A 118,573-nucleotide genomic window follows, 5' to 3' on the forward strand; every position below is an offset into this window, starting at 1 on the left:
TTCTAACGAGAATCTAGAAATCAGTGTCCATCCCCAAGCTGTATTACGTGGACTGGTTCAGATCTCTCTCTCCAGTTGGTTTGCAATCCGTTTTCAAGCTTTTTCCTTCCTTGAGAAAAGTCTTCTCACATTCACCTATGTCTTGAGTCACCCTGGAATTAAGCTGCCTCTACACTAGCTGTTTCCTGTCTGGAAGATTCTACCGCAAGTATCTGCATGGCTAGCTCCCTCACCTCCTTCATCCTTCCAGTCTTCACTCAGACATTACCTACTTGACAAGGCGCCGCTGAAATCTGCTCCCTCTGCCACCCCCTGGCATTCCCGATCTCCCACACCTCGCTCTGTACTTTTCTGTAACTCTTACCAACTTCTCTGTCTTTGCTTCTCCTGCAGTTTGAGTAGGAGATGCCCAGTTATATCACATAACTAATGTAGTGACTGCATCTCAGTATCACTACAGTGGATGCTCCACAAGAGCAGGGACTTCTGTCTGGTCACTGATATCCCAAGTGCTCAAAGATGGAACACAAAAGGCAATTCAATAAAAGAGTGTGTGCCAGTGAGAAGCAAAGCCTAGCTCAGATCCCACCCTGTCACTCGCTAGCCAGCCGTGTGCTTCAGGCAGTTTGCTTCCCTCTCTGCTCCGTTTCTCAAACTGTGAGACTGGAGACCAAGTACTCACCCTGCTAGGTTATGCCTGGAAAGTGCCTAGCAGCGTGCTTGCTTAGTTCAGAGATGGGCCAGCCCTCTGACATAATTACTGCCTGTCTCAAACTCTTCACCTCCAGTCTGTTCTACATACTCTTCACTCAGGGGCATCACTAAGGCCATTGACGCAGGCCTGTGATGAGGGCAAGGGGCCAAGGAAAAAAACCAAAGATTTCAGGGTTCCCTTTTTCCTGCACCAGCTTAGCTGACCTGAGGGCAGCTAGCCTTGGGCTCCCCAACCCCCACGCCCCAGTTATAAGGCAGAAGAGGATCTAGAACAAATCTTCTGGCCCTGTGAGAAATCTGAGCCCTCTCTGACCTACTAGACCATACTGGATGCCCTCCGACCACCAGGGATTGTAAGCCCACAACCAGGAAGGGACTCTGAGCTTACCAGGACCTCACAGATGTGCGGAGAGGATTGAGGTACCACATGCAAGGAAACACCTCCTACTGCCTGGCACCTGTGGGATGAAAAGAGGATGATGCTAGGAGGTGGGCTCCTCAGTCAGGGGTTAGGGTCACAGGCTCTGGAGTTCATGTTCAGCCTGAGTTCATGTTCTGTGTCCACCACTCCACAGGTGTGGCTTCTTTGGTTTCCGGAGGTCGCCAAGCTTTAGTGTGCTTAGCTGTAAAATGAGGAAATGAACAGTCCTCACCTCACTGAATTACTGTGGGGATGAAGTGAGACATGCTTATGAAGTGCCTTAGCATGCTGCCAGACACTCACCTTTAGTAATGATCATTAATTCACTTCCAAAGACCTTTGACACCAGGTAAGTTCTATGGGACCACCTTGCCAGCAGTGGCTTTGGCCAGTAGGAACCATATAAACCATGGCTGTGAGGTAGGAAGAGGTGAAACATAACCATGCCTTCAGGACTGTTCAACTCAAGCAGACAGAGAAGGGACAGCTTTCTCTAAAATCTGAAATCCTAATCCTCTCTAACAGCCTGCCAAACAAAACTCATCCTGCAAATTATACTCTTCAACTGGTGGCCAGGACTTAATGGTGTATATATGTGATGTGTGTGTACATGATGAATCAAGAAACACAATTTTTCACATCCTTATTCCTTCAACAGATGTTTACTGGACACCCACTCTGTGCAGCACCTTCTGCTAAGTGTCCCTGCAATGTGACACAGGCTCTGTTCTCAAGGAGCTCACAGGTCATGGAGGAGATGGGCACACAAGCAATCCCAACAGGTTTGGCACAGGTTTTCACCAGGAACAACGCAAGCTCAGAAGAAGGGTAATTATTCTGGAAGGGGAGTACTCAAAAGAAAGAACTTTTCACCCTATTTTTTTGAGAGATTCCACCCAGCATTAGGGAACCCATTGAGGAAGGCCAGGGACCTAGTTTTATCACTGTATTAATCATATCTTTTATTTTCTGTAGTCTGATTCTTGGACATCTGGGGACTTGCTACCCCTAAAGGGGCTGCCCCTCTCAAGGTTAGCCAGTTTCGAAAGACGGTAAACAAGCTGCCAGAAAACGTGCCTTTCAAAAGGAAGCAAACCATTCTGGAGCCATTCCCCCAACCACCTCTTTTATGAGGCTCTACCTGCTCTAATCATCCCTGGGCCTGGTACTGGACAAACAGGGACAGCCTCTCTGCCCCTGAGCCCACTGAAATTACTCAAACTGTGCAATCCTAAACCTGCTTACCCTGCCTCGCCTATTCCTTCCCATGGGAACCACAGTAAAGACTCTGGTACAGTTTCCCCTCACCCCTGGTGCTTTCCTTAGTGGCGCCCGTGGCGTGGCATGCCACTGCCTTTGCATCTATAAGTGTAACAGATTATCTTCTCAACAGCAGCTGTCTCCTGATCCATTGGCCTTATCATACCTAAATAATAAAATCTATACTAAAACAATAACCAGAAATTCTTTTCCCTGAATCCTACAGAAGAGTGGCAGAATGAGACGAACAATTACCTGACAACTGGTTCTCTTTTTGCTCTAAAGCACTGATCAGTAAGTTCTTAGAAGACAGGGACTATATTTTAAACAACTTTGTCCCCTCTCTACAGCACTAGGAGTAATGGCCCAATAAATGTCCTCAGAGAACTCACAGTTCAGGGCAGAGACAGACATATAAACCAGCAATGACAATTTACTCTGTAAGTGCTCTCTAATGGAGTCATGCACAAACCAGAGTGGGACAGAAGAAGAAATAACATCTGAATTTGGTTGGGAAGTTCAGTAATTTTTCATAGAGCCTTTGAGTTGGGACTGAGCAGATGAACAGAACTTCGCCAGGCAGCCAAAATTATCATAGTATCGCAGCGGGGAGAGGCGTAGGTCGAAAGCATTCTAAACGCGTACATGGTGAAAGAGGAGGAGCAAGGCACGTTCTGGTAACTTCTCACCAAACTCAGGAGACGACTATTACCTCTCTCGGAGATGGAGGATGAAAGTGTCCCTGCTTTTTCTCACAACGCAAAAATCTAGCCCCAGTGGCTTTGGGGCTAGAGATTTGTCAAATGACTATTTAGACCTTAAAAAGAATTTAACAACTGTGTTCAATATTAGTAGCTACTTATTAATACTCAGTTCAATTAAAAACCTGTTTTATTTTTAATAATAAATGCTCATTACTAAATGTTATACAAAATTTTTAAACATTAGCTACTAAATGCATAGCTAATCAAATGGCTGGTCGAATCTCTAGATCCTCTCCCTTAGACTGAATCCCTTCTTCTTGAGTCATTTAAGAATCTTCAAAAAGTTTATCCTCCAGCAGTCCATGGTCGAGTGTGCCACACTATCTCCCTCTCCTAAAGGCACTCCACGTAAAGGTTGGGATGGATGCCACATGTTTTACTTTTTACCAGATGGCTAGGGCACCTGTGCAGTATGAATTTGAATTGGGTCTTTACATCCTATACATAGTCACATATACATGATTTCAAGCAAGCAGCCAGGCAGTGGGTAAGAAAAGCCAAGTCAGCATAAAGGCAAAGGCTCTCTATTATAATCTTCTGTGGAAACCCAAATCCTGAGATTAGGATAACAGCTGCTCAAGAAGTAGAAGGGATGGGGGTGCTGGAGAATCTGAGAGGTTGGGAAAGAACTGGAGCCTCTCCAGGAGAGGCACTGGAGTCCTGCTCCCCAGGGCTGAGGGGTGACATGGTACATGGAATTGGACCTCTGACACCCAGCTGCCAGGCCCCACCCAAGATTCCAGGGACATGAGGGAACAAACGAGCTATCAGACTTCATGGGACCAGGACTGGGAAGTAGCTCTTTCAGAAGTAATCTGATGTCTGGAAGGGGCTTCCTGGAGTCTTGATGCCACACGAGATCTGGATACTTTTGCATAATCTCAGGAGTTTGGGGGAATCTACCAGCAAGGCAGATGGTGGGGGGGATCTTGATAACAGAACTAAATTAAGGGATAACAAAGACATGCAATATTTCCTGCATATGTTAATCTATGGACTGGAAAATCCCACCCACTCTACATTTTCCTCTTGATTCCACAGGACAGTCAAGCCAGAAGGCTCTGCAGCAGCAGGCTGACAAGCATCCACTCATCCAGGAAAAAGACTATTTAGGGGGCCCCTGGGTGGCTCAGTGGTTAAGCGGTTGCCTTCGGTTTGCATCATGATCCCAAGGTCCTGAGATCGAGCACTGCTTCAGGCTCCCTCCTTGGTGGGAAGCCTGCTTTCCGTTTCCTACCTCCCCTGCTTCTGTTCCTGTTCTCACTGTGTCTCTCTGCCAATTAAATAAATAAAATCTTTTTTAAAAAAGAGAATATTTAGATGCTTATTTTGTGGGTCCACTAGCAGATAGTGCAGAGATAAAAGGCCTTCTTCCTTTCCCTTTATATTTCTAATAGGAAATGAGGAGACAAAGTATAGATAGCAAGAGCAGTTTCTGTATTGCAGCTGGGGAAGAGACAGGAAGAAGATAGAATCCACAGCTCAGGGAGTGAGTCAGGAAGGAAGCATCCAAAATGTCAGTGGAGGGGTGTCTGGGTGGTTCAGTCCATTAAGCGTCTGCCTTGGGCTCAGGTCATGATCTCAGGATCCTGTGATCAGCCCTAGGAGCCCTATGTTAGGCTCCTTGCTCAGCGGCGCGTCTGTTTTTCCCTCTCTGTCCCCTCCCAACTTGTACACACACACTCTCTCTCAAATAAATAAAAAAAAAACTTTTAAAAAATTGTCAGTAGGGAGCTGACTGACCCAGCGTTAGTGCTTTCAGCACATAAGAGGTCTAGCTGAACTCTCACTGGACTTGTGATAGGCGGCACAAAATCAGTATCCTGTGGATACACAGGACCCAAAGCTCTTTTAATAGGATGTGCTTTTTTTTTTTTTTTTTAAGATTTTATTTATTTATTTGACAGAGAGAGAGATCACAAGCAGGCAGAGAGGCAGGCAGAGAGAGAGAGGGAAGCAGGCTCCTCGCGGAGCAGAGAGCCTGGGATGTGCTTTCTATAGAAAGACTCTGAGTCTTCGGGGGAACAGCTGCACCAGGTAGTAGGAGCTAAGAGTAGTAGGTCTGTCACATAGCCCCAAATGGATCCAAACTGTGGCTCTCCTTGGTCCCATCTCTATACAACCACAACCGTTGGTTGTATTCGGGCAGCCTGGTGAAACAGGTGAACGGGTTCCCTTCGCAGGGGAGAACATTACAGAATTCCACCTCCAGGAGACTTGGACTTCCGAATCCTTCTAGGTCACTGGACCTCACTTCAAATTCACCTGGTACAGGGGCCCCTGGGTGACTCAGTTAGGCATCTGACTCTTGGTTTTGGCTCAGGTCATAATCTCAGGGTTATGAGATCAAGCCCCTCCCCACCCCATGCCAAGTTAGACTCTGCACTCTGCGAGAAGCCTGCTTGAGGATTCTTCCCCTCGGCCCCTCCTCCCACTCACACATGCTCTCTCTCTCAAATCAATCCATCTTTAAAAAAAAAAAACAAAAACCTAGAATGAAGAGCAGAAGACAAACTCTAGTTGCTATTCTTTCAGAATTCTAAGCCCAGAGTATGTCTGCCAGACATTAGTTATTTAGAGAACTATCCCGGCATAAAAGAGGTCTCACCCCTTGACCCTATTCCCAACTTACCATCACATTCCAGCAGAAACTGAAAAGCTGAATGAGGGAAACCCTATTCCTGCTCTGGTTTGTAGAATCTCTCCCTCTTCATCTTGTCCCTTCTGCCCATGTAGAGAGGTTTAGAAGTGAGAAAAGAAGAAACTCCTGAAAGAAAAAAAAAAAAATCCTATCACTTTCCTCAAAAAGATTTTAAGAGAAAGAGATCTGGAACCTGTGACCCACATTTAAGATCCATATGATCTAAGTTATCTATGTGGAACCTTTAGAAAAGGGTTCTACCTACGGTTTCCCTTTGTACTTCTTCCCTTCATGACAGTTGTCTGAGCATACGGTCAACCCCTCGTGCTACTGACACGCCAGCTTCGAGCCCCGTGACTCTATGCCAGTAATTTCAGAGAGGAATCTGGAGCTACTTTCAATATCAACATTTGCCTTCTTCAAGAAGGTCCCCTGCTGTCTACAAACTGGACAGGAAACTCTTTTTCTTGGAAGGGAAAGAATGGTCCGTGACTTGTCTCATTGCTGGAAAGAGTTTCAAGGGCTAGCATATTCCAGAGACTTACAGGACTTTAATTCTAATATCCCCTCATTCCAGAAAGTGTTTCTCAATCTTTGTTCCACTGAGTAATAGTTTTTCCAAAATGTTTAGTGAATAAAATAGTCTAAGGTCAAATTATTTTGAAAAAATGTGTATAGGGGCGCCTGGGTGGCTCAGTGGGTTAAGCCTCCGCCTTTGCCTCAGCTCATGATCTCAGGGTCCTGGGATCGAGCCCCACATCGGGCTCTGCTGTCAGGGAGCCTGCTTCCCCCTCTCTCTCTACCTGCCACTCTGCCTACTTGTGATCTCTCTCTCTGTCAAATAAATAAAATCTTTTAAAAAAATTTTTTAAAAATATGTCTATTTTGAAATTCTCTCCCCCTAGGGGATTTATGTTCATTAGTATATTCAGGTGCTGAGAAATCATAAAGTAAAGAAATCTATTCACCGGGCTTTTTCAAATATATATGACTCCATAAACCCCCTTTTCACTTAAGACCCATTAACACCTACCACTTCCTTAGGAAAGACTATCCTTGGCAACATAGGAGCATCTGGTTTCCTGATTGTTAAAATGAAGATCAATCAGTAACTCTAACCTCTTTTAAGGAAATAATCCAAGATTTTTTTTTAAAAGCTCTCTATAAGAGAAGTTAATTACAATGTTGTTTATAACAGCAAAAACCTGGAAACAACTAAAATATCTTAAAAAAGTATCAAGAAAATATGTAATGGTGCAACCCTGTCAGAATATCATGTAACCACTAACAATATTATGAAGAATTCTTAAAAGCCTATGAAACTCATTAAACTATACATTAAGGAGTTCCTGGGTGGCTCAGTCATTAAGCAGCTGACTTCGGCTCAGGTCCTGGCGTCAAGCCCCGTGCAGGGCTCCCAGGAGTCTGCTTCTCCCTCTCCCTCTGCCTGCTGCTCCCCCTACTGTTCTATCAAATAAATAAATAAAATCTTTTTTAAAAGTACATTAAATATATACAATTTTTAATGTATCAATTATACCTCAAAGCCATTTAAAAAACCCTATGAAAATATAAAGTATCAGGTGAAACTGTATGTACAACATGTTTTCAGCTACATACAAAATATACATAGAAAAAATATATGATTTAAATGTCTTCTGGTTCTGGTAATATTGTGCACTACAGTTCCTGAAACCCTTCTCCTATATATCTAAAAACACTTGACATAATATTTTTAAGACACCATTTTTAGGTGGCTTGATGACCTGAAAGCAAGCAAGAAAAGGCCAATTAAATCAGGGAGTTGGTCAAAGTAGGGGGAGAGTGAGCTCTTAAGAGGCTGAAAACCTTGGAATAGTCTAGAATGAGTTCTCAGCAGGGAAGGCATTGACCCCCAGGGGGCAATTATGACATAAGTGGGGACATTTCTGGCTATCACAGTTAGAGGCACAGTTGGTATTTGCTAGGTGAGGGGTCAAGCATACTAGACATCCTGAAAAGTACAGGGCGGTTCCTCACAACAAACAAATGAGTCTCTGGCCATTGATACAGGTGAAACATGGGCTTGTAATCATTTAAGCCTAGATCCTAACCCTGTTTCACACGATTTTAATACATACAGAACTTTTCAGGAATTCAACCACTATGTAAATCAAGGAAAAACTAAATCTTTTATTTGGAAATTTGTCAAGAATTGGTTATTTTGAAGATGGGATTGGGAGGGAAGACAAACCATAAGTGACTCTTAATCTCACAAAACAAACTGAGGGTTGCTGGGGGGAGGGGGGTGGGGAGAAGGGGGGTGGGGTTATGGACATTGGGGAGGGTATATGCTTTGGTGAGTGCTGTGAAGTGTGTAAACCTGGCGATTCACAGACCTGTACCCCTGGGGATAAAAATATATGTTTATAAAAAATAAAAAATTAGGGGCGCCTGGGTGGCTCAGTGGATTAAGCCGCTGCCTTCGGCTCAGGTCATGATCTCAGGGTCCTGGGATCGAGCCCCGCATCGGGCTCTTTGCTCAGCGGGAGCCTGCTTCTCTCTCTCTCTCTCTGCCTGACTCTCCGCCTACTTGTGATCTCTCTCTCTGTCAAATAAATAAATAAATAAAATCTTTAAAAAAATAAAATAAAATAAAATAAAATTAAAAATTAAAAATTAAAAAAAAAAACAAAAAACAATTGGTTATTTTGGAAAATGACATTGCCAGTGGCATCGCCAGCATGGTATTCAAGTCACAACTGCAACATACAAGGATCAGTTGGTGTCCCCAGAATTTACAAATTTGGTGAATCTATATCCCGGGTTGAGCACCTGATTACTTTGTGGTCTTCTAGTATGGCGGGATTTGAGCATTTATATATTAAATACTTAAAATTTTACTACAAACTAGTTTTCTATTATTTCTCTATATCACATTTATGGTATTATATATGGATTTTGGTTGAAATGGTGTGGAATCACACACAGTGTCTACAAATTTCACTCCAGTGATATAAAGGAGACATTACCAACTATTTGTTATGTGGGCATTCAGTCTGATGGGATTGAAAATCACTGTAGTATATAACCCCTACAACTTGCCTTTCTCATTTAACATTAAGACAGAAATTTTTAAGCGTGTAGCTTAGATATATCATAGTTTATGTAAATATTTACTAGGAGTTTCTAATTCTGTGATGTTAGATACAATGTAATAACATCTGCCTACACACATCTTTGCACACATTACAAACATTTCTCAGGAACAGATACTAAGAAGTGAAACTACTAAATCGAGAGGTACCTTTTAACTTTTAAAAGGTACTGCCAAATTTCCTTCTAAAAATTCATACCACTACACTCTCACTAGTTTTATATCAAATAACCTTTCCCCCACATGTGTTCCTTCTCAACACTTAAGTTTTTCAATCTTTTCAATATTTGTAAATCTTTGTAGATAAAGTTCTCATGCTATGTTGCATTTTCCTAACACTAATCAAGTTGAATAAACATCTTTTCAAATGTTTCTGAGCCACTCTATTGCCTCAGTTAATTGGGAATTTACATCTTTTGTCCATTTTTTCTTTTTGATTGACTTGTCATCAAAAAGTTCTGAGTGCAGGGGTGCCTGGGTGGCTCAGTGGGTTAAAGCCTCTGCCTTCGGCTCAGGTCATGATCCCAGGGTCCTGGGATCGAGCCTCGCATCGGGCTCTCTGCTCAGCAGCGAGCCTGCTTCCTCCTCTCTCTCTGCCTGCCTCTCTGCCTACTTGTGATCTCTGTCTGTTAAATAAATAAATAACTAAAATCTTAAAAAAAAAAATATTCTGAGTGCAGAGTCTGACTTGTTGTGGGGTGGGGGGGCTTGATCTCATAACTCTGAGATCATGACCTGAGCCGAAACCAAGAGTCAAATGCTTAACTGAGCCACCCAGGGGCCCTCGTACCAGGTGGATTTGAAGTGAGGTCCATTTCTTCATATATTCTGACTATAAATTATTTGTTTAACACACATGTTGGAGATTAACTTTCTCCTATTCTATTTCCTAGCTTTTAATTTTGGTCATATGGAAATCCCAAATTTTGATATCATCAATCTTATCACTGCTTTCCTCTATTGTTTCATTGTTTTTTATCTTTTTTTTAAAAAAGATTTTATTTATTTATATGAAAGAGAGATCACAAGTAGGCAGAGAGGCAGGCGGGGAAGGGGGAAGAAGGCTCCCTGCTGAGCAGAGAGCCTGATGTGGGGCTCGATCCCAGGACACTGAGACCATGACCTGAGCCGAAGGCAGAGACTTAACCCACTGAGCCACCCAGGTGGTCCCATTGTTTTTGATCTTAAAGAAGGTTTTTCCTGGGACACCTGGGTGGCCCAGTGGGTCAAGCAGCTGCCTTCGGCTCAGGTCATGATCCCAGCGTCCTGGGATCGAGTCCCACATCGGGCTCCTTGCTCGTCAGGGAGCCTGCTTCTCCCTCTGCCTGCCATTCTGTCTGCCTGTGCTCGCTCTCTCTCTCTCTGATAAATAAATAAAATCTTTTAAAAAAAATAAAAAGAAGGTTTTTCCTACATCCAGATATCATTTTCAATGGCCACATAATATTGCACTATATGGATGTACCATGATTTATGAAATTCTCACTATTGGAAATTTAGGTTATTCCATCCTTTCACTAATATAAATAATGCTGTGTTCAACTTGATATTTCTAACATATGTTAGGGCCTGGCAAACAGCATAATAAATGTTTCTTGAGTGGGGTAGAGGAGAAAGGCAGGAAGATTTTTCCACCTTCACATATGTTAAAAAATGCAGCCCAATGTCAACCAAATTATCAGGGAATTAGCTCTAATTCTACTTCTCCTCTAGCCCATCTAATCAAGGGCTGACCCAGCTTCTGAAGTCTAGGCACGGAAGTACAGCTTTATCCTTCCCCTAAGACTGCCCTCCCTCAGGGTGCCACGCTACTTCACACATGCCTTTAATCACATACCTGAGTCCACCTTCTTATCCTGACTTCAGTTTTGGAGTGCCACTTTGCTTGGTGAGTCTTCAATGGTTATTTCCTAAAAGATTGTAGATGGGGCTCAGAAGATGAAGGAGCGGGAAGAGAAGGCTCATACCCAGCAGGCTGCGCTGCCATAAATCTGCTAGACCCAGCTCTAGTTCCAACAGGTGAAATTCCGTATGCCGGAGGCGGGGCTTCATTTGCCGCGGGTGGGTTTTCATTTCCGGCCAATGAAGCTTCATTTCCAGCTGGTAGGGATCCGTATCCTGCAGGGGATGTTCCGAATACTCCTGGTAGGGGCCTGTATCCTGCAGGTGAGGGCCCGTATCCTGCTTGTGGGGGTCCGTATCCCACCTGTGGAGTTCCATACACCGCTGGTGAGGGTCCGTATCCCGCCTGTGCGGCTGTGTATCCCGCCTGCGGGGACCCGTATCCCGCCGGTCCGTATCCTGCCTGCGGGGGTCCATAGACAACAAATGGGTAGGCTGAGAAGGAAAAAAAAAAAAAATCAGTTACCCATTTTTTAGAGTGGACAAGGAGTAGGTAAGAAGGAAGAAGAAGCGAACTGACACAGGAAAAGAATTCGGGCAGAATAATGCTAAAGCCAGATCCTTCAGCCACCACTGGATGAAGGTCACTGGATGAAGGCTTTATCATTTCCTGTTTTGGAGGGGTTCAAGTTAACATGAAAATAAGGTTACAGTTATAGCTCTACATTACTTATAGTTGTGCTCAAAGATTATTTTATTTAATAAATTTTGAGTATGAAGAAAGCAATACATGCTGAATGAGGGGTATGTATTTAGAAAATAAAAGATGAATTTTATTTTTTTAAAAGATTTTATTTATTTGGCAGAGAGAGACACAGTGAGAGAGAGAGGAGTGGCAGGGGGAGTGGCAGAGGGAGGAGCAGGCAGGGCTCAATCCCAGGACCCTGGGAGCATGACCTGAGCTAATGGCAGAGGCTTAGCAACTGAGCCACCCACGCACCCTGAAAAGATGAACTTCAAAAATCGTCTATAATCCACTCTCAAAGACAAAAATTTAATATTCTGGTGTATTTCTTTGTAGAATCTGTTAATATTTTTATACACTCACAATCATAACACCCATACATTTTTTTATCTGGCTCTTTTTACTTGACATTATAAAAATTTTCTTTACATTATTAGCATATTTCATACATTAAAAGCTAGACAACATTTTATCACATGGATAGGTGCTACTTAATTTCCCTGCTGCAGGAGAGCATGTTGTTTCCAACTTTCTTTTTTTTTTTTTTAGATTTTATTTATTTATTTATTTGAGAGAGAGAAAGAGAAAGCATAGGAGCAGGGAAGGGGAGAGGGAGGAAGTCTTAAGCAGACTTCACACTGAACACAGACCAGATCCAAGGACCCTGAGATCATCACCTAAGCCAAAACCAAGAGTCTAACAATTAACTGCACCACCCAGATACACCATTTTCAATTTTCTAACTCATATTGCAATAAACCTGGACTTTATTTATTTTCTTGGCTACATTTCCAAAGTGGTTTAACTGAGTCAATGAGTGGACAGTTGTCAAGTTACTTCGCTGTAATCCACATTTATGTTTGAGATAACTAGAAAAAACTTTAAAAGAATGGTCTTAAAGGTTCTTTAAAAACGAAAGGAGGGGCGCCTGGGTGGCTCAGTGGGTTAAGCCGCTGCCTTCGGCTCAGGTCATGATCTCAGGGTCCTGGGATCGAGTCCCACATCGGGCTCTCTGCTCAGCAGGGAGCCTGCTTCCTCCTCTCTCTCTGCCTGCCTCTCTGCCTACTTGTGATCTCTGTCCATCAAATAAATAAATATAATCTTAAAAAAAAAAAACGAAAGGAATATGTGGAGGAAGTCAAGAAAATGATGTATGCATCAAATACAAATACCAGCAGAAGTGGAAAACTTCACAAGAAGCCAAAAAGAAATTCTGAAGCTGAACAGTACAGCAACTGAAATGAAAAAATCACTAGAGGGATTCAAATTCAGATTGGAGTAGGCAGAAGAATAAATCCATTAACTTGAAGATAAAACGAGGGAAACAATAGAGGTTGAGGAATAGGAAACACACACACACACACACACACACACACACAACCAAACACTGAAGAAGAGTGAACAGGGCTTGAGAGTAACAGAGCTTGAGGGACCTGTGGAACACCATCAAGCAGACCAGAAGAAGTCCCAGGAGGAGGAGAAAAAGGGACAGAGCAAATATTTGAACAAATAGTGACTGTAAATTTCTCAAATTTGATGAAAACATGAACATAAACATCCAGAAGCTCAACAAACTTCAAGTAAGATGAACTTAAAGAAACAAACACTGAGATACATTCTAATGAAACTTTCAAAAGACAGAGACAAAGGGAGAGTCTTGAAAGCAGCGAGAGAGAAGCATACAAGGGATCCTCAGCAGATTTCCCATCAGAAACTTTAGAGGCCAGAGATAAACTGTCAAACGAGAATCCTCTATTTGGCAAAACTCCTTCAAGAGTGAGAGAGAAATGAAGATGTTCCCAGATACACAAAAGCTGAAGGAGTTCATTCTTACTGGGTAAGAAGTGCTTAAGGTAGTTCTGCAAGGTGAAGTGAAAGGACACCAGACAATAACTTAAAGCCAACTTTATAGGGATAAAGACCTCACTAAAGCTGAATCACTGGGCAATTACAAAAGCTAATATTTTATAATAACAGCTTGTAATTCCATTTTTTGTTTTCTACATAATTTAAGAGACTAATGCGTTTATTTATTTGTTTTAAAGATTTTATTTGTTTATTAAGAAGAGAAAGAGCATGAAAGTGGAGGAAGGAGCAAAGGGGGAGGGACAAGGAGAGGGAAAGAATCTCAAGAAGAGTCACAGGCTGAGTGCAGAGCCTGACACAGGGCTCGATCTCATGACCCGGAGATCACAGTCTGAGCTGAAACCAAGAGTCAGAGGCTTAACTGACTAAGCTACCCAGGCACCTCTCAGAGATTAATGCATTTAAAAGAATTATTAGATTATATTTTTAGCCACACAACTATAAAGATGTAATTTTGTGACATCAGTTGTACACAAAACTAAAATCTGTAGACATGTATGTCATGTTCCAAGGAGATCCCAAGAAAGGACTACCTTTTGGGGCCTGTTGATGGCCTGTTAGGAGACCCTTTGTGGCCCACCTGCAGGCTGTGGACCACATTTGAGAATCACTGTGGACAGGCACAACTGTTAAAGGCCACAGGGCATGAAGCTGGAGTCCTCAGTGAGGTTGAAGGGCCCAGCACAAGCATGGTGGCTCTACTTAGGTGAGATGAGAAGAGGTGGGGAAGGGCACCTTTTTTGACTCAGGCTATAAGCAGGAAGTGACAGTTCCTGTTAGCAGGAGTCGTCCATGTCTACTCCATATGTGTACATTACAGTAAAAAGTAAGCCTCAAACTGAAGCCCAGTCATTGCTGACCTGCTACGGGGCTTCAGTCTAGAAACAAAGTCATGGACTCCATTTCCAATTCTCTAAACTTCTCCTTTTTCTCCTATAGCAGAGTTGCAGGCAAACTAGCAATGAATGGATCTTAGAGCCCTTGGCATATTTTTCCACCACCCAAGGAGAACTTCCCTGCCACTCCTTACCTGGACAAGGCATCTGTTGGGAGCACATGCCCCCCTGCCCAGTAACTACGTACAGTCCTGGAGAGCTGAACCAGTAGTTTAGACTTCCAAGTGGAACTCCCCTGGCAGCTGAGAAGACAAGTTTGGCAAAATAGGGACTTTTTAATTCTTTTAAGCAGCTATCAACCAAATAATTAATAAATTATCAACCATCATCTCACATATATGTCCAAAAATGCTCCCAGGATACCAGATAAAAAATATATACCTCCCTTGTCCTGAACTGCATGTTTCGTGAGGGCAGAGATTGTGTCTTATTTGCCTGTGCTTATCCAGGGCCTAGCACAGCACTTATCATAAAAAATATTCAGAATCCAAGTGAGGATTCCATCTAGTTGGCAAGACACAACCATGGAAGCCAATGTAATGGCAACGTGATACAGAAGAAAGAAAGTGCTTCTTGATTATCTTCCTCTTATAAGGACTCTCTTATAAGGATCCTTGTGATGGCATTTGAGGCCCACCTGGATAAGCAAGAGTAATCTCCTCATCTCAAGATCCTTAAATTAATTACATCTGCAGGGATTTTTTTTTTTTTTTTTCCAAACAAGGCAACATCCACGGATTCTGAGGGTTAGGACATGGATATATCTTTGGGAGCCATTATCGGCCTACTGCTCTATTTCTGGCCTATGGCATGTGACCAGAAGTAAGGTACACCGCTTCCAGAGCTTCCCTGGTGCAAGCTTCCCAGGTGAGATATTTACTCTCTTTCCCTCCCTGCCAGCTATCCAGAGGGGCTGTGGAAGCCATGTGTTAAAGATGGCAAAGACCCTAGTACTCTGGGCCCCTACATGGCTATGTGGTTCAGAGCCCCATATTATCCTTGCTGATTGTCCTTTACATAAGCAGTAATATTTACTGCCTTAAGCTACGGATAATTTGGGATTTTTCTGTTTCAAGAGATAGCATTATCTTAACTAATTCATTATAAATCTGAAGTTGTCCTCTTTACCCCTACTATCCTCCTTGTCAATATCCTATTAATATCCTTCCCAGAAGTGATTACTTTATTAACTTATATGTTTGCTCATTTATTCTTTTTTCAAAAGATTTTATTTATTTATTTGACAGATATAGATATATATATATAGAGAGAGAGAGAGAGAGAGAGAAAGAGAGAGCGAGCGCACACAAGTAGGCAGAGTGGCAGGCAGAGGTCGGGGGAGAAACAGGCTACCCGCCGGGCAAGGAGCCCAATGCGGGGCTCCATCCCAGGACCCGAGGATCATGACCTGAGGTAGATGCTTCACCGACTGAGCCACCACAGCACCCCTGTTTGCTTATTTCTTGTATGACTCTCACTAGACTAAGTTTAACAAAGTTAGGGGCTATGTTCGCCTTGTTTACTCTTGTGTTCTTAATCATCTCATATAGAGTTTGGCAAACAACAGGTACTCAACACGTATTTGGTAAAAACAAGAATCAAAGAGCCCCAACAAGTCAGCTCTGTAGAGGGGAAGAGACTTCTGCAAAGGGTCAAAGAATCAGATCATGAAGCATGATGGGTAGTTAATTCGAAAGACCTGAAAGAAGCCCATCTCACAATCTTACGTTCTTACTGGGGGAGCAGGGGTAGGCTCCCACACCTAAGCCATGATATAATCAGACCCAGAAAACAATGGGCCAAGCTCACATATGTTGCCTAAACTCTTCCCAAGTAGCTGTATAACTGCTGAGACTCCGTAGCTTTGCAGGCCAAGAAGCAGATCTTTTTTTTTTTTTTTTTAAGATTTTTATTTATTTATTTGACAGAGAAAGACACAGCGATAGAGGGAACACAAGCAGAGGGAGTGGGAGAAAGGCAGGTTCCCCTCGGGAGTCCGATGTGGGGCTCGAACCCAGGACCCAGGATCCAGGATCATGACCTGAGCCAAAAGCAGATGGTCAACCAACTGAGCCACCCAGGCGCCCCCAAGAAGCAGATCTTAATGAGAGCACAGAGAGGATCCCCTAAAGTTGCCTGATCCTTGGTCCATAATCTTAAAAATAAGCCCCCTCAGTACTGTGAGGCCAAAAATAAGAAGGAACTCAAGAACCAATATGCAGTTATTCTGAGTTCTGCAGACACTGGTAAAAAAGAGGAGCCGGACTTCCAAGTGGCCCCCGACTCTGGATTCCACAGGCTGTGCTCTGTCTGCCAGGACACCTTGTTACCCAGTGTCAGGCTTCCAGATGCTGTCTGCCCTTTGGACGATGAAGAGCTATTGGTTGGGTACAGCGTGTGAGCTCCTTGGCCTTTGTATTTTTGCACTGTATCTTAAAGGTAACAGTAAAACAATTTCTTACTCCTCAATTTCTTATATATGGCTTTTCTGCCACCTGTCTTCTTTAGCATTTCTCTCTAACTAAGAGCACCAACAAACTCAAATTTCCACATGCAATGCACATCCTTCAGTCTTCATTTTATCAAACATCTCTGTAGCAGCTGACAAATGATCACTCCGTAACGCCTGAAACTGTCCTTCCTTGACCTCTAGGACAATAAACTCAATTCTCCTCCTACCTCAGTCAGCCCCTTTGCATTCTTCATTAAGGTCATCCCTCCCTCCATCCCTGAGCTGTTGAGGACTCTTGGAATACCATTCGTAAGTCACTGAAGGATCCTATCACTCACATGGCTCCAGAGATGACCTGCGTGCTGAGGATTTCTAAACCAGTCTCTAGAAGATACAGTTCATCTTTGAAGCTCTGAGCTGCAAATCCACTGACCACTAGCATTCCAATGTGCCTCACATTTAATAAGATGGAGGAATGAAGAATATAGGATAAAAAAAATAAAACATTACTTGTATCGTATTCCTGCCATTTAAAATGCATGATGTGCATCTAAGCATGAGGAAACAGACAAACCCAAATTAAGGGACATTCTACAAAACAATAAGCCTGTATTCTCTTTAAAATGTCAACATCAAGAAAGGCTGAGTCCAGATTAAAGGAGACCAAAGATACAGGACAACTAAATTCAATGTGTAATCTGGGATTAGATCCTGACTCGGGGGGGGGGGGGGGGGGGGGGGGATGTGCTATTAGAATTAAGAACAAAACAGTAATGGGTTAAACATTTGAATTTGAATATAAACCAAATATTAACAGCATTGTTTCCATGTTACATTTCCTGAATTTGAAAAGCAGACTGAGGGTAGATAAGAGAATACCCTTGCTCCTAGGAGATTTATATCCAAATACTTAGGGATGAAGGAAATGATCTTTGTGACTTATTCCCAAATACTTAAGTAGAAACAAAGCAAAAAAAGAACAAGATAAAGCAAAGGTGAGAAAATGTTAATAATGGGTGAATCTAGATGAATGGTCCATGAGAGTTTGTTGCAATATTTTTAAAAAATATTTTATTTATTTATTTGACAGAGAGAGAGAGAGAGAGACAGATCACAAATAGGCAGAGAGGCAGGCAGAGAGAGAGGGGGAAGCAGGCTCCCTGCCAGTCAGAGAGCCCAACAGAGGCTTAACCCACTGAGCCACTGAGGCAGCCCTTGTTGCAATATTCTTGCAACTTTTCCATAAATAAGATTATTTTTCTTTAAAAAGTTCAGAAAAATAGCAAGAAGAGGTTTAGGGTTTAGATTCTAGCTCCATTGCTCTCTATCTGTACAGTCTTGAGACAATGTATAACCATCACTGGCTCAGTTTCTCCTGTTATCAACTGGGATAATGACTATAGCTACATCATAAGTTTTTGTGAGGGTTACAAATACTGACACATGTAGGGGCACCTGGGTGGCTCAGTGGGTTAAGCCTCTGCCTTCGGCTCAGGTCATGATCCCAGGATCTTGGGATTGAGCCCTGCATTGGGCTCTCTGCTCAGCAGGAAGCCTGCTTCCTCCTCTCTCTCTGCCTGCCTCTCTGCCTACTTGTGATCTCTGTCAAATAAATAAATAAAACCTTTTTAAAAAATTTAAAGAACAAAAACAAAAAAAAACAAATACTGACACATGTAAAGGGTCTGGAACAATGCCCACTATATGGTAAGTGTTCAGTAAATGTTAGTATATCTAAAATTGAACTCCAACATAGACTGTCTCCTACATTCTTCACTATGGTTTATAGTATCATAATCCAATCAGTCTTCTGAGCTAGAACGTTCATTCCATTCTTCTGTGTCCCCAGCATTTTGTCCATGCCTCTGTTACAGCATATTTGCATATGTCCATCTCAACTAGATGGTGTTCATCTCAACGAGATTGGAGTTGGAGGTAGAGGCAACAGAGAAAGAGAAAGAACATTCCAAATAGAGCAAATTTCAGGGCACCTAGTGGGCTCAGTCAGAAGAGCAGGTGACTCTTGATCTTGGGGTCATGAGTTCAAGCCCCATATTGGGTATAGAGTTTACTTAGATAGATAGATAAGTAAATAAAATTACCAGAAAGAACAAATAACATGAAGGCGCAGAGATGAGAGAACAGGCACACAGAAGTCCAATTAGATTGGAGTACAAACGGTGAGAGAGGAGGGGTATGAAATGAGGCTAGGTTAAATAAAAATATATCATTAAGGGATTTATTTATTTATTTTTTTTGTAGGCTCTGCACCCAACATGGGACTTGAACTCACAACCCCTGAGCCAGCCAGGTACCCCGTAAAAGGATTATTTGTATTCACAGTCCAAAAAGAGTTATCTGGTACATACTTTAGATCAGTGCTGCGGCACTTGACAATACCTCTTCCCTCTTCTCATGAGAATGGGAACTACAGCTAAGAGAAGCAAAGGCAAAGCCAGAGAGGAGAAAAGACAGAAAGGCACGACAAAGGAAAAAGAACTCGCACATCTGGGGCTTCCAGAGCTGAAAATGAGACGACTTAATGATAGGAGACCAGCATTTTTTTTTATATACATTTTTTTTAAAGATTTTATTTATTTATTTGAGAGAGAGACAGTGAGAGAGAACATGAGCGAGGAGAAGGTCAGAGAGAGAAGCAGACTCCCCGTGGAGCTGGGAGCCCGATGCGGGACTCGATCCCAAGACTCCGGGATCATGACCTGAGCCGAAGGCAGTCGTCCAACCAACCCAGGCGTCCCAGGAGACCAGCATTTAAATGGACGAGATTATCAGGTAAAATTAGTCATTCAGGTGTCTGAGTACAAGCTCCTGGTAGACTGCAAACTCCTTTAAGACAAGGAGGGACTGACTAATCTTGCTCCCAGCCTGTGGTGTAGTGTGTGTCCCATGGTAGGGAGGCTCAGGAAATGCCTGCGGAATACACGTGCAGCTACGAACTGCTTGACTTCGGAGGCCAAAGTCTTGACCGGGTGGGTAACAGTCCTACTTCACCTCCACAGGCCTCAAACCCCCCACAGCATTTAGAATCCTTATTAGCAGTGCTCACCAGCAGAGGCAGCTTTCATCATCATCTGGGCAAATTCGATGGCACCTCCTTTTCTGAAGGCTAATTTAAAGGTAGCCTGTCCTTCCCAGCCACCTGGGGGAAGCAATGACACACGCTCACTAAGGTGCTGGCACCACTGGCCAGAGAGGACCGCCCCAGACAGACAGAGAAGCACTACCCAAAGGAGCGGGGCAGCTTTTTTTGAATTCCAGCATGAGCCAAGTCTGAATCTTAAATCTTCTGGAAGCTTTTGAGAAAAAACAAACAAACAAACAAACAAAAAACCACTTCTGAGGGGGGACCACTTACCATCTGGGGCTGCCTGAATGATTCCTTTAATGAAGTTGGGGGTAAAGACTGGTTGTTCAACGGTGCAGTTACTCATCAGATCAAATGGCATCATAAAAGAACACATGGAGTCATTGACTGTGTGTGAAGTCACGAAGATCACCTATGAGAGGAAAGAAATTTCAGAGAAGGACTACAGTTTGTCCACGGGTTGAGACATAGCAGAGCAATTCTAAGGTCAAGGCTGCTTTGACGTCCTGGCCTAATTGGGAAATATCACCCATTTTCTTCCATATTCTTCAACATGGAAAATCATAAAAGTGTGAATGTTTTAAAACACTTTGAAAGTCAACGTTTACCCTCTCTCCGTTTTAAGGAAAACAAATGTGCAGTTAATCTGATCAAAGAAGAAGTAGAATTACCCGGTATGAAGTAAGAAACACTGTTCCTCTCTTTGTACCACAGAAGACACTGGATCCCTCTGGTTGATGTGGGAAGGAGAGTTCTACATCCTGACACTGAGTCAAGACACTGCAGAAAAGAAAGGGCAGACACCACTCAATTTCAAAGTTATATAAAATGACACACATAAAGCTTTTAGCATAGTTCCTAGCCCAGAGTAAGCACTCGAAAAACATTATCTGCTGCTGTTATTGCCATTATTTTATTGAAATTGAAAGGAAATTAAATGATATTATTCTCTGCTCATTTATTCTCCCATTTTATCACCGGTTTCTCTTTTTGCTTTTTTTATAAGATTCATTTATTTATTACAAAATGAGGGTTGCCAGGGGTAGGGGGATAGGGAGAGGGTGGTTGGGTTACGGACATTGCGGAGGGTATGTGCTATGGTAAGTACTGTGAAGTGTGTAAACCTGGCGATTCACAGATCTGTACCCCTAGGGCTAATAATACATTTTATGTTAATAAAAAATTTTTAAAATGTTTTAAAGATTATTTATTTTAGAGAGAAAGCATGCACAGGCAGGGGGAGGGGTGGAGGGAGAGGGAGAAGGGAAGCAGACTCCTCACTGAGTTGGGAGCCCTACGTGGGGCTTGATCTCAGGATCCTCAGATCGTGACCTGAGCTGAAACCAAAGGTCAGAGGCTTAACTGACTGAGCCACCCCAGTGCTCCGGGTTCTTTTTTTTTTCTTATCTAATTTACATTCTTCTTCTTCTTGTTCTTTTTTTTTTTCTTATCTAATTTACATTCTTCTTCTTCTTTTTTTTTTTTTAAAGATTTTTTATTTATTTGTTAGAGAGAGAGATACAGAGCGCAAGCACAGGCAGACAGAGTGGCAGGCTAGAGGCAGAGGGGGAAGCAGGCTCCCTGCCGAGCAAGGAGCCCGATGTGGGACTCGATCCCAGAACGCTGGGATCATGACCTGAGCCAAAGGCAGCCGCTTAACCAACTGAGCCACCCAGGCGTCCCTTCTTCTTCTTCTTCTTAATCTTCTTACCATCTCACTAATTTTTTTAAAAGATTTTTTTATTTATTTGACAGAGAGCTAGATCACAAGTAGGCAGAGAGGCAAGCAGAGAGAGAGAGAGAGAGAGAGGAGGAAGCAGGCTCCCTGCCTAGCAGAGAGCCCGATGCAGGACTTGATCCCAGGACCCTGAGATCATGACCTAAGCTGAAGGCAGAGGTTTAACCCACTGAACCACCCAGGCAGCCCACTAATTTTTATTCTTTACGTGCAGTAAGTATAAAGCACTGTGGTAACGGAAATGTTTCTCTGACTCTTATAGAGACAGTAAGGCACACAATGGGCTTCAGATTTCTCAGGCATGTTGTGTCCTCTTCCTGTCATGTTTTCCCCTCACTATTAACCTGAGAAACTTGGACTCATCCTATTCTCGCTCACAGAATCCTAACGGGTTTCTTCTCTTTCTCAGTAATTACTATAATACATACATGCTTATTTGTTCAATGTCTTAACTATGATCATTAAGGACAATGTCTTTCCACTGCAGCTCTAGCAAACAGTGGGTACTACTAAATATTTATGGACAGAATGTGGGAATGAAAACATGAATACAAATAATAGAGTAAGTATTGGGGTGCCTGGGTGGCTTAGTGGGTCATGATCTCAGAGTCATGATCTCAGGGTCCTGGGAACGAGCCCCACATTGGGCTCTCTGCTCAGTGGAGAACCTGCTTCCCTTCCTCTCTCTCTGCCTGCCTCTCTGTCTACTTGTGATCTCTGTCTGTCAAATAAATAAATAAAATCTTTTAAAATAATAATAATAAATAAATAATACAGCAAGTACTAATATGACATACATCACATTACTGGCACAAAAATGTCATAGCAGTTTAGTGGAAGGAGAGATTAGCTTCGGTCGAAGTGATTAAAAATGACTTTATAGAAAGATCGAAGTGTGAGCTGATTCTTAAGATATGGACAGTGTTTCAGGAGGCAGAGTTGAAGGCAGGGTACAGTCCGGATAGGGAGCAAACAGCATGTATGGAGATGCAAGAGCAGCATCCATGGTGTACGCAGTGGGAAGCGAACTGCACACTTGGGAGCCGGCTACCTGTGTGGATTCAGCAAAACAGCATGGGAGTGTTGGGGTGGGGAGAAGAGTGAGATAGCACTGGAAAGTCATGCTGAAACTAGAGCTTGGAGACACTATTTAATAGGCAAGGAGAAACTGTGAGCTACAGCTGTCTCAGCAGGCTAGTCACATGATCAAGGAGGGGGGTATATGAGAGGTATAAGAATCCCTAAGGGGTACTGTGCTGGCTCAGTCAGTAGAGCATGCAGCTCTTGATCTTGGGGTCATGAATTCAAGTTCTATGCTGGGTATGGCGATGACCTTAAAAAAAAAAGAATCCCTAAAATAGGGCGCTGGGTGGCTCAGTTGGTTGAGCAACTACCTTCAGCTCAGGTCATGATCCTGGACTTCCAGGATCGAGTCCTGCATCGGGCTCCCAACTCCTTGGAGTCTGCTTCTCCCTCTGACCTTCTCCTCTCTCATGCTCTCTCTCACTCATTCTCCCTCAAATAAATAAATAAAATCTTTAAAAAAAAAAAAAAACCTAAAATATTCCTGATGTGCCACAATAAGAACTGGAACTGGGGTGGTGGTGTGGTGATAAAAAGGGCTTTTTAATATACAATGAAAATATAAGATGTCAGAAAAAATAGGGAATTCCAGGGATGCCTGGGTGGTGCAACTTGTTGAATGTTGAACTTGGTTGGGGTCAGGTTGTGGCCTCAGGGTCTGGGATTGTGTCCTGAGTCAGGGTCCCCACTCAGTGAGGAGTCATCTTAGGACACTCTCTCCCTTTCCCTCTGCATCTCCTCTCTTTCTCAAATAAATAAATAAATCTTTAAAAAAAATAGGGAACTCCAAAACTCAGTTCAGAACTCTGGAATCAAACCAAAACCTTATAGCAACTAAGATAATGTTTAATCAAGAAAAAAATAGCTGAGGGGCGCCTGGGTGGCTCAGTGGGTTAAAGCCTCTGCCTTCGGCTCGGGTCCTGATCCCAGGGTCGTGGGATCGAGCCCCATGTCGGGCTCTCTGCTCACCAGAGAGCCTGCTTCCCTTCCTCTCTCTCTGCCTGCCTCTCTGCCTGCTTGTGATCTCTGTCTATCAAATAAATAAATAAATAAATAGTCTTTAAAAAAAAATAGCTGAGTCTCAGTAAGAGAGCTTTTTGACACTTTAACTTACCCTGGTACCATCCTCCAATCCCCAGTTTGACAACAGCCTTAAAAATAACCCACATTCCAGGGCGCCTGGGTGGTTCAGTAATTCACTGTCTGCCTTTGGCTCAGGTCATGATCCCAGGGTCCTGGAACCAAGCCCTGTATCAAGCCCCCTGCTCAGTGAGAAGCCCACTTCTCCCTCTCCCAATGAAACTTGGTGAAGCAGACTATTTCTGAATAAATGTAAAAAATAAAATAACCCATATTCCTAGTCTAAGTGCCAAGTACCAAAGAGAGCAGAACACACCTTATTCTCAAAGAATTGTGGTTGTTTTAACTTGTCTGGTAGCTCCCTGAGGGGCTGGCTCAAAGGGTGTTGCCTAATTTAGGCACTACCCAGGTGACTACCCAGGGTGCATTTATCAAAAACAGTTCAAGGTAAATGTATTAGTTGCTGCTGTCTGGAGCAAAGATAATACTTAGTGCAAATGAACAAAACTGAAAAGTTAGGGAGGAAAGGCTGATGAGCTGCTTTAGTGAATAACAGCTTTGAAAAGCTCTGACATATTCATGGAACTCTAGAAAGCCATATGCATATCTGCCCAGGGCTGGATTCATGCTCAGAAGAAAACTGAGAAGGCCCAAAACTTTTACCTCTGGTTGACAGTAAGGCTCTTCTCAAGCAGGAAGTGAAAGCTAAGACAGAGCTGTAAACTACATGGCTGAGTGACAAAAACATGCTCTAAACATACAGGCAGACCCCATCTGCAAAGGCAGGAAGGTTTTATTATTATTATTATTATTATTTTGGTACAGATTTATAAGGAAATAGTGAAATCACTAGTTGGCAACTAAGTTAATATAAAAAAGACTTCAGTGACCACATTTGACAAAGAGTACAAACTTTATAAAATTTATAATTCAGAAAGCTATTAAACAATAACTACAACAAGCAGCAACAATGTACCCTAAGACAGAAAATCTGATTTTCAGATTTGCCAAATTATAATATTCAGAATGTCCAGTTTTCAACAACAATAAAAAATCATGAGGCTTGCAAATAAACAAGTAAGTATGGCCCATAGGTTTTTCTAGGAACATTAGACAATCAAACTAATAGAAACTGTACTGAGAAAGCCCACACATTGGATTAACTAAACAAAGATGTTATTTGTTTGTTTGTCTGTTAGGTGAAGTACAACGTGGTGCTCAAACTCCCAACCCAAAGATCAAGGATCCCATGCTCTACTGACTGAACCAGCAAGGCAACCCACAAAACCAAGACTTTAAATAAACTATTTTAAGTATGCTTAAAGAGCTAAAGGAAACCATGTCTAAAATAACCAAAGGAAATAATGAGAACAATGTTTCAAAAAGTTGAGAATATCAATAAAGAGATAGAAATAGAAAAATGAAACAAATAGAAATTCTGAAGATAGAGATTACAATAAGTAAAGTGAAAAATTCAATAGTGGTGGGCTTAATGGCAGATTTCAGCAGGCAAAGGAAAGAATCAGTGAACCTGAAGATAGGTCAATTAAAAATAAGTTACTACCCAAGTAACAGAAAAAAAGAATGAAGAAAAATGAACAGAGTCTAATCGACCTGTGGAACAAAATCAAGCTTACAACCAAATGCATAATGAGACTGCCCAAAGGATAGGAAAAAAAAGAGGGGGGACATAAAAAATATTTGAAGAGGGTGCCTGGGTGGCTCAGTGGGTTAAGCCGCTGCCTTCGGCTCAGGTCGTGATCTCAGGGTCCTGGGATCGAGTCCCACATCGGGCTCTCTGCTCAGCAGGGAGCCTGCTTCCTCCTCTCTCTCTCTGCTTGCCTCTCTGCCTATTTGTGATCTCTCTCTGTCAAATAAATAAACAAATAAAATCTTTAAAAAATTTTTGAAGAAAAAATGGCCAAAATTCCTCCAATTTAATGAAATACATGAATCTACATATCCAATACGCTCCTACTAGGATAAACTCAAAAAGACCCACACCAAGACATATTATAATCAAAGAGCTAAAAATCAGATACAGAAACTCAAAAGCAGCAAGAAAAAAGGATCATCGTTTACAAAGAACCCTCAATAAGACAAAAGGCTGACTTCTCATAAAAAACTAGGGAGGCAGGGTTGCCTGGGTGGCTTGGTTGATTAAGTGGCTGTTTTTGGCTCAGGTCCTGATCCCAGGATCCTGGGATTGAGCCCTACATTGGGCTTCCTGCTCAGTGTAGAGTCTGTTTGCCCCTGTACCTGTGCCCCTCCCCCTGCTTGTGCTTTCTCTCACTCTCCCAAAGAAATAAAATCTTTTTTTATTATTATTTTTAAAAACTTTTTTTTAAAGATTTTATTTATTTATTTGACAGAGAGAGATCACAAGTAGGCAGAGAGGCAGGCAGAGAGAGAGAGAGGAGGAAGCAGGCTCCCTGCTGAGCAGAGAGCCCGCTGCGGGACTCGATCCCAGGACCCCGAGATCACGACCTGAGCCGAAGGCAGCGGCTTAACCCACTGAGCCACCCAGGCGCCCTATTTTTAAAAACGTTTTAAAGATTTTTATTTATTTATTTATTTGAGAGAGAGCAGGAAAGAGAGAGAGCATGAGCAGGGGGGAGGGGTAGAGGGAGAGGGAGAAGCAGACTCCCCACTGAGCAGGAAGTCCAACATGAAACTCGATCCCAGGACCCTGGGACCATGACCCAAGCCAAAGACAGATGCTTAATGGACTGAGCCACCCAGGCACCCCTCAAATAAATAAAATCTTTAAAGAAAAGAAAAAAACTATTGAGGCTACTGGGATGACATATACAAAGTGCTAAAAGGAAAAAAAAAAATATGTCAACCAAAAATTCTGTATCTAGGAAAACCCATCCCTCAAAAATTAAGGAGAAATTAAAATATTACCAAGTAAACAAAAACTGAGAATTCATCACAAGCAGATCTGAACTATAAGAAATGCCAAAGGAAGTCCTTCAGCCTGAAATAAAAAGACTCTGGGGTGGGGCGGGGGGACTTGGAAGACTGTCAGTTAAGAGTCAACTCTTGATTTCAGCTCAGGTTATGATCTCAGGGTTGTGAAATTGAGCCCCACATCAGGCTCCATGCTATGTGTGGCCCCTGCTTGGGATTCTCTCTTCCCCTGCCTCTTTCTCTCCCTCTGTCCCTCCCCAACCTTTCTCTTAAAAAATAAAAATAAAAAGACACAGTAAATTAAACCCTTACAAATAAACAAGAGAACATTGGTAAAGCTAACTACATAGGTAAACATAAAAGTCAGTATTAATGTATTTTGGGTTTGGAACTCTTCATTTCTTCCTATATGAATTAAAAGGCAACTGCATAAAATAATAATTGTAAATTTACAGTGATCAGTACCCAATGTATAAAAATGTAAACTGAGGCAATAATTGTGTAAGGGGACAGAGTATATAGGAACAAATTTTTTGCATAGAATTAAAATTTGGTATTGGGGCACATGGGTGGCTCAGTCAGTTAAGTGTCTGTCTTTGGCTCAGATCATGATCCCAGAGTCCTGGGGTCAAGACCTGTGTAGGGCTCCCTGCTCAGTGGGGAATCTGCTTACCCCTTTCCCTCTGTTCCCCCAACTCATGCTCTCTCTCTTATTTGCTCTCTTTCTCTCTCAAGTAAATAAATAAAATCTCTAAAAAACAACTAAATTGGTATTAATTTGAACTAGTGTTATAAATCAAGATGTTAAATGTAATCTTCAGGACAACCACAAATAGATTAACTAAAACACAAACAGTAAAAGAAATAAGGAAGGAATCAAGATAGCATATTAGGAAATATCTATTGAACACAAGGAAGGCATTAATGAAGGAACTGAAACATAGAGGAAACAAATAGCAAAGGAGCAGAAGTTAACTCCTTCCTTATAATTATATTAAGTGTAAGTGAATCAAACTCTCCAATTAAAAGTCAGAGATTGGCAAAATACACATTTTTAAAGTATGATACAAGTATACGCTGTCTACAAAAGACTTCCTTTAGATCCAAAGACACAAATAGGTTTAAAGAGAAAGGAAGAAAAAAGATATTCCATGAAACAGTAGCCAAAAGAGAGCTGCAGGAGCTATACTGATATCAGAAAAAAATGGACTTTATTTATTTTTTTAAAGATTTTATTTATTTATTTGACAGAGATCACAACTAGACAGAGAGGCAGGCAGAGAGAGAGGAAGAGAAGCAGGTTCCCCAGTGAGCAGGGAGCCTGATGCAGGGCTGGATCCCAGGACCCTGAGATCATGCCTTGAGCCAAAAGCAGAGGCTTTAACCCACTGAGCCACACAGGTGCCCCAAAAAATGGACTTTAAAACAAAAATTATTATGAGGCAATACTATATTATGATAAAAGGGCCAATCATCAAAAAGACATTACAAATGTAAACATGAATACATTTAATAAAAGTCAACTAGACTTAACATAAGAACACTTCAGCCACAAAGGTAGAATATACATTCTTCTCAAATACACATGAAACATTGTGTAAGACAGATTATATGTTAGGCAACAAAACAAGTCTCACTAAATTTATGAAGACTGTAATCATATTGAGTATCTTTTCTGACCACAATGGAATGAAATTATAACAGAGGGAACCTGACAAATTAACAAATACGTGAAAATTAAACAAAATGCTCTTAAACAACTAATGATTCAAAAAAGATATCACAAGTGAAAAGTAGGCAAAGAGGCAGACAGAGGCGGGGGGGAGCAGGCTCCCCGCTGAGCAGAGAGCCCGATGCAGGACTCGATCCCAGGACCCTGAGACCAAGACCTGAGCCGAAGGCAGAGGCTTAACCTACTGAGCCACCCAGGTGCCCCAATGCTTGCAATTTTTTTAAAAACAGCAAACCAATAATCTAATTTTCCACACTAGAAAACTATAAAAACAAGACCAAACTAAACCCAAAGCTAGCAGAAGGAAGGAAATAATAAAGATTATAGTGAACATAAAGAATAGAAACAAAAGAATCAATGAAACCAAAATTTTATTCTTTATCCTTTAAGCAAAATTGACCAACTTTTACCTAGACTAAGAAAAAAAGAAAGAAAACCTAAATTACTAAAATTTGAAATAAAAGTGGGGATGTTATCACAGAATTTATAGGGAAAAAAAGGATTATGAGCGAATATATGAAAAATTACATGCCAACAACTTAGATAATCTGGGGAACCTGGGTGACTCAGTGGGTTAAAGCCTCTGCCTTTGGCTCAGGTCATGATCCCAGGGTCCTGGAATGGAGCCCCGAAGTAGGCTCTCTGCTCAGCAGGGAGTCTGCTTTCCTTTCCTCTCTCTCTGCCTGCCTCTCTGCCTACTTGTGATCTCTGTCAAATAAATAAATAAATAAAATCTTTTTTAAAAATTAGATAATCTATTTGAAACAGATAAATTCCTAGAGACAACCAAAATGAACTAAAGAAAGAAAATGGGGCACCTGGGTGGTTTAGTCATTAAGTAGCTGCCTTTGGCTCAGGTCATGATCCCAGTGTCCTAGGATCAAGCCCTGCATCGGGCTCCCTACTCAGCGGGAAGCCTGCTTCTCCCTCTCCCACTCTCTCTGCTTGTGTTCCCTCTCTTGCTGTGTCTCTCTGTGTCAAATAAATAAATTAAATCTTTTTTAAAAAAATAAGAAAGAGGGGCGCCTGGGTGGCTCAGTAGGTTAAAGCCTCTGCCTTCGGCTCAGGTCATGATCTCAGGGTCCTGGGATCGAGCCCCACATCGGGCTCTCTGCCCAGCGGGGAGCCTGCTTCCTCCTCTCTCTCTCTCTCTCTCTGCCTGCCTCTCCATCTACTTGCGATCTCTGTCTGTCAAATAAATAAATAAAATCTTTAAAAAAAATAAGAAAGAAAATCTGAATAGAACTATAACAGATTGAATCAGTAACCAAAAAAATTCCAACAAAAAAGCCCAGGATGGGGCACCTAAGTGGCTCAGTGGGTTAAATAAGCCTCTGCCTTCAGCTCGGGTCCTGGTCTCAGGGTCCTGGGATCAAGCCCCGTGTCAGGCTCTCTCCTCAGTGGGTAGCCTGCTTCCCCCACCTCTCTCTCTGCCTGCCTCCCTGCCCACTTGTGATTTCTGTCAAATGAATAAACTCTTAAAAAAAAAAAAAAAAGCCCAGGATGTATATTATGTGTTGATGGGTGGAGGGTTTTGCACATGTCTATTAGGGCCAATTGGGTCCAACAGTGTTGTTCAGATCCTCTCTTGTTTTATTATCTTCTGTCTGGCTGTTCTTTTGATCATAGTTTCTTAGAAGCTGGGTTGAGTGAGGAATGTTGAGCGACTCCTTAATAAATACGGTTTCTTTTGGGGTGATGAAAATGTTCTGGAATTAGACAAGGGTAGTGATTGCATGATATTGTGACTATACTAAAAGCCTCTGAATTGTACATTTTAAAATGGTTAAAATGGGGGGGGGGTGCCTGGGTGGCTCAGTGTGTTAAAGCCTCTGCCTTCAGCTCAGGTCATGATCCCAGGGTCCTAGGATCCAGCCCCGCATCAGGCTCTCTGCTCAGTGGGGAGCCTGCTTCCCCCTCTTTCCCTGCCTGCCTCTCTGCCTACTTTGATCTGTCAAATAAATAAATAAAATCTTAAAAAAGGAAAGAATGATACCTTGTGTCTGAGAAGAAAGATATTTCTATGCTAAGAACTCCATCATATGTCTTAATTCTACAAAATAAAACCATTTTTTTAAATGGTTAAAATGGCAAATTTTGTTATATGAACTTTACCTCAGTAAAAAATTAGGTTTGTATATTAAGTGTAAAACCTCAATAAATCAATTAATCAAATTTTAAAAACTGTGAAGAAAGAATCCCATGAGTTTGGTAATTCATTGGATCTGGGAGACAAAAAGTCATGAGAAATCAAAGGTGATCTTTGCCTCCAAAGAAATAGGGAAGCCAGAAAAAGAAGCTTATTGGGAAGTAGGGACATAAATTTGGCTCTAGACATGTTGAAATATTCAGGAGGCAGGAGTACTCTTTGCAATTTCACTCTGTCATGTCCTTGGGTCAGCATATAATACACGGGGTTTCTCAATCTTGGCACTATTGACTGGGTTGGATAATTATTTGTTGTTCTGGGCTGTGCTTTGTAGATTGTTTGGCAGCACCCCTTGTCTCTCGCCACCAAATATCAGTAGAAACCCACCTCCACACCAAATTGTGAAAACCAAAATGTCCCCTGCGTGCAAAATCACCCCAGACCAAGAACCACTGTCCTACAAGGATGGCAAAGTGACTGCAAAATTTCAGTGAAAAGTACAGTACAGTGAAACAAAGAATGAATTTTCATCATGTTGGTAAATGTTATAATGTGGAGACAACAAATTTCTAAAAAAGAGGTTAAAACTGCAAATGAAATTTCACAGCACCAGGGTGCCAGGGTGGCTCAGTTGCTAGGCATCTGCCTTCAGCTTGGGTCATGGGGATCAAGCCCCATGTAGGAGGACTCCCTGCTCGGCAAGAAGCCTGCCTCCCCCTCTCCTATTCCCGCTCCTTGTGTTCCCTCTCCTGCTGCGTCCCTCTCCCTGTCAAATAAATAAATAAACTCTTTTTTCCTTTTTAATCTTTTTAAAATAGATTTTTTAAATCTTAAAAAAAAAAGAGAGTTTATTTATTTGTTTGACAGAGAGAGGAGGAAGCAGGCTCCCCACCAAGCAAGAGCCTGACTTGGGACTCGATCCCAGGACCCTGAGATCATGACTTGAGCTGAAGGCAGAGGCCTAACCCACTGAGCCACCCAGGCGCCCCCAAATAAACAAAATCTTTTAAAAATAAATAAATAAATTTCACAGCCCATTTGGCTAAGGATATCAAACACTATTCTGTCTCCAGGTAACAACCTAACTTTACACCTCGAGAAACTAAAGAACAAACCAAACCCAAAGTTAGTAGAAGGAAGGAAATAAAGATCAGAGCTGACATAAACAAAAAAGAGAATACAAAAGCAACAGAAAAAAAATCAGTGAAACTAAGTCATTTTTTTAATCAATGAAACTGACAAATCCTTGGCTCCATTAACTACTTAAAAAAAGAGATGACTCAAATTACCAAAATCAGAAATGAAAGAAAGGACATTACAACGGAAGCCACAGGAAAAAAAAAAAAAAAGGATAAGACAATACTATGAAAAACTGTATGCCAACATATTGGATAACCTAGAAGAAATGGACAAATTCCTAGGAGCTAATTCATTAATAAATAGAAAACCTGAACAAACCAATAATAAGTAAAAACACTGAATCAGTAACCAAGAACTTCCAGCAAAGAAAAGCCCAGAATCGGAGGGCTACACTGGACAATTCACCAAACCCTAAAAGAATACCTAACACTGATCCCCCAGAAAATCTGCCCAAAAACTGAAGAGAAGGGAACACTTCTAAAGTCCTTCTCTGAGGCCAGCATACCATGATGTCAAAGCTAGAAAAAGATACAAGACAAGAAAACTATGGATTAACATCTCCAAAAAACACTGATGCAAAAATCCTAAACAAAATACTAGCAAACTGAGTATAACAGTACATTGAAAGGACTATACACATAACCAAGTGGGATTTATTCCTGGAACACAGAATGGTTCAACATATGAATATCAATCAACGTAATAAAAATAGAAATATCATATGATCCAGCAATCTCACTTCCGGGTACATATCCAAAGGAAATGAAAATAGGGTATCAAAGAGATAACATGCACTCCTATGTTCACAGCAGGATTAGACCCAATATCCAAGAGAGAGAAACAACCTACTTGTCGGTCAATGAATGAACGGATGAAGAAGATGTGGTATTTATATATACATATCATTCAGTCATAAGAAGGAAATCCTGGGGACACCTGGGTGGCTCAGTGGGTTAAAGCCTCTGCCTTCGGCTCAGGTCATGATCCCAGGGTCCTGGGATCGAGCCCCGCATCGGGCTTTCTGCTCCGCGGAGAGCCTGCTTCCTCCTCTCTCTCTCTGCCTACTTGTGATCTCTGTCAAATAAATAAATTAAGTTAAAAAAAAAAAAAAGAAGGAAATCCTGTCACATGCTACAACATGAATGAACCTTGAGAACACTGTGCTAACTGAAATAACCTGAAGAAAGATAAGTACTGTATGATCTCACTTATATGTAGAATCTTAAGGAAAAAAGTCAAATGCATAGAAGCAAAAAGTAGAATGGTGGCTACCAGGGACTCAGGGAATGGGGGAAATGGGGAGATGGTGATCAAAAGGTACAGATTCGTAGTGATGTAGGATGAATAAGTTTAGAGATCCAACGTACAGTAGGCATGATGGCTATACTTAATGAGTATATTGAAAGGGCGCCTGGGTGGCTCAGCGGGTTGGGCTTCTGCCTTTGGCTCAGGTCATGATCCCAGGATCCAGGGATGGAGCCCCACATGGGGCTCCCTGCCTGATGGGGAGCCTGTTTCTCCCTCTCCCTTTGCCACTACCCCTGCTTTGCCCTCTGTCAAATAAATAACTAAAATCTTTCTTTTAAAAATGAGTATATCGTGTGCCTGGGTGGCTTGGTGGGTTAAATCTTCTAGGCCTTCAGCTTGGGTCGTGATCCCAGGGTCCTGGGATTGGGCCCCGCATCAGACTTTCTGTTCAGCGGGGGGCCTGCTTCCTCCTCTCTCTCTGCCTGCCTCTCTGGTTACTTGTGACTGCTGTCTATAAAATAAATAAATAAAATCTGGGGCACCTGGGTGGCTCAGTGGGTTAAAGCCTCTGCCTTTGGCTCAGGTCATGATCCCAGAGTCCTGGGATCGAGCCCCAAATCGGGCTCTCTGCTCAGCAGGGAGCCTGCTTCCCTCTCTCTCTCTCTGCCTGCTACTCTGTCTACTCAGATCTCTCTCTGTCAAAATAAATAAATAAAATCTTTAAAAAAAATTCTATAGGGTGACTTTCAAAAATATATCTTTCAACATACATTTGTTTAATTTAAAATATTTTTGACAGAATTTTAATATATTTTTAAAAATACATTTTATTCTTTTTTTAAAGATTTTTTATTTATTTATTTGACAGACAGAGATCACAAGTAGGCAGAGAGGCAGAGAGAGAGGAGGAAGCAGGCTCCCTGCTGAGCAGAGAGCCCGATGCGGGACTCGATCTCAGGACCCTGAGATCATGACCCGAGCTGAAGGGAGCGGCTTAACCCACTGAGCCACCCAGGCGCCCTTATTCTTTTTTTTTAAAGTCTGTATCCTGGATTAGACTCAGGATGTGGGGGGTGTCACTCATATTTCCCTGGGAGGAAGTGCAGAAGGATACATACCAAAATGTAAAAAGCACTGGATGTTGGAATCTGGGGTAATTTAATTTTTTTTCTAGTTTTTCTACAATAAACACATATGGTACCATCTGCACAATTTTAGAATATTGGTTAAAAAAGGAAAACTCAGTGTCTTCCCTATTTACCAGCAGAGCCCTATATGTTCAATTATAACTTAGCTGGGGGGGCGGGGGAGGCAACCTCCCCAGAACACAGCTACAGTGTGATAAAATTCCCAAATGTGTATTCTGAATAGACAAAAGAACCAATTTTCTTCTCAACCTTGTTTTAAAAAGTAGTTTCTATCATCACCAAAAGAACCTCAAACAATCCCATTTAAAAATGAGCAGAGGAACTGAATAGACATTTTTTTACAAATAAGAGATACAGATGGCCAAAAGACACATGAAAAGATGCTCAACATCACTCATCATCAGGGAAATGCAAATCAAAACCACAATGAAAGCTCACTTTACACCTGTCAGAATGGCTAACATCAAAAAGACAAAAGCAGGTGTTGAGAAGATGTAGAGGAAAAAGAACACTTGTGCACTCTTGGCAGGAATGTAAATTGATACAGACAGTGTGGAAAACAGTGTGGAGTTTTCTCAGAAAATTAAAAACAGAAATACCATACGATCCAGTGATTCTACTACTGGGTATTTACCTAAAAATGAAAACACTGATTTGAAAAGATATATGCACCCCTATGTTTACTGCAGCATTATTTACAGCAGCCAAGATATGGAATTAACATAAGTGTTCCTCCATAGAAAATTAGATAAGGAAGATGTGATACACACACACACACACACACGAATATTATGCAGCCATAAAAAAGAATGGGATTTTTTTTTTTGGCCACTTGCAACAATATGGATGGATCAAGTGTATTACACTAAGTGGAATAAATCAAAGAATACCATATAATTTCAATTATACATGGAATCTAAAAAACAAAACAAATAAACACCCAAAAAGAATAAACACAGAGGATGAACTCATGGTTGCCAGAGGGAAGGTGGGGGGGGGGCGCTGTTGAGTAAAATGGATGAAGGGGAATGGGAGACACAGCCTTCCAGGTTTGGAATAAAAGGGAACGGCCCAGGGAACAGTCAGTGGTACTGTAGTACTGTAAGCTGTTTTGTATGGTGACAGATGGGGACTATTTAGGGTGAGCCTAGCATCATTTACAGAGCAGCCCAGTCACTGTGTCGTCCACCTGAAATTAATGTTACACTGTGTGTCAACTATGATCAAATTTAAAAAAAAATTGAATTAAATAAAAATAAAGAAATATCGTAGTTTCTACCCAAGAAGCCAGAGCACTGACAGAGTGGGTGTTCTCTGATGAGGACAAGGCAGAGAAGCAGTCCTTTTGCTTTCCAAGGGACACCTGGAGTTGCGACGATCAGACCCCAATCCAAGCTCTCCCGGGGCAAGCAATTTACTTCTCTTTGTTTCAGTTTGAGGAATTCCCGGAGAAATAAGGGAAACACTGCTGATCCTCATTGTAGATAGAGCAGGGATGAGTACGAAGCTCTTACAGCTGTTGGGCGATGATCAAGCATTCAAGAGCACAGAATGGACCCCATCAAGGTAACTCGAACGACCATGAAATCAGTGTTTCTGCTACAATCTTTTAAAACGTGCTTCATGCCCTGCTTCCGAGCCACACACGGAAAAGCAGTGGGACAGACCCGACGCTCAGCGAGAAGATGCCCAAACCCCAGATCAGAAGTGACTGCAGGGCACAGAGGCACCTGCGCTCAGGTCAAAGCGTTCTGAGCGGGTGAGCCGGGAGACCTCGCACGCGGCCGGCCATCATCATCTCCTACTGCAAGGGAAGGCCGACGGCCTCCACCGCACGAAGGAATCTGTCAACAACATTTTCTCGGGGAGGAAGCAGAGAAAACAGATCTGGACATCAGCACTCGGTACGGTCTGAGCGGATCTTCCCGACAAACGCGCAGTACCCCCCGGAGCACAGCACTGGGTGTCAGAATCTCCCGCTATCCGACAGCAAAGGAGACCGAGGGCCAGTGGGAGCGGAGACACGAGCCGGGGGGCACCGCGCAGGAGTCTGGAGCCCCGGGCGGGAGGAACCGAGCAGAGGAGCGGCGTGGAGGCGAGGCACGAGGTGGGACCGCGAGCGAGAGGCGGGCCCGCCCCCGCGCGGACCCGGAAGCGCCGCGCAGCCAGCGTCCGCCTCCCGAGGGGTCGGGTCCGCATCTTTACCGTGAAGGAAGCGCAGTCAGCCCCCCGCCCCCGTGGGGGCGAATAGAAACGGGGCTTCAGGGGGTTCTGAGGGCGAGCGAGGCCCTCGCAGCGCGGGACGGTCAGAGTGGGCCGCACTCCGGCCTCTTCCGCCGCGGCGTTCCGGGAGCCCCGGAGGGGTGCGCCCACCGCTTCCCCTCACCCCTCGCCCGGCCGCCGTCACCCCGCGGAGGTCCTGCGCTCCCAACGGCAGCCGCACGCGACCCCAAGGGGCGGTGCGACACCCTACTACTACCAGTGCTCTCCCGCCTTTCTCCTGAGGCGACGAGCGCCTCGCATTCACCTGACCGAGGCCACGAGCTCCAGCCTCCGCCACCTCTAAGCCCCTAAACGCCTGCGGGCGCGCTCAAACGGAGGGGGCGGGGCTCCGCCTGTGGTGCCCGGAAAAGGCGGGAAAGGTCCCCATTGGCTGAGAGTCTTCAAGCCGCCGGCCCCACCCGCCGGCTTCCTCCCGCCTCTAACAGCCCCCCTCCCCGTCCCCCGGCTTCCCTTCAGGCACCTTTCGCCAAAAGGGATGATGGCCCCGCGGCGGTTCTCGGTATGACTCTGATTCACTGCCATCTTTCTCCAGGCCCCCTCCTGCCGCCCCTCAGATGGGAAGGGGCGGGGCCTGCGCCAGGCCGGGGGGCGGGGCTTTGAAGGGGAGGGCGGAGATTATGGCGCAAGGACGAGGGGGGGGGGGGGTGAATGGGCGAAGAGGCTGGTCACGTGAGGGGCGGTGGTCCGAGAACCCGGAGGTCTCTAGGTTGGGATGCCGGCTGCGGGGGAGCGGGCGGGGAAGGGAGCGGACTGGGGAACGGACCGGGGGAACTGACCCCGCCTCCCTCAACGGAGGGTTGAGAGGCAGGTGAGTGGCCTCCTGGATCCGCCTCTTGGTCCCTGCGTCGTAGCCCGGGCATGGCTGCTCTGCTGCCCGCGGGAATGGACTCACAAGCAGGATTTTCCTGCATCTTTCCTGGCCCGGTCAGGAGGCTAACGCCCCGTGGAGGAAGGATCCAGAAGGATTTCTCGCTTCTCCTAGGGCGAGCATAACTTCTCCCCACCAGAAAAAGCCGGGAATCTGAGCCGGTTTCTTATGAGGCAGCCTCCAGGAAAGGGTGCGTGAGCTGGGTCCGGGGGTGTCTGTGCGGGCCCCAAGATTCAGAGAGCCCGTGTCAACCATCCTACCTGCGCGGTCTCCTTGGACCGGTGACTGGGAGGATCTGGTGGGATACGTTATATTGGGATCGCTTTGGAGACTAAACTGTTGTCCATATTCTTATTTCCTTTAGAATTCGCAAAACAGCACCAAAGGGCTTCAAGCAAAGGAATGGTAACAGCTTCAGGATTACCGTATTTCTCCAAGTTTAAGATGCTGCCAGTTATAAGATGCATCATTTTTAAATATACCACTGAGAAAAAACAGTTGCCAAAGAAAGATGTGTCATCGGTTATAAGCCTTTTTTTTTTTTTTTCTTTTTGTAAGTAATCTCTACACCCAACATAGGGCTTGAATTCATGACCTGGGGATCAAGAGTCACATGCTCTAGGGACTCAGCCAGCCAGGTGTCCCAAGCTGATTTTTTTTTTTTTTTTAAACACAAGACTATTGGAACAATGCAATACAATAGGAATGGTGTGAAGCTGTAGAACAAGCATCGAGATAGAGTACTCCTCTTGCAATGGTAACTAAGCGTGCAACTTTGGGCAAGAGAACTATGCTTTCTGGACTTCAGTGTCCATATCTGTATCAAAGAATTGAACTAAAAGAACTGTTTTCTCTTAGTTGTGATTTTTAAGTTGGCAGAACTACTCTATCACTCAAATCTTCCCACATCTGTCCATCTTGGTGTGGCATTGCCACTCTGCTCCTGGTCTGCATCATTCTACTTGAATGACTCCCCACTACTCTTCCAGACCTTGCATTCACCCTACAAAATATTAAGGCCCCAAACACAATTGTTTATGGCCGTCACATTCAAATTCAGAAAGACAGAGACAAAGTTGTGTTATTTGTTAGCTACAGAAGAGATTAGGAACCTCAAAGGGAGGAAGTTTACGTTTGAAAACACAAGAGACCAGCTAGTGCTTTAGATGTAAATTCTTAACTCTTTAAGCATTCACTGTACAGTAGGCAGGTCTTCAGGCACGAAGGGCCCACTCCTTTCATAGAATTGGGTTTTATGCCTTCTGGAGAAAGGAGGGAAAAGCTAGGGAATTCGTTAAATGAAAATAAACCTTGTTTACATTGAAGGAGACAGTCTATACAGAACAGTGTCCCTGAAGGTCTAGCATTATAGCTCCATCACTCCTTCTAAACACAAAACTCCGTGGAATAATGACTGAAGTCCAACCTCAAGCCAACTGAAGACAAACTGATCTCACGAAATGTTTCCCACCTATGATTCCTGTGGCTGCTTCTTACCAAGACGGTCCCTGTCTCACCCTCCACCCTGTAATGGCTGATTCGGCCAAGGAGTGAGGAGCACAAATGAAACACAGGCCAGACAGTTCTTGTTCAAACAGCAATGTTTAGTTGTACAACACATAAAGTCTAGCAACATTTATACAACCAGTTGGAGTGTCTGTTGGCTTGTTTTCAATTGGGAAATGTAACCATAATGTCACCCAAAGGTTGGCTGGGACTGGTAACATTTAAGAAACGGGTCGTTCTTGCATCCCCTAGGCTTGGGCCTCTTGCTCCATCAGGACTTAGTTGTAGATGAATGGCCCACAAGTCACCAGCCTTTGAGAAAGTAGTGTCCAGGTAGAGATGGCGGAGGTGGGCGGGGAGGGGGATCCCATAAAGACATAGTATGTGGGGCAGTGGCAGCCAACATTCGCAAACATTCATGCATCTGATGGGGGGCTTTGCCCTCCACTGGGTATTTTCCACTAGCCTACAGTGACCAACTGAGGCCAGGCTAATTCATTACTCACATTAGCAGGGTGAAGGTCAGGGTAGCAGGTAGCAGGAGTAGTCAGGGTAGGTGGGAAGAGATCCCTCTTATTGCTAAGTGGACAGAAGGGTGCTTTTTGTTTTTTCTTCCTAGAGTTCACATCCCACGGGTTTCTGGAGGTTTATGTCTGTGTTTGGTTCTTTTTTAAAGTTTGAGGGTAAGGAAGTCAATTCCAGAGATGTCTCTCCAGGAAAACCACTCTAAGTGGCTGCCTTACAGGGTGGGGTGAGTGTGAAGCTGAACTCTGGGCCAGCTACAAGTGGTGGTTTTTATTTTAAAATGACCCTAGGCCTGGCTCCCCCCACATCCATAGTGACCCATCATTAGAAATAAGCTGTAAGCAATGAAGGAGACACCCTTGTCCCACACTGGGGCTCACACGGCTGACATCCACAAATCTGACAAGCAGAAAAGTTGCTTTCTTGACCCTTGAAGGAAGCCAAGAGTAGCTCATGCAGATGAATGGACAGGGAGCAATGCCATTTCCCTTCGGAGATGGTGACAAGTAGCTGGTATGGGTGTCCAAGGGCAGAAGGAGCTCTTGATGAGTTCTTTCCCCCTACAGATGGGCTGGGACCGGCTGATACAGACGATGGAGGAGGGCTGGGCTGGCGAGAACTCCATTCCACTGGGAGCAGGGAGGGGTTTGGATACAGGGAGAAAGCAACTGTCCTAAAGAGACAGCTGGCCCCTCCGAGCTGCTGAGAGCTGACGGGGGGCTGTGGTGGTGGTGGGCTGGGCAAGCACAGCTCTAAAAAAGGGCATAGCCCGGCAGCAATAAGAGCTGGGAGGAATGGAGGGAGAAGCAGTGCTTGAAATGGCCTTCATTCAGCAGTGGGGCAGGGGGTGGCTGGCACAGGTGGAAGGACAGTGCCCAGGAGGCCTTCTCCCTGCAGGAGGGGGTTGAGAACGGTTGAGGGTGTGGAGACTAGCAGCTGGCAGCAGACACATAACACAGCTTCTCCGAAGAGGCTGACATCAAGGTGTAGGGGTGCCAAGCATCATTCTCTACTCAGCCTCTCCAATGCCCGCCCCCCCCCCACTAGACCTCCCCTGCCAGCCTTAGGTGGCCAGTCCCGTGTCTGCATACATGACTGCCCACCATATACCCCAGGGGTCCCTCTCCTGTTGAAATGTAGCAACCTCTGTGCTTTAACCCTGCTGCTGTCCTATCCTGCTAGGTGCTTACCCTGCAGTGACTTTGTGGGTGCGGGACTATGTGTATTGCACTGGTAAAGAGCCTCCAAGAAAGACCGAGACCATAGGTTTTGAGTCTGGTTTTAGGGTTCACCCACCTCTTTCTCCTGGCCCACTGAATCTTGATCTTAAGTCTATGTGTTTTCCTAGCACCTGAGTGATAAGAGACTAGAAATGCTGGGATTTGTCGTGGACCAGTAAAACACCGAGCTCTGGGCCCGGAGGTGGAACAGGAGGTTGTATGAGGTCATTGTAAACGGCAGCTAGTTGGTGTTTTCCCTTACCTAAGGCTAAACTGTTTCCCCAGCCCCAAGTTTCAGCCACCTTACAAACTAGAGGAGGAAGAGGAACTCGTTTGTAAAACCAATGGGGGAAATCTAGGCCTTAATGCAGAGCTGAAGGGAATGGCAAGAAAAGGCTGACTGTATGATTGTGAGTTTCGTTAGGAATGTCTGCAGGAGGCAGGAGGGGGAAAGCGAGGAAAAGCAGAGACAGACAGACAGACAGACATGCACAGTGAGAGAGAACAGAAGCCCAGAGAGGGTCAAGCATGAATGAGAAGCCAGCAGTAGAGAAGCCAACTTTTGGGGGAGGAAGAACCCTGATGGAGAAAAGTGAGGTGTTTGTCTCACATTTGCCTCTGAAGCCAAACCACAGAGAAAGGCAAAGATTGTGTACTGCTCTTGAGACATCTTTAGACCTAATTCTCCTAGAACTCAGTGCCCAAAGGTTGTCTCACTGGACCAGCGCATGTGCTTCTCGAACCAGATACTGGGAACTGGGTAACTCGTCGTGTTTCCTCCTCTGCCTGGGCCCACACGGGTTCGCCATGCGCTGTGGAAACTTTCCCTCTCGTCTCTGTGGGTCTGATTTCTCTCGTAATCCCGGTGGGCACTGTCACGTGGTTGGCTGTGATTTTATTTTAAGGTGGCCTGAAGGCCTTTTGGGGCATATATCCTACATACAGGAATGTAGCTAGACGGGTTAGACCCAAAGCGAGTGGAAGAAGTCACAGAGAGGGGCAGGATGAAGGAGGGCGGGAAGGGGGAGAAGCTGGGAGCAGAGGGGAGTGAGGCGAAGCGCGTGTGGAAGGCAGCGGACTGCAACCAGGACGGATGGTGACAGGTGGTGGGTTTCCGACAGTGGAGACAATGGAGACGACACACACTGAAGGGTGGAGCTCTCCTCCCCACTTCGCTTTTGTGCAGGAGCCCAGCTCCCACCTACTCTGCTCTCCTTCGACCTTCCCACTCCTAGGAAGGCCCAGCCTTACCCTAGACGCCCACCTCCCACCCCCTCCCCCACCAGGTCCAGCTCCAAAGCTGTCCTTCGAGAGTCTCTGCCATCCCCGTTGTGGGCGGTTCAGAGATAAGAAAGAGTTACCCGCGGGCTCACTTGTTCCCCATCATTTTTAAGTGAAACCTCCCCCAAAACCTCTTGAGTGAGGCGCACAGCTTGGTTCTGGGACACAAGGAAAGGAGACAGATAATGGACAGCCATGGAGGAACCAAACTTACAAGGGACCTTCCAGGGAAGGCAGTGAAAATACCTCACCCCTGCGCAGGTACACACACACACACACTCTCTCTCTCTCTCTCTCTCTCTCTCACACACACACACACACACACACACACACACATACACTGTAGACAAACTCCACAAACACCAGACAGGCCTGCGGGACAGAGTAGAAAGCAAGAAGGTGGTCGGTGGTGGTACTGAGATGTGTGTGTGGAAAAGCAAGGATGTGTGATGATACAGAGAAAGGGCCGTCAGGGGTTACTGTCGTGGCTTTCCTCTGTGTCCACGCTCACCGGAGGGAGGCCTCCATTGTCATTGAGCCGCTTGGCCCTGTAGGTCTCGTAGTGGATGTTGTGTGTCACTTCCTTGAGGTCCTGGAGGTGGGTCCTGAAGGACACGGGGTGAGGAGAGAGAGGGGTGCGGTTATGGGTGGGAGGAGGAAGAGACGGACCCACACCTGAGGCCCGTGCTTCACGCCCATGGCCTAGGCCCAATGACTGGGACCCAGGCCAGAGAGAAAATAAAAATACTTCTTTGGCCCCTTCTGCTTCATGATGGGACGAGGAACGGGGCGCAGAGCGCTCTGTCAGAGGAAGTAGACCTGAAGGGATGGCCTCCTGACCAACAAGTAAAGCCACCCTCTGAGGGAACGGGCGCATCTCACCTGATGACAAAGTCTCGGAGCAAGGCAAACTCACAGTGGTTGAGGTTTTCCACTGTGAACAAAACAGAACAACAGGTGGTCATTCCACTAATGCAGCAACACCCAGCAGGCTCACTTCTGTTGTTCAGGTCACACAGGGCTTCTAAAAACTGGCCCAAGGCCTCAGACACCATTCCTATCCTCGAGGAGCTTATGATCTGACTGAAAGAGAGTAACACGTGCCAAACGTAACAGCCGAGCCATCTTAGAAAAGGTCACACGCTATATGGTGACTCTAACTCAATACAGATTTGAGTACCTACTCTCTGCAAGCCATCTGCCATGCGTTGTGGGAGAAGGGGACTAGGACACGAAGGCTCTAGTCCCACGGTCTAATGGACAGGACAGACATCCTCATAAATGATTCTAGTTCAAGGTAGATGAGAAAATGCCATTAAAAAAAAAACATCTCAACACAGGGTCATCGGCAAACGAGAAACAATGTGATCCAATGGGACGAACTTGGTTTGGGAATTAAAATCAACTCAGCTGTGGCCTTGACCTCCAGCTCTAAAATCCTAGTTTCAACCGCTAACAAGTCGTGTGATCTTCAGCAAGACCCTTCCCCTGTCTGAGGCTCGAGACCCTCGGGGGCTAACGTTCCGAGGACAGGCACGCCTCCCCAGCTCCCCACAGAGGGTGGGCATGCTTGAACAAGATCACTGAAGCAATTCTTTGAAACCTTCCGGAATCGTTATTGACCTTCTCAAGGTCACATCCATTCACAACAAAACGAAAACGACCACCTCCGAAACAACCTTCAGCGGTTAGTCAAATCACGTCCACTTTCATGTGAAAACCTTTCTGCGGTTTTCCAGTGCTTTTTAGTCTCTCCATGTCCTTCACTCCTTTGACGCATGGGTCAGGGCCTCCCAGCCAGGTGTTAAACGAGCCTTGACCGCCACCTGCCTCTGACACTCATCTTCCCAGTTAGACTGTAAGCTCCTTACAGCAGGGTCTGGCTGGCATTCGTGTTGTATCCGACGTGCCAGGACAGTGCCCTGAACTCTAGAGGCTGAGTAAGTAAGCATAACGTACCCGCAACGGCCAGTTCTTCAAGAAGAGGCACTGAATTACCTTCAATGATCCCCCAGGGAGTTTTTCTGCCGAGAACACGCTTGCCATTCACTTGGTACTCCTTGTCGCTTCCCACGACAGCGAACGGCATGCTTTCCTGCTGACAAAGCACACACATGCATGTCAGCCTCCTGCCATCCCAACCGCCACGGCCAGGATGCCCAAGGGTCCTGGGCCTCTGGCCTTGAACTACACACTTCCACTGCTCATTCCGTGATCCCCCTGATGGGCAAAGGCAAGGCGCGTGTCTCTTAAAAGGGACTCTGAAGTTCTGGGTCCAGCCCTGGCCGCATCCCTCCCTGTCTGGCGGGTTAACCTCGGTAGGTCGGCTTTCCTTCAACCAGAGAAAGCTTTGTGTTTTTTAGGGAGTTTTAATGCATTTGGTTTGGTTTGGAACAGCTAGGACGGAACGACAGCTCTTTAGGGATACGTACCCACGGGATAGCCAAGTTACATGTTTTACGCTACCTCCCATCAAACCTGCAGGCAGAGGTCCGTGTCCGCCGCCCTCCACTTTAGGAGCTCCGTAGGCTCCTCTGTTCCCCCCCAGTGGGTTGTATATATTCCCAAATCCATTTGCCTGATGTGCATTCCACTTGCTCTTGGAAAAACTATGATTTAAGCCAAGGATGTGTGACCGTGGAGAATGGTTTCTCTGAAAATCGGGCTGAGTGTTTCAGAAAGACTTGAGAAAGTCTTAAAAACATCTAAGATTTGCATACAACGGGGCGCCTGGGTGGCTCAGTGGGTTAAGCCTCTGCCTTCGGCTCGGGTCATGATCCTGGGGTCCTGGGATTGAGCACCGCATCGGGCTCTCTGTTCGGCAGGGAGCCTGCTTCCTCCTCTCTCTCTGCCTGCCTCTCTGCCTACTTGTGATCTCTGTCAAATAAATAAATAAATAAATATCTTAAAAAAAAAAAAAAGATTTGCATATACCATTTTTTAAAAGCGATTTCTTTTCTTCAGTGGATTTTCTCAATTAACTGACCCACTACCTCTCTCAGCTACACCAGATAAGGTGCTTCTGGTGGATTATCCGCCGCCCCCGCCCCCCCACCCCCCCACCAGAAGAGGAGACTCCAGACCAAAGCAAGTGGCTTGTCTCAGGTCATAGTGGTGTGTAGAAAAGCCTGGACTGGAACTCAGCATTCTGATGTAAAATCCCAGAACTGTCAAAGTTTGGAATTGAGAGAGGGATTGCAGAAATCCCAAGAAGCCTTAAGATCCGCAGGAGAGGGGCACCTGGGTGGCTCAGTGGGTTAAAGCCTCTGTCTTCGGCTCGGGGTATGATCTCAGGATCCTGGGATCGAGCCCCACATTGGGCTCTCTGCTCAGCAGGGAGCCTGCTTCCTCCTTTCTCTCTCTCTGCCTACTTGTGAAGTAAATTAAAAAAAAAAAAAAAGAAAAGATCCCCAGGAGACGCCCCAGGGATAGCTGAGAAGACAGTGCTCTGTGCGCACATCCCTGAGCCAGAGCAGCTCTGTTTTCATGTTTTATATTTCAACAAGAGTTCTGTCTAATGTTTAATTTTTTAAAAGAGTTCCTCTAGGGGGAAAAAATGCCTATAAGCCACTCCCCTAGCTTGAACTCTGCATCTTATAGAGGGGAAACTGAGGCAGGGCTCTCACTAGAGCACAGACACCTTGGACCCCAGCTTGATGTTCTTTCTGCCCATGCTCTTCCATCAACCACACCCTGTTTTTCCAGGCCCTGTGGGAGGAGAAGAGGCTTTTGGGGTAGCCCGGGGATGGATGCAAACCTTGGCTCTCTGGGTTCAGGGTTCACAGTCCTGGCCAGGGCCCTTTCCCTCATCCTCTCCCATATCGCTTCTTATCTGGGTCAGGCAAGGTGGGGCAGAGGGTTCAAAAGGGGAAAAGCAGGTGGCAAGACAGAAGGGGGACACAATCCACATCCCACTGGTACCAAGGGGGACATTTGTGTGCCGAACAGAGCCCTGGGCACCCACCCGGATTTTGTCATTCTCTGTCTTGTCCTCCAAATCCTCATCAAATTCCTTCTGGGGGTAAAACTCAATGCCATTCACTTCAAGCTCCTTTCGGACCTAGAGGCAAGGAAGAGAAGCAAGGTAGCCAAGTGTAGGGATAACTGGCGGGGCCAGGGGGGGGGGGCGGTGATGCGTGTGCACGTGTGTGTGTGTGCGCGCGTGTGCGCGTGAGCACTGAAGTCAGAGGGATGAGTGCAGCCTTTGCTAATCCAGTCATCTCTGAACTCCAAGGCCCTGAGCAGCAGGAAGATCTTAAATGGCAGCCCCAGTCATCCAGCTGCTACAGCCCAGGCTGAGACAAGGAAGAATCTGGGGGGTATGGCTTGCTCATCTCAGGGTCCAGAAGCTTAGGGTTTAGACAAGCAGCACTGCCGAGTAGGGATTCCCCAAGGGCAGTGCTCATGCTGCCGTATGTCACATTGCTGTTTGCAGGGAAGAGAGTTAAGGCTCAACCCTAAGCCTGTCTGGTCTGTCCTTTCTCTAAGCTTGGCTTAAGTCTCACCTCCTCCAGGAAGCTGTCTAGCAACTCCCCAGTGCTCTACCTGATTACAAGTTTCTCAAAGGCAGCAAATGTCTTTTTGAAGACCCCACTTCTGTCCCTGTGCATCCAGCATGGGGACGAGCTTATAGAAGACACTAATAAAGACTAGCGGACAGGTGATTAATTATTCTAGCCCCTCAAGCATGCTAACTAACATCAAGGAGTGCTTTCCAGTTGCATGGTGATTTATGTGTTCAACGGTCTTCTCCAGAAAGTTTGGAGGGTGGGAAGGGGGCAGCTTGAGGCTATTAATATGTCTTTGACATTAGTCCTTTGACACAGCCAGCCCAGCCTCTTGAATGGTTCAGTGGGAGCTGAGTGGGAAGGGGGGCTATAATGACCAAGGATAGGACCCGGCTTGGAGCAGAGGAAGGGAAGGAAGGGTGGGGACAGGAAAAGGAGGAGGGGCCTTCTCACCCTTTGCTTGAATTCAGACTTCTCCTCCAGGGTCATGGTGTCAGCCTTAGCAATGACCGGAATGATGTTCACAACTTTGCTGAGGTGCTTCATGAACTCCAGATCGAGGGGTCGCAAGCTGGGGCCCAGAGAAGGCGGGGTGTCAGAGCCACCTTGCCCTCCCCTGCTCCACCATGGCCACCACGCAAGGGCCACCCTTGGGACAGAAGGGACTGGGCAGGGAACCTGGCTGAGGCCAAGGGGCTGCTCCTTCTCCTCCATGACACGCTCCCAGAGTCCCACTGCCTGCGGAACAGCCTGCAACCATCTGCCCCCACAGGGCAGAGACCACAGGGTCTCCCCTTCGCTTCAAATCCCGCCCCTCCCGCAGCCCTGCTCGAACAGCTCCTTCAGGACAGCATTCCTGCCGTGGGGATCTTTTTCTCTTGGGAATAGCCGTGGACTGTCATCTCTGCCTTTATGTCCCTTTAAGCCCTTGTGTCATGGTTACTGATATATCTTATTATCTATATAGGACAGCACTTTTTTTTTAAGTAATCCCCATGCCCAACACGGGGCTTGAACTCACAACCCCCCGATTGAGAGTCGCCTGCCCCACGGACTGAGCCAGCCAGGCACCCAGGACAGCCCCTCTGATGGGCCTTCTCCCAGCCCACGCTTAGTCCTGCAGGGCCCAGCTGGGGGCTTTGGCCCTCACCCTGGGCTCTGGGGCCCTCCTGGTCCGGCTCTAGTTCCCAGTCTGGTGACTTACTAAGTCAGGCTATCTGCGGGCTTACTCTACCATGAGTCCACATTCTAGGGAGCAATAAAGCTAATCTTTTTATTGAGTTCCTAGACCCCACCATTAAACACCTGCTGAGTACCCAGGTTCTTCCAAAATTGGGACACCACCTGGCTCACGTCGTTCGCTCAAGAACTGAACCCTGGCCCAGCAGTTAGGCGTAGTAGTAAGTTATGGAAGCTCACCTGCTTGCCCACAGGGATCTCTCCATCCCACGCTGGCGCTCACCAGCACTCGGCCCATCTGCCACTCACAACTGGGCTTCCCTGCACACCTGCTCATCACCAGCCTTCATCTCTAGACATGCTGGGAGGCCCACTCACCAAGTGCCTACAGCTGGACCCCATGCCCCCCCAAAACGCCCACCTGATCTAGTCGCCCTGCCCCTCCCCATTTCATTCTTCTTGCTGCCCACTCCTCCCCCCACCCCAGCCTTGTGCAAAGCAGATCTCCTGTATAGACGAGGAGCCCTCTGGGCTCACATGCAGACCACCACCCCCACTGGCACAGTTGTGCTAGAACACCAGTGGGCAACAAGGGGGCTGGGCTCGGTCGGCTTTACTCTCCTGGTAGGAAAGTCACACTCTCTGGGGGAAAGTCCAGGCGATCATAGGGCCCTGATGGCAGCAGGGCCCATCTGGGGGTATTGATTCTCCATGACAGAGCGCGCACAGCTGACACGAACCAGAGTGAGCCACAGCCATGGGGGGAGGGACTGGTACGTACGAGTGTCCCGTGGGGGAGATGAAGTAGAGGCAGCAGTGGACGCGAGTGTCGGGGATCCGTTTCTTCCTGGCGATGTTGACCTCCTCCTTCAGGAACTTCTCGTACTGTTCATTGATGTACTTCTCAATGGGCTCCCAGCTGGGGGTGGAGGGGTGGATGGGAAGAAAGCAGATGGATGTCCCAGAAAGAAAGGCCTGTTGGCCACTCTCCCTCAGGGCCCTATGGATAGCTTTCCTTGTTAAGCAAAGCCAGAACTCCCACGGGGACCTGGTCCTCTGACTGGGCCAGAAGAACTTGCAGAACCCCATCTCACCCCAGAGGGTAGCACACGCTCTCCCCACCTCCATTCCTTATTAGCTAGAGATCTCTAAGGAAGTCAGCCCCTCTTTGAGTACCAATGCGTGCCTGGAGGGATTAAGGACTATTTAACACAGCAACGGCACATAGAAAGTATTCAACACAGCCACAACACATTATCGTGACCATTGTCAATGCTATCACTACCTTTCTCCTTTAAGGAGCCTCCCTATAGGACATATAGGGACATATATATCCCTATAACCAGGGGAAAGGACAACCAGTCGCTTTTCTAAGATTGTTCCAAGTTGTGTTGTTTGGCGATCCTGCCTTGTGTGCGGCAGACCCCAGCATCCTCACAGAGGAACCATGGTCGGTCTCTGTCCCTATCTGGGAGCAAATCTCCCATCTACGTCCTTGGCGGGATGCTGATGGCTGCTTTGCTCTGTGAATTCCCGGAGGTGTTCTCCTCCTGGAAATTCCCATGTGTCCTCTAGTCATGCAGGGTTATGACACTGCCTACAGGCCAAGCTCTGCCACAGACTTCAGGTCAGCCTAGATGTTTGCCACAGGTCCCCTTGGGTCTGCCCTGCCCTGCCGCCACCTCCAGGCAATCCCACAGCCAAAATTCCCTCTGCTTTGGCCCTTTCCTGGGGCTCTTCACAAAGCTCCCGTCTCCCATCCGTTAGCTCGCCTTCCCACTTAGCCCCTCAGCATGGAGGGCACAGATGGTTCTCAATATGAAGGAATCTGCACCGTGGTCAGCGTCTTCAGGGCAGAAATCTCACAGGCAGGCAGACATATACCAGTTTTCATTGTTGATCTGGTCTCCGAAGCCCGGAGTGTCAATGACGGTCAGCTTCATTTTGACCCCGCCTTCCTCTATCACTAGAGGGTGAACAGAAAAGGCACCAGGGATGTCAATCGTCGGGCTGATGCTGGCTATGCTGCTGGCTACCATCCAGGGAGACCCAGGCTCCTTCCTTCTTCAGGACCAATTACGGGAAAAGTCAATCTCAGGGTCTTTCCACTTCGGCAGCTCTGTTCATGCTGTTCCCTGCACCTACCATGCCTTCCCTGCTTCTTGCTGCTTGAATCCCACCCATGCTCTACCATTCAGCTCCAGCTCCATTTCTAATCCCCCCCGCCATCTTTTCTAGACCAAGGAGTTGGTTCTACAGATCTTAGGCCTCCATTCTCTTCTGTGTTGAGATTGCTTTCCATTTGTCTCATTTCCCAGTAGGCCCATCTCTCCCTCCCTAGCAGAGAGCCTTCCGAACAGGGGCCACAGGGGTCCCCGCCTGGTCCTCACCGTGCCCAATAGCTTTGATCTCCACGGTCTTGGGAATCTTCTCCTCCCGGTTCCAGCTGGAGGCCTTGCGGCTCACCTGGGATTTGAAGAGTGTGTTGACCAGCGTTGACTTGCCCAGTCCACTCTGACCTGCCACGAGACAGGAGGAGGATGACACGGTGGGGAAGACCCGTGTCTACCTCCTGAGCCTGCCGTCTCTCCTACGAGCTTACAGAATTCTACAGCCTGGATCCAGGCCCTGCCCCCTCTTCACCGCCCAGGGGGGAAGCAGAGGACTGGGTGGGAGAGCAGCCAGATGGGAATGCTTCCCTGGTACCAGAGAGGGACTTGGGGAAACATCAGTTGGATTTCCACGTTCTCTCCTTCCTGGAGCCCCAGGACCGTGGGGAGGGGAAACAACTTCTGCCTTTGTCTAGTGCAGCGATTTCTTGTTTTGTGCCTGCTGGACTTCAGCTTTTAGTCTTTACAAATACTAAACGGAATGACAGAACTACTTTGTCCTCCTAGGCTGCCTCAGTGAATCCGAGACTTTCACATCTGTTAGCCAAATCTGCCTTTGAATCCCACAGCCCTGGGAATCCCCTAGCAGAACTTTCCTTATCCCCAGCTCAAGTGGTCCCAGAGAGATTGACCCCCCACCTGACATAAAATGTGTGCAAGGTCACATAACTAAGAAAGGCAAGACCAGAGCCTTGAACCCAAGGAACCTCCTGGTTCTGTGTCCACTCTTCGTTCTAGTGCTGCTGTTAGTACCTTATGCCAGAAAAATGCCCACGAGGGCCCTGAGAGAGGAGGGGGCAGCTGACCAGCCAGGGCCGGTCCCTCTCCTCCACTTTCCTCGTGAGCGCTCCCTTTGGACCCGTCTTTTTCTTTTTTTGTATTTTTTTTTTTTTTAATATGTTCCACTCTGAACTTGGGAGTTTGAACTTGGGACCCAAAGATCAAGAGTCACATGCTCTACTGACTGAGCCACCTGGGCACCCCATTTTGACCTGTTTTACACAAGTCTGCAGAATCCAGAGAAGATTTCCTTCCAAGGAGGAGTTCTGCAACTAAAAGGCGCTTGAAAACCACTGGTCCAAGCCACGCTTCTCAAACTTGTACGTGCATGAGGATCAGATGCTACACTTGATCTTAGCCAAAAGGCCGAGAAGCGATGCACGAGGATCACACAAGCCCTACATCTGCTCAGTGGCACCAGCGTCACCTGCACCCTTGCAGGAAATGCAGGATCCCAGGCTCCGCCCAGGCCCTTTCATTCAGAATCTGCCCTTTGACAGGACTCTCCCAGATGAATGACATACACAGTAAAGTCAGAAGTGCTGGTCTAGAACATGCCTGTGGTATACTGGGAGGCTGATGAGACCCAAAAGCTCCAGACCCAACACTGCTGTTTCCCTGAACACCTGGGATTAGCCGTGTTCACTCTTCTAGTTTCCTTACTGACAAGTGATGGCAAGGGAGGGAACTGGATGAGACCAGGGATAGCAGATAAGGGACATGTCTCATTCCAACTGATCAATCAATAGTAGCCACCCAGGCCAATATGTTAAAAAGGCTACTTGTGGGCTCAGTCCTGAATGTGAGCTGGGACTGACCAGCAATGTCTCTCCCTGTGGCGCTGCTGGGGAGAGAAGAAGCCTGCACAGCTTCTCCTTGCTGTTCCCAGTCTGGATAATTTCTGAGGTTATTTGCTCAGTAAGTACTCTTGAGTGCTAAGTGCTGTGCTGGAATTGGAGGCAGGCAAACAAGACAACATCTTTACCCTCAAGAAGCCGTTTAGGGGGCGCCTGGGTGGCTCAGTGGGTTAAAGCCTCCGCCTTCGGCTCAGGTCGTGATCTTGGGGTCCTGGGATCGAGCCCCACATCGGGCTCTCTGCTCAGCGGGGAGCCTGCTTCCCACTCTATCTCTGCCTGCCTGTCTGCCTACTTGTGATCTCTGTCTGTCAAATAAATACATAAAAATCTTAAAAAATTTTAAAAAAAAGTCATTTAGTGTGAGGAAGACCAAAACACAAGCGGGTAATTATGATATGTCGCCATAATCATCATGAAAGAGGGAACCACAAGGTATTACGGCAGCAAACTGAAGGGAATGTAATCCAGTCTCTCTGGAATAATAAAGGAGGGCTTCTTGGAAGAAGCAACAACTAAGTCGAAACCTGCAGAGAAACTTTGAAAGACCCCTGAGAAGCTGGAGTGGGGTTCTAGACAGAGGGAACAGTCAAAGGTTCAGAGGCTGGAAAGAACACTCCGAGTCCAGAACTTACCAATGAAGAGTAGAATGCTACATGGTTAGTGAGCATGGAGAGAGAGCACCAGGCCAGGCTAGGAGTTTAAGCCCTTAAATCTATTGAAGGGGTTTAAGCAGGATGGGGGACCTGATGAGTTCTGCAGGTTGGGAAAATTATTCAGTCACTGGTGAACAATGGTTTGAAACAGAAAGAAGGCAGAGGAGCAGGAGGATCAATGCCAGAGTGTGGCCCGGGGCCATGGTCCCTGAACCATTTGCTACTTGTTCTTGAGGTAAGAAATTTGCACCAGAAAATATACTGACCATAATACTGAACAAACTATTTAGTTCACCTGATTTTTTTTTTCTTAACAGCAAGACTTTCTAGATGATTTAAACTCCAACCACCTCCTTCTCTTTGGGCAGCACTGAGTCAGGGAGCTGTGGCAATCTAGGTGGGAGGCCTAGCTTAGCTCGGAGGGGTCACAGTGGAGAAAGAAAGACATGGGCAGACTTCAGAGAGATTTACAAGGGAAAACTGGCAGGTCCTGATGGCTGATGGAATGAAATAAGGGAGAACGAAAGATGTCCAGGTCCCTGTTTCAGCAATTGAGTGAATATCTCACTAATATCAGGCAAAGGTCCCTTCCTGCTCTTAAATGCTGTGACCTGGTGACACCACTTAGTGACCAATCAATGTCCTGCAAATGCTCTTTAAGGTTTCAAGCACTACAGAAGATCAGAAAGAAGACCACCCTCCATCTGATACCCGTGGAAAAGACACTGATGATTTCCCTGTGCCACACACCTAAAAACTGGCTGAGTAGGGCTAAGAGGCTGCCTGTGTCCACCCTACTGGTATTGGGGCCAGGCGGACCATCTATCCACAGTTCCCACCCCTGGATTAGCCAGTCTTCTGGGGAGAAGAGAGTCAGGCTTTTGTGATCAACATAGTGAAATCTCTCCTCCTGGAAAGAGCTTATCCTAGGAAAGCCAGGGCCAAGGTCCAGCCTAGGGATGGAGACAGGATCCTCGGTGCTGCCCACCAGCATGGGCTCCAGTGACCCCACGGCCTTGCATACCGACCACCATGATGTTGAAGTCGAAACCAGTCTTCATGGTTTTCTTGCGCATCTGCTCAATGATGGTGTCAATGCCAATGTAGCCGAGCAGGTTGGAGTTGATGCTGACAGGTTTCATGGGCACTGCCGGCTTAGGCCTGGGCTCAGGCACCAGCTCTGACATGGCTGCGTCCGTCCTGGTCTCTGGGAGCCCTGCAAAGCCAAAGGGGGAGAGGTGGGCTGGGGGAAAACAGAAGTCACGTGGACGCCATAGTATTAGTCTCTTGATACAGATTCATACAGAGTTGGGACTGGAAGGGACCTCAGGTGCCATCCAGCATGGGTCCCTCATGTCACAGATGGAGAGACTGAGGCCTGGAGGGCGGGGGAGGAGGACTTCTCCAAGACATAGAGCAAATCAAATGCCAGATCAGGATCAGTGCCCAGCCTCTCCAGCTGCTGGGGCACTTTCTGGTGTGTACTCGCTGCCCCAAAGTGCATCTATGCATCTAATCCAGGGACTTTACCTTGGCCCTATAGACATTTGGGTCTGGATAATTACTGGGGGAGGGGGCGGTTCCATGCACTGTAGGATGTGCAGTGGCCCCCCTGACCTCTATTAGATGCAGTTGTGACAACCAAAAGTATTTGTACACAGTGCCAAGTGTCCCCTGGGGACAGCATAACCCTAGTGGAGAACCACCGATCTAAGATATGTCTGGGGTTATTCTGACCTGAGTTCTGCCTCCTCAAATAAAGGGCTAAGACCTTTTAGGATACTGGACCTAACTTCTATTGACTGTCACTGACCTCAGTTGCTTTGTCTTATAGAAGCAAACAGGGCTCCCCACTCACACTGCAGGAGCATCACTCTTGCCCCCAGCCTCAGTGTCCCCTCTGTTCCATAAGCACCACTGCAAAGTCGGGGTGCCTATGCCTTGAGAAGCCCGACACCATCCTAGTCATAGTTTTAAATCTGTGGAAAGAATTAGTCTCTCCTTTTGACCAGCGGGGAGAGGATGAGACACAGCCAGCCTGCGGCAGCCACTTGCCTAAGATGACACAGTGTGTTCTTGGGATGGTGGGTGGCAAAAGAAAGGGGAGGCTAAGGACAGAGCCATTCCCTAGAAGGGAAAGGCCAACATCCCTCTGGGTCTGGCAGGTCACAGGCATGTTCGCGCACAAGGGAAATCTGTGCATTTCCTCATGGGGCCAATGTCCCCCAGGGCAGGCTTCAGTATAGAACACCTCCATTTTCCGATCCATAAAATGGGTATATGTGGTGACATGGACCGAGCCTGGCCTTGCTACTTGCCAGATGTGTGGAGTTGGGCAAATCACCACTCCCCGCCCCGCCCCCGAGCCTGGGTCCTCATCTATAAGCTAGGATCATGATTAAGGCTGCAGTGAGCATCACATGAGCTACGATGCCCAGAAGCAGCGGCATACACCCCCACACTTCAAGATCCTCTTGCCCCCTGTGCCCCTTTCAAGTTCACCAGCTTGTCCAGAGGGCAAATGAGGTGGGGCGTGGGCAAGCGATGCTAATTACACAACATAGTTATCGGACTCTGCGCTCTCTCCAGGACCCCTTCCAGCGCTGCCATTCTGGAATCCTGGGGTTCCTGCAGAGTCTCAGGCTCCCAGGGAGAGCTGATGGAGCAGCAGATGGGCAAGAGGGGGAGGGGACAGGAGGGCCTCCCTCCCCCACCCCCAAACTCAGCCAGGAGTCTGTTCTTGTACCCCCACCACCTGGTCCGGCCACCAGTCCTGGCAAGACTCTCTCTCTCCCAATGGGAAGCTGTTCTTTCCTTGTCACTCCCAGGCACAGCCAAATCTGACAAAGCCTCGGGACCTCCCCAGGGCCTGGCGTGGCTCCCTCCTGCTTCCCAGGAAGCTGTTGCCAGCCAGACGGCTCCAGGCGGCCGCAAGATTGGCTCAGCCCTGGGGCAGCTGACTCTCACAGCCTGGCCTGCTCCTCCACTCTCTGCACGTGGCTCCCGGGCCTCACTCAGCACACCTGCACCGGGGGGCCGCGCCCCGTTTTCCCTGCCCAGCTGCCGCCACGGCTGGCCCAGGCCACTTCCCCCCATGCCTCTACAGCCAAGCCCACTAGTTCTCACAAGCCATGGTGTGAGACAGATCCATCGGAGGGCAGGGGGGTGTCCCATACTATTTTACAGACTTGGAAAGTGAGCCTTGTATTTATTTTCGGGAGATTTTGTTAGTATCCTTGAAAAGGGGGTGCCCTCCCTATGGCTGGCTCAGCTCAAGCCCGTCAATGGCAGCATCCTAAAAGAGCCTTCCCAAAAGACGGACACTGGTTGCCAGAAGGGGGCCGCCCCCCAGATTCCCAGGCAACTTTTAGAACCAGCAAGCACCTCCTCGCACCCGTGCACACACCGTGGGGCCTGTCTGCTGGCAAGTCACCCTCTCCCAACCCTGGGCCGATTACATGCCAGCCACATGCTACCCACAACCACGCGTCAGCCACGCGCACGGCAAACACGTGGTGGGTCACTATGCCACAACCTCTGCTGGACGGCCCTTGGGCACTCCAGCCCCTGGCTGACACCTACTCCTTCTTCACCACTGGGCTCAAGGCCTACCTCTAGAAAAGCCTCTGCTTTCCTACCTGAACGCATGGCCCTCTTCTGTGCTTCCTTGGCCCCCCGTACCCTGTACCCATCAGGTTCATTCCTTCACTCCATCCCTTCCATGACATTTTTCTTTTAAGATTTTTATTTATTGGGGCGCCTGGGTGGCTCAGTGGGTTAAGCCGCTGCCTTCGGCTCAGGTCATGATCTCAGGGTCCTGGGATCGAGTCCCGCATCGGGCTCCCTGCTCGGCGGGGAGCCTGGTTCCTCCTCTCTCTCTCTCTGCCTGCCTCTCTGCCTACTTGTGATCTCTCTCTGTCAAATAAATAAATAAAATCTTTAAAAAATATATATATTTTTATTTATTTATTTGACAGAGAGAGACACAGAGAGAGAGGGAACACAAGCATGGGGAGTGGGAGAGGGAGAAGCAGGCTTCCCACTAAGCAGGGAGCCTGATGTGGGACTCAATCCCAGGACCCTGGAATCATGACCTGAGCCAAAGACAGACGCTTTAACAATGGAGCCACCGGGCACCCCACTTCCAGGACATTCCATGTGCTGCCAAATGGAAACCTACTCCAGCCAACCCTAGACTTCATGCCGAAGATACTTTTGGACCCCAGACAAGGTCCTCGCCCCCAAGGGTCCACTGTGTGGTGAGGGTGCCTGAGAAGCACACCATTCCCAGGGCACAGGATGATGCTGCTCTGGAGAGGAATTCCGTAGCTCCATCCCTAGCCCAGAAAGCAGCCCTGGTCCTACCATGCCAACCCCAGATGGGCATCTGGCCCAGGCTTAACTCCCAGCTGGATGACCTCTGTGAACCTCAGTTTTCTCCTCAGGAAAATGGGCACATTACCTACATTGCCAGGTTGTTGTGAAAGTTATACAAAGCATGGATACAAATTACCTGGCATTGAACACAGGCCCATCCTTCTTCAGGGAAGGGGTCGTGACTCATTGATCTCTGTGCCCCATTGAACCTAACATAACACAGGCACTCAGCAATGGACTGAGGGATGGATGGATGGATGGATGGACGGACGGACAGATGCCTGGCAAGGAGGCAGATGTCAATGGATGGATGGTTGGATGGACGGATGGACAGATGCCTCGCAGGGAGCCAGATGTCACTTTAGAACCATCACTTTTCTTCTCCCTCACAGGCTGCTCCCTTTGCAGACCAGCTGACCCCCCCCCCACCCCCCGCCACCAGCCAGCAAATGGCTCCTCGGTAGGCCATGGTCAAGGGAGCAGACTCTGTTAAGAGCAACCCTCTCTCTCCCTGCTACAGGGATTGGACAGGGGTTCCCTAAGGGTAGGATGAAGGTCACAGTAGGATATAGCTCAAGTGCCACCCTGCCTAGATGGTCCTTTGGGGTCCTCCTAAGCTCCCAGCTCTCCCAGGCTTTCTGGAGAGGTGGGGGATCTATCTGGTCACCCCCTGCCAGGTGCCACCTGCCCCATCAATGCTCTAGGGAGATGCACTGTCCACCTGACTCAGCTCTGGCTGAGGCCCCCACAGAAACAGCACGCCCCCTCCCCATGCCAAGCAAGGACCCCAGCGCTTTCTTTTACACGGGCAAATAATGGCTTTGTCTTTGTCTGGCCCAGGGACCCCACCCCTCTGTTGGGAAGGTGGCAGCAGGGGGAGGGGATCTTTCCGGAATAGCACCTGCCTTCTCGGCTCAGCGAGGGGTGGGGTGGGAGGGGTCTCTTCCTCCCTTCCAGGGCTGGAGATCTTGCCCTGCTCCCAGCCCTAGTAGCCTCCAAGACCCCACCCCCACCGGCGAGGCAATTCCAGACCAATTCCAGACCACCGCAGCTCCAGCCCCGCTCCTAGAAAACGAATCACCTAAGATATCTCGATCCTTTCCCATTCACAGTTGCAAAGGGCCCTGGGACACCCCCTTCCCCCATCCCAGTTCTCTGGAGGCCAATGAGTTCCCTTGGAGACCACCAGCTGGTGCCTGTCTCAGTGTGCGCCTGTGTGTGGGGGAAGGGGCCTATGTGTCAGCGCACAGGTCTCTTATCTGGCTGTCTGTGGCCCCGATACCTGTGCGTGGTGTGCATGTGTATGCGTGTGCCCTAGCGTGGGGTTTTCTGTGCGCATCTGGGTCCCTGCTCGTACCTCCGTGGGCCTCTAGAACTCCCCGCGATCCCATGTGTGCGTTTCTCCGGGCGTGTATCCCCTGGGGTGTGTGCGTGTGTCCGTGCATATGTCACCGCGCGTGGGCTCCTCCGCGCAGCAACCCTCCCTCTGGCAGCACCTCCAGCCGGGGTTTTCGGGGCCGCAGCCTCCTCCCAGCGGGCGCCGGTGGCCCGGCCAGCCGCCCTACCTTTGGACATGAATCCTCCTTTGTCTCCGTTCCTCCGGGGAGATGCTCAGGGCGCGGGGCTGCAAGGCTGAGCGGGGCGCGGGCTCCCCCTGGGCAGAGCGGCCCCTGCAGCCGGGCCTCGCCCCTCCGCGCTCTCCGCCCACCCGCCCGGCCCGCGGCCCGGCCGCGCCGCCCCTGCGCCCCGCGCCGCCGCGCCCGCCGGGGACCTCGCTTCGGCTCGCTTGGCGCCGCTGCCCCTGCCCGCGCGTACCGATGCCGCTGCCGCTGCCGCCGCCGCTGCCGCTGCCGCTGCCACCCTCACCACGTGACCCGCGCGCCTGCCGGCCCCGCCGAGAGCCCCTCCCCCTCCCACGGCGCCCGCGCCCGCACCCGCTCTCCGCCCGCCCGCACGCGGGAGCGGGTACCGGGTCCCGGCTGCAGGCGGCCCGGGAGGCGCGCGGGGGCGCTGTGTCTGCCGCTCCGGATGCCGCGCCGGGGGAGGTGCCCGCATCCCAGTCTCGATCCCTGTCCGCACCCCACGTCCCGCTCCCCGCCTCTTACCCTGCAAGCGGGGGCGGGGCGGGGGCGCGGAGGATCGGCGACAGCGGCGAGTCGCGGTGCGCGCGCGGGTCACGCGCGGGTGGGGATGTTGCGCGGGCTCAGCGCGTTTCTGCCCAGGCGCGGGCGCCTGCGGAGCCCTGAGTTAGGGGCCCAGGTTCCAGGCCTGGCTTCTGGATGATGAGCCCTATGACCTTGAGGTGGTCAGGAACTTTCCTGAGCCTCAATTTACCCATCAGAGAAAAATGTCCGTGCATTCAGTCAACATTAAAGACAGCTCATTGCCAGGCCCTGGGGGCACAGGAATGAGGATGACTCTTCTAGGCCTAGTGGGGGAGACAGCTGGGGGCTGGGGTACGCAGAGAGTACTGGGTACTGTGAGGCGGTCATCCCAGGGAGAGGGATTGTGGAAGAGTTCGTGGGGAAGCTGAGGGCCAAGACAGAAAGGCAAATGATGGGGGGAGGGAAGAGCGGAAGGGTGCTCTGTGGTCAGGGGCAGCAGAGGTGAGCAGACCCAGAGGGGAGAGTGCATGGTGCTGGTGGACAACTCGAAAATTCCAGATGGAAATACAAAGCTGGAGACTGGGAAAGATCAAAGTCTTGGAAGCTGGGCGAAGGAGCTGGACTTTGAGGGAAGCCGGTGGTGAGTCACCAGTGACTGTTAACATAAAGAGCCACCATCACATCCCTGAGTCCCTGGGACAGCTGCATGGGGAACAGAGAACCCCCCACACACACCCTGGAGTGTGGGGTGGGGGTGGGGGAAGGGTGGGTGGGACTGTGGCATGGCAGGGGCAGAGTGTGGAAGAGTAGGAGACAGCCAGCCAAGTGCGGTTGAGATAGATCATCAGAGTTGGAAATAGACTGGTTGGAAAGAGAGTGAAAGATGAGGAAAAGGAAGAAACCCAGGTTTCTCCGAGACAGAATGAACTTTTAGCCCTTATGTTGACCTATTTACAGTTCTCTGTGTACTATATGCAGGACTTCTATGTATACAAGTCTCCAACTTACCTTTCAGGACAAAAGGGCTGGGGGTAGGGGACCAAGGAAGAACAGGTCAGGTGGGGCACCTTTCCAGCAACAGATACCTTCCTGAAAGGCTGAATGTGCATCGTTTAGAAGGTCTCAGGTGAGGTTACTGTGCCTATCTAGAGAGTCACTGTAGGGACGGCTGTTGGATAAATCACAGCTTCTTGACGTGCGAGTCTGTATTTCCATATAGGTGGTTCGCTTTGAAAGCTAGACTCACCTGTAGATCACCTGATTACTCCAGATCACCTGATTACTCCACCATGGAAGACGCTAAAGGAAGGACTCAGCGCAATGGCTCCTGCACAAGTCACCCCTGGAAACTTCCCTTCTGGTGACTTCCCTCAACCTCACCTCTGACCAGCCCGGGGGACCCAGCTGAGGGTGCCTCCCCTGTGTTCCACGCCTTGGTCTCCATGTCTTTTCCCTCAGCACATTCACCCCTGACCTTACAGTCCTACCTCCTTTTCCCCACCTATTCATCTCCAAGCCAACGCACTCTGACCCCCCACAACACCCCCGTACATCCCCAGCCAAGCCCTTTGCATTTACCTTTGGTTTCTCTGGCTCGGTCCAGTGTGCCAGGCTCTGCGGGCCAGTCTCTGGCAGCATCTGCAGTAGCATGGACCCACGATGGGGCTGTGTTTCTGCTTGGCCTCAGCGGGTAGGTGGCTGATATGGTCAGGTTAATGACTCTGTCCAGTGTGATCTCCCCCATGGTGGTGCCCAGCTTGCTTGTGTCCAAAGCCAAAGAATCTGGAGCTCTGTCCGGCTGGGCTGTATTTGCTCTAGCCAGAGCCGTGGCTCCATGTGTCCCGGCTGTGCCCAGCTTGACTGGGTCTGGTGCCACCAAATCCACGGCTGTGCCTTCTGTGGTTGGATCTGGCTTGGCTGGACCTGCTGTAGCTATGGCTTTGCCCGGCTTGTCTGGCTCTGGGGTCACCAAATCCATGACTGTGCTCGGCTCGGTTGGGCCTGCTGTAGCAAAGTCCATGGCTGCATCTAGCTTGGTGCCCAGAGCAGGCGACTCCATGCCTGGATCCCGTCCGGATGTGTTTGGTGTAGCTGAATGGACAGTCAAGTTAGGTCTGTAGGTGACCGTTGTGCCTAAACGTCTGCCTGTGCCTAGCCTGGTTGTGTCCAGGGTAGCCAAATCCATGGTCGTCGCAGAACCCATGGTAGAGGTGGCCCTTTGCAGATGCAGCCGGGGTCTCGGGATACCCCTGGCCCGCGGCTTGCCTCTTCCTGGAGATGCTCTGGTAATCGCATGGGCCGTCCCTGGGACAGGATGCTTCTGACCCACCAAGCCTGGCCCTGCAGGACCTGGTGATTTCTGGGCTAACCGGGATTGAAATGGTAGGGCCAGGTAGGAACTCACCAGAGGCTTCTCCACTATGGGCATCCTGCTGGGTTTGGCCAGACCTGGGTTCCCTGGGCCCTCAGAGTGGACTCTGCCCCCAGGCACTTGGGTCAGAGATCGTGAGCCTGGGCTGAGCAGCCTCCCTCCTCCATGGGTGGCAGCCTCCTTGCCCGGGGTGGGCAGCTCTTCCCAGTGAGAAGGTAGGGGACTCAGGGGCCATGCCTGGCTGTTCTGCCGGAGTGTTAAGGAGATGGAGCTGAGCTTCCGGGGCACGGTCTCCTGTGGGGGCACAGTCCGGGCCCTGGCTCCAGGGCCTGGTCGGCCGGAAGCCTGTGGGATATGGCTTTGAGGAAAGGCATCCAGACGAATGGTTTTCCTGAGGACAGGGACGAGGGGAGACACTCCTCCAGAGAGCTTTGAGGGGCGGGCAGGGCGCCCCAGCAGGTGGCTGTGGGAGAGAGGGGTTGTGGGGTTGAGGGAGCCATGCTGCTGCATCTCAAAATTGTGGTCCATCCGGGTCTTCCGTGTTCTCCTGAGGCAATCAACAGAGAGAAGGTGCCAAGCGGGGGGTGAGGGGCTCTGCTTGCATTTCTTTGATTCCTAGTTAATAAAGAGTATAAAAATTTCTTTACTAAGTAGCAAATTTATTTGCAGTTGTCAGTGTTTGCCAAGGTCTTATAAAACAAGACAGTATTTTAAAGTGCAAAATACTGGGCGCCTGGGTGGCTCAGTGGGTTGGGCCGCTGCCTTCGGCTCAGGTCATGATCTCAGCGTCCTGGGATCGAGTCCCGCATCGGGCTCTCTGCTCAGCAGGGAGCCCGCTTCCTCCTCTCTCTCTGCCTGCCTCTCTGCCTACTTGTGATCTCTGTCAAATAAATAAATAAAATCTTTAAAAAAAAATAAATAAAGTGCAAAATACTTAAATCCTATGAAATGTTACAGAGTAATTGTTGGGTAAAGCCTGATTTATCATTTTCATATTATGCAGTCAGTAAGGTACGAAATAGTTTTAAAAACTATTCACCATATAACTGGTAGAAATATAACAATGGAAAAAATTGCTAAATACATATGTAAAGCAGGGCACCTGGGTGGCTCAGTGAGTTAAAGCCTCTGCCTTCGGCTCAGGTCATGATCCCAGGGTTCTGGGATCGAGTCCCGCATCGGGCTCTCTGCTCAGCAGGGAGCCTGCTTCCCTCTCTCTCTCTCTCTGTCTGCCTCTCTGTCTACTTGTGATCTCTGTCTGTCAAATAAACAAACAAAATCAGTAATAAATAAATAAATAAATAAGTGTGTGTGTGTGTATAGCTTAATCTCTAAATATAATTTGTTAACAATGAGACAACAGAAATATCTTTCAAGAAATATATTGACAAAAAAATTTTAATATATCGGGATATAAATCTGTGGCATCCTCAATGGCTTGAGCTTTATACTACTTATCCAAAACACAAATGCCTAGAGGTCATGGGCGCCTGGCTGTCTCAGTCAGTACAGTCAGTAGAGCACACAACTCTTGATGTTGGGGTTCTGTATTTGAACCCCATATTAGGCAAGAAGCTTACTTAGAAACAAAAAACAAGAAGCAAACAAACAAACAAACAAAAAACACTGCCAGGTCTGAAGGAACAGTGGTTATTGGAAGCCTGTCTGTCTGTCTTCTCCAGGAGGGGCCGGAGGGCTCTGGGTTCCCACCCACAGCACTCACAGGAGTTCAGGCATCCCGGTGGGAGGCTGAGGGATGACCTGTTTGGCTTGGGAACAGCGTCTGCCTCTGGGGCTTCTGCCCAGGACCAGGAAAGAGCCCTGGGCTGGCCTGCCGCCAGAGCCGGAATCAGCCGGAGCTGAAGAGGGCCACGGTGACGGGGAGGCTCGGGAAGCCAAGTGACAAGGGCTCACAGTGAACTAGCCACAGTCCTTGGCCCTGGGGAACCTGCCATCCCCAGCGGAGCCAGGCAGCGAAGCCGGCCCAGCTAAGCTGGACGTGGGCGTTGGCCTCAGAGGAGGGAGGCTGGCCTGGAGGCCGGGTGGCTCCCACAGAAGCCCCCAAGGGGAGGGATGCTATCTGCCTGAAAATCAACTGTGGAACTCCTAGGGTGTTGGGGGGGGGGGCGGGGGAGGCTGGTATAAGGCCACAGATGCAGTGATCAGGCCCAGGCCAGGCCACAGTGATGCTCGGCCCAGGAAAACGACCCAGTCAGATCGGCCGGTGGGAAGAGTCACTCCCGTGCCAGGTGACAGAGGGATGAGAAGGGAACAGAAGTGGAGGCCAGGGGAGTGGCAGAGACATCCACGGTTGAAACTCTGTGGCTGGCGTGAAGCTGGAGAAGGCTGCCCAGCACAGCGGTAGAAACAACAGACCAGCAGGAGGGGAGAGGAGGGGTCGAGGGCGCTGGCTGATCATCTGTGGATGAGCTATCCCCCAAGGTGGGCTCTGAGACCCCCAGATGGCCAGCTAGCGCACACTCTAGGCTCCGTATAATTTCCCTGCTGGACTGAAGTTGTTCCTGTTGCTTTCAACACAGCAAGCAGGGCAGGCCAGGGCTGGTCGGAAGGGTTCTCAGGAGAGGGGCTGACCCTAAAGCCAGGTCCCTAAGGGCTGGAGCAAGGGGTTTTCACAGTGATACCCCAGCCCTTCTCCAGCCACATGTTTGTACCCAAGACTGCGCCAGCCTCCATCACCCCCAACGCAGCACAGCCCTATGGCCCTGCCCTAAGGCCCTGGCCTTATTCCCAACCACGCACACCTGGGCACATGCTGGCCTCACCCACAAATATCTACCCTCGGTGTGCATGCCCACACGGAGAGAGCAGGTCCAAAGATAGGATCTCTGAGATCCACTTGTTCCAATGTCGCCAGCCCCCCACCCCCTCACTGAGCCTATCTCCCGTCATTTATCATCCACTCCCATCCACTCCCTTTCCACACACACACACACACACACACACACACACACACATACCCACCTGCCTTGATCAGAGAACAAGAAAAGTCCAGCGCTTTTCAGTCCGGGAAGCCCTCCTCTGTGCCCAGATGGCTACTGTGACCAGCTCAGGGCCCTCTTCCCTCTGGTCCCCTCATGGGCTTCTGCTCAGCCTCCAAGCCATCGTCCCCAGGCCTAGGGCACAGCCCTCTCCTGACCTGTCCCACCAGCCACATCCGCAGCTGGCCTGGGCTCCAGGGCAGGGAGGGGCTGGCTTCTCAGGAGTGGGCGTCCGTGAATGGCTGTTCTGAGCCTCTGGAATCCTGAAGGGCCTGGGGAGGCTCCTAAGGCCAGGCTGGGCTGCCCTGGACTCAAGGGCATCCTGGGGGAGGACCGTGCCCTGTCGCCTGTCCTCCCCAAATTTAAATCTACTCTGTCTCCCAGAGACTCTGACCCCTGAGAGACGTCTCCCGGTTCTCTCCAAAGTTTCCCTCAGTATAGCTAGTCCTCTCGTACGGGAACCCACGCAGTTTTATCCTGTAAACCAAATGATTAGAGCTCTTGGAGCCAATTAAGGACACTCCAAATACGGCCACACTTCTCTCTGCATTGCTTCCACGCTCCCGTTTAGCTCTGCGACCCCCAGCTATCTCGTCCACCCACCTGAGGACTTTCCTGGGTCAAGCTCGAGATCCCAGAAGCTAAAGCCAGGGCTGTCTGCTTCAACAATTCCTTGAGCCCTTCCCCACTCCAGATGGACCCTGTCCCAAGGCCCTGAGGACATGAAGATGACCCAGGTCTGGGCCTGGAAGCCCCAGCCTGTGGGCTGGGTGTCTTCTTCTGCCCCTGTCATCGCAACAGTAATAACAGTGATCGTGCTAATCAGAGCTACCATTTACTGGACACTTACTATATGCCAGGCACTGTGCCGAGGCTGGGAAGGAGCTCGCTGGCTGCTCAAGACGATGGGTATGTAAACAGGTCCTTACAGTAATACAGCAATGACAATACAGGACATCCTTTGAGCACTCCCCCTGAGCCAGGAACTAGGCTAAGCCTGCTCTCGGTGCCTCCTGTAGGCTTTGCCTTGTCACCTGCTTTTGGCTGATGAGCACACCGCCACCCATAAACGCAGTGCGGTCTGGTCGATTTTCCTGGGGATTGCCCTCCTTAGCGAGTGAGCTCCTGGAGCCGTGCTGGCCAATAGAACATTCTACGATAATGGAAATGTTCTATATCTGTGCCATCCAGTGTGACAGCCACTAGCCACAGGGGAACTTATTTTCTCTGGGTCCGATGCCCTGGCTAGCATCAGCTGAATGAATGAATGAACGGATGAGTGAATGAATGAAATGAAGGAGTGATTGGTGACCGTGTGGACTCCGACCTTCCCCTCTTCATCCATTCTCTCCCTTTTCAACCTCTAAGTTTTCACACTTGGCTGTGCTCTGGTTACTGGGGCAACACCTACTGGAAGCCCCCTGGGTGGGGGAGGGGAGGGGTCTGGAGTTCCTCCCCCTCCCTTCTTGTTCTGGAGACCAGCCCAGTTTGAGGAAGAATATAGGTGGCTGGGGGAGGGGACAGCACAGTTCTGCCAGGATAGATTGGGTAGGGGGAGCCCTTACTGGTCACCCCCACTGGATTACATCATTTTTGAGATGAGGAAGCCCTAAGTAGGAGTCAGGAGTCCTGGATTCTCTCCCCCACTTTGGCACACGAGTCATTACACAGCTCCTATCAGATCGCTTGGGCTTCCGGCCCTCGGTTTTCTTTGCAAATACATCCCAGGTGCCTTCACGTGGGCTCTTCCAGCTTAAAGACCTAGCATTCCTCCACCTGGCTCCCTGCCAGGATCTTAGGGACTTGAGAGTCAGGCCTGAGTCTGGCTCAAGTCTGTATCTCCCAGGCCCATCTGCCCGGCTCTGTCCTCCAAGATTGGGGGGGTGCACCTGGAGGGCACTGCCTGCCCAGTAATTACAGCCTGGGTTCAGCTGCCCTCTAGTGGTCGGCCGTGGCAATGACCTCATGTCTCCGCCGCTGTTCTTTCTCCGCAAAGGAATGATCCTCAAGGCCCTGGAAGTAGCCTCAGAGGACAAACATTGACCCAAGCAAAACATCATTGTGGTGGCCTCCCAGACAAGCGATGCGGGCTCTAGAATCCCCGTCTTGGATTTGCTCCCGCTGTGTGATTTTTGAACAGGTCACCAGTCTCCGAGCTCCAGTTTCTTCACCTGTAAAAATGGGAATGCTATTGGTCAGGATGGGTTAAATTATACTGCAATAACAAACAGTTCCAAAACCCGAGGGAGGGCCTTGTAACAACAAAGGTTTCCTTCTCATTCGTTTCTCATGTCCACTGTGGTTTGGATCCACAGAGGCTCTGCTCTGTGTCATCTTCCTGGAACCCAGGCTGATGGAGCAGCCACCTTCTGGAGCCTTGCTGGTCATTGTGACAGACAGACAGAGGGGTGAAGTGTGCACTAGCAATGGAATGCTTTGTCTTAGACTCTCTCCTCCTCCTCTTCCTCCTCCCCCTCCTCCTCCTTCTCAGTAGGCTCCACACTGGGCCCCACACTGGGTCCAGCTCCACGCCCAGACTCAAGACCCTGAGATCAAGACCTGAGCTGAGATCAAGAGTCAGACGCTTAACTGCCTGAGCCACCCACACACCCCTGGCCTGGACTCACTTCTGATCCCAGAATTAGTCACATGGTCCCACCCACCACAAGGAGGTAGGGAAGTTAACCCTACTGTGTGTGAGAGCAGAAGAGCCAGAAATAGTTGATGAACAGGACCGATGACCCACTTGCACAGTTGTAGGTATATAGTGAGAAGTGCAGTGAATTCAATTCAGGTTAGCCACTGAAACTGTAGCCTCGTCATTCTGTTTTTTTTTTTTCTTTGCCCTCATGATTTCCTGTGACTTCCGCATCAGCTCCACCTGCTTCCAGCTGCGGATACAGAGGGACGCAGACTTGGACTTGAGGAAACTCACACAATAAACCCGTGGCTTGCCATCCAGGTCTCCAAATTATGAGCCCTTCCTACTGTTGGGGGCAGAGGAGGGGCTTTGCCCCTCTGTAACAGTGTTGATTGACAGCGTGATTATCTGTTGAGGGAGCCCAAAGCCTCTGCCTTCCTCCTGAAGCTAGTCTCTGGCTTTTCCAAGCCCTTCCTGCCCGACCCAAGTGGAGAGCCGAGGGGGCGGAACAATGAGAAGCCAGTGCCGCACTCCCCAACCCGGGGCCAAGAGTCCGAACATTGCAACCATTCCTACGCAGGGACCCTGCACATTCCTGCCTCCCGTCCTGTTCTGGGCCTGGCCCAGACACACCCACCATCTCCTGACAGCTCCCAGATGGTAGGAAAGGGAAGCTTTGGGGACTCTGCAAAACATCCCAAGGCATTAAAAAACCAGCACAACAGTTTCCCCACCTCTACCCTGGCCCCCAGGAAGCCTCTAAGCCTTTCTAAAATCTCAGTAGCTAAGCAGATGGGTAGCCCCTGGCAAGACTTCCAAAGAGACCAGCCCATTCATCCAACAAGCATGCTTTCACGGAGGCCTTGCCCAGTGCCAAGCAGGCTGTGGGCTGAGATGAGGAGATGCCATTGCTGCTCTCCACTGACACATAAACAAAATCACAGCACAAGATTAGGGCTGTAATGGGGAAAGCTGCTGGTGGAATCAGGTAGGGCTTCTTGGAGGAGGTAGCAACTGGAAAATCATCTGATTCTCTTCCTGTATCTAACCTTATGTGAACATCCACCTTCTGGTCATTCAGTCTCCCTTCCCACCACTCACCAATATTCTAGACTTCAACTACATGACACCCCTCACACTTTTCAGAGAGTAAAGGGTTCCCCCTAACCTCCATGGCTCTGCACTTACTGACTGCTCTTCCCTTTACAGGGAAAACTCTTATTCAGCCTTCAAAACCCAGAGGAGTTGTTATGTCCTCCAGGAAGCTTTCCTTCACAAAGCCCCACCCCAAGAGTCTTCGGTTCTGTTTTCAGTTTCTCACACATCTTCTTGCTGCGGTGACACTTGTGTCATTTGTTTACACATCTGTCCCCTCCAGCTTGTGAGCTCTTTTAATTCAGAGACTCTATCTTCTTTGTCATTGCATTCTTTTTTTTTTTTTTAAGATTTTATTTATTTGACAGACAGAAATCACAAGTAGGCAGAGAGGCAGGCAGAGAGAGAGGAAGGGAAGCAGGCTCCCTGCTGAGCAGAGAGCCCGATGCGGGACTCGATCCCAGGACCCTGAGATCATGACCTGAGCCGAAGGCAGTGGCTTAACCGACTGAGCCACCCAGGCGCCCCTATCATTGCATTCTTGGTGGCAGGGCTAGTGCTGGGTAGAGCAGGTATGTGACAGGCTTCCATGGGGTTTGGGAGGATATCTGTAGGACACACAGTATTTATAGGGTGCTTACTTGCCAACTAGCTCCTTCGACATTTGCCACAACCCAGGGGGCAGGCAGGGCAGGAGTGATACAGAAACAATGCGCCGTCTATGGATAACCTGCCCTGGGCTGAGCATGAGGCCAGGCACTGGCGGGGGACATTCATCTGGGCTTCGGTCATCTGTGATTTTTCAGTGCCTGGTGCACAGAAATGCTGGCTGGATTCTGATGTATGTCTGCGAGCTAAGGAAGCTTGCCCAAGGACGTGCGATATAAATGAACAGTTTTCTAGGATTTATGGTCAGGTCCCAACCCCAGGTTGCTCCCAGTATAGTCCTTTGGCATGGCCTGGCAGAAGGAAAAATCTGTCTTCATGGACAATGGCCTCTTTCCTTAGGCTCTGCTGTCTGAGTCAACCCTCCCCCTTCCCAAAAAAAATGCCAAGGATACAGTCTGTTGTGTTAATATCCCATTTGAGACATTTCTTTTTAGTATCTAGAGCCAGAAATCTGTCTTTCACAAAGAGTCCTTTTCTCTTCCTTCTATCACAAAACAAGAATAAAACCACTTCTAGGTGTGTCCTCTTTCCCTCTGGCTGCCGGGAAGCTCAGAGACAATCATGGGAACAGTCAGTCAGAATGTTTCCTTTTCGCCCCTAGGTGTGTGGCTTCTTTAACTGAAACCTTCTTGCATTCTTTATGGGAAGAGCAGATGTAAATAAGCATTTATGTAAGAAGCTGTGGGAACTGGGAAAGGGCCCAAGTTTAAGCACAAGGTTGGCAAGAACCCCTTACCCTCTCTGAGCCCCAGGCTCCTTCCTCTTCAGCAGCCCCAGGATGAGAAGCTCTGCTGCCTTCCTCGGCAGAGGCAGCTGTGAGGCGGACTGGCCATTGCCCAAGCCTCAGGCAGGGTCACGGTCAACACCCTCCCTGAGATTACGTGTTTATAACCTTGAACGTGTTCACACTTCGAATCCAGTGTGGCCAGAAGTTTTATTTTTAAAGAGGAGTCAGAAAAAGAGATTTCTCATGCGAAATCTCCTGACTTATAAATGTTGCCAATTAATTTGCATTTTCCCCCAAAACGCTGTGTTGGACAAACCAAATTTGGCAGCAGGCCAGATTTAGCCTGAGGCCCTCGCAGGCTCAGCCAGTCCAGCCTTCTGGGTAGCCTGGGTGACTAACATCTCTCCACACTTGTTTCCTCCTCTTTTTTTTTTAAATTTTATTTATTTATTTGAGAGAAAGACAGTGAGAGAGAGCATGAGCAAGGAGAAAGTCAGAGGGAGAAACAGACTCCCCGGGGAGCTGGGAGCCTGATGCGGGACTCAATCCCGGGACTTGATCGCAGGACTCCGGGATCATGACCTGAGGGGAAGGCAGTCATCCAACCAACTGAGCCACCCAGGCGTCCCTTGTTTCCGCCTCTTAATAGGACATCTTCAGTCCCTCTCTCTTCCTCCCAAGACCTGTTCCCTCCCTCAGGCAACTGCCCCTGCCCGCCCCAGCCCTCCTGGGACCATGTGATCAGTAGGCCATCTCCACCCGGGTCCAGCAGTGGGGGCCAGAGGGGGCTGGGAATCAGGGTGCCCCATGCCCTGAGTTCATGTGCCTCCAGGGGCAGGGCGGGGTGCTGAGGGCAATGGGAGTCCACACCCTGAGCTTTTGCTGGAACAAGATGCCTGCCCCATCCTGGAATCAAGGTGCTGAAGGCTGCGGGAGCCTAGGACTACCAGGGGAACTTGACCGCCAGCAGCAGAAAGTCGGCCGGAAATGCAGCCCCCACAAAGCAAATCAGGACCTAGGGAGACAGACAGACAGATGGCAGGTCCTGGGGACATCCTTGAACACCATGGTCCAAAAAGCCTGAGTCCCGACCCAAATCCTTTTACTTCAGCTGATTCCATGTTGGTGTCTTGTGCCTGCAAGAAGCACACAGTGAGGGGTAGTGAGGCCAGCCGCCTGGGACCAGAGCATGTGGGGAAAATCTCCACAATCGGACGCAGCAGGGCCGGGCTGGGGGAGGCCAGAGAGGCCCCAGGGGCACAGAATTGACGGAGGCACTTGGGTGTGAACCTTGGGTGCTTCTCAGGCCTCCCCCTGGCCGGGTTCTGCAACCCAGGGTAGGCAAGACCTGGGTTTGTCCCATAGCGGAAGAGCAGCCCCAGCCTCCAGCTCTCGCCTTCCCTCATTCCTTAGGGATGAGCCCTGCTCTGGGGGGCAGGGGATCTGGTCGAAATCTCAGCCTGCGCCCTGCAGCCTCGACCAACCCCTATGACAATGGGGGATGCGTGAGTGGCTCAGTCACTTAAGTCACAGGCGCTCCTGTGTTCCGCTCAGGGCATGATCCCAGGGTCCTGGGATCAAGTCCCGGGTCGGGCTCCCTGCTCAGTGGAGAGCCTGCTTCTTCCTTTGCCTGCTGCTCCCCCTGCTTGTGCTCTCTGTCTCTCTGTCTCTCTCTCTCGGACAAAAAAATAAATAAAATCTTGGAGAAAAAAAAAAAAAAAACCTTATGACAATGGAATGGTACTTGTGTCCGTGTTCTCCCCCTCTCAAGGAGGCAGACTTCGTAAATGGACACACAGCCACCCAACTAAAGAATATACTTCCCAGGGCACCTGGGTGGTTCAGTGGGTTAAGCCTCTGCCTTCAGCTCAGGTCATGATCTGAGGGTCCTGGGATCGAGTCCCTCATCGGGATCTCTGCTCAGCGGGAAGCCTGCTTCCTCCTCTCTCTCTCTCTGCCTGCCTCTCTGCCTACTTGTCATATAAATAAATAAAATCTTAAAAAATAGATATATATACTTCCCAGGGGCGCCTGGGTGGCTTAGTTGCTTAAGCATCTGCCTTCATCTCTGGTCATGATCTCAGGGTCCTGGGATCAGGCTCCCTGCTCAGCACACAGCTTCTCCCCTGCCTCTGCCCCTACCCCATGCCTGTTCTCTCTCACTCTCTGTCTCAAATAAATAAATAAAATCTTTAAAAAATAAAAATGGGAGAATATACTTCCCAGTCTCCATTTGTAGCTAGAAACTGCCATATGACCAAGTACTGACCAGTAGGATATAAGGTCATGGGGGGTATGGCCATCCCCGAGTGTCCCTCAAGGGAGGGGACACACTTCCCTCCACCTTGCTGCTCTAGGTGCAGATGAGGCCCCTGGATTTTGCCACCCTGGGCCACATCCCAGGCACAGCAAAGCAGCCAGAGAGAGGCAACTCGTGCCCCTGAACATCCGGGGACCCGGCCATCAGACTAGCTCCCAACAACCTTCCTGAGAACTGTGCCTTGGTTTAAGGCCTTTGTTTTGCGTTTCTGTGACTGAACTCTTAGTCTCAGTGGCACTTGACCTCATGTATTCAGCTAACAGCTTCAGCTGATTAGGGGGAGGGGGTAAGAGGTACTGGTTTCCAGTGAATAGAAACCAGAGATGCCCATTCTCCCACAACACACAGGACAGCCTCCCACAGCAAAGAATGATCTGGCCCACCACATCAGGAATGCTGAGAAACTGCTTTAGCTACCTTCTCTGAGACAGGTGTCCCCATCCCTAAAAAGGGGAATATTGCACTATCATAGTTTTTTCTGAAGATCCAGTGACATTGGGACGCCTGGGTGGCTCAGTTGGTTAAGCAGCTGCCTTCGGCTCAGGTCATGATCCCAGTGTCCTGGGATCGAGTCCCACATCGGGCTCCTTGCTTGGCAGGGAGCCTGCTTCTCCCTCTGCCTCTGCCTCTGCCTGCCTCTCTGTCTGCCAATGCTCGCTCGCTCTCTCTCCCTCTATCCCTGACAAATAAATAAATAAAATCTTAAAAAAAAAAAAGATCCAGTGACATGACAGACATGATCCACCCTTCAGGAAAGGAGAGAATCCCACAAAAACAGTCATGAAGTCTTTTTTATTGCAAGAAACTAAGAGGGGCGCTCCAGAGGAAGAGAGTGAGACAGACTGCCAATCACACAGGAGGGCGGCTCCCTGGTGGGGCTAGGGTGGGCAGGGTGGGTGCGGGGAGGGGGGCAGTATCTGAAGGAGCAGGGAGGGAGGGAAGGCAGGGGCCTTGGGGAAGAGGAGATACAGAAAAGTTTGGCAGAGGGACAGAAATGGGAGCTGCTGCTGGTGGCCGCCAGGGCTGCTCACTAGCTCGCCCTATCCCCACGACCTCCCACTCTGCCTGTCACACACACACCCCTGCATCTCCTCTCCCCCACATGCCTCTCCGCTCCCCGCCAGACATACTCTCTCTCTCTCTCATGCACACACACACACACACACACACACCCTCCTTCCTCTGTGGTCGTACACCCTGCCACCCCATCACATTCGCTCAGTGCCAAGCCTGAGTCCAGAGGGGTGGGTGCTGGGTCGGGTTAGTGACTTTTCCTTGGGTCTGCTTTGAAGTCGGCCATGTGAAGCTAGGGTGGGTGCCTGGGTGGCCTGGGCCATTGAGCATCACCAGGAATTCAGTGGGGAAGTGGGACTCTCTCGAGGCTCAGGACAGGCAGGGACAGCGGTGCCTGGCTACAGGTGAGGGGCAAGAGAGCTGGGCAGCACAAAGGCACTGGGGGTCAGTGGGGAATTAAACCCAGAGCTGGGGAGGGCAGGAGGTGGAGAGCAAGCCTTGGGCCAGCAGCAGTGACACCTTAAGGTGCCCAGGTTCCCCATCTTAACAGGTGCAGCCAGGGTCCACCCGGAAGACCCGGAAGCCTCTGCTGGGAGGGTCCAGGCTGAAGAAGGATGGCCTGGAGGACCAGGGGTTGTCCTGTCTGCCCCGGGGTCTGCAGGCTGGGCGACGCGGGGGAGGGCGCCCGGTGCCGGCCACCGGCCACCCGCGGGGGTCCACTCAGACCTCTGGCCCTCCAAAGGCCAAGTTGTCTCTGACCATCAGGGTCTTGCGGAGGTCACGGTCCACCAGGGGGCGCTGCACGCGCCACTTGTGCGCCTCCTGCAGGCCGGGCTCGAAGTAGTAGATGCAGGCGCCGAAGCCCACGAGGATGAGCACAGAGATGACCAGGTAGACGGGCACGAACCAGTCCAAGAAGTGCGGCATCGCGGCGGCCTCAGCTGCCGAGACACGGTAGGTGAGTGCTTGGCGGAGGCGCCCCTGGTCCCACCTGCCAGCCCGGAGGGACCCGCGCCGGCTTCCCAGGGCCGGAAGGTCGGAGCATCACCTTACAGCTGGGAAGGCTGAGGCCCAGGAGAGTAGAGGGCGGGGACTCGCCGGCTTGTCCCCTGCGGGGGGCCGAGAACAGAGCTGCCCCCCTCACAGGGGCTCTCCTGGGACCTACTCACCCTTCACAAAGGCCGCTTAGAGCTGAGGGCAGAACCTGGCTCCATCCCTCACAGGCCAGGGTGCCCTCAGGCAAGTTGCCTGGGGTGGGGGGAGATTCCGAGGGCTCAGTGAAGGACAGCTGGGGCCTTGCCTCCCCTGAGCCACCCCTCCCGGCCCTGACCCTGCAGTGGCAGCTGTTGCCCTCTGCCCCCCACCCTCTTGCCAGACCCTCACAGATGAGTGGGTCCCCAGCCGGGGCACCTCCTGGCTGGGTGTGATTTGCAAGAGCCGTCTGAACAAACCCCCATCCCCAGGGGACCGGGTTGATGGCAACAGGGTCTGCTCCGTCTCCCGAACTCAGGCCTATGCCCAGTTTTGTAATTACAAGACTGTGAACACCGCCCCAAAAACTTGGGCCTTGGGTTTCCACATCTGTAAAATGGGCATGAAGATAGTACCTGGATCGGGGAGCTGCTGTGACCGTTCAATGGGTTGATTTATGTAAAATACTCAGAATTAATGCCTGGCCCATGATACGTGCTCTATAGTTCCTTGTTCTTACTCTCTGAGCCTCAGTTTCCTTATCTGTAAGATGGGGACAGGAGTAGGATCCATTTCTTAAGGTCACTGTGAATGTTTGACAAAGTAAGACCTAAAGTGCATTTAGGACCAAGCTGCATGGTCTGGAATCAGCCCTTGTCTTGTTATTTCCAGCAAACTGGGGACAGGAAAGCAGGAAAATGGAAGGTGGCAGATATAAGGTGCTTCACGAAGTTTCCATACACCAAGACCCCTTAGAATGGCCCAAAGGTACTCAAAGCTGTGCTCTGCCAACCTCCCCATCCTCCTCTCCCTGCCCATGTGCCATCCTATGGAACTGCTCGTCAGTCACCTGTGTGTCCCTGCGTGTCATACAGTCTCCATCTTTCATAGGATGCAGATGCCCTTTTCATTTTCATTTTCCCTGGGATGTCCTCTGTACCATGTTCATGCGGTAGGCTCCTACTCATTGTTCATGCGGTAGGCTCCTACTCGTTGTTCATGCGGTAGGCTCCTACTCATTTTTCAAAAGCCAGACCATCTTTTCCAGGAATGGGATAGAATAGGACCCATTTAACCCACCCTCAAACCCTTCTTGAGGAGTAAAAATTGGGGAAGGGTGAGGAGCCCCACGGCTGCCTGCCAGGAGAGGAGATCCCTGTTAGGGCGTGTTCACAAATCACGAGGCCTGTGGGGTAGGTGTCTACATTTTACTGAGGCCCAGAGGGGTTCACTAACTTGCCCTGGGTTGGAAGGTGACTAAGAGCTGGGTGGGCCTCAAAGGCCCAGAGATGGCCTGAGGTTTGAGTCCTCCAGAATGGGTAAAGGACACCTGAGCAGAATGAAATGAGCAGGGACCCACCTTGGCTTCTGGGAAAGGAAGGAAGGGGATGAATGGAACGACTCCAGGACAAGCTAAAGAGAAGCTCCAGCTCCTCAGACCTCTGTCTCCAAACTCCAGCCCCTCTTGTCCTACTACTTCCTGGTGGGTCTTCAAGGTGGGCTGTGACCCCCGGAGAAAGAGATGCTGCTTACCAGTCCCACATCCATCCCGATGCCTGCCCCTGACCCCCAGGGTCCCCACTGGCCCCTCTGAAGCACAGACAGTGTCTCAAGGTGCCATACTCATGGAGAAATAAAATGAAGAGGGCTTAGCCATTCTCTCCTAAGCATCTGCCTTTCTGGAGAGCCAAAGAGAGCGCTCAAAATTACTTTGGTGCAGCTGGGTTGAGAGGAAGTCAGGAAAAGGGACCCCAAGCAGGAAGGCTGCTCCAAATGAACTTGACTGAGGCCAAGTATTCGTGCCGCACCCCCCCAGCCACAGGCAGGAACCCCAGTCCCCTTGAAGCTTAAACATGAGAATGAAGGACTTGGGCTGCAGTGGTGTGGCTCAATGGAGCAAGGTTTAGAGTCCCCCAACCTCTCCATCCCTGTGAACAAAACCCCAGGCATTCCTAGGCAGACTGAGGACCCCTGGACCTTCTCCTGGATTCTCAGGGACTAGCCTAGCTGAAACAAATCACTCGCTGGGCTTCTTTGTGACCTTGGGCCACACCTCACCCCCCTCTGGGCTTCAAGGTTCCCCACGCACCGTGACGAGGTGGGAGAGGGGTTACCAGATGATCTATAAGGAATTTTCCAGCCCCATTCTAGCCAAAGTCCCATCCAGGACAGTGTGAGGGTTGAGGGCTGTAGAGCCCAGCTTCCTGCCTCCCAAACCATTGGCAGGTGCCCCCTTCCCCTCCCCCAAATGCCCGCAGACCCACCTCATGCCCTGCCGATGCCTGTCCAGGGGGGCTCTGTGCTGAGCGCACCACCTCAGCCTGAGCAGCTCAGCGTTGGCTTGCAGACTGTCGCAGCTGCTGTCCCCAGACACACTGCCATCTGCAGCCGCCGTGGGTGCTGGAGGCAGAGGAAGGTGTCCCCCGTGGGAGACTGAGCTCCTCAGGCCCTGGGGGCTCTGACCGGGCCAGGAGGGGGAAGTCCCCTGCTGGCAAGGCACACTGGTACCTCTCCCTGCCCATCAAGACCCTTCCCTCTGCCCCCCCACCCTCAGGATGGTGGGAGGCGGGACGTGTCTCAGCCAATCAGCAGACTGGCAGAACAAGGGCTTTATCCTCCGTTGCCCTGGCAACCAGCCTTCCCTTCTGGATCCCTCGCACTGTGCACGTGGTACAGAAATGACAGTCAGGGCAGGGTTGAGAGAATTCGGGGATGGATGGGAACCACCTAGCAGGCTGCTGGGTCCCGTGTCTGCTGAGCCTGGAGAGGAGGGGACCCCAGCTGAGATAAATAGAAGGGTTTGGAGGCTTGCGGTTTGCGGGTAGGGAGAGATGAGTGTCCCCAGCCAGCGGGTGGGTACACAGAAGTAGTGACTAGTAGAGCCAATGAGAATCCTATATTGTAGAGGAAAGAACCAAGGCGGAGACTCTGGACACTTAGGTCCAATGTAGACACTGCTTTCAGTGTTTTATGCATAGTAGTTCATTTATCCGTCATCCAAGGTCACACAGCAAGAAAATGACAATGCCAGAGTCAGAGCCCTAGTCTGGCCTTCAGGTCCCCACACAGAGGCTGCCTCTTCAGGTTCTGCCTCATCAGCCCCAAAGTTGCCCTGGCTGGGATACAGCCTCACATGGTTGTTGACTCCCGGGCAGTGAGTACCCCAATGTCCCAGGCATGGCCCCCCACACTGCTTCATTCTGTCCTCCAGCTGGACTGGCGTTGAGAGCCCATCTGGGATGAGGCAGCTACAGCTCAGAAGTGAGGCTTCTTACCTTCTCCCTCTAAGTCACCCAGCTTCTCAGTGATGAAGTTAGGGAGTGGGGGTGGGGTAAGGGGTCCACCTCCCAAGCCTGGGTCCTCCCACCTGTGCCATAAACAGAGTGTCAGCAAAGCGTCAGGCTCCCAGTGTGCACTCCATAAACATCAGTGCCTACTGCCTTAGAGTAGAGAGCAGCCCCAGAGGCCTATAAGGAGGGAAAGCAGTTTCAAGGAAACACTTCCTCAGGGAGTCCATTCCCAGAAATCTGAGGATAGGCAGGTCGGAAAGGTCATTGGGAGAGATGCCTTCAGGACCCAGGGTCCCCCACCCCACAGACACCCTGCCAGCTCTGGGACCATCTGGATCCCTTTAAGGGTGGTGGGTCCTCTCCAGATATATATGGCAAGGGGAGTGAGTTTGCAGTCAGAGGGGGAATTGTAATGAGACCGGCTACTCATTGAGTAAAATGCAAATCTTTTTTTTTTTTTTTAAGATTTTATTTATTTATTTGACAGAGAGAGATCACAAGTAGACAGAGAGGCAGGCAGAGAGAGAGAGAGGGAAGCAGGCTTCCCGCTGAGCAGAGAGCCCGATGCGGGACTCGATCCCAGGACCCCAAGATCATGACCTGAGCCGAAGGCAGCGGCTTAACCCACTGAGCCACCCAGGTGCCCAGTAAAATGCGAATCTTAAGTGGTGAGTGTTTACTTGTGTATACAGCTTTGATCAATGTCTAGGAGATTTTCATCTCCCCAGATGGTTCCCTCCTGCCTGTTGCCAGTCAATACCCGCTTCCCAAAGGTACCCACTGATATCTATCACTGTAAATTAGGTTTTCCTGTATTTGTATTTAATGTGAACGGACTCATACATTATGTACTTTTGTGCCTGGCGTCTGTCGCTCAACACAATCATTTTGATGCTCAACTGATGCTGCTCCATGGGTCAGTATACCACAGCTGGTTTATCTGTCGACCACCGAAGGACATTTGGGGTGTTTCCAGTATGGGACTATTGTGAGCATAGACTCCTCAGTGCTTCTCAACAGTCTGGAGTTGGAGGACAGAGAGGAGTTAGGGGAGTGGTGAAGGTGAGAAACCTTCGGAGGTAACGGACATGTGCATTACACTGATGGTGGTGGTGGCTTCCTAGGAGGACACACTGGTCAATACTTATCAAACCATAGGACGCCTGGCTGGCTCAGTCGTTAAGCGTCTGCCTTCGGCTCAGGTCATGATCCCAGGGTCCTGGGGTCAAGCCCTGTGTAGGGCTCCCTGCTCAGTGGGAAGTCTGCTTCTCCCTCTCCCTCTGCCTGCTGCTTCCCCTGCTGTGCTCTCTCTGTGTCAAATAAATAAATAAATCTTTAAAAAAAAAAAAAACAACTTACCAAACCATAGACTTTAACTATGTGTAGCTTACCTATGTCAATTATACTATGATAAAGCCGTAAAAAATGTGATCAATGGCCTTCAGAGATTGTTTTAGCCATATGATTCTTTATTCACACACAAACATATTGGGGGTGCCTGGGTGGCTCAGTGGGTTAAAGCCTCTGCCTTCGGCTCAGGTCATGATCCCAGGGTTGTGGGATCATGTGGGATAGAGACCCTCATCAGGCTCTCTGCTCAGCGGGGAGCCTGCTTCCTCCTCTCTCTCTCTCTGCCTTCCTCTCTGCCTACTTGTGATCTCTGTCAAATAAATAAATAAAATCTTAAAAAAAAAAAAAGCATACTGGGAAGCTCAATATAAAACAGAGAATAAAGCCTGAGCTGCTTCTGTTAAACAATGGGATGGGGTTTTGGGGCCCTCCCCATGCAGCTTCCCCTTGCTCCTTATAGCATATCCCTGAGGCATCTCCCCAGAGCTCCACAGAAGCCAGTTTGAAAAACACTGTCCCAGAGGGTGTCTGATGGCCCTGCCAGTTCCACGTGTTCTTGATATTAGAACCTCCAGGCCTGGGTCTGGCCTTCTGGCCCATCCCCTCCCTTCATTGCTGTATGGATCCCACACACAGCTCCTTTCCACTGCACTGCCCAGGGGACAAGCCCCAGCTCACTTTCACATCCCAGCCAACCGTTTCCTCCGCAGCAAGTGTAGCCGTGTCTCCCCAGGGACCCTACATGCATCTGGGCCCCCCGGGGCTCCCTGGGGTGGCTCTCACCAACTGGGCTGCTTTGGCTGTTGTAATTGGTCCAACCACCACCGAGCAAGGATGGCATCTCTGGTGCCTGGGTCACTAGCACAGGGCACCAAACCTGGCACTCAGCACCTGCTGATTGAATGGGTCTCAGCTCAGCCCCTTCTAGCTAGTGCTACTGGAGCCAGGGTCTCTCCGGGGCACTCCGAGGGCTTCAGTGACCTCTGCAGCCTCCCCTCTCCTCACTGTCTCCTGACTCCATCTGCTTCAGCCCCTGGCCTCCCTCGTCAGGGGTGCTCCCCTCTCTGGGTCTTAGCATCTGCTGCTACTCCTACCTGAAGCCCGGTCCATATCCTTGACTGGCTCTTCTCTCACTGAATTCAGGCATCTGCTCAAACATGACCTGCTGACAGAAGCCTCCCCTGACCCAAAATAGCTTCTTCCTGTCCATCTCCATCCCCTAGCTCACCTTACTTAATGTTCAGAGTACTCATTACCATCGGACTTTTGGGGAGTCCCTTCCACACCCCATGTAGCAACAATCAGGAACTGGGGCAGGAACTCCATGAAGCCATATACTTCCAGCTCTTCCTAAGCAAGATACAGTTTCGCCTGCAGTGAGAAGGATGTAGGTTAGACCGGGAGTATGGCTCTGTTGCCCCAGACACCACAGCAGGGAGCACACCTGTGTGATCAGGGTCTGGCTCCCCCCACTCCAGAGCTGATAGACAATGCCTGACTCATCTGTATTCTCCCATCCAAGTACTAACCAGGCCCGACCCTGCTTAGCTTCTGAGATCAGACGAGATCGGGCGCGTTCAGGGTGGTATGTCCGTAGACTGACTCATCTTTATTCTCAAGGTGGGGTGAAGGGTCTGCCCTAGGAAATGATGAAAGAACCCCTGCTGAGAATTAATCAATGGATGCAAATTTATCCCTTCATTCAACAAATAATCAGCAGCAACTCCCACGGGGTCAGGCACTTTTCAAAGGCCCAGACAGGGAAAATGACAAAGTCTCCGCTCTCCTGTGTCTTTCTTTTGCTGTAGCTGGAAAGACAACGCACAAGTAATCATGTAACTGTTGGGAGAAGCAATGGGCCAGGGTCATGCACTTCCCTGCGGGCTCCTGCCGGGAATGCCAAGAGAGCAAGGCCCTGAAAGCTCTTTACCCAGAGGATTGATTTCTCAGGGTTGTGGTTGCAGCAAATAACCTTGAAGGAGGAGGTGACATTTCCCCCATGCCCCGAACAAAGAACCTTATGCTGCTTGCTATAAAAGGAGTGAATGTCTAGTCCCCTTCTATACTGCTGTCCTATGCATGAAGTGTATAAGGGTCCATGGTGGGTCCTTCACAGGGCTCGGGGGACATGGGGTAACACAAACACACCTGCTACTGTTTATACCATCAGTAATAGGAAACAAACTAGACAAAATCCTTGGTCTCTTACCCAGGAGTTTCATCCATGAAACAGTAACACACTATTACTAAACAATAGTAAACAGTAACAGTTTATTTGTTTGTAAATATGGTACAGTCTCAGAGGCTGTGCAGTTCTTGACCACATGCAAAGTGGAGATGAGAGCTGTTGAGAAAAAGAAGACAGGGAGCATGGGGTGCCTGTGTGGCTCAGTGGGTTAAGCCGCTGCCTTCGGCTCAGGTCATGATCTCAGGGTCCTGGGATCAAGTCCCGCATCGGGCTCTCTGCTCAGCGGGGAGCCTGCTTCCTCCTCTCTCTCTGCCTTCCTCTCTGCCTACTTGTGATCTCTCTCTGTTGAATAAATAAATAAAATCTTTAAAAAAAAAAAAAAAAAGAAGACAGGGAGTATGTGGGAGATTTGCTTTTTTTTTTTTTAAAGGTAATGGAGGGTTTTTTTTTTTTTTGGATGATTTATTATTAATTTAAGTACACTCTACTCCCAAGGTGGGGCTTGAACTCACAACCCCAAGATCAAGAGTGGCAAGTTCTACCAGCTGAGCCAGCCAGCCTCCCCAAGACTTGCTGCTTTAGATAGGGATTGTTAAGAAAAGCCCCTCTAAGTATTTTTTTAATTAAAAACTAAAAATTAGGAGCACCTGGGTGGCTCAGTCAATTAGGCATCCTCCTTCAGCTCAGGTTATGATCTCAGGGCCCTGGGATCAAGCCCCCGCATCCGGCTCTCCCCTCAACCGGGAGCCTGCTTCCCCCTCTCTACCTCTGCCGATCTCTCTACCTACTTGTGATCTCTGTCTGTCAAATAAATAAATAAATAAATAAAATCTTTAAAAAAAAAAAAAAAAGATGGCTCTGATTGCTGCATGGAGAAGAGACCCCTGGGGAGGAAGCGAGGACCCAGTAAGAAGGTTGTTACGCGAGTCTGGGGTGAGAGATGACGGTAGCTTGTCCTGGTGGTGGCGGTGGCGGTGGTGAGAAGTGGTCAGCTTCTGGATGCATTTTAAGTCTGAAACCCACAAGCTTGCTTATGGATTGGATGTGGGATGTGAAAAGAGGAGCCAAGAGTGGCCTTAAGGTTTTGTTCTGAGCTGAGTCAGGGAAGACGTGGGAGGGGCAGGCTTGGAAGGAATCAAGAGTATGATGAATGAGCACGAGCGAACGAAAACGAAACACTGAATGCCTTCTTCCTCCGGGCGGGAAATAAAAGGCCTGTCCCAGGGACTGTACTTTAGGAGCCTGAGGTCAGAGCTGGAGCTCCCCCCTCAAAAAAGGAGGTCGGGGTTCCTTTAAGAGGACTCCGCCCCTCCCCGCGAAGCCCCGCCCAGATGAGGGTCACGTGCCCCTCGGTCTCTCGCTTAAGGGCGGACCTCAGCGGTTTGAAAGATCCGCGCGCGGGGCAGGAGCGGAGGTTCTTTGCGTGACTGGGATGTCGGTGTTGCGGCCACTGGACAAGCAGCCGGGCCTGAACACGGCCACCATCTTGGTAGGCGTCAGCTGCTCGGCTTCCCCCGCCCGCCTTCCCTCCTTCCCTCTTTGGCTGCGCCTCAGCAGCCGGCTCCTGAGCGATCTGTCAGGGTCTGGAGCGCGCCTTTCCGGCTGGGGTGTGGTGGGCGGGACAGCCACACTCCGAACCAATGGGAGTGGTCGCCCGCTGAGGCTGAAGGACGCCCCCACCAATACGTGCGCGGCGGGCTCTTTCCCCGTTTCTGATTGGTGGAGCTGCTGGGCGGGGAGACTGGGGAGGGTCCCGGGAGGCTGAGTTCCTCGCGGAGCGGGCGAAGGGGTTCCCGGGGTCGCGGGGTTCCCGGGGTCGCTGGGTCCCGCGGTCCGGGGGAGGGTCCTGGGAGGGAAGGACTGCGGTGCGGCCAGCACTGGGCCCTCCACCCGTGCCCGGCCGAGCCCTGTCGGTAGACGGCGCCGGGCGCGAGAGAGCCGGAATCCGGGAGCCGCGCGGCGTTCGGTGCGTGGCTCGCTGCCCGGGCCCCGCGGCGGGTCTGCGGCGCCCGGGCCTCAGGAGGCCGCCTTCTCTGCCGGGCAGCTGGTGGGCACGGAAGACGCTCTTCTGCAGCAGCTGGCCGACTCGATGCTCAAGGAGGACTGCGCCTCGGAGCTGAAGGTGTAAGTAGCCGAGGCCGGGGGTGTCCGATGGCTCTGCGGTGGCCTGAACGGTGGGCCCAGGAGCGCGAGCCGGGAGCCAGAGAGGCGGGCGCACGTGGGGCCGGGCCCAGAGGCGCGATCCGTCCCCAGCCAAGGGACCCTCCGTCGCTCTTGTCACGCACCCCTGTTTTCCTGCAGCTCTTGTGACCACCGAGGATGTCTTTGTGCACCTGTTCGTTTTCTCGTTTCGGGGCTGCCAGCCCCACGGACCCCTCGGTCGGCCCCTTGAGGTCAGGGACTTTGACTTTTTTCCCTACGGAATCCCCGGTGGCTTGAGCAGTACTTGGCATAGAGGAAAGTTCAGCCACCCCCCAGATGTCGAGAAAAGTTGACTAAAGAAGTAGTATCTTGTTTTTCTTTTTTTAACTGGGGGAGAGTGGAAACAGCTGCCGGTGGGAATCAAGTGACGGGATGTATGTGGGTGTCATTGTCCCTGCTGGACAAGCTCCAGGGGCTCATGTTGACGGAGAAGGATCCCAGTCCACTGGGTGTTCCTCCATGGGAAAGGGAAACACCCTCACGGGGAGAATCAACCCCCTTCCAGCATTTGAAAGAACCTGATGAGGGAACAAGCTCAGACGAGTGATGAGGGTGACTTACCCAAGGTCACATAGCTGGTCATGGGCAGCCTGAGATTTGAGCCCACTTCCATTACCCTCCAGAGAGGTTCAGCCTTAACCCCTAATCCGCACAGTCTAACACCCCTCTTCTGAGCCTGATCTCCCTCCCAGCATGCAGTGTAGCGGGCTAGCCCCGTGCCATCTTCTCTCCCGACTCCCTCTTGCCAAGGTGGTTACCAGACAGAGCTACCTTCTGGCAGTAGAGGTCAGTCTAGATGGGACCAGCTCTGCCCTGCCCCTATTCTCACCTGAGGAGTCTAGTCCACAAGAGCATCGGGGGAATAGGTGAGGAGCCCTCAACAGCCTCTTGCCCCAGGGCGGGCAGCATGCGAAAGGTCACTGTGATGTGGATCTTTATCCTACAGTTTCTCATTTTTCAGCCACCTGGCAAGGTCCCTCCCTCTGCCCTCCAACATGAATCGGCCCCGAATTGACCTGATCATGTTCGTGGTCAACCTTCACAGCAAATACAGGTGAGAGCCAGAGAGTGGGGACATCAGGGCTCAGGTAGACCTGGCTTAGGGATGTACTGGGATGGTGACATCACTTGTGATGGGAAGCAGGGGACACAAGGAGAGGCTGCCTGGGGCTAGCCCAGAGGGTGAGGGTACGGAGCTAGTGGCAAGTGAATGATATTTTAAAGACACTGATTAAGGGGTACCTGCATGGCTCAGTTGGTTCAAGCTTCAAGCATCGGACTCTTGATTTTGGCTCAGGTCATGATCTCAGGGTCCTGGGACTGTGCTCCACGTGTGTCTGCCCTGAGATACTCGGTCCTCCTCCCTTTGCTCCTCTCCACCATGCACTTGCTCTCTCTCTCTCTCAAATAAAATTTTAAAAATAAAAAATAAAGACACTGATAAACTCCAGCGGTGGCATTGGTCATTTATCTAATGCTTTCTGCAGCCTTCTCTGTATCCGTGATGGCAGACCCAGACATGAATGAAGCAGACCCCCCCACCCAAAGGTGTTCCCAGCCCACTGGGAGAGGAAGCCAGACTCCTGAACAGATGATTACAGTATCTGGCACTGGTCCTGTAAAGGAAGAATGCGTTGGGCTATGAGAGTCCCAACAAGACCTCTGACTCGGGACTCAGGGCAGGATAGACTTTCTGCTAGAGGTGACCAGGACAAACTAGCCCGGTAAAAATGAGAGTCAGCAGAAGGTTCCAGATGAAGAAGGTTAATGTAATGGGTAGGAGGAACACAAGGTGTGTGTGCAGGACTGAGAAGGCTAGTCCAGGGTCAGGAGCCCAGGGTAGTGGGAGGCTGTAGCCAGGGGAATGTGAGTGATGGTGATGCTGGGCTCCTGGCCTCTCTGTGGTGCCAGCTACCCTGGGGGACAGGACCGCAGTAAACCTGGGGAATATGGTAGAAGGTCTGCTCTCCCTCTTGGGGGATAGCCAACTGAGGGTAGGCGGGGTGCACCTCTAGCACAGAATCTGAAACACACCCAGTCATGAGGTGGGGGTTAAGAGAAGGCTGGGGTGGAAACACTAGGACCAGGGACATAGAGCTACCAAACACAAACACCCAGCAGCAGGATCAAATTCAGACCTACTGTCCGGCCAGGGGGAACAGGTGAGCAGTGGCTAGAGCCCATGGTGATGCAGAGAAAGGGCTGAGATCTGCCATGATTATCAGAGGTCCTGACTCAGCAGATCTGCTGCTCTTTGGGTGAGATCTCTGTTCAAAAGGAACGCTGACCTGTCTCTGGGGAGATTCTGCTCTACAGTCATACATCAGGGCAGAGAGCTATCCTTACTGTTTGCTTCAGGCCTTGTTCATTCAGGCTGAAACCTTGGCTTGGTTCTCCTGACCAAGATGGCTTTTTGGCCAGGAGACAACAGATTCTTTATCCCTCCTTGGACACCAGTGAATGAAACCCTTGGCTCAGCGGGTCAAAGTTCCCTTTTCTGAGAGGAGAAGATTGTTTTCATACACTTGATGTGACTATAAATATTGTCACCTGATTGGAAAGCAATTTTGCAATACCTAGGTACCTTTTTTTTTTTTTGAGAGAGAGAGAGAGAGAGAGTGTGTGTGCACAAGTGGGGGTGGGCAGACGGAGAAGGAGAGGGAGAATCTCAAGCAGGCTTCGTACTCAGTCCAACACAGGGCTCTATCCCAGGGCCCTGAGATCATGACCTGAGCTGAAAGCATCAAGAGTCAGACAGAGTCAGATGTTCAACTGACTGAGCCACCCAGGCGCCCCCGACCTAGGTACATTTTAGAAAGACACATATTGTGTCCCAGCCACTCTGGGTCTAGCATCTTCCCCCACAGAAACATTTGTCTACATGTGTGAGAACACATGTGGAAGAATGTTCATGCGGCAACCTTGTCATGATGAGAAACTGGAGACCATGTAAGCGTCTATCACCTAGAAAATAGATTGTGATACGGGGTGGTCGTTCCAAAAAATGCCACAGGTTGAACCCAATCAAACCCAACTACATGCTTATACATATCACTGCCTGTATTTGTGTATGAGAAATTCATATGCAAATGGAATTATACCCCAAACTGGGGGCAGCAGTAACCCCTGGGTTGTTGAGACAGAAGGGTGGTGCTAGAGAGGGACACTTCCTCTGTACTGATCACCTCCATATTTACTGTTGGATTGTTCTAGAGGCTTGAGTCACTTTGTAATGAAATGTCCTTAAAGTGAAAGACAAAATATTCCCCTAGTGGTGTTTCCTCTTATATCTCCTTCTCCGGCCCCTCTGGGATGAGGAAGGCCTTCTGCCTTCTCGGTCGTAAGGTCTGTCCTGTGTCTTCTCTCATCAGCCTCCGGAATGTGGAGGAGTCCCTGCGCCATGTGGACGCCACCTTCTTCCTGGGGAAGGTGGGCTTCCTTGCCACAGGCGGTAAGTCCATTCCGCCAGTCCCCCTTCCCCACCCCCACCTCCCCAGGGAGACTTCTCACTGAAGCCGTGCAGATCCCCGGGGCCTGGGGCAGGGGCAGGGTGGGGAGGAACTGTGGAAAGAAGGAAGTACATGAGCTTCAGAATCTCTCCGTCTCTCCGAAAGCAGATCTGAGCAGGTCATTCCACTGAGATCATTCCGGAGAGTTAGCTGGGGACTCCCCGTGGCTTTCAGAGTAAAATCCCAGCTCCCATGAGGACAAAGTCTGGCCTTCCGCCTTCCTGTCTGGGCTCATCCTCCTGTCACTCTCCCGTTCTTGGGCTCGGCTTACAGTTCTCTGAGCAAATCCTGCTCTTCCCGGGACTGTCGTATTAACAGCGGAACTGACAGTAGCTGGCCTTTCCCCAGCACGCCCTGTATCCAGACGGCGTCATTTCTCTGTACTTCATCTTCACCACACTCAACCCTTTGAGGCACATGCTGTTACGTGTCACAGCTGAGGAAACTCTCCGTGTGGTGTAGTAACCTGCCCGAGGCCCATTGCTAAAAAGTGGTACAGCCAATAGTCGTACCACATCCTTAATGATTATATCCTACCGCTTCCCGTGAATGCTCTTTTCCTGTTTGCCTCGCTAACCCCCATTTCCCATCTCTGGGGGACAGCTCCCTGACCGGCCCTGCAGTCCGGGCCCCTGGGAGTCCGTCCATAGACTCCCCGCCCTCCCTCCTCCACCGGTGCCCGCGCCGTCTGCCCCCAGCCAGCTGAACTGTGAACCCCCCAGGCTGTGCGGCGGCTGGTACAGATTATGCTCAGTAAGCATTGATGAATTCCCTATAGATTAATTCGTCGAATCTCTGTAGTCCTGGGGGCTGTTCCCATCCTCATCTTCGAGATGAAGAAACTCATGTTTCTAGAGCACGCTCTCTCCAAGGCCTCCCAGCTTGAGAACAAAGTATGTTCTAATTTGACGAAAAGCAGGTTGAACAGGCAACTGAGGCCCGGGGAGGGGGTGATGATTGAGTTTGCCCAGTGCCTCCTGGCTCACGGCCGCCGAGGCAGACATTCAGCCCGCCACACTCACGGCTTCTTTGCAGCTGGCCGGGAGAGCCACTGCAGCGTTCACCGGAGCACCGTCGTGAGGCTGGCCCGCACCTACCGGAGCCCCCTGCTCTTCTGTGACCCGGAGGTGAGGACGTTGGTCGCGGGGGCGCAGGGAGAGGGCTGTCAGCGCTCCGTGGGTGTGTCGGGAACGCTTCTCCGAGGGTCGTCAAGTGCTCGAGCAAGGGGATCCTGATGTGAAGACACAAAATCCTGATCTGAATCCTGGCTTCACGGCTCACTGTACCTCGAGTACAACAGTTAGCCTAAGCAGTGGGGGGCACAAATGCAAAGCAGAGCGATGATACACATTCGACCCGAGCTCCTCCGAGATGCCAGGCGCTACGGCTTGTGCCTGGCGTTGCTTTGTTTTCTCTCATAACCAGGTCTCGCGTATGTGCAGTGGGTCCTCGTTACCGTCTTGCTCTCCTGCCGGGCTGTCAGTGCCAGGAGGCCAGGCATCTTGTCTGTTTCCTTAACCAGGGCTGCCGCGCGTCCCCCTGCAGTCAGAATGCCCACTGCCCCCCTTATGCCCCTGGACTACAGGTCTGTTCTGGTCCCAGCACGGGGCAGGGCATCCAACAGGCAGCGGCGGTGGCTGGGCAGTGGTGGGTGCAGGGTTGGAGGGTGTGCGTGGTGTCGGTTCTGTCCCAGCTCACTTCTGTTGGGGTTTCTCATCCGAATTATGAGCCTGACAGAGCAGTTTTGCTGATACATTTTGCTCTCTGCTTCTCTTCCTGCAGTATGAATCCTGACTTTTTGCTAAAAGTGCTCAGCAGCCGCTTCCTCTGGGTGGTCAGCAGAGGACTCCCAGGGCCTGGACCACCCCACCCATGTACCAGACCTGCTCAGTTCATTGTGGGGTGTGTTTATTAGTTTTGAGGTCTGCTCTGCTCTGGTCTTGCTTCTGTTCCCAAAAAGCCAAGTGATGTAACGCAGAGAGAACCGAGTCAGCACCCTGCCCATTATCAGCACCCAGCCCTGGGGCTCTTATTCACAGGTTTGTGGACCCCTCTGGTCTGAGTAGAATTCAGGGACTCTGTGAACTTCTCTGAGAAAAAAAAAATACTTGCTTTTTTCCCACTAAGCTCTAGTGAAATTTAGCTTTATGAGTATGGGCAGGAGAGGGCGGCAGTAGTAGCAGGGGCTGGGTCTGTTCCAGCAGAAGCAGCACATGTTCCATCTCGTCAGGGGAGGGGCAGGTCTCCTGACTCAGTGCATCGATGCAGACTGACGCACTGCTCTGTCATGGATTCGGTTTTCGTATTGGGTGACTGTTTAAGTCAGCACGCTGATGTCAGATAGGACCGTGAGGCCTGTGCCATGCCCGAAGTGCCTGCCCTTCCAGGCTTTTCTTACAACATACCCCAGAAACCCAAGACCTAGAGAGGAGAGGCGACTTGCTCAGTCATGCAGCTAGTAAGTTCTACGGGAGAGCCAGCAGATTTGCAAGCCGTTGTCTCCTTCCCTTCTTAACCTGCTGACTGTGTGGCTTTGGACAGGTCACTTCCCCTACATGCAGCCGCCATCTCCTTCCCTCCAAAGGGGAACCATAATCTTTGCTCCACAGCCCAGGTACATCAAACCTTAGGCGGTCCAGCTGTGGTGCTCAGGACCTTGCGCTGTGCGGTGCGGTTCCCCGTGTGGCCAGTAGGTGGCAGGCCACACCAGGTCCTGGGGTCTCCGGGAGCCTGACTCCAGGAAAAGGCCTGTGATGGCCGGTTCCCAGGCAGCCGCTGGCCTGCCCCCAGCTAAAGCTGGCATTCCTTCGGAGGAAGCAGCCGGTGTTTGGACAGTCATCACTCCTCATACCTGTGTTGTCCTTTGCCGGACACACCCCCCCACATACCTGAGTTTGCGCCTCGCTGTATTTTAAGGCCTTGCCCGGCAGGAATTTTCAGTCCTGTTCTACACATAAAGAAACACATTCCAGAAGCCGGGGCATTGACCCAGTGCCTGTATTTCCGAGCACTGCTGATAGGGCCCAGGGCTGCTACCTAAGCACGAAGATGGGCCAGGCGTTGCGGCTGCCCCCACAGAATCCGGGGAGCCAGACCGCGGGCCCCGTGTGCCACGGCGGAAGGACTTGCCGAGACCGGGAAGCCTGGCGGGGGGATGAAGGCGTTCCTCCCTGCAGGTGACGCAGCAGCCTGGGGTAGTCACACTTGGGTTTGGGGCCACAGCTCCGGAGTGTGGTGTGTGGATTGGAGGAGGCCCGGCCAGGGATGAGGCTGCTGCAGGAGGCCCGCCGGGGAGCCGGAAGGACAGCAGCAGCAGCTCGGAGCTATATTTGGGGGCGAAGGCCACAGATCTCAGAGGGAGTGGATTTCGTCAACAAAGACTTCTTATTTATTTATTTTTTTAAAGATTTTATTTATTTAATTGACAGACAAAGATCACAAGTAGGCAGAGAGGCAGGCAGAGAGAGAGAGTGGAAGGGAAGCAGGCTCCCTGCTGAGCAGAGAGCCCGATGTGGGGCTCGATCCCAGGACCCTGAGACCATGACCTGAGCCGAAGGCAGAGGCTTAACCCACTGAGCCACCCAGGCGCCCCTCAACAAAGACTTCTTTGGTACCTCCAGTGAGCTAAGCGTCGTTCTAGGCACCAGCCATGCAGCATAAAACAAGAGTGAAGAAGGAAGAGGAAAACCCCCGCTCTGTGGTCATGGAGGGAGCAAAGCAAAGAAGTCAAAGCTGTGGGTGCTAGAAAGTGTGGTGTGTTGGGTGGTAAAGTGGTGAAGGTTGGTGGGGTTGACAGGAGTGACTGTGAATGGGACCTTGACAGACTTGAAGACGATAGGAAGGCAGGTGCCGAGACCGCTGGAGGGAGGAGGCCGGAGGACCAAGTGCGAAGGCCTGGCGTGTGCTCCTTGCCTGGTGTGCCCAGGGTCCCCCCCCCGGGAGGCTGAAGACCAGATCACAGCAGAGGGCAGGGTAGTGGTGGCTGTGTCGTAGTGACCGCGTCCCCAGAGCAGGAGTGCGTCGTGGGTCTTAGTACGGGTGGTGACTTTCAGGCTGCATAAGACGGGAGCTGCCGGGAGGGTGCAGGGGTGGGGGCGGGGAGGGCCTGATACGGGTTTTATTTATTTTTCTTTTCTATTTATGTGATGCAAGTTTAAATGGATCCCTCCAGCTGTTGGGAGGAGAGTAAATGGAAGAGAAGCAGGGCAGAAGTGAGGAGGCGGCCCCGGGGGCTGTTTCTGGAAGAGTTAGGAGTGGCCTGGGCTCCTGCTGCCCAGGGAAGGGGGAGGCAGGATGGCCTGTACCACTGGGCCATTTTCCAGGGTGGAGCCAACCGAATGTGCCGGTGGCCGGGGTGTGAGCCGTAGGAGAAAAGAGGATGGCCCCAGGGTTTTCAGCTGGGCCGCTGCTAGGATGGAGGTGCCCTTGGCTGAGATGGGGTGACTGCAGGGGGGACAGGTTGGGCGGACCCTCAGGGACTGCACCGGAGACATGCTAATCAGATCGGGGTGTCTGTCAGCCGTCTACCCAGAAATCGAGTAGGCAGCCACGTACGTGTGTCTGACGTTCAGAGGAAGGGTCTGGAGATGTAATTTGGGCATTGTGGGTAGTGAGATGGTTTTAGATCACAGAACTGGATGAAGTTCCCAGGGAGTGTGTGGGGGGAGGAGCCTTGCAAAGGCCAAGGCCAGGGGCAGCACTTAGAACTTAGATGTGTGTGTGGAGGGGGCGAGTGTGGCATCCTGGGGGCTGGTGAGGAGCATTCTGCAGACCGGAGCGCTGTGGCTGACCAGGGTCTGATGAGAGACTCGGAGAGAATGACAGCTGCCTCTGGGTTTGGATTAAGGAGTCACAAGTGGCAAAGATAGGAGCACAGGCAGCACTGAGCGTGCCTGGTCCCTAGTGAGGGTGACGGGTCGAATGGCAAAACCCCTTCCCTAGTTAGAAGAGGAGGACGACGACGATGTGCCCACGGAGCCTGTTGGCAGGACAGGGCGACCGAGCATCGTGTGGCCTTCGTCAGGCTCTGATGTTGCATCTCCTTTGCTGCTTTCTGGCACCAGGCCCGGGGACAGAGTTGCCAGCCCTACCTGACCGCACCCCATGGCACCTCTGGGCCCCTGCCCTCCAAAGCCCTGTTCAAGGAACCCTGTTGATGGGACCTCCCTGTCCCTGTGAGGGCCACTCTCTGTCCACTCCTCCTTTCCATGCCCAGGTAAAAAGGTCTTCAGGGCCTCTGCCTCCTGGATGTCGGTTGGAGCTGGGTCTGGTTCAGATCCCAGCCTGGAGACCACTAGACCCTTCACCTGTCTTGGCCAGCCCTGCTTGCTAAGCCTCGCCTCCCCTGGAGGAGGGGTCACTGTCTGTGGCGTTCCTGGTCCCTGGAGGACCTCTGAGGGCTCTGTAAGCCAGAGCAGTTGAAAGCTGCTGGGTGAGGCGGGCTGTGGACAGGGGCCTGGCCATGATGGGCCGTGGTGCCCGAATGCGCCCCCGCGCTCCGCTTCTGCCCACCCCCATCCTCCGCTCTCCCTCGGCAGGTGGACGGCTTCCGAGTCCCGGTCGCACAGCGGCTGGTGCGAATGCTGCAGATCTGTGCCGGCCACGTGCCTGGTGTCTCGGCCCTGAACCTGCTGTCCCTGCTGCGGAGCTCTGAGAACCCCACCCTGGAGGACCTGTGAGGCCTGCGGTCCCCCCGACTGAGTTGCCCCTCCCCAGGGCCTGGGGTCTGGGGCGGGGGACTCCGCTGTTGCCGCAGCCCGGCTCTGGGTCTGGGGTCGGCTCCCTGCACGGCCCAGACTCGGGAGCCCCGCTGGTGGGACGGCAGCCCCCGCCCCGCCCCGTGCTCACGCCAGCGGAGCCCCGTGTCTTCATCCACCTGCCAGGCTGCCCCACCGCCTCAGGCTTCCTTTGAACGAAGCATCCACGGCTCAAAAATAAGTCTGAAAACCCCTGGTCTTCTCCACCACCTCGACTGTGCAGATGAGGACACTGAACCTGGGCAGTTATGAGGGTCTGGCCGGGGTCTTGGACTCTGCGACCCCATCTGACCCCACATCCTAGCCCTGCCATCCTCACAGAGCCTGCTGTGGCCTCGTAGACCCTCAGTTTCCCCAGGTGTATAATGGAGATCGTTCTACTGAGACATTGTCACGTTGGTTAGGACCGAATGAAATGACAGGCCTGCCGCTATAGGGTTCCCTCCATGTGTGTTCTGTGTATCCCGTGATCCCTTGTAGTAAGACCTTGCCCAGTTCCAGCTAAGCGCTCGGTGAACGGTACCTATTGTGTGAAATCCCACAGAGCTGGGTTAAAAGTTGGTGCAAACCCAGGAATTACACTGTTTATGAATTGATACATTTGTGGGAATTATGTGAGAAAGGCTTTCTGGAGGGCTGGCTCCTGGCTTGGCGGCCAGAGGTTGTGCCATGACCGTGGCTCCCCATCTCCTCTGGGTCTAATGAGAATTTGCAAAAGTGCCAGGGTTGGAATCCAGAAATCCGGTGGCCAGCTGGGCACACGCTGGTAGAGGAGACCGCAGGAGGAGAGCTGGGTCTGGGCTCCCTTAGACCATGACGGTGCCCCCACCCCACCCCCATTTGGCTCATGCAGGGACCTGCCTCCAAACTCAGGCCTCTGCTTCGACTTTGCCGTCATAGCTGGAGCCCCTGCTCTCCATGAAGTGGGGCCAGCTTGAAAATCGTGAGGGGATGCCTGCCTTTCTCCCCGCCACAGGCTCCTGCTCCGGCCTGGCCCAGCGCCGCACCCCTAGTGCTCAGTAGGTCCAGCAGTCAGACGGCTGGCTGCTTACAGGCCAACCCGGAGGACCCACTGAGAACCTCAACTGCGATGATTCCATCTGAGGTCCCTAGTGTCCGTGACACAGCGGGGCGCCGCACACTTTATTGTCCTCACATGGCCACTCCTGTGTCCCCTGGCAGACCTGCGAGGTCGATACTATCTCCCTACTTCAGCTCATGCAAGCATGCTACTGCCAGAGGCGTGTCCACATCACACAACTCATCAGGCAACGGACCTCCAGCCCCTCCCCTGCTCTTCCCTCCAGTTGTTTTCTTAGGTGCCTAATGGTTGGACAAATGTTCGGGCATTTTTGCTAGGCAGGCCCTGGCTGTCCACACAGAAGTGGTGGACATGCAGGCCTTGTGCCTGAGAAAGCAGCTGTCAGGAAGGGCAGTCTCAAGGAGCCGCTCCCACGTGCTGGGGTCCGCACCTCAGGACAGGGGCAGGCCAGGGGGAGGAGAGGGCGAGGAGCAGGGTAGGAGCACCGCCCACTGCAAATGTGGGGCTCCTCGGCGCTGGGGAAGGGAGGCCGGCTTCCTGCTGCGTCCAGGGTTGAAGGATGAGGCCGGGTTGAAGGATGAGGCCGAGGTGAGAGGTGAAAGTGCGCGCTAGTCTCTGAGGGGATGGGCAGGATCCGCAGAGGCCCCGTGCCTCCTAGGAACCAGCCTGGGCCGGAAAGGTGGGGCTTTGTAGGGCAGTGCGGGGAGGGGGTGACAGTAGGGGAGGTCTCTGCGAGCCGATGGAGCGGGTATCCAGGCAGGAGAGGAAGGCAGCGCAGACACGGCCTCGCTGCCTTTGCTGAGCCCCGTCCCTTTGTTGGAGACGAGGGGCGCCCCTCCCCCTCCCCCTTCGCCTTCCCCCGGGCGGCATGGGGCACACTTCTATCCCCCCCCCACTCTCTGGTCCCTGTGCCATGTTTTCTCTGCCACCTGGTGCCATTTAACAAGAGAAGTGGCATTGCACCCCAGCCAAGGATCTGAGAGCCTTCCAAGCGCCCGGGGAACTCAAGGCTGTCACTGCTGCCAGCTCCAGCGAGCTTGGCGGGGGCCCAGGACCCGGGAGCCTGCCTCTGCCTCACCGCAGAGCTGAGCAGCCCCCGAAGGGTAGTCAGCAGCCCTCCCAGGGCTGTTCCCCCCGGCTGGGGAGTGCGGCCACTCTACTGTCCGGGGGCCAGGGACGCTGGGAGGCAGTTCAAGCAAGGGAAGTAATGGAAGGCCAGTCTTTCTGCCCCAAGGGTGCCTGGAATGGCTGCCTGATGCGGCGGTGGGGTGGGGGCAGCTAGGAGAGGCTGTGCCAGGCTTCCTAGGGATCTTGTGACCTGAGGCAGGTCCCTTTATCTTCCACGAGCCTCAATTTCCTTGTCTGTAGGATGTGATCAGGCTAATGAATGCCTTTCTCCCCGGTGGCCTCAGGACTGAGAAGGAGAAGCCATTATTTTATTTTATTTATTTATTTTTAAATATTTTATTTATTTGACAGAGCAGGGGGAGTGGGGGGGGGGGGGGAGCAGGCTCCCCGCTGAGCAGGGAGCCTGACGTGGGACTCGATCCTAGGACCCTGGGATCATGACCTGAGCCCAAGGCGGACTCTTAACCAACTGAGCCACCCAGGCGCTCCAAGAAGCCATTATCCTAAACACAAAACTTCCAACCAGTGTCAGAACTCTCGGGTTGGCCTTGGTCACAAGATGGTCACAGCAGAGGCAGTTACAGGGGCGGGCTGAGGCCCCTGTAGGAGATGCCTTTCTGCTGGACCTTCGAGCAGCCGGCTCCATGCTGTCTGGGCGCACAGAGGAAAGAGTGGGGTTTGGGCCCCACTGACGGGACCAGGCTTTGTCAGCCCACAGGCTCTTTTGTTCCTTGGGCACTCCCCAGGGGGCTCCCTTTCCTTCGCTGAGACGGCCTGGGCCTGTGTCCTGGCCCGGATCTAATGCTATTTCCGACCCTGGCCAAGGAGGCTGAGCCTCCCCAGTGAGGAGGGGGCTCAGCAGCAGGCACCGGTGTCTCCTTCAGCCCTCGGCAAGTGGAGGCAGGGGCAGCCTCGGTCTGGGGCTCTGCCAGGGCGACCTGGCCACAGAGGGGAAGTGGTGCAGTGGGAAAGGGCCCAGCCCTTGAGTCTCACTGACGTGGGGTCTGTGGCCAACCTGCGTGGGACCTGGGGCAGCTCACTTCCTGTCTTCCTGTGCCCACAGCCTCTTGAGGTTCTCATGGGTCTCAGAGAAACCAAAGAGCCCGACCCTGTGCGTGCCCTGTGTATGCCCTGCACAGACAGGGCTGGCTGCCGGTGCCGTGCGGCGGGCATGCTGGAGTGCCGGGGAGTTCTGGAGGGAACGGCCTGCCACAGCGGGCCCCTCGCCTCCCGCCCCTACTGCGGGCCGGGCCTCCCCGAAGGGCTCCAGCAGAAAGGGACCCTCTCCACAGGGCACAGCTGCTGCCTTGCTCTCCTTCCCTCGGTCTCCCCTGGGGCCGCACGGGCGCAGCAGAGACTCGGTGTGGGAAGGCTGCTCGGAGACCCCTGGAGACTTGAGGGGTGGGGGTGAGGAGTGAGGACAGTGTGGGGGTTGTCAGGACCTGCCCACCTCTGCGTCCCCCCTGAGTGTGACCTGTGGGCTGCGGACTGCTGAGGACCAGCTCTGTGGGGGGGGAGAGTAGGGAGTCCCAGCGGCCCTGACCCAGGCAAGAAGCCAGGAAACAGCCTCCCTTCTAGGGGCCACCCTCTTACACCCGGAGGAATGCCAAAGGCATCTGGGGGCCCCTGGGAGTTCACACTGGGGGGAGTGCCTGGTCTGGCTACGTGGCGGCCCTGCGAGGCCTGAGGGCTCCCTGCACCTGGCCGTCCCCAGCCGTGTTCGACCACGGCCCCCACCCCGAGGGCTGCACCCGACCTGCCCTCCACCTGCTGACCGGGAGGGGACTCCGCCGCCGCGTGTGTCCTGGGAGCCGCGGTGGGAGAGCTCGGGCTGAGGGGCTGCCTGCCCCGTCCCCCATCCTGAGCCTGCTCTCCTCTTTGTGAAGCGGGAACCCCACTGCCGTTTCCCCCACAGGGCTGAGGTCTGGGCTCCCGCAGGGCCCGGGCCGGCAGGTGGTCAGGCAGTACTGGGCCCTGCCGCTCTCCTGGTCACTGTGCCATTCCCCGGGCCTCGTCCGCTCCTCCCCGGACATCCTGGGTGCGGGGGGTCACTCTCCCTCTGTTGGGAAATCTCACCAGGCCCGGCCTGACTCCCGGGCCGGCCCTCCGTGACACCCTTCCCTCCTGAATTTGTCTCCCCAGCACTGCTCACCCTCACCTACTGCACGGTGTCCCCGTTTGGATTTTGTCTCTGGGGCTCCCTGCCCTCTGTCCAGCACCGAGAACAGTGCCTGGTGCAGAGTGAGTCTCCGAAAGTATTTGCTGAACGAATGGCGGCCTCTGCTCACAGAGACGGCCAGTGCACCAGTCAGGCAGGGCCGAGAGCCTGCTGGGAGGCCCAGAGCCCGCGGCCCTTGTCCCTGCCACACCGGGGGGAGGCTCCCTCCTCTCCCACCTGCGACCCGCAGGTCTAGCGCCCAGGCGGCGGGGACTGTGTCCCCCATCCCAAAGCCAGGCTGAGAACGGCTGGGCTGCCCTGGGCCACGGCCCCCAGGGATGCTGGACTGTGTGTGGGTATGTGTGCACGTTTACGTGTGTGCGTGCACATGTGCATGTAAGTGTACGTGTGTGTGTATGTGTGCGTGGTGGGGGGCAGGGAGATGAGGTTAGCCTAAGGCTAGGCAGCCTGGGCCTGTGAAAACCTGGACAGGGTTTCCAGAACCACATCATGGAAAGGCCTCACCTGCCCTTGGAGAGTCTGGAGTGGAGGGCGGAGGGCCGGGGGCTCCCCACCTCGGACGGCTTTGTATGGAGCCTCTGTCTCTCCTGCCCCTCGTCCCAGGGTCCCCACATTCCTCCGGGGAGGGGGGCTTTGTAGCAGGGTCCTGTGTGTCAGCGCTAAGTACAGGAGAAAGACAAAGGGAGTCCCCGTTCTGGGGCCCCTGACCACTCCCGGGACAAAATATGACAAAAGATGAAGGAGGGGCCCACGCGGCTGAGGGCTGAGGTGGGCCGGGAAGCCCCCAGAACAGCTCACACTGTGTGGCCCCTTTCCATGAATCACAAACCCTGCTTTTCTGCAGACGCTTACCTGAGAATGTAAAGGCGCAAAACAGGATGGAGGGAAAAGTCCAAAGGCAGGACAGCCTCCCTCGGGACCGCAGGGAAATGCCCCGTCTTACTCCCAGACTGCTGTGTTGTGTGAGGGTATTTTTGTGAGAATGTGTTCAGGTATTACTCACAGAATTGCAAATAAAAATAATTTTTACGTAAGGAGTGCGCCCTGGGTCTCCGAGCACTTTCACATCTAGATCTGGGGGGGGCCGGGCCCCTCTGTCCCCCGGGACTGTCCCCGCTTATCACCGAGCTGGTCCAAGTGGCAGTTTCCTCCTTTCCCCGACCCCGTCCCCGGGGCAGGCAGGGCGCAGGCCACGCTTCCCAGCCGGCCGGGCTCGGGCCCTGTCCCGGCTCCCGGGACGCGCTGGGCCATTCCTCACCCTGCAGAGCCCCTGCTTCGCCACCTTGAAACCGGTTGTCAAGATACCGCCTGTGTCAGACCTGTTGGGGGAGTGTCTTGAGGGAAACTCGAGGGACAAAGATCATGGGAGACTCCCTTTTCCCTGACGGACCCCAGATTAATTATCTTTGTAAAACAATTCACCAGGAAGCGAAAACGTGAGAACACTGAGACGTTCGTTCGTTAGGTGGGTTTTTCAGCAACAAAGTCCCTTCTTGGGGCGCGTGGGTGGCTCAGTGGGTTAAGCCTCTACTCTCAGCTCAGGCACGATCTCAGGGTCCTGGGATCGAGCCCCATATCGGCTCTCTGCTCAGCAGGAAGCCTGCTTCCCCCTCTCTCTCTCTGCCTGCCTCTCTGCCTACTTGTGATCTCTCTCTGTGTCAAATAAATAAAATCTTTTTTTTTTAATTCCCTTCTTTTCTACTTAGTACCTTTGAGGCCATGATACCAGAGTAATAAATAAAAATAAAATAAAATAAAATAAAAATAAAAACTATCAAGTGCCTAGCTGGTTCAGTCAGTAGAGTGTAAGACTCTTGATCTCGGGTCCTGAGTTCGAGCCCCACGCTGGGTGTAGCAATTACTTAAAAAAAATAATAATGGGGCACCTGGGTGGCTCAGCCGGTTAAGCGTTTGCCTTCAGCTCAGGTCATGATGCTGGGGTCCTGGGATCGAGCCCACATGAGGCTCCTTGCTCAGCGGGGAGCCTGCCTTTCCCCTCTCCCACTCCCCCAGCTCCTGTTCCCTCCGTCAAATAAATAAAATCTTCAAAAAAAAAAAAAAAAAGTGATGGAGAGAACATGAATAAAGAAATTAATCGTCACTTCAGAGTGTGAACCAAAATAAGGAATACACTGAGAATTTAACGAGCATTTATCATGCTGGTCTGTCGGGGAGATTTCTCTTAACTGTGAGGTCGAGATTCGAGGCCTCCCTCCGCCTCCCGTTCAGAAGTGGCGAGTGAGAAGGTGCGTGTGGGGGTCGGGCACCTGCCCAGGCCGCTGACACGAATCACACACACCTTTCGCTGTTGCTGCTTTGTCCTGGGCACGTGGCCTGTTCGGCTCCCAGGCGGCCCCCGGGAAGCAGTCCCTCTCCCCCCTCTGACTGGCACCCCTGAAAGCCACGTCCCCTGCTTTCTGCGGCAGCCAGTGCAGGCCCCAGTGAGACAGGCCCGCCCAGCCTGCGCAGAAGTGGCTCCTTCAGGTGACCCCAGCCTGGCCCTACGGGCCCGCCTTCTCCCACGGAACGGGTTCCTCACTCCCAGTTCCCGCAAGACTGTCTGCTCGGCCCGATGGCATGAGGGTTCACTGAGGCGCTCGGTCCCATGTAAGGGCTCTGCAGTCCTCAGGGTGACAGGTCGTAACAGCTCTGCCAGGGATGGGGGTGGGGGCTCTGCCGCCGCTCCCCTCCAGGCTCCAGGCCCCCCCACGCCCTCACCACACACCCACACTCACACCCACACCCACCGCCCCAGACCCACTTCTCCTTTGCAGCTGCCTGACGCCTACACCTTCCTGCCAGGGGAGTTGTTGGCCCGCGGGCAGGGGCCGGAGAGGCAGTGGGCCAGGGCTTCCTCGAGGCCAGAAACCTGGGGCCCAGCCTCGCTCCCCTCACTCCACAGCATCACTCTTTCCTCCTAAACAACTTCGAGATGGTTCCCCTGCCCTGGGCCCTGGTGTCCTATCTCCAACCCCACAGTAGCCAGAGAGAGAGGGTCCTTAGGAAGCACAGCTCCCTGCACTCACGTACCTCCTGGGGCTCCCCGGGGCCCAGCGCCTCTGCAGCCTCAGGCTCCCTGCCTCCCCAGCAACCCCCCAGGCAGTAGCCGCCAGCAGGTCCCCAGAGTAAGCGTCCCATAAGTGTCCCCTCTTAGCTCTCTTTGCCTTTGCCCTTACCAGTCTCTCTGCCTGGAAGCTTCTCTCCCCCATGAAGCTGCTGAAGATCTACTCCGGTGCCCAAGCCCCTGCTGTCCCCTGGATCCCCAGCCCTGACCGCATAGGGGTCTGGTGTGGCCCACCGTGTCCACCGCGCTGGGGCTCGCTGCCAACCCCTGTCCCCAGGGCCAGGGCAGCAGAGGTCAGGAAGGCTTGTGTGTGTGTCTGAGACTCAATCTGAGAGACCGAGGGGGACAGACAAGTGGGGAGACCCAAACACTGGAGAGGAAGGACAGACAGAGGGGACCTCTGAGATGCGGAGGCCAGCAGGCGGGGACACACATAGCCTGGGGAGGAGCTGGGATGGGCCGGCCGCCCACTGGGCCTTGGTCTGTCTGTCTGTTCATCTGTTGATCTAAGTCTCCCTCCTTTCCAGGATCTGGAGACAGCTGTGAGCCCTTGGACCCTCGGCTACCCGCCTCCTCCCCCGGCGGTGCCCTCTGCTCCGGCCAGAGGTTGCTAACCGTCACGCAGCTCCTCCGACTAGGCACTGTCCGCTCAGAGCCCCGCAGAGGCCCCCTGGTGCCCTCAGCCAGGGTCAAACTCCATAACCCTCCACCGAGGCCCCGGCCCTGCCCTCCACTCTCTGGGCTCCTGCACCCAGCACTCTCTGGGCTCCTGCTCCCTCCTCCTCTGCCCCGCTCCCCTAGACCTCACTGCCTCTGGCAAACACCTTCTCAGCCTTGCCTCCTTGACAAAGCCTTCCTGTCCCCCTCCGTGGCTGCTGCTGGGAGACACTGGCTTTCCCTGGGAGACTGGGCTCTCAGGAGGCAGCCGATAAAAGGACCCAGCTCTGCCTGAGAAGGGCAGGAAGGAGCCCCAGGGGCGGGTGTAGCTGGTGGGGGCTGTCTGGGGCTGGGGCTGGCCCTTGGGGAGCAGGACAGAGGAGGCCACCCCGAGGTCTCTGTCCTGACTAGGGGGGTCCAACCTCTATCCGCCAAGAGCAGGCCCAGGTCTGCACCCCAGCACTGTCCCAGAGCCCAGCACAGGCCCGCCCAGCCAGCGTCTGGGGGTGATGGTTGAGCGGTTGAATGGAGGAACCGCAGGTAGAAAGAGAAGGTAGGGGGTGCAGGGCCTTGGGGCCCCGGGGGACAGTGGTCCCACCCCAGCAGGCAGGAGGGTGGGGCGGGGCACAGTGGGTGGTGGCCCCTCCCGGTTTCCTCCTCTGAAGCCAGACTCCGTGGGCCGGGAGTGAGGCAACATGGGCAGCAAGAGGAGAGGGGCCAGGAACAGGAGGGGCAGGGACAGCCCGGCCCCCACACAGTGCGTCCAGGCCCAGTGCTTTGACCCTCTGGTCCGAAACTGCGTGGCCTGCAATCTCTTCCGGACGCCAGAACCGAGACCGGGTAAGAGCCCGCCCAGTCGGGCCAACTGGGGAGCAGGGCCGTCCTGGTGGGGGGAGAGAGGGTCCCCCTACCAGCCCCGCTGGCACCCAGGAGCAGCAAGCATGGTCTCTCCCCCCCCTTTCCCCCGCCCCCGGCCCCACGATGGGGAAGGGGCGCGGTGACCAGTTTGATGGGGGGCTGTAAGCAGGGGGCCTGCATGGGGACCTGCGGTCCCCACGTGGCGCTCACCGCTCCCTGTCTTCCCCACCCCCTGTCCACCCGCCCGGCCCCCTCTCGCCTCCCTGGCCCAGCCTCGCCTCCCTCCGACCCTTCCCCTCCCCCGCCGTCTCTTCCCTCCTCCCCCTGCCCCCCCTCTCCGTCCCTTCCCCCAGCAGCGGGGGCCAGCAGCAGCCCGGCGCCCGGGACGGCGCTGCAGCCGCAGGAGTCGGTGGGCCCGGGGGGCGCGGCGGAGGCCGAGGCGGCGCTGCCGCTGCCCGCGCTGCTCTTCGGCGCCCCCGCGCTGCTGGGCCTGGCGCTGGCCCTGGTCCTGGTGGGCCTGCTGGGCTGCCGGTGGCGGCGGCGGCGGCTGCGCGCGGGGGCTCCCCCAGGGACTCCGGAGCCGCAACCCCGCGGTAAGTAACGCGGGGCCTGGGAGCTGGGAGGGAGCCTGCAGCGGGGGCCGTGCTCTGGGGCGGGCGCTGAAGGCCTCGGGTCGATTCCCCCGGGAGGGACACGACTCCGGCTTCCCGGAGCCCTCGGAGCCCGAGAGCCAAGGCTCCCCCGCTTCTCCCTTCCCCCGCACTTCCCATTTTGCCAGCCCGCTCTGCACTTCCTGTCCGGAGGCCCCATGACCTGCCACCCCTCCGCACCCCTGCCAAGGAGCTTCGGGACTAATGGCTCCGTCCAGAGCTCTCCCTCCAGTGAGGCTTCCTGCGCAGGGGTGGGGAAGGGCTGTGACGCAATCCTGACCGTGCATTCCCCACCTTTCCCCACCAGAGACCCTGGACCATGTCACCATCCTCCCCCCCGGACCCCTTGATGCCACCGCTCCCATCTGGCCTCCAACCAGAGAAGACACAGCCAACACCCCACCTGCCCACAGTGTCCCTGTGCCAGCCACAGAGCTGGGTTCCACTGAGCTGGTGACCACCAAGACAGCCGGCCCTGAGCAGCAGTAGCGACGGAGGGGGCAGGAGGTGGCCCCTGTCCCCCCAGTGGGCCGTCAGCCAGGGGCTTGGAGGTTGGATTCGGCTCTTCACACACCCCCCACTCCTGTGCCCACCTGCCCCTTTTCTGGGAACCGCGCTGCTCCCCTGCTAACCCCGCAGAGCCACAGACTACAGACCTCAGACGGCCGGCGTGGCGGCCCTACCGCACCATAGCATTTGGCTTAAAACCAGACCATCTTTGGCGGCCCTCGAAGGTTGTGGCTGAGCTCCTGTGCTTTTGAGTGGCTGGGGCACATGGCGTAGGAGGTTTTTCTCTAAGTGCAGGGAAGCCACCATCCACCAGAATGGATCTAGAAGGATCTGGTAGGAGGACGCTTAATTTACAGCCGGGGACGGATCTCTTTAATACGTGCGCTCCCAGCTGTCCTGCTTCTAACCGAAGCAAATGGTAGCAAGGAGTAACCAGCCCACAGGTTTGCTTCAGGATTTAATACACAATGATTCTGATTGTCACAAAGAGCCTGCATTGTGCTAATTCTCAGGTATCTGTAGCTGAGGGCCAACCCTGAGCTTGGCCCAACCTTCTAGGACCTGCGATGCCATTTTTCACCCTGGTAGCAGCTTCCAGAGCCCCAGGCTTGCCCTTGGGAGGAAGTCTCCAGCCCCCCTGGGGCTGGACTGCGGGCTCACGCTGAAGGCACGCTGCCGAGCCTCTCTCAGAGGCCACCTGGAGTCCCAGCTGTCTCCGAGGCGCGCTCAGCTGTACACAGGGAAAGGCCCAGGACTACCAAGGGGCTCCTTTGTTCAGAAGCCAGAGCAGACCTGTGGCCTTGAACCAGCTGGACCTGATGTCCCTTGAGCTCCCTCTCTCTGTGGCCTGCCCTCCTGAAGCACTGGGCCCCAAGTGCTATGGTCACTCGGCCATTCTGTGCCAGCCCCCGGGGTCACCCAATCTCCCAGTGGAATTGCTCCTCTGACAGCAGTGCCCTTGCTCTGGGGCCTGGGACTGAGACCATCTCCTCGAGTTGTGGACCACGCCGTACTCGGTCAGGCACTGCATCTCCTGCCGGCTCTCCTACAGAGTTAGAACCTCCTGACCCGGACTCTGTCCTGGACAGTCCTTGGAACTTGTCACAGGTTAGCACCCTCTGAAGGAACATGGACTACGAAGTAGAAGATGGAGTTTTGGGTCCCATTTGTCCCACTGTAGGGCCTTGGTCATGTTCTGTTCCATGCATCTCATGCCTTTCTGCCCACTTCTCCCTGAGCTGCCCAGCACAGCCTCCTGGCCGATACCCACCCTTCCTGGCCACCAGCTTCTCAGCCCAGAAGACGGCCTGGAGCCCCCAGCACCCTGATACCCAATTTAACTCTTCCTAAACCACTCCCTCCCTGAATTCATCCCAGATGCCCCTCTCTGCAAGCTGCCAGGTGGCTGGGGCAAGGTCAGGTGGCTGGCAGTCGGCAGGATGGTGGGAAGCTGGCCCGGCAATGGGCGCAGACCTCCACTCCACTTCATCTGGGTACTGGAGAGCCTGTGCTGCTCCTGGCTCCCTCTGCCTCCCACTCACCTTTTGTACCAGAGCAGGGGGCTGGGCCCTGGAGGTAAAACCCCTCTGGGGTCCAGACATGCAAACCTCTGGCACCACTGTGTCCCAGCCACACCCCAGCTTCCTCTCTGGTCTCGGTTTCCATTTCTGAAAAATTGGGGCGGGGTGCGGGGTGTAGGGGGGGTGGGGGGGGTGTTGGATGCAAAGTGTTTCTCCAGGCCGGTCGGGTCGCTGTCTGCTGTCCGAGGAGAAGGACTTGAAAGAACCTGAAAAGATCCTTGTCCACACCCCACCATTTTACAGATAAGGAAACTGAGACCCAGAGAGGGAGAAGACTTGGCAAATAACAGAAGGGAGTTTCCTTGGAGAAGAACCAGCAGCAGAGGCGGGGGGAGGCGTGGGCAACGAGGGGGCCAGTGTCCCTCAGCCCCCGGGAAAGGACCCCACCACTCGGGGGGTTTCAGTCTCTGGCTCTGTGTCCCAGGAAGTGTTTTCTAAGAAGCCTTCAATGAAGTCACAGCTTTTGATCTTATGGACAGCACCTGGAGGAGGGGCGTGGGTATTTGTTTGCTTTTTTCTTTTTTTTTTAAGGTTTTATTTATTCATTGAAGAGGATGAGTGTGGGGCAAGGGCAGAGGGGGAGGGAGAAGCGGACTCCCCACTGAGCAGGGAGCCCCCCCATGGAGCTCGGACACCAACTCAGGACCCTGAGATCATGACCTGAGCCCAACCGACTGAGCCCCCCAGGCATCCCTTGTTCGCTTTTTAAAAAGTTTTTGTTTTTGTGGTTTTTTTTATTAGAAAAAAAACGAGACAAATACTTTGTAAACGCTTTGGAAAATTCAGGGCAGTGATCCAGGGTGGAGGCCATGGAGAAATGACCCATAAGCCCGAGTGACTGTAATCATTTTACGCGCATAAATTCGTACCGTGGCTGTCATATTTGATGTGTTTTGTCTGGTCTTTCAACACTTCACCAACAAGATTTTCAACATTTGTAAAGGCTTCCACTTGAGTACTGGGTTGTTTTGAGCTTTTACTACTGTAGCTGAGGTGGCGCTGCCTCCTTGACCTAAACCTTTGCCTGAGTTTTTTTCTGGCCCCTGTGGGTTGAATTGGTTTCCTAAAAATCTGGACCAGTTCATGTCCGCCAACAGGGATTAGATGTCCCATTGTGCAGATAGGAAAAAAAAGGCCCTGGAGGTGAGTGAGAGGATCTGGCCCAAGCTACAGTCTGCCCACCCTGGTGGAACTGGGCTAGCGAGGCTTGGCCCCTGCCCGGCGCCCCTGTCCAGAAGGCCCAGGTGCCCTTCTTGAGGGCGACGGACTCCAGGAATCCATTCCGGGCTTGACTACTTGCTTTCGTCACTCCTCAAAGATGTTTCTCCCCAACTGGTCTCTTTTTGCTTTAAAAGGGACCCAAGATAGACTCTGGAAGAACTGCTGGTTGGGGTGGGGATCTAGGGAAGCAGCTTCCCCTCCCCCCAGCCTGGGTTTCTGGCCCAGTTTTTCCTGAAGGAGGCTCTGGTTTCCCTGAGGTCCCCAGGGCCCCGGGCAGGTGGAGGCAGGGCTGGCTCAAGTCTCAGTTCCTCCTGGGGCTTCCTGCAGGCACCTTTCACTTCCTGCCCAGCAGCCCTAGGCTCTGGGGTCAGGGTGGGGGTGGGGCGGCCCAGCAGGGGAGGCCCTGGAGGAGACACCTGACCCCTTGCCTCCGAGGTCTCTCGGCAAGGACTGCCCCACACAGGCCTTCCCTCAGAGCCTGCCTCCTCATCTCTGAAATGGAGCCCAAGGGCCAAGCCCCCTTCGGAGATCAAAGAGGTCATGTGGCAAGTAGAAGGACCCTAGAGTGCCTCCGTCTCCTCTCCCTGGGATGGAGACACTTCCGGAGTCACCAGCCCTCGGAAATTCCTCTGGAAACTGAGTTTCCCAGAGCTGGTCCTGCCACTCGCCATTTGTTTACTGCTCCACTGGTCACACCAGATCCAAACACACCTGCTCTGGGCCAGCGCCATTCTGGGCAATGCTTGGAGGTCAGCCTCGGGCCCTGCCATTAGGTCCTGGTTCAGTGGGAGAGAAGGAGTGGGACATAACGACAGGACAGGGCGATCCCTGCCGCGGGCACGGGGGTTGACTGACCAGCATCTAGGAAGTGCTTTTGACCGTAGGAAGTATGCCCTGAGCCTTGCCCACTTTTCCTGCTGGAATGGAGCGGAGAATAGGCATTCCTGGTCCAGGGGACTGTGTGCAAAGGTGCAGAGGAGAGGGCGGGCACAAAAGGGTCAGGAAGCAGGGCCCCGGGGCGGGGAGCTGGAGAGGTGGGTACCCTGACCTCAGAGTGCCCGCCGGGGCTGTGTCACAACCTTGCCTGCGCTCCTGCCTGTCCCTCGGCTCCTGGGAGGCATCCATCCCTCCTCAGGGAACCCCAGGTGCTTCTCCAACCCCACCATTTAGTGTCTCACCAGACCCCTCTGGCACTCCTCTGGGCACAGGGTGCGAGCTCACTCCCATTTGCTTTTTTGGGGGCGGCTGAGGTTCCATTTTTGCCCACCCAGAGCAGGAATCTGCCTCCCTCGGGTCTCTACCTCCTCCCCAGCGGCCAGGTCCCGACCCGGGGGTGGCGGTGGGGGTGGGGTGGGAAACACGGCCCGGGGTCCCGCGGAAGGAGGGTCGGGGAGGAGCGGGGAGGACACAGATGTCCCTGTTCCAGGCCCACCCTCTTTCCCGGGACTCGGTAGGGCGGGGAAGCTGCCCAGGCAACGCTACAGGGGGTCCCGGAACATCTCCTCCACCTCCCCTGAGCCGCAGAGAATCAGAGATCCAGGAGAGGACGCCGGGGCAGGCGAAAGTCTAGCTCCGCAGCTTCCGCGCTCAGCCCAGCAGGAGGCACCTGGACCTGAAGCCGCGGAGCGGCGGGAGCGGGACCGCAGGACCGAGCGGGCGGGGACGGGGCTGGGGGCGCGGCTGCGGGCGGGGTCGGGAGGGAGGCGGGGCTGAAGGACACCGAGCCCCCGGGGAGTCGGAAAGGGGCGGGGCCGGGGCAAGTAGAAGGAGGGGGTTGAAGGCCAAGGGGCGAGGAGAAAGGGCGGCCCCCGACGAGAGGCGGGACCAAGACCACCAGAACCTTCTCCAAACCCTCACGCGGGGTTCCCGTCCTCACGAGCGTCCCGGGCCAGATGCAGGGCATGGCCCCGGCTTGGGAGCGAGGCGTCTCTGTCGAGGGGCGCAAAAACCGCTGTGCGCTGGGAGCTGACCTCAGAATCGTGTCCAGGAATCGGCAGGCCGGGGACGGGGGCGGGTTGGGGGACGCGCTGTGTGGCCTCCGCTGAGCTCTGTCCTCTCTGAATCTATTCCCGTCGTAGGGACTTCGTGGCCAGTCCAGATCTGCATATTCACCGGGGTCTTTGGAAGGTGGGGGGGGGGCTGCTAATCAGGGAATTCCAGCTGTGATGTCTGCAGCGCGGCTCCCTGAGGCAGGGGAGGGGAGCTCCGGGGAGAGGGTGCTCCAGGATTTGGGACTGGAGGCTAAGCCCCCGCTCCCAGCACCCCTCCCCTCCGCCATGTTGCTCCCTCAGGACCTCCGCCTGGGTGCCCCCTCCCTCCCACAGCCAGCTGGAGCCTGAGTCACAAGCTGCCTCTCAGGGAGACAAAGGAGCCACGGGCCCTCCCCTCCCGACCTGCTCCCGGCACTGGCATAGGCATCGGTGCCAGCAGGGAGTCCATTTTTCTCTAGAATCGCTGCTTTTTGGGCAGCCCTCTATCACGGAAGAAATGGAAGCAAAATGGGCTTGGGAACGGGACCGTGGAGGCTTACAGACGGCACCCACCATGGCAATCACTGTCTCAGCGCCTTGGAGGTGGGAGCTCCCACTGGCCAGCTTGTACCTGCGTGTTTCTCCATGGGGTTTGCGGGGGACTGGCTTCTCCCTGCAGCCGGGCCAGAGAGGTGCTAGCTGAAAGAAAACAGGCCTAGAAAGATTGGTTTGTCCTATTAGAGAAGGAATCCCAACCCGCCTTAGTCTGTCTCCAAAATGAAGGATAAGTAGGAGCCTTCCTTGTGAGGGGCTGGGAACAGGGGGCTTCTGTAGGAGTCGGGGCACAGGGAAGGCCAGGGGCTCCTGTAGGAGTCGGGGTACATCAGGCATCGTCAGGCATGGAGTGTGTTATCGGGTTGTAGGAACACTAGACTGGCCTCTGGGCCAGAACTTCCCACTGCTCTCTTTTTTTTATTAAACTGGTCAGAAATAGGGGCACCTGGGTGGCTCAGTGGGTTAAAGCCTCTGCCTTCCGCTCAGGTCATGATCCCAGGGTCCTGGGATCGAGCCCCGCATTGGGCTGTCTGCTCCGCAGAGAGCCTGCTTCCTCCTCTCTCTCTCTGCCTGCCTCTCTGCCTACTTGTGATCTCTGTCTGTCAAATAAATAAATAAAATCTTTTAATAAATAAATAAATAAATAAACTGGTCAGAAATAGGCTTGAGGCTCATAGTTCAAGTTCCAAGTCAGACCCTGGTCCTTCCTGGCTGTGCGCCAGTTACAGCGAGCCATTTCCGCTCTCTGGGTCTTGGGTTTGTCTCTAGGAAATCCCAAATTCCCTGGCCCAGGGCTGGGCAGACTGGTCACTGACCTTCAGTCTAAAATGGGACACTGGGGGCACCTGGGTGGCTCAGAGGGTTAAGCCTCTGCCTTCAGCTCAGGTAATGATCTCAGGGTCTTGGGATCGAGCCTCACATCGGGCTCTCTGCTCAGCTCTCTGCTCTCTCTCTGCCTGCCTCTATGCCTACTTGTGATCTCTGTCTGTCAAATAAATAAATAAAATCTTAAAAAAATAAAAAATAAAATAAAATGGGGACACTGAGACCCCTCCCGGGCTTTCCCTAATGTCCATGACCTTTCAGGACCCTGAGCCTTGCACAGCCAGAGCCAGGCACCAGACAAGGACTCAACCATGAAGGATGCCCTGGGATACGCACACCAACACACACACGTGCACACACTTGTCCATGGTGGAAGGAAGGGCTCATAAAGAGGCTGCCCCCAGACATGCACTCTCACTCACATTCAGAAGCACACGCAGACACCCTCACACTCAAGCTGCCGGTGCTCAGAGCTGGGGGCGGGGCGGGTGCCCTTCAGGCACAGAGACATGGCTCCTCTGCCCGCCCCGTGGGGCCTGCTGCAGATGCCAGGGGTTATTTTAAGCCTGGATCAATCGGCGATTTTTGGTGACACAGGCTTGGGGGGGCAAGCAGAGGAGCCGAGAGACGGGAGCTCTGGTACCTTACTGAGGAGAAAAACCCTAGAGTCCAGGGAGGGTAACCTGGGCCAAGGGGTCACTCCTTAGCTGGGCTGTTCCATTTTTAGATGGTCAGCAAATGGCAAGGGACCCGAGGGGCAGCGCCAGCCGAATGAATGGCCAGATCCCAGGTTCAGTCAGTTAGCCCTGATCTGTCTCTGCATTTGTTCCCCCCCCAACTGCCTGCCCCCATGCTTTGTGTTAATATTGAGAGGGCATGAGTCTGTCTTATGGCCTGGTAGATGTGGGCATCTATGGTTACTGGTTGACCACTGAGCCAGACCGAGACCAGGACGAAGCCTTAGATGTGGGGAGGAGCTGGAGGCTGGACATCCGCTGGGGGGGCGAGGGGCTGTAATTTGGGATCCAGCTCCTTCAGTGGACAAACGATCATATATATCATGTGTATATGATATATATGACTTATGTATGATATATATGATCTATAACCATATATTATATACATATATATATATATATATATATATGGACCTGATGGCAGTAACAGGGGCTGGAATCTCAGCAGGGCACCCAATGGTGCCAGGACAGTGGGATAAGAGAGGGGCCCCAGGGGGCACCTGGGTGGCTTAGTGTGTTAAGTAAGCCTCTGCCTTTGGCCCAGGTCATGACCTCAGGGTCCTGGGATCGAGCCCCACATGGGGCTTTCTGCACATCAGGGAGCCTGCTTCCCCCGCCCCTGCCTGCTGCTCTGCCTACTTGTGATCTTTCTCCCCCTCTGTCAAATAAATAAATAAAATATTTGTTTTTTAAAAAAAAAAAGAAGGGGGGGCCGGGGAAGGGACCCAGGGTGGAGCACTGGAAGCTCTGGGCGCAGTAAGGCCATCCTACCTGGGATGAGGCCACAGTCCCGGGGGACAGAGACAAGCCTCTTAAACCTAGTGTCCAGCCATGGGGTGAGAAAAGGGAAGAGGCAGTCCCCCTGGGAGCCCTGGTAAACTGCAGGGCATGGTGGGGACACTGATACAAACCGGACAGTTTGTGCCATGGAGTCCCTTTCTAGAACAACACCCCCGACCCGGGCCCCCAGGGACCAAGAATGGCTGCACCAGGAATATAGCAACTAAGTTCTAAACAGAATAACAAATGGAAAGTTTGACAGCACAAAGTAAACTAAAAAAAACGAGTCACTAAAAGACAGTATGTAAAGTGGGGCTTATTTTAGCCTCAGTTGTCCCTGGTGATGGGATTAAGGCAATTTCACTTCATTGCTTTGCTCATCTATTTTCTTTGGCTCTAAAATTGTGATAGTCTTCTAACGGGGTAGGGTCTTCTGAGACGGATCAGAAGAGTGTGGCAGGGGGAGGAGGAGGGAGCCGGCTGGAGGAGGGAGCCGGCTATCTCTGGACTGGGCCGGAGGAATGACCCCGAGGAGGGAGGGCCTCTAGGCATTAATACCTGAAATTAGCCTGTCAGCCCCTCATCTCCACAACACGCGGACTTGATCCTCCTTTAAATGTAAATCCTTCTCCTTCCCCCTCTGCTTCCTCCATTTTTATAAGCTGATCCCAGTCGCTGAGTGAAAACACCATGCATAGGGGAGCAGGGAGAACCCTAGGAGCCCAAATCTTACAAAAACTAGACGCTAAAGTCACATCATTCGTTCATTCATTCATGCATGCATGCAGCAGATACAGCGCGGTTTGGGAGCACTGGGGCGCAGAGGACGCCCAGCCCTTGCTCTCCTGATGCTCCCCTCTGGATAGTGGGAGGCACCATACTGGTCCCTGCCTCCGGGAAGGGGTGGATTATGAATCTGCCCACCACCCACCTCCCCGAAGAGTTTTTGTTGTTAAGATGAGAAACTGAGGCAGAGAGAAGCAAGGCGCCCCGGATCGGTCACATTTTCCACTTAAACTCAGCTTCGAGAACACCATGGAACATCTCCGTGCTCAGCCCAAGTTCCGAACCGCCTTCCTCCCCCTTCTCCCGGGGCTGGCTGGGGGCACCTGAGCGGCCTTGGTGGGGCGGAGCGGAGGGTCCGCCGCTGGCCCCGCCCCCTGGCCCGGCCCCGCCCCCCGCAGCGGAGTCAGGGTCCAGCCTAATTTCCTCCCCCCGACACCTGGGATAGCCAAGAGATCCCGGGAGGACGCGGACCAGACCATGCGTAGAAATGGGGACACCCCAGGGCCCCAATCCGGGGTCCAAGAGGTTTGGGGACCAGGGCACACGGCCCAGGGGTAACGCTGCGCTCCAGGCGGCACAGAGACGACCCGTACTTGGCTCTGTGGCGCGGCTCTGCTCGGTGTTTCCTTCCCATTCGAGAAGCGGGAAAATCGAGGCGCAGAGTGGGGAAAGGACCTGCCACCTGTCACACTCTGTCCCGGCCAGAACTGACGGAGAGGATGGGAAGGAGGAGGAGGGGGTGGGAGCGCCAACGACCCTCCCGGGACTCTCTGTCCCCTATGTCCCCGCACCTGTACAACCGAGGCGCACTCCCGCGGGCCTGCGTCCGAAGTAACAGTCCTGAGAGCATCAGCTGAAGGCCCTGGAGCCCCCAGTTCCGAGGAATGTTTCGGGGAGGTCCTCGGGGAGGGTCCCCGCGGGGGCGACCCGGCGGTGCGGGCCCTGCCGCGCCCCCTCCCTCCCCTCGCGGCGGCCGCGCTCCTCCCCCGGCTCTGCCTCGCGCCCGCCCGCCCTCCTCCCCTCGCTCCCTCCCTCCCCCGCCCGCCCGAGCCCGCGCGGAGCCCGAGCCGCAGCCAGAGCGCGGGCTGCGCGGAGCGGGCGGCGGGAAGGCAGCGGAGTCGGGCGGCCCGCCGCCCCCGCTAGGCCCGCGCCACGCACGCCCGCCAGGCCGGGGACCGCGCGCGGGCGAGGACTGGCCGCCCGGCCCCGGGGGGCGTCCCGGAGCGAGGACCGCGGGCTCGGCTCCGAAGTGAGTCGGCGGGGGACGCGCCCACCGGAGGAGCGGCCCCGCGAGCTCTGGGCCGTGGCCACCCGGCTCCGGGGTCGGAGGAGGAAGGTGACCGCCGAGGAGGCGTCCGCCGCAGCCGGCGCCCGGGCGGCGGGGCCCGCGCGGTCCCGGAGGGCGCGGAGGAGCCGGCCCGGAGGCCGGGCGGCAGGGAACCGCGGCGCGCCGCCATGCGCGGGCCGCTGTAGCCGAAGGCGCGGGCCCGATGGAGCGGGCCGGGGCGCGGGGGCTGCGGGGCGGCGGCGGGGGCCCGCTGGGGCTCCGGTTCGCGCTCGGGCTGGCGCTGCTGCTGGCGCGGCCGCCGTCGGGCCGCGCGGGGGCCCCCGAGGCGCAGGAGCCCCCGGAGGAGCCCGGCACGGCGGCCCCGGCCGGGGGCGACCGCTGCCGCGGCTACTACGACGTGATGGGCCAGTGGGACCCGCCCTTCAACTGCAGCTCCGGCGCCTACAGCTTCTGCTGCGGCACGTGCGGCTACCGCTTCTGCTGCCACGACGGGCCGCGGCGCCTCGACCAGAGCCGCTGCTCCAACTACGACACGCCGGCCTGGGTGCAGACGGGCCGGCCACCCGCGCGTGCCCGCGACGCCGCCGCGCCCCGGGACCCGGGCCGCGAGCGCAGCCACACGGCCGTCTACGCGGTGTGCGGCGTCGCTGCGCTGCTCGTGCTGGCCGGCATCGGGGCGCGCCTGGGCCTGGAGAGGGCGCACAGCCCGCGCGCGCGGCGCACGGTGACCAGGTGAGCGCGCGCTAGCCCCGGGCCCGGGGTCCCCCGCCCGCCGCGCCTGGACGGGCCTTCCCGACCGGTGGGCGCCCCCTCGCCCTCCTTCATCCTTCCCGCCCGTCTGGAAACTCTCGTCCTCTCGGCAGCCCCCTCCTCCTGGGTTTTCTTTCCTGTTTCTGTCTCCAGGTCTGTTACTCCCCCATCCCCACTTCGTGGAGGGAGACAGCTGATACCGTCTCCCCTTGACCTTCCGGAGGGAGCTGGGTGCTGAGCCCTCCTCCCCCGCGGCTCCCGCCTCCTCCGGAGTGGGCGGGAGGGCTGGTCGCCCTGGACGGAGGGCACCACGACCGCGCACCCCAGAGACGGGGCCTGGAGCCTGAGACCTACTAGTGCGGGGTAGCGTAGGCTGATGTAGCATTGGGCGTCCCGGTCCCCCATCGGAGGGAAAGGAAGGGGCATTTTCTGTAGCCCTCTTAGGTCTCTCGCCTCCTGCTTCTCTCCCCACTCCCCCCTCCCTTCCACCCCACCCCCATAGTTGTGACTCAGGCCTGACCTTCTTTCCCTGGGGAGAAGGCCTCCCGCCTCCCCGCTCCACTCCATACACAACGCATCCCTTCCCTGACAGGGGTCAGCGTCTCTCCGGGTGTAGGAAGGCGCTGGAAATGTGGGGGACACAGATTCGTTGTTGCTGAGGCCAGGACAGGTGCTAACTGAGTCTGAGCTTTGTGGGAAGTGGGGTCTACAAGTGGGGTCTCGGCTCTAATGGGGACTCTGTGTCCTTGCTCTGGAACTCTATCCCCACCCTGACATGCTCACGTGCCCCCCCCCCATGTGTTGGGGCCTGTGCCCTCCTCACCCAGATCTGGGCTCCCTTGGGTATGCGACAGGCTGGTATTAGAAGTGACAATAGAGAGACGCCCCCACGCCTGGGTAGGCCAGGTGTGGATGCTTTCCGCCTCGCCTCCGCCTCCTAGACTTCAGGGGCAGGGGATGAGGGCTTCCTAGGCACTCCCCAGCACCCCTGTCTCCTGGACAGCTGCAGGGCAGAGCTGGGAGTGGAACCCTGGCTCCGTGGCAAAGCTGAGGTGCTCATCCTGGGTCCTGGATGCGGTGGGGGCCGGTCCTGAACTTGGAGCCCCTCATGCTGGGCAAGGAGAAGACAGCGCCTTGACTGAGTGTGGGGCAGCGGAGCTGAGGGCCGTGAGGGTGCAGGGGTGGGTGGTGGCTGGGCCACCTAGCGGACACGTTGCCCCTAGAGCCCACTTCTCCACAGGGCACGGGGAAGTGGGTCTGGTGATGCTTCGGAAAGATATGGCTACCCGGGATGTGCTGTGTGGCCTAGGCCAGTCCCTTCCTCTGTCTGGGCTCCAGCTCCCACGTGCCCTCTTTTTGCTTCTCCGGGGAGGTCTGGAGCCCAGCTTAAGCTCCTGTGTGGCTGTGTGCTGGACCCCTGCCCCCCCCCCCCACCGCATGACAATCACTCAGGTGCTTGGGAGAGCTGGTGCAGAGGCGCGACCCCTGGGGCAAGCAGCCCAGGAGTGGGCGGGGCATGACGATCCGCTCTTGCCACTTTGCAGCCAAACAGCGCCTACCCCAGGGGGCCCCCCCTCTAGTGTGCTTCCCTGTGCTTCAGCCATTTGAGCCCCCAGCCCCAGAAGGAGGGAGGACCAGATGGCGCCAGAAGAAAACCATGGATTCTGGGCACCAAAGGCAGCTGGGTGGGAGGCTGGGTCTGGCTGTCTGCAGGGAAGGCTCAGTCAGAAGCCATCACACCTGGGTGGGACTGGGTGTCCTGGTACCAGGGAGGTGGCCGCCCAAGGTCACAGAGTCTTGGGTGCGGGGCTGCCACTGTGGGATCTCCTGGCTCCTCCTACCCTTTTATCTATTTGTCCTCCCCTCTGTGCCTGTGTGACAGCTTTGTCCCAGGACCCAGCAGAAGCCCCTGCTGCAGGAAGGGAGTTAGGTTGGCAGGTAAAGAAGGCTTCCTGGAAGAGGAGGGATTCTGGTGGGGTTTGAAGAATGAGTAGGAATTTTGCCGAAGGAGATGGAAGAGAATTAATTGTTGGCACAGGGCGCCAGCGCCGGCGCAGGCCAAATCCAGGGGCCTGGTATACCTGATACACCTGCAGAGATTTCATGGGCCGAGGAGGCCCAACCCTGCGGGTCCTGATGAATGGACCCTGGGAGCAGGGGAGTCTGAGAAGCCGGGTGACCTCGTTAGAGTTTTCCTGATCTGCCCTGGAAGTGGCCAGGTTGGGGAAACCAGATGTGGAAACTAGATGTGTGAGATCAACCACAGGACAGAAGGGAGGCCCACAGAGGTTGAAAGAGAGACAGAGTGTGGCGGCTGACCTTGGATCGGCCCCGCCTGGCAGGTGGGGAAGGAGGAGGTGGGGAGGCCTAACCCATCCCCCTTCCCCACAGGACACTCACAGAACTTCTGAAGCAGCCGGACCCCCAGGAGCCGCTGCCTCCACCCTTGGGCCCACCTCTGGGCAGCTGTGTCCAGGTGCAGATGGGTGATGGTCTCCCCCGGAGCTCCCCCAACCACACAGGTGTGTAAGCTGGGGGCCGGGCACAGGACCTGGGAGCAGCAGAAGGCAGGGGCTGAGAGGGAAGAGGCTCTTAGCTGACTGTATGGCCACTGGAATGAGCTGTGGCCTCTGCAGGTGTGTGAGTGGGGGCTGGGCACGCCGGTCCGCTCCCCTTGGTGAAGGGAGACCCACCTGGTGTCCTGCAACTTCTAGTCACAGGGACTCGGTGAGGAAGGGTCCAGACTCAGGGATCCCTGGCTCAGGCTGTGGCTCTAGGCCTTGGCTCCATACCCAGGGGGACTGCCTGGCACCAAACTGTGGACTCCTGTGGGCCTTTTTCTCCAGGCTAGAGCCTCCCTCTTGGTCTCTTGTTGGTGAGACAACACCGCCCCCACCCCCCATGGGTTCTGACTCTCAGACCTTAACTCCGGCTCCTGAGAAGCAGGTCCTGGGACTCTGCGCCTGGCCCAGGCTGAACATGCTGGGGAGTCATCCACTGGGCCGCAGCCGCTCAGGGCTGGCTGCTGTCATCCACGTTATCCACTGCCCCAGGCACTGGAGAGTCCGTTCCTCTCTCCTCCCGGAAGCAGCCACCACACCAGCTCTCCTGGAACTGCAGTTGGGGCGAGGACAAAGAGTGCTAGCGCCGGTGGAGGGTGTCCTCCAGCCAGCAGGCCGGGTCTCACCTTCCCTTTCCCGTTCCAGATAAGAAGCGCCCCAACAACGTGCCCCTGGGGTCAGCAACACCGGGACCCCCGCGCGGCCCCAGGCTGCAGGGTGGTGGCAACATGACCTTGCAGCCCGACTTCGCCAAGTATGCCACCCTGAAGGCAGGCGCCACCCTAAAGGCAGGCGGGCTCAAGGCCGCAGGTGAGTGGCCGGGGAGCCCTGTGCGGGGAGCGCCGGGCGCTGCACCCCCGGTAAATAAGCTCCCAGATTACAGCAAGGCTCGGGGTCCCGGTTGCAGTTCCGCGGTTCCCAGCCTTGCGGGTCGGCGCTCCAGCCGGCTTCCTTATCGCGCCTACGGAGCCGGTCGGCTTCCGCGCCTCGACCTCCGGTCCCCTCACCAGGCCACCTGGTTAATCCCCCAGGGCGGCAGCCGAGCCCGGGGCGTGGAGACCCGCCGAGTCCCCGAGGCAGGTCCCGGGCCTGTCCCGCCCGCAAGCCGCCGGGGCCCCGCCCCCGAGGCATGACCCCGCCCAGTTCCGCCCAAAGAAGCTGAGGCCCCGCCCCTGAAGCCTGGCCTCTCCCTACCCCATCCCCGGAGTCGCTCGGGCCCCGCCTCCGGGGGCTGACCTCGCTCTCTGGCGCGCCCCCGCTGTCCCCGCAGAAGCCACCCCACAGGACTTCTACCAGCGTTTTCCCGCGACCGACTCTGCCCCGCTGACCCTCCCGGCGCGGGTCCCGCGGCCGCGCGAGGACTTGCCCGCGCTGCTCGACGCCTGCCCCTGGGCCCCGCCGGGCTATGCGCCCCCCGCCGGCCTTGCCCGGTCGGGCCACTACAAGGCCTGGGTCGCCAGCCGCCAGGCCCGGCCCGCCCCCCGCGGCCACCTGGCGGCTCAGGCCTCCCCCGCACCCCGGCGGCCCGGCCATGTGCCCCGGCGCCAGTTCAGCGTGGAGAAGCTCCCCGAGGCCTTCAACCCGCAGCCCCCTGGCCTTTACGGCAGCGCGGGCCGCGGACCCCGGCACCTGAGCACCAACAGCAAAGCCGAGGTCACCGTGTGAAGACGGGGGCCACTGGTTCTCCTGAGCCATCGCATCTCCGGGAGCCCTCGTCTGCCTTGGGGGGCGCCTTGGGCCGCTTCCAGGGGTGGAGGAGCGCCGCCCGTGGAAGGCCAGCCTTTCCTTTTGCCCGCCCAAACTGGACTGGGGCCTTGGAGCTTGCAGGGCTAAGAAGGGGCCCAATGCGTAAAGCCAGTGGCTCTGTTCTCGGGGTCCTAGGGCCCGGGTTCCTCATGTAAATAAAGCCTTTTCTGTGGCTCCCATCCCTGAGAATAAAGGAGCTCCAGCTTGGCGGGGAGAGGCACTGATGGTGGAAGCATTGGTCATTGACTGGACAGACGGCGGTCCGGGCAGAGGGCACAGCATGTGCAAGAGCAAAGGACGGCTCTGAGAGCGGCGGGCGCGTGTTCTGGGAGCCAGGGAGAGCTGGCTGGAGAGGGTAGTCAGGGTTGAGTGCCAAGCTTAATGTCCGCACCAGTGGGAGCCGTGGGAGTTGTGCCCCAGCCATCACAGGGCTCCAGAGCGCAGGGGAGAGGCCTGTCGGGGGCCCGAGGCCCCATTGAGGGTCCATGCCCCTTCCTGGAGGTGTCCCCCCTCCAGCCACTCACTCACTCTCCGTCTTGAGTTGGTTGAGCCCGGCCGATCCTCATTGACATAATCTGGCCCTGAGCCGGCACCTGGCTTGCAGGCCACTTGGCCAGCTTGGTCCAGGGCCACCCCCCTAATGGGTGTGGGCAGTGAGCCAAGCAGACAGCTGGTGCTCAGGATGGGGGAGCCTCCTCCCAGTAGCTGCTCTGGGGGGAGAGCGAATGGGGATGCTGGACACAGAGCCTTGGCAGTGTCCCCACTGGGGGTGCTCACACATGCTCGGCTCAGCCAGCTCTACCCCCTTCCTGCCGGGCAAGCCTGGGTACCTCGCTGTGTCTCAGGGCATGGCCAGCAACCTGGGTGGACGAGTTTCTTTGTGCCACGGACTGTTGGGGAGGTTGAGGTCTGGATTATGCCCCTCACTGTGGAACATGATCAAAGCCAACCAGTTGGGCCTCAGTTTCCCTCCTGTGTAGCCTAGGCATGGTACACTGTTAGTAACAACGGTCACTATCTGTTGCTGCGTCTCTTACTTAATCCTTACAGAAGCTCTGCGGGTGTGTGCCTTTAAAAATGAGGAAACTGAGGTTTTGAGACCTGAGTAGCTTGTCAATCTTCCCCCTGTAGGCAGGGCTGCCCGGACGGTCCCCAGCCCCCAGCCCCTCACCTGGAGGAGAGCCCACCTCACTCTCCTGGCTTCTGAGGAATCCCAGGCCCAGAAGCCGCAGGACCTAACAGAGCCAAGAGTCCTGCCTGCAGTGAGGACCCCTGTGGCTTGTAGGGGAGCCGGTCCTCACACCCTCAACTGGGGGTGGGGTGCCCCCAGCCTATCCTGCAGCTGTGCGGAGAGCTGGGGGAGGAGGGTGGGTGCTGAGTCACGGAGCCTGCGGAGACTCACAAAAGGCACAGGTTCCCGGGCGCACGGGCCACCCACAGCCACCCACCCTGGTGACACAGGCCTACTGGGCTTTGCTGGGAGGTGGGGGCATTTGCAGTCCCAAGGCCCCTACTCCATCGGTGGGGGGGGCAGGCTGCGGCTACCAGCAGGGCCACCACCGAAAATGCTGCAGCTGGGCCTCTCCTGGCTGCTCCGGCCCTTGGGACGGTGTGGCCTGCTGTGACTGCCCTTCAAAGAGGGGAGTGGCTCATTTCTCAGCCGGGCCAGGTCACAGATCTGGGCTAGTCCCCCAGGCCACTTCGGACTCCTCCCCTTCCCACCCACCACTCCCAGTGGTCTTGCCCCTCGGCAGGTGC

The 118,573-nt window shown here is 52.6% G+C and overlaps 5 protein-coding genes, 2 long non-coding RNA genes and 1 pseudogene across 18 annotated transcripts; 5 read left to right on the forward strand and 3 right to left on the reverse strand.

The window, feature by feature from the left end:
* Window positions 1-478: 478 nt before the first annotated feature.
* Window positions 479-4,347, forward strand: LOC106003651. The gene is made up of 3 exons (XR_001176262.2): window positions 479-1,484; window positions 1,794-1,963; window positions 4,201-4,347. It is a non-coding gene; the product is annotated as an uncharacterized LOC106003651 (long non-coding RNA).
* A 6,485-nt stretch (window positions 4,348-10,832) lies between these two features.
* On the reverse strand, window positions 10,833-36,949 carry WBP2NL (WBP2 N-terminal like). Its single transcript, XM_045083986.1, is given in 7 exon segments — window positions 10,833-11,096; window positions 14,420-14,458; window positions 14,460-14,527; window positions 19,805-19,897; window positions 20,114-20,255; window positions 20,515-20,623; window positions 36,818-36,949. Coding segments are annotated over 7 exon segments (777 nt in total). The 5' UTR covers window positions 36,880-36,949.
* Window positions 36,950-36,992: 43 nt separating this feature from the next.
* LOC106003650 lies at window positions 36,993-37,808 on the forward strand. The gene is made up of 3 exons (XR_001176260.2): window positions 36,993-37,165; window positions 37,287-37,415; window positions 37,590-37,808. It is a non-coding gene; the product is annotated as an uncharacterized LOC106003650 (long non-coding RNA).
* Window positions 37,809-38,808: 1,000 nt separating this feature from the next.
* SEPTIN3 (septin 3) lies at window positions 38,809-65,096 on the reverse strand. Of its 4 annotated transcripts, XM_045083770.1 has the most exons (12): window positions 64,827-65,096; window positions 60,185-61,592; window positions 53,149-53,340; window positions 49,835-49,963; window positions 49,329-49,410; window positions 48,226-48,363; window positions 46,719-46,836; window positions 45,722-45,817; window positions 43,756-43,852; window positions 42,640-42,691; window positions 42,269-42,362; window positions 38,809-40,147 (listed from the first exon to the last, which is right to left on the reverse strand). In XM_045083770.1, exons 2-12 carry the CDS (start codon window positions 61,503-61,505, stop codon window positions 40,082-40,084), a joined length of 2,385 nt encoding a protein of 794 aa, XP_044939705.1. In that variant the 5' UTR covers window positions 61,506-61,592; window positions 64,827-65,096; the 3' UTR covers window positions 38,809-40,081. The 4 variants fall into 4 exon arrangements, with proteins under 4 accessions (XP_044939705.1, XP_044939709.1, XP_044939707.1 ...); XM_045083774.1 differs by lacking the exons at window positions 60,185-61,592; window positions 64,827-65,096 and adding an exon at window positions 58,317-58,356 and having other exon boundaries at window positions 43,756-43,855; XM_045083772.1 differs by lacking the exons at window positions 60,185-61,592; window positions 64,827-65,096 and adding an exon at window positions 58,067-58,234.
* LOC123393121 lies at window positions 50,856-50,992 on the reverse strand (annotated as a pseudogene).
* A 16,712-nt stretch (window positions 65,097-81,808) lies between the features above and the next one.
* CENPM (centromere protein M) lies at window positions 81,809-100,467 on the forward strand. Of its 7 annotated transcripts, none has more exons than XM_045083775.1 (6): window positions 81,809-81,950; window positions 82,506-82,585; window positions 83,610-83,717; window positions 86,035-86,114; window positions 87,208-87,299; window positions 91,710-92,524. In XM_045083775.1, exons 1-6 carry the CDS (start codon window positions 81,894-81,896, stop codon window positions 91,848-91,850), a joined length of 558 nt encoding a protein of 185 aa, XP_044939710.1. In that variant the 5' UTR covers window positions 81,809-81,893; the 3' UTR covers window positions 91,851-92,524. The 7 variants fall into 7 exon arrangements, with proteins under 7 accessions (XP_044939710.1, XP_004771276.1, XP_044939713.1 ...); XM_004771219.2 differs by having other exon boundaries at window positions 83,625-83,717; XM_045083778.1 differs by lacking the exon at window positions 83,610-83,717.
* A 136-nt stretch (window positions 100,468-100,603) lies between these two features.
* On the forward strand, window positions 100,604-104,478 carry TNFRSF13C (TNF receptor superfamily member 13C). Of its 3 annotated transcripts, none has more exons than XM_013045180.2 (3): window positions 100,604-100,838; window positions 101,129-101,449; window positions 101,814-104,478. In XM_013045180.2, the coding sequence occupies exons 1-3, from the start codon at window positions 100,694-100,696 to the stop codon at window positions 101,993-101,995; spliced, it is 648 nt and encodes a 215-aa protein (XP_012900634.1). In that variant the 5' UTR covers window positions 100,604-100,693; the 3' UTR covers window positions 101,996-104,478. The 3 variants fall into 3 exon arrangements, with proteins under 3 accessions (XP_012900634.1, XP_004771278.1, XP_004771279.1); XM_004771221.3 differs by having other exon boundaries at window positions 101,210-101,449; XM_004771222.3 differs by having other exon boundaries at window positions 100,610-100,838; window positions 101,213-101,449.
* A 7,421-nt stretch (window positions 104,479-111,899) lies between these two features.
* Window positions 111,900-117,036, forward strand: SHISA8 (shisa family member 8). The gene is made up of 4 exons (XM_004771297.3): window positions 111,900-112,490; window positions 114,900-115,030; window positions 115,715-115,879; window positions 116,340-117,036. Exons 1-4 carry the CDS (start codon window positions 111,961-111,963, stop codon window positions 116,732-116,734), a joined length of 1,221 nt encoding a protein of 406 aa, XP_004771354.2. The 5' UTR covers window positions 111,900-111,960; the 3' UTR covers window positions 116,735-117,036.
* The last annotated feature ends 1,537 nt before the right edge of the window (window positions 117,037-118,573 follow it).

The sequence above is a fragment of the Mustela putorius genome, unplaced genomic scaffold (genome assembly GCF_011764305.1).
Source record: "Mustela putorius furo isolate JIRA1106 unplaced genomic scaffold, ASM1176430v1.1 tig00000738_pilon_pilon_pilon, whole genome shotgun sequence".
NCBI classification, from domain to species: domain Eukaryota; kingdom Metazoa; phylum Chordata; class Mammalia; order Carnivora; family Mustelidae; genus Mustela; species Mustela putorius.

Bases quoted from the DNA above. Each gene is read 5' to 3' on its own strand.
- SEPTIN3 (XM_045083770.1), bottom strand. From the start codon at position 61,505: ATGGACCACAATTTTGAGATGCAGCAGCATGGCTCCCTCAACCCCACA. The intron at 49,964-53,148 runs GTATGCAAGGCC...GTCTCGTGGCAG, and splicing joins CTTCAACATCATGGTGGTCG to GTCAGAGTGGACTGGGCAAG. The intron at 42,692-43,755 runs GTAATTCAGTGC...TTTTGTTCACAG, and splicing joins TCCCTGGGGGATCATTGAAG to TGGAAAACCTCAACCACTGT.
- CENPM (XM_004771218.3), top strand. From the start codon at position 83,357: ATGCAGTGTAGCGGGCTAGCCCCGTGCCATCTTCTCTCCCGACTCCCT. The intron at 86,115-87,207 runs GTAAGTCCATTC...GCTTCTTTGCAG, and splicing joins GGGCTTCCTTGCCACAGGCG to CTGGCCGGGAGAGCCACTGC. The intron at 87,300-91,709 runs GTGAGGACGTTG...CTCCCTCGGCAG, and splicing joins TGCTCTTCTGTGACCCGGAG to GTGGACGGCTTCCGAGTCCC.
- TNFRSF13C (XM_013045180.2), top strand. From the start codon at position 100,694: ATGGGCAGCAAGAGGAGAGGGGCCAGGAACAGGAGGGGCAGGGACAGC. The intron at 100,839-101,128 runs GTAAGAGCCCGC...TCCCTGGCCCAG, and splicing joins GACGCCAGAACCGAGACCGG to CCTCGCCTCCCTCCGACCCT. The intron at 101,450-101,813 runs GTAAGTAACGCG...TTTCCCCACCAG, and splicing joins TCCGGAGCCGCAACCCCGCG to AGACCCTGGACCATGTCACC.
- SHISA8 (XM_004771297.3), top strand. From the start codon at position 111,961: ATGGAGCGGGCCGGGGCGCGGGGGCTGCGGGGCGGCGGCGGGGGCCCG. The intron at 115,031-115,714 runs GTGTGTAAGCTG...TTCCCGTTCCAG, and splicing joins GAGCTCCCCCAACCACACAG to ATAAGAAGCGCCCCAACAAC. The intron at 115,880-116,339 runs GTGAGTGGCCGG...CTGTCCCCGCAG, and splicing joins AGGCGGGCTCAAGGCCGCAG to AAGCCACCCCACAGGACTTC.